The 144,179-nt window shown below is 36.2% G+C and overlaps 5 protein-coding genes and 3 long non-coding RNA genes across 12 annotated transcripts; 5 read left to right on the forward strand and 3 right to left on the reverse strand.

The window, feature by feature from the left end:
• Positions 1-12,139: 12,139 nt before the first annotated feature.
• LOC111913932 (uncharacterized) lies at positions 12,140-14,689 on the reverse strand. Of its 2 annotated transcripts, XM_023909651.3 has the most exons (3): positions 14,322-14,462; positions 13,737-14,229; positions 12,140-13,603 (listed from the first exon to the last, which is right to left on the reverse strand). In XM_023909651.3, exons 2-3 carry the CDS (start codon positions 14,206-14,208, stop codon positions 12,489-12,491), a joined length of 1,587 nt encoding a protein of 528 aa, XP_023765419.1. In that variant the 5' UTR covers positions 14,209-14,229; positions 14,322-14,462; the 3' UTR covers positions 12,140-12,488. The 2 variants fall into 2 exon arrangements, with proteins under 2 accessions (XP_023765419.1, XP_023765418.1); XM_023909650.3 differs by having other exon boundaries at positions 13,737-14,689.
• Positions 14,690-39,897: 25,208 nt separating this feature from the next.
• On the forward strand, positions 39,898-47,852 carry LOC111913933 (uncharacterized). Its single transcript, XM_023909652.2, has 4 exons — positions 39,898-40,113; positions 45,680-45,870; positions 45,947-46,428; positions 46,597-47,852. The coding sequence occupies exons 1-4, from the start codon at positions 40,087-40,089 to the stop codon at positions 47,778-47,780; spliced, it is 1,884 nt and encodes a 627-aa protein (XP_023765420.1). The 5' UTR covers positions 39,898-40,086; the 3' UTR covers positions 47,781-47,852.
• On the reverse strand, positions 41,399-43,948 carry LOC111913934 (uncharacterized). Of its 2 annotated transcripts, XR_002857654.3 has the most exons (6): positions 43,456-43,948; positions 43,166-43,320; positions 42,831-42,942; positions 42,617-42,744; positions 41,975-42,076; positions 41,399-41,871 (listed from the first exon to the last, which is right to left on the reverse strand). It is a non-coding gene; the product is annotated as an uncharacterized LOC111913934 (long non-coding RNA). The 2 variants fall into 2 exon arrangements; XR_002857653.3 differs by having other exon boundaries at positions 43,166-43,948.
• Positions 47,853-48,972: 1,120 nt separating the features above from the next.
• On the forward strand, positions 48,973-51,008 carry LOC111913935 (uncharacterized). The gene is made up of 2 exons (XR_002857655.3): positions 48,973-50,032; positions 50,104-51,008. It is a non-coding gene; the product is annotated as an uncharacterized LOC111913935 (long non-coding RNA).
• A 7,185-nt stretch (positions 51,009-58,193) lies between these two features.
• On the forward strand, positions 58,194-62,963 carry LOC111913937 (uncharacterized). Its single transcript, XR_002857656.3, has 5 exons — positions 58,194-58,598; positions 59,612-59,637; positions 59,936-60,089; positions 60,542-62,160; positions 62,651-62,963. It is a non-coding gene; the product is annotated as an uncharacterized LOC111913937 (long non-coding RNA).
• Positions 62,964-70,301: 7,338 nt separating this feature from the next.
• Positions 70,302-73,040, forward strand: LOC111913938 (putative pentatricopeptide repeat-containing protein At5g65820). Its single transcript, XM_023909653.3, has 3 exons — positions 70,302-70,514; positions 70,898-70,938; positions 71,061-73,040. Exons 1-3 carry the CDS (start codon positions 70,349-70,351, stop codon positions 72,873-72,875), a joined length of 2,022 nt encoding a protein of 673 aa, XP_023765421.1. The 5' UTR covers positions 70,302-70,348; the 3' UTR covers positions 72,876-73,040.
• Positions 73,041-73,737: 697 nt separating this feature from the next.
• On the forward strand, positions 73,738-77,920 carry LOC111913939 (uncharacterized). 3 transcript variants are annotated; one of them, XM_023909657.3, is made up of 8 exons: positions 73,740-73,985; positions 74,594-74,779; positions 74,862-75,061; positions 75,138-75,236; positions 75,929-76,893; positions 77,020-77,095; positions 77,216-77,474; positions 77,546-77,920. In XM_023909657.3, exons 2-7 carry the CDS (start codon positions 74,683-74,685, stop codon positions 77,360-77,362), a joined length of 1,584 nt encoding a protein of 527 aa, XP_023765425.1. In that variant the 5' UTR covers positions 73,740-73,985; positions 74,594-74,682; the 3' UTR covers positions 77,363-77,474; positions 77,546-77,920. The 3 variants fall into 3 exon arrangements, with proteins under 3 accessions (XP_042753077.1, XP_023765425.1, XP_042753076.1); XM_042897142.2 differs by having other exon boundaries at positions 74,600-74,779; XM_042897143.2 differs by lacking the exon at positions 77,546-77,920 and having other exon boundaries at positions 73,738-73,985; positions 77,220-77,474.
• Positions 77,921-93,741: 15,821 nt separating this feature from the next.
• On the reverse strand, positions 93,742-96,067 carry LOC111913940 (adenylosuccinate synthetase, chloroplastic). Its single transcript, XM_023909659.3, has 4 exons — positions 95,674-96,067; positions 94,763-95,455; positions 94,348-94,659; positions 93,742-94,266 (listed from the first exon to the last, which is right to left on the reverse strand). Exons 1-4 carry the CDS (start codon positions 95,992-95,994, stop codon positions 94,096-94,098), a joined length of 1,497 nt encoding a protein of 498 aa, XP_023765427.1. The 5' UTR covers positions 95,995-96,067; the 3' UTR covers positions 93,742-94,095.
• Between the last annotated feature and the right edge of the window lie 48,112 nt (positions 96,068-144,179).

The following is a 144,179-nucleotide window of genomic DNA, read 5'->3' on the forward strand; positions in this document are numbered from 1 at the left end:
CTTTCTTCTTCTCCCTCTCCCTCTTAACATCATATTATAATATGAAAACACCATCCTCATTTTATGTTATAACAAGTTGGAATGTGAGGCGGCAATATTTGGTTTTATAGCACCGTTGCCCATACCCAATATTCTTAATGGGTATGGGGAAAAAATTGGCTTATTAATTTAGGACTTTTCAAAATTGGCTTATTAGTTTGTGAGTTTTCAAAAAATCAATAACACACCAAGTTGTAGTAAAGAAAAGAAAAAAATATGGAGAGAAACAGAAAAAAGAAAGAAAAATAAATTTGTTAAACATTTTTTAAAACAAACTTATTGATTTTTTTATTACCACAAAAACTAAGTCATACACTTTTTAACTCTTTTTCCAAAAACCTATAACTCAATAAGAACTTTTCCCAAAAGTACTTTTGAGATTAAAAAGGACTCTCAAACACCCCTTTAGATTTATCATGTTTGATTCATAGGAATTAGATTGAAATTGAAATATAATATTTTGTAGACAAAATTGTAAAAATTTACATGTGGTTGTCAAAAATATGTGGTTTCGGTTCAAAAAGATTTAATGGGGTATCAATGATCCATGTTTGATTCTTAGGAATTAGATTGAAATTGAAATATAGTATTTTGTAGATAAAATTATAAAAATGGTTAGTGTGGTTGTAAAAAAATACATGGATTTGGTCCACAAAAGTTTAGTGGTGCATTAGTGGTTCAATTTTGGATACTTGATCACTTGATTTTGCATCACTCTTAATAGACTATAATTAATGCAAAATACCTTATTTTTCTATATTTCAATATTTCTAATACACACATGAAGGATAATGGAAGTGAAGGTGTGATTAGACTGATCAACATGATCATCTATTTAAATAGCAAAACAGTAATTATAAAATATAAAATAAGAGTAGCTAAGGCGGCCATAATCCCATGCCAACGACTGATTTGGATATTTTTACAAGAAATATCAGCATAAAGCATAAAGCATAAAGCTAATCATTGTATATCTATGTAAAGACAACTAATCAATATTTATTCTTCGGTCGACTCCTCCTCGTTAGGTCTTCAGTATGGCTCACACACAGTGGCGAGTCTAGAACAGAAACTCACGTGGTTTACTATTTAAATTAAATCAATAATATGAAAGAGTAAAAAAAATATTATTAGCGGGTCGGATCGGTAGTGCACGACGATGGCGAACATGAAGAGTTAAAGTTATTTTTTGCTACTTGCGTCTTCGTTCGTGTGTAATGTTGAGGGTCGATGCTTGAATGATGAATCAATATTCACGACTTTGCTTTTTTATTATTATTATCTAACTTTAAGTTGTATTGAGTTATTTCTTCATAGATAATATTTTAAGTGAACTAAGTATTTGTGTTACTAAATATAAAATATAGGCAAAAAAAAGTCTTATTTTATCTCAATATTTTTACCAAAGTGGTTTACTCATAAAATTTAAGATAGGTCACATATATTTTGTATATATTGTTTGTTATAAAAGGAAAGAAGTTAGGTGGGTCCGTCAAATGACCCACCTTGGGCCTATATACTCGCCACTGTTCACACACTTCAGCTGTCGAGGGTTACTTTATGCCTTAACAGGGTTCGGCTCAGATTTCCACGCCTAGTGGTGCATGGTATTTTGTAACCTTTGTTGATGAAAGAAATCGAATGATTTGATCTCACTTCTGAAAAACAAGGGAGAAGTACACTATGCATTCAAGGAATTACACCACATCATCAAATCTGAGTACCGAAAGGAAATTCAAATATTACAAACTGATAATGGCGGGGAAAATATCAACCACAAAATGCAATTTTTTGTAAAAAAAAAAACTTCATTCGACAACAAACTTCGTGTACATGAACACCTCAACAAAATGGGTTAGCATAAAGACAAAATTGACAGATTCTTGAAATAGTATGGGCCTCCCTATTTGACATGAATGTTCCATGAAGATTTTGGGGTGAAGCAGTTCGATTCGTTGTATACCTCATGAATAGAACTTCCTCACGGGTGATAGATTTCAAAACCCCATATCAAAAGCTACATGAACTGGTAAACATGCAGATAAATTACAGACTCGAACCAATAATTTTTGAGTGTGCGACATATGTTCATCAGAACATAGGAAAATTAGAGCCAAGGGAGATCATGTGCATTTTTTGGGGTATGCAAAAAAAAAGGGGTATCGATATTATGACCCAATCATGGAAAAAATGTATGTGACACGTGATGCATCCTTTCACGAGACCGTTCAATATTTTGGAGATCTGAGTCCTCTTTAGGGGGAGAAACAAGATGAAGTGAACCCACACTACCAACGAAAGAAATCTATCCTGGATTTGGATCTCCATATCAACGAGAACGCGACAATTGTACACGAAACAGCCGAACATTCCACCTTCGAGAACACCCGTGAGAGGGTAATTACGATACTAAACTTGAAGAATAAGATAATCGAGATAGTACAACAACCGCTGAAGCCGAGAATGCCGATGAAACTAAGTCTATCACTATTGGTTAACCTACGTAGCTAATAGTTTGACTAATAATACTAACATTCTAGATACCACATCTGGTTTTGTCTTGTAGGAAACAAATGACACATCCCAAGCTAGACATCCTTCCAAAGGCAACTGAGGTGTTCTAAAGAAACAGTACCAACTAGACCCGAGGGCAAAGACGAAGTATCCAATCACAAATTATGTATCACATCACCGCCTGGTGCCTCCACATGCGCTACTAGTTGATAAATTGAACGTTGTATCAATACCAAATGATGTACGGGAGGCTATCAAAGATGAAAAATGGAAGAAAGCCATGAACGAAGAAATGGAGGCGCTACAAAAGAATCAAACCGGGCAGCTTGTGAGACTTACTCTTAGAAAGAAAAAAAACAATTGGATGCAGGTGGATATACGATGAAACTAGATTCAAAAGGAAACATAGATCGATACAAGGTAAGACTCGTGGCCACGAGATATACACAAAAATATGGGATCAATTATGGATACATGTTTTCCCCTATATCCAAGAGGAACACAATCCGAATCTTAATCTCGATTACAGCTAGCCAACCAAGATTTGCTTCTAAATCAATTTGATGTAAAAAGCACCTTCTTGAACGAATACTTAGAAGAAGAAGTATACATGGATCCTCCTCCTAGAGTCAAAATTAGTGGAAATGTGTGTAAACTGAAGAAGGAATTATATGATCTAAAGCAATCAGCCTTGTCCTGGTTCGGAAGTGTAGCAATTGGTAAAAATTGGTCAAAGTTTGGCGGCCAAACCATCGCGAACCGCTAAGTATTAATGACCAATTGTGCATAATTTTATGTTTATAATATATAGTAAATATATTATATTTATAATTCATTTTAGAACATCCCAAACTGCTTAAACCACCTATCGTTTAATATTGAATAAAAAATCAACATAAATTAAATCTATTTGTGGCGTTAAAAATAAAATTTTTGCATTATGTATATTGCAGAGTTACGGATAATAAATTTGAATAGTTTATCTTCTCTTAATTCCGTGGATATAATGAACGCCTAAAACGGAGGTCATATGAGAAAGTTACGCATTTTTAAAGTTACAAAAATCAGTATTTATCTGATTTTTCTAAACAAACCGCACACTGCTTCGTTTGGAATAACTACGAACCTCGAAAATCACTTTTGAGCATGTTTTTGAATTTAGGTTATAGTATATTATTTTATTATATTTTTATCACATTTTTAATCATAGACGAAAATCAGATTCGAAAAATCTATCACGAAACTTTAAACATTGATTTCCGGAGTTTGGTACATCGGAATTAGATTCCGTGGAATCGCCACAATTAAGACTATCAACAGACAATTTCATAAAAATATTACGGAGTCGGGATCAATTACACGAGAATCAAGAATCGAAAATTTTAACACAATATATTATACAAATTTATAACCCAACAATTTACTTTCCAAAACACCCTCTTAGGGGGTGTTTGGCTTGTATTTTTGGGAGCCAAAAGTCTTTTTTGGCAAAAGTTACAAAAAGATAGCATTTCTTGACTTTTCCAAAAAGTCACTTTTCCTTATATAAAAAATCAAAAAGTAGCTTTTAAAATGGTTTTACCAAACATCTTTTGCATTCCATCTTTTCCAAAAAGAACTTTTGGCCCCTCAAAAGATAAGCCAAACACCCTGTGAATCACTGCTACCCTCCTTCAATCCAGTTTCCTTCTACCTGCATATGTCGAGTTTAACAAACCCAATCACCCATCTAAACCTGTTGATCAAGCTCCATTGATTTACAGTCAAAATAAAAAGAAAAAGAAAAAGGAACTTGTGAAGCTGCTGGCCATGGCAGCCTTCCCCCTCCTCCTCTCCACTTGTTCCCGTCAAGCACAACCAAACACCCCTTGAAATATTGCTGCTACAATCCTTCTTCTCCTACTGATTTCTGCCATAAACACACACACACACACACTCAAGTGTGTGTTTTTCTTCTTCTTCTGATACAAGCATGAGAGGCAGCAGCCCCTCGCACCCTCCTTTTCTTCTTTCTTGAGAGAGTAGAGCACTTGAGGTGCTTTTCCGGTTCGCCACTACCGTCTCCCCTCTTGCTGTCTCAGTTCTCATTTTTTTTATCTGGATCGATTGAAGACCCCTGTTCGATTTCTACCAATATTCTTCTGATGGTTTGCTACCGGTGACGAGTTGCTAGGAACAAGAAGGATTCGTAGGGAAGCAAACTCGCCATCTCCTTCAATCGATCTTCGCAGCCCTTCCCTTTGATTCGTCGAGCACCACCACAAAAACGCCAATCTTTCCCCTTTTTATGTTTGCTACCAATCGAACCAGAAGAGGAAGAAGACGCTGGCGATCGCCATCGGCCGGCGCCCCTACCTGCGACTCACTCGATCATCACCGAAGATTGAACCCTCATTTCCCACTGTTTCGTTTCCTCTTCCGTTCTCGATCAATTGAGGATGGAGACGTGGTTTAGGGATGAAAGTGGGTCCAAACCCAGACAGGATGGACCCGGACTCGAAAAACCCGAAACCGGTTAATGAGATTTTGGAAAACCGGAAACCGGACCGGGATGTAGGAACCAGTTTCGGTTCGATTCCGGGTATGGTACCGGGTAAAATGGGTCTAGAACCGGAAACATCAAAGTGGGTAGGTTGGAACCAGATAAAGTTGGTTTAGAACCGGAAAAATCAGAATTTTTTGGTAATTACTTACTACTTAGTAGGTTGAACTTTGAAAATTTTGATATTGATATCCCGACTTTGGGGGACTATAACTCATTGAATATGAAACCAAAATTAACAAAATTATAATCTAAAATCATGTCCAAACTCTAAAATACACTATAGAAAAAACCGCGTGTCAATACAACTTTAAACGAAAAATGACAAAATTATAGTCTAAACTCATGTACAAACTGTAACTACAAGTTGGAAAAAACCACATGTTAATCCGACTTCAAACGAATTAGATATGCATGTTTTAAAACTTCCACCGAATACAAAAAAAAACTAAAAAACTAAAAACTTCCAGCTTTGATATATCGACTTTGGGAGACTGTAAGCCAATGAATATAAAACTAAAAATGGAAAATTTATAGTCTAAAATCATGTACAAACTCTAAACTACATGTTGGAAAAAACTGCATGTCAATCGGAGTTGAAATAAATGAGATATACATCTTTTAAACATTTCACAAAAACCGGTTTCGGCCCTAAAAGTGGTTCCGGTTCCAAACACCGGTTCCGGTTTTTAGACCCGGTTTACCCAGACCCGATGGGCCCAAACCCGGATTACCCGGAACCCAGATAAAGCCAATTTTTAAACCCGGAACCGGAACTGATTTTATATAATCCGGTTCTAACGGTTCCGGTTCCGGTCCGGTTTTCCGATTCTAAATCCCATCTCTAACCTGGTTCCCTTTTTCTTTTGTACATTTAGTGAAGTTGGCAAAAACAGTCCTTTTCAAATGCAGTTTTAAATTAAAATGAGCCCTTGATAGAAATCTTTTCAAAACAGATCCCACTAGATTTAAACATTTTAAAAATGGCCCTTTTGGATATAAATTATTACAAAACTAGTCCCTTGTGTAAAATTAATTACAAAACATTCCTCTCTTTTAAAATATAAAGTATTTCAAAAACAAGTCCATTTGACTTAAAATATTATAAAAGTAATCCCATACTTTATTATAACCCAAAAAGACGTCAAGATGCGGTTTTTCATGTGAAACTTCACCAAAATGAATCGATCGAGATCACGCATCGAATGTGAGTTTCTATGGCCCATCTTTTATAGTTTTAATATTTGGGAGAGAATACATGTGTGTCTAATTAAGTTTTGTTGATTTACAAATTGTATACGTTAAAATAGCATCATATTTCGATATTGGTCAAACGCTTATGAAATAGCAAATCTAAAATGTAAATCTTCATTAAATCGTATAAGCTATAGTAGAATGCTATAAATGACATAATTATCCCTCTTTGTAATATATTACTTAAAAATATTAAAAATCACAATATTTTATGTAAATTGCTATAATAACACGAGTTGGTATTGTAAATCACAAAGATGACGATTTTAATATGTATGAGTTAAAGCATTGATTGGAAGTATGAAAAAAAATGTAAATTGTCATATTAAATGGGAAGACCAAGATTATGAAAATATATAATTATTAGTTTAAAGTATTTAAAATTAACTTTTAATATATATAAATTGTGTAAAAATGAATGTAAAATTTATTAACATATTTTTATATTAAATATAAAAATATAACTCATTCTACTAAGTTATGGATTTTATTGCGATAAATAATAGGGTCAACTTCAGAACTTAAGAGTCGTTATTTGCGACACATTACATTGTATTAATCATGCGAATTATAAATATTATGGAATTGTTGGTTTCACATTGGTTGAAACCTAGAAAATATTATCAAGACAGTCGTTATGTTGTCCAAATTTCGTCACGGCAGATAATAAAATTTGGAAATGTGTTAAGTTTACGAATCTCAAATACCATAAGACTTCAACCAATAATTAATCCTAAACACCAAATAATTGTAGGTGTCTGATATCTTATAATGGGAAGTTAGGATTAGGATGCCTAGACATATTGTTAGTTACACCCACGGGACGTTCTATATGAGCTATGTTTATTCTAAAAACTTTATGAGTTAGGATCATTTCCTAAGCTGCATGGGCTATGTTTGTCACAATTCTAAGACCATACATCTTAGTGGAAATTCATCTATGTCATAAGTGTTAATTTGTATTGGAACGAGGAACGTCATGTATAAGCTCAGGATTGCATACTTATATGGGTTAACATCCTGCCATCGGTTGCTAGCTACAACCATCGGCTGACGAGTCACGTTGGCATTTCCTAAATGATAAAGTCCCCAAGAATGAGCAAACTTGGGTGTGTACTTTCAACACTAAAACTTGCAAGCGCTGGTGCAGAGGTATACATCATAGTTCGGTTATGACCTCATCATAGATCCCGGGTTTGCCTTGTTACCATATAGAATCGATATTAGGTTTATACGGGGTTTTGTTCAGCGATACTAGTGGAAAGAGATTGTATGTAGTGGGATAGCTTGTGACTCAAAACGATAAGTGTTAATATCAGAAATTAAGTCATATAACACTTAATTAATACCATGACACGACTGATTAAGGTTTAATAACTTACAATTAATAAGTCGTTATTATAAACCCTTTGTTTTATATGAAAATATAATATTTATGTGGGAGGAGTTTGCCCTACTGGTTAAGTGTCGATTTCTAAATTAAGATAATACTTAATTAATACTACGACACGAATTTTCAAAGTTTATAAACTCGAAACTTATGAGTTTTACATATAAACTATGCAAATGCTTGTACCGGGTTTTCAAGAGTAAATTTGGATATTTTATGTTTTCACAAAGAGTGATATGGCTTTCTTTTATATAAATTAGCATTCAAAATATTTATATAAAAAAACATTTTTGGTCATGAGAACCGTAAAGATTTGTTATAAATTTGATTTACTTATATATTCAACAAATGGTCATTTTTGGATTTGAGCAAACGATATATTTTTAAATGAGTCCAAATACATTTTTAAAACTCGTTTAGTTTTATACTTTCAATAAAAATATACGTATATATACAAGCTGGTCAATCAGAGAAATTTTATAAAACACTTTTGGATTATAAAAATACTATGTGTCAAAACCTGTAGAACTCACCAACAATTTTTGTTGACGTATTTTAAGTGCATGCATTCTCAGGTTATTTAGCAGTTCGGATGTGTTCGCTCGAAAGACTCACCGTCATTTTTATTATACCTTTGTAAACACCGAACTGTTTGGCGTGTGTCGCGATTTAGCAATAGTCATTGTCAATGCAATTTCTATTTCGGTAATAATAGAAGATTATATTTGTACTATTCAATATATGTTCAATAAATGTGATTACTGATTTACGTCGCGCACCTCGACGTTTATGCCAGTGGACGGGGGTGTGACAGGAAGTTTTTCAAGCTTCATGAAAAACGGGTATAAACAAAGTGATGATGATCATACATTGTTTGTTAAAAACAATGGAAAAGTGACTACTCTTATCGTGTATGTTGACGATATGGTAGTCACCGGAAATGACCCAGATGAAATGGCAAATCTTCAAACTATACTTGAAATGGAGTTTGAACTAAAGGATCTTGGACACCTAAAGTATTTCTTGGGTATCAAAGTAGCCAAATTGAAATATGGAATCTTTATATGTCAACATAAGTATATACTAGATCTACTAACTGAAACTAGGATGCTGGATTGCAAGCCTATTGAAAAGCCAATTGAGATGAACCACATGTTGTCAATTCTCCTAGATCAAGTTCCAATGAAGAAATAAAGGTATCAAAGACCGGTTGGAAAGCTCATATACTTGTCTCACACCAAACCAGACATAGCCTATGTTGTGAGTGTAGTCATTCGGTTCATGCAAGCTCCAAGCGAAGATCGTATGAATACATTGTATAGAATTTTTAAGTACTTTAAATCCTCTCCTGGTAAGGCTTATTTTTTTGTTGAAATAATCGAGATCACCAAGTGTGTGGATACATGGATGCAGATTGGGCAGGAGATCGAACGAGTGGAAAGTCCACCTCGGTGTACTTTATATTTGTAAGTGGAAATATGTTTACAAGGAGAAGAAAGAAACAAAAAGTGGTCTCAAGATCAAGCGTTGAGGCTGAATTTCAAGGAATAGTACACGGTGTGAGCAAACTAATTTGGATTAAGGGAATTTTAAAGGACTTGGCTATCGACTTAATATCCCCTATGCATCTACATTGTGATAACCAAGCTGATGTGAATATAGCTAACAACCCAGTTCAACAAATCACAACATAACCAAACACGTAGAAATTGATCGAAATTTCATTAAAGATTACCTTGAGAAGAAAATTATGGAACTTCATATGCTAAGTCAAAATACCAGCTTATAGATATGTTAACGAAAGAAGTTTCTAGGAAAGTATTTTACTACTCTCTTAACAAGTTGGGAATGTTGGATATATTCGACACCTTGAGGGGGAGTGTTAGTGAGAGTTAACCTCGAAAACTTAGTTTTGCTTAGTTGTAGGATGTTGTGCATTTCCTATATTGATCCTTGAATTAAGGCTATACCATAGATAGTTAGTGATTCCTTGTATTTATATAGATGGCATGGTTCTTCTATCCTCCGGTTCTTAATGCAACAATGTCAAACTTCCTTGATAGTTGTTAATAGGGTCAGGCCATGTGACCGCTTTCTCCTTCCCACTTGTGTCTCCTAACTAGGTTCTCTCTCCTGAGACGCCCCCAATATCTCATGAGTCTGAATGGCTGCAACCCGCTCTTCGATCCAAATGACCAAACTATCAGTCCTTTGTCTAATAATATTAGGCAACTCCTCTAGTAAGATCTTCTGAGACCTCATGAACAATCTTGTAAGTCCGTGTTGTCCAAGCCAATCTCAGAGCTCTCCACTCTAAGTCGTGTAATCGACATTCTGTTAATATAAAAATAACTCATCACCACCTATTCAGGTGTTACCATTACACTATTCTGTATCTACTTTCTCATAGGCATCCCCGATGATCCTTTCCAATTGCACATGACGTCATTGTTGTAATCATCTTTAGCGGCTCATCGACATATAGTCTAGTAGCATATCCCGAAGCACCATTTCTCGTAGACACCGAATTGTAATGGAAAGGGGAAACCTTAAGAATACCACAACTTAATAATAACATAACACTATGTAAACATTACTACACTCAGCTCCTTGGATTCCCCTGTGACTTCTCTTGGCTTGGGCGTGGATCCTTTGCTTTTGATAGCAGGGGTATTACTTCTATCGTCTACACCGAGATAAATGCATGTTCCAATGTCCATCTCGAACTAACGAAGTCACTTCTCGCTGACGACTCTAGCGATGTGTCATATCCCAACACATGTCAACATCCTCCTAGTTCACTCGGAATCCAACCCCACCTTGCTACTCTACCAAAAAGAAACTCCCTTTAATGCTAATTAACTACCTCGTGAATACTATTACATGCAACTAAAACTAAGCAGTCTTTTGTAGTTCTCATACTACAATGGTTGGACTCAAACAAGAGCTGCGAAATAGAGCTAAACCAATAGTTTAAGGCCATTTAATTCTAGGGGCATGCAACATAACATATTCATCTGATAACTAATTACAACTAACAAGTATTCTTAACAGCACAAAGCATTTTGCAAATAAACAGTAAAAAAAAACATGCCATACCAGCAAGTACATAATAATCTCATCTTCAAAACAATAACAAGCTATGAACACTTTCCCTTTTTACCTCTGGCCCCGGCTGAATGTACACATGCGCTTGCGGTCACTTTATCAAATCTTTCATTTAGTTTTCATAAAATTTATTTTAGAAAAATAACTTTTAAGCGGGAAACTTGAGTTCAATATTCACTAAAATGAGTCTGATTCTCTCAAACTTTTAGAAAAATAACTAGGCTTGCAAACTTTTGCAGAAAAAGCGATAAAGTTGATATTACATATATCATTGATGGAGAAACTAGCATAAGAAATATAAAAAAGGGTTGCAAAAGAGCAAGTAAGAGATGTTTTATGTTTATTGCTTGAATGTTTCTTGGATAAATTATAATCAAGACTCAACATATTCATTCCTTTAACTTTTTCCTTCATTAGATGTTTAGAAAATAGGTGCCTTTCCAAGAAACTATTTCAATGTAATGGGTGCTATAGTTTGGGTATTTAGTATGATGTATTTTGTATACTATTTTATATAATGAATATGTGAATATCTCCCGTTGAAAATTATGAAGGAACTAGCAAAGTGTAAGTATATAAAGACATAGCACAATCTTTACAATCATATAAAGATCCATTGAGGATTCAAATCCTCTTCAAAAATTACACATGAATATTCCTTCTTATGGTTCTCAATTGGAAGGTAACTTAGTTGCATGCATGAGATGCATGTATTTCATACTTGTGCCTAATTCTTTCTGATCATAACAAAGCATATTGAGTATGTATATGAAAATAACACGTATAGCAATTTAGGTATGTTAAAAGATAACATTTAAATGATGCCCATTGAGTTTTTCTACTGTGAAGATTATGGTGTGTACGTTGTGATATGGTAGTCATACTAGTTGTTGTGATGGATTATGATTTTATGTTTCGAATCAACCAAGTAGTCTTAACCTTAAAAGTATTTTTGAAGATTATGAACATGCAAAAGACCCGAAAATATTCCAAAATTTCAAGGACTAAATATATGTGCTTGTTTGTTTTTGCTCCTCAAAAGGGTGCAGATATGATAATACATGTAATCTAAGTTCTCATATTTATTGGATTTCTATATTGAAAATAGGAAACGGAAACAAAAACAATAAAAATAATGGATATGAATATTGAATAGTTAACTACTTTCATTGTTAGTTATAAATAGATGTTTGAAACAAAAACAATACTAGATCAGATATGAATAGTCAGCTACTTTCACTATTATAATTAAATGTTTGACTTACTAATATTGAACAAAAAGATTGCAAGAGTTTAGCAAACATATGTTGATATTAAAAATTTATTGTACCATTTTACACAACATAAAAGAGGGGAAATACAACAAAGTGTAGCAACAATAACAAATCTTACTGTGGTTTTAAGCATATGGAAGATACCATAAGAGGTTGTTTGATAGTTGTTGATTAAGGGAGTCAATGTTCGATTTAATCATAATCAACCTCTTATCATCTTATCAGCCCAGTAAAAGGTGATATAAGAGTCATATCAGAAGCTATATGACCAAAGCAGAGGCTTCTAATAATGGTATCAAACAGTCAGGATCTAATCCTGGCCAGGCCTGCTAAGAGCAAGAGGCATATCAAACAACCCCTAAATACTTCATATCGTGTTGTGTCGCACACAACAGCTGTAATGAATTGCAAACTTGCACTCGATACATTTAAAGATCATTTTGAACTGTAATGTGTAAAGGCATATTTCACACTGTCCATCTGACTTACGGCCTTGAGCAAATAAGAGAGGGTGTTGGTGGCTATTAGTGTTATGAATTTCTCCAAACTTTATATTCACGAAACCATAAATACCTCGTTGATAGTCGGAATAGGTTTCTGTCTCACACTCAAGTATTAATGGAGCACAAGCAGTATGTATAGACTGAGCACAATCTTGACAATGATAGAAAGCGTCATGAGGATTCAAATCCTCCTCACAAATTTCACAAAAGTATTCACTCTTATGGTTCTCAATCGGGAGGTAGCTTAGGTTCATGGGATGCTTCTTGTCATACTTGTGTCTGATTGTCTCGGCTAATAACAAAGCGCATTCAGGATGTATAAAAATATGGCATGTGTTGCAACGAAATGAAAGTGGACCTCCAGCATAATATCTGAAACACATATGGCAAGTATCCGTAATTTTTCCTTGAACTATTGAAAGAAGGTGATTTGGGTGAGCTTGATGTGTGATTTCTTTAGGTATAAACCCACAGGTAACATCAACATAGAATCCGCATTCGACACAACAATATGCAAATCCATTGCAAGGAAGACGACAAACCTCACAATAAAACACACCGAAAAAGAAAGGAAGAGCATTTGAGTACATGAGAAGAAGTGTATGTTTTGGGTGACCGGGGTGGTTTTTTATTTTTGGGGGTAGTCGAGTGCACCATTCATGCAGAGCGAAGTTGCAATGCTGAGCACACTTGTAAAATGACATGGTTTCCATTATTGGTCTGAGACATCCAGTGCACAACAGTTGGGTCTTTTTCATTGGGTCATGACACACTACCGGTAACAAAGAGGAGGTTTGCGCATGATCAACTAGAATTAGAGGGTGTGGATGACTCATGTGTTTTAGGTTTACCTCATAACTTGTTCTGGTTTCTTGGAAGAACAAGTGTTTTGGTATGCTGTATGTTTCATCAGGGAATGGAAGATGAACAAGACGGGGATAGTCAATATCTTTATAGTTTTTGTGTGTTCTGCCAGAGCCTGATAAATTGAAAATTGGAACAATGAGGTTGGTTGGTGATCAGTTAATTAGTATATCTCAAATAAAGCTACATATAAAATTTTTTAACAGTGAATGGTAATGATAATGAAAAGAAAGGATAGATCCATTTACCAGCAGGCAAGAAGATGGACATGAAAGGCTCCCTTCTTGATGTTGCACAATTCAAATGAGCATAGTACATACATTTATCGCATTTGTAAATCCAAAGATTCTCTATACTGAAATCACCACCACATACTCTGCATCTAGGATAATGTTTAGCCTTTTGATCTTCTGTAGGGAAGGAATATGAAATGGTGAGTGGATGGGTATGAAAAAAAGCATCATCCGTGGTGTGTTGGATTAGCAAAGATTTTGGTAGGAAAGCACATTCACTGTGTATGGTGAAGCCATCACAAATGGTACATTGAAAGAAGACCCCTTTATGTTCTCTCCCACAAGCCTTGCAGTTGCACAAAATAGGTTGAGAGATGGCACAAATTAGCGAGTGTGGGTGGCACGGATGATGAATGATCTTTTTTCCTACTTCCACAGCACACTTTAAATCAATGAAGAAACGACATTCAAAGCAACAGTAACACATTTCATCTGGCTGGTGCTTACTCTGACAAATACGACATGACCAATTAGAAGGAAATATAAACATGGTAAGAGGATGTGGGTGAAATGTGCTCTCCAAACTTGTCGACAGCTCACCACAGAATTTGTGAAGCGAGACCTTATCACATGAAGGACCTCCTTTCATACATTTGTAGTAGTGCCTGTGGTACATGTTGATTACTTGGTCACACCTGCCACATGCAACTTCAGAAAAGCCCTCTTTCTTTACTGGATCACCACCTTCACCATCAGCATCATCATCATCTTCTTCTTCTTCATATTGTAGCTGCAAATCAACGAGTGTTAGTGGATGCTCGTGTTCAGGTACTTCAAGTGCCTCCATGATAATTATATCTTTCTTTACAATAAAAATGTTAAGACTCCCTATCCTATTTATAACAAACAGAGAGAATATATGTGGCAATTTTTTTCTAAAGCAGCAATCAGTTAAAGTTTGTTAAATGTGGTTCCTTGTAGGAATTTAATTTGCTTTTGTAACTTACCAACTAAGCTTTCCTATATGTCCCTTATAAAATGGAATTTCTCATAATTATTGTTATATCAAGAAATTGCACAGTTTATGATGTATTTTTATGATTGTTTTTACATCGGTAAATAAAAAATACGGTTAACAAAAATATGATATTGTAATATGTACATTGTTATCTCAAGGTCTTCAAAATTCTGAAAACAGGTTCACATTTTGTTGTTCTTTTCAAGTTTCATAGGAAAAGGAATAAACACAACTCAAACACACAAACTGACAAAAGCATGATTATTTTCTTTTTTACTTTATCATTTATACCACCTCTTCAATAAGTAAGGAATACATCCCACAGGAAGAGATGATATTGACTATTCATGCCTTAAAATAGAATTTGAGTATAAACTGCATTGCGTTTAATGCCTGACTATTTTAAACATTGGTAAATGCAAAATATGATATTGTAATGTGTACATTGTTTTCTCTAAAGTCTTCACTATTCCAGATTCAATTTCATGTTTTGTTCGTGTTTTCAGTTTAATACATAAGGAATGAACACAAATAGAAACACACAAAAGCATAATTCTTTTTCTTATTCTTTATCTTTAGGACCACCTCTTTAATAAGTAACGAATGAATCCCAATTTTAAGTTGGATATTAATCTTGCTTTTTTACTTGGTATAGAGGTTTGAGTTTAATCGAACATTTTGACTGTTTAAAGCACCCAAAGTCAATTGAAAATTTTCAAATGAGATGGTTTCCTTTGATCCGTAAACAAAATATATAGAAACGTTGAATAAAATAATAATACAAATGATTTATAATCTTAAACCATAAAAAAAAAAAAAAAACAAAAATATTTGAATTTATTTAAAGCATCCAACTAAACTAATCATGTGAATACCATATCACAGCATTTGATTTGATCAATTGCTATAAAAAAATAAAAAATAAAATAAAATAATTACAACCTAATTACCTAAACCAAACCGTTAGTAGTTTATTGTTAGATGTTTTAAACTATGACCCTGGTCCTCAAAATATTTCATTATTAGTTGAGCATTTTACTTCACAACACACCAAATTAAACAAATAAATCTTAGATGTTTTAAAGAATAAAAAATACAAAGTAACAATCTGAGAATATTCCAGCTTTTAAATTAGCAAAAAGAAAATTAACAATAGCCCGCTTAACTTCAGATGTTAATAGATGTTAATAAAATTGTAGCAATATTTATTTCTCAAGGTCTCGTAAAAGTTCAATTTTTAGAAATACAAATTTTTGATTCAATTTTTAGTAAAGACATACGAATTTTTGGGCGGTGATCAGGAATTGGGAGAAAAGAGGAGGAAGATAATCGAAAGTGTAACAACAATCAAAATTCAAGGATTTCGAATGAATTCATTAAGAATTGCTAACATTGTTCAAAATGGGAGCAAAATAATAGCATTGATGATGCAGTTGTGCTTGTGTGAGGTCTGCAGTGGTCAACTGTTATGACCCAAAAGAGTTGTCTTTTGATCAAAGTTCTAAAAAGCTCAAGATAGTTTTATCATGGTACGTCATGACTCCAAGGCTTGCACTTGTCATCAAGTTTTAACAAAATGTCGTCTTAAATCATATATGTATATAAAAATGAATAATAGTAATATATATATATATATATATATATATATATATATATATATATATATATATATATATATATACAAAATTGTTGCCTTAAGTCACACATTACAAATGACATGACTCGCCACGGCTCGAAAAAACTTGAAGTTTCACATTGTCGCCAAGTCATGTCTTGCGTTATTTAGAACTTTGTTTTTGATAGACGACCGATGTATTGATTCAAGCTCACCTTGAGGACAAGGCGAAAGTTAGGTGGTGGGAATTGTGTACCAAATATAAGGGTTAGATATGCAAAGAAAGGGAAAGTCAGATGGGTCAAATAAATAAGGCCAAACATGTCAAGGCTTGGACTAGGGGTCTTTAAGTCATTTCCCTTGTTAGGTTGGTTATTTGCTTAGAGCATATCCAATGGTTGACCTATGTTATGACTCAAAATTATTGTCACATCATATTTAACTCATTTGAACCTCTAATTAAATGACCTCTCCAATAGGCAATGGTTATCCTTTTTCTGTAGTTTTTTTAATAAATTTAACTAATTTATCTCCACCTATTTAAAATATTCTATAAAAACCCTAATTTATTTAGTTGTTTTTTAAACACAAAAATATAAATCCAACTATGTCGAGTCTTTTATTTGGATACATAATTGTACAGACAGAGCCAGACATGAAACACCGGAGGGCAGAACCATTTTGACATTATAGCACTTCTGAAATCCAACAACCCAGGGTGGAGGTGTGAAGAAATGAGGGTGAGAGGGGTTCTATTTATAGGGTGAAATATGGCTCAACTTGGTGCCACATGTCACCATCTGGTGGCAAGACTTGGGGAGAAAGCAATGGTCCAAATTCAACCACGTCACCCCTTTCGCAGTAGCACCCTGCCAACTTCTAAACCTCGTAACTTTCGCATACGAGCTCCATTTTCGATGTTATTTATACCCACGCGTAGGTATTGACAAGATCTACAACTCTCATTTTGACTCCATCTGCTAATTCTCGACCGACTTTAAATTTAACAGTATGAGAAGGTTACACTGTTAAATAACTGTGTAAAATTCATAACTTCTACATACGGACTCCGTTTTCTTCTGTCTTTTTATCGTTGGTCTCCTATTAATGAGATATTCAATTCTCATTTAGCTTGTGTTGGAAAAAAATCGATCGATCTAAAATTGGAATTTCTGGATGTGTACTTTTATGTCAAATCTTAGAAAAATCATAACTTCCTCATACGAAGTTAGATGTGGGCGTTCTTTTTATGAACGCTCTTGGTTTAACGTATACTAAAACTTTCATTTAGATCTATAATGCTAAAAAATAGTTTATCAAAAATCCACTTATTACGTTACGCGGTATCGTGCCAATTTAGCCGTAAAACTTCGACGGGTCATAACTTCTTCGTTATAACTCGGATTTCGGCGTTCTTTGTTTTTCCGGAATCCTTGTCACGACCACTACCACTTTATTCATAGATATTGGGTTTATCTACACTTTTATTTTGGCGCTTATTTTCATTCTTAGTTTATTATATTTTATAAATAAGTATAATTCACATAAAATCACATAATTCACATAATATTCAAGTAATTCTTCTTTATTACTTCAAAGTGGGCTATAATGGTTGATCCTAACTATTACATCATCACATTAATGCTTAGCCTAGAAACACGAGCGTTACGCCAACTCCCAACAAAGCCCTAGGGGTTGTGACTTCTCTGCTACGCGTACGGGTCAAGTGCTTTCAGTAGTACGTACCCATACTACCTTCCACACTTACATGTATTTGTGTCAGATGACCATCACAACCACCCTAAAAATACTCACAAGAATACACATACACTCTATCCTCACACCCTAGAGGAAGACTGGACATCACACCATTGGTCGGCTGACCCCACACAACTCATTCATGAAACTTCCACCAACCATGCAACACTCGTATATGATAATCATACATAACATTGGATCCTATAAACAGTCAAATACTCGTTTCAATCCCTAAGTCCACAACCAGACAAGGAAGAGGAAATAAGGCTATATCAAAGTTATGTACAACTATGACGCATACACTAAGAAATTACAATAATGGTGTCAACTTTATATAAGGAACCCTAGGCTATTAGGCATCATATAATTAGGTAATTCTATCATGCAATTCCTGAATATCCCTAGCCTATCACTAGCATGTTGTTCTAACGTATCACAATATCAAATAACAGTGTGGTAATTTGGGATCTACTTACTGGCTCGGCTGATCGTACACATCGCATCCTCTTTGATTATTTTGAAAATCATTTTTAAAATCCTTTTTCCTTAGCTTGAGACTGGATTCAAACGAGTGTTCCTCCAATTCACTCAAACCAAGGCTCTAATACCAACATGTAACACCCATAAAAATTACAAGAAATTTAAACTTTTAAAACCAACCCAAAGTTATAAATTGTTTACAATCATAGTTTTTAAAAACAGCTTCAACATCAGAGTCTCCCAAAATTATAAGTCATAACATGAAGATGTGTATGGTCATGCCTTCGCCTTTATGCGGTCATGTGAATTACCTGAAACATAAACCAAAACCGTAAGCAAACGCTTAGTGAGATTCCCCCAAAGTACCAACACATAAACAAATAACAGCATGTCGGGTCCAATCAACCATCGGGTTGGAATACCCCAAAGCCCAATCAACTATCGAGTTGGAATGCTAATATATTATGGGTCCAGTCAACCATCGGGTTGGAATACCCCAGGCCCATCAACCATCGGGTTGGAATGTCAATCTACAACGAGTCCTATCATCCTCGGGATGAAATACCCTCAAGCCCAGTCAACCATCGGGTTGGTATCCCCCTGGCATGTTGGCTTACACACAAAAGAGTAAAGCTTCAACCACCGACCAGATATGTGCACATATAACAGATACACTACAAGAATGTCATCCTTTGCAGACGACACTTATCCAAACGACATGTGTCGTTGGCAAAAGTTAACCTATACCGACGACATGTCGTCGGTACATAGTTTCAAAACATTGACCGTTTGACTTTGACCAGAAGGGCTATGCCGACGACAAGTCGTCGGTATAGACTCGGCGGGAAACGTTAAAATGTTGGCGGTATATCGAAAAGCTTTACCGGCGACTTGTCGTCTGGAAAATGCTCTAAAAAAATATTTTCGGTTTATTTTAATTCCTTGTAGAAGAAAGTCAAGACGTCGTCGTTTTTGTCATCCTATGCCGACGGCATGTCGTCGGTATAGGTTGATTAAAAATTAATTTTCGTTTTATTTTTTATCCGTGTCGCAGAATATGTAAACGATGTTGTTTCATCAGGATATACCGACGGCATGTCGTCGGTAAAAGGGGGCCCCGATCCGTGTGAAATCCCTTTTTTTATTTTATCTTATTTTTTAATTACGTGAAGTAACACGACGACGTTTTGTTTTACCTATATCGACGACATGTCGTCGGTATAGGGTTTCCCTTGTAACAAAACACCCTTTCGGCTTTCTTTTTGCAGTTGGGCACACCATTTCTTTCTCATGTTCGTCGGCGATCACAGGGGCATTCCAGCTGCTCTCGAGTTCATTGGCCACCAAAGTCAGGGTTTTGGTGCTTGATTGCTTCTTAATTTGTAATAGTTTGGTCCTTGATTTGTAATAATTTGGAGCCCTAAATCACATCCCCATTTCTCTATTGGTTAGGAAGAAGGTTGACCACCCCCCATGAAAAAGGAATTTCGGTGATTGACCACATTTTGAGGTTAGTTTATTGAGTCTTTGTTTCCTTCTTAAACTACCACATAGTGACGATGTAGTGTATGCTTTTTTTTTGTTCCTTTCAATACACAATGATATGTATATGCATTTGTTTATGCACCATAATGTTGGATAAATCTTAAATTTCTAAATGTTAAATATGTGAAAACAGATTTTGCTTTCTATGTGCATACATTGTGATATATTCTACTTATCTACAAGTAAAAGTGATGATAGAAGGCTTTAAGATCTAGATAATCAGATAAGAACCCAATCACACTCATTAATTTAGTTTCCCAACTCCTAGCAGAGATAGTGCCAAAGAATCTTAAACTACATAGATATACAGTTTTTCCCTCATGAAGGCTGAAGAGGCAGGTTATGATTTGTGAAAGCACTAACAAAGAGCATGCATCAATGTCAACCATATATAAATATAAAGATGAATAAGAAAAATAAATGAAAAAACTACAATGATATAACCGATACAACTAGAAACTCTAAAAAAAACTTAAGGGTAAGCTATATATGGACATTATATTTTGACTTAATACATAACAAACAATACTTAACTACAGAAATTCAAGGAATCATCTTCACAATTTGAGTTTATGTGCAACCTTATAGAACTAGCAAACAGACTTCATGTATACATTATGTTAAGTTAGAAACATTACCTTAAAAAATATTATCTTGAGTTACTTGATGTATTTTGTTATTGTTTGTATTGTAATGTGTTTAATATGGTTTCAAAGTGTTTAGTTTTGTTAGTGACTTGATGTTGGTCATTACGACTTTAGCTTAATTAGGTTATTAATAGCAATGTACTTTTAGTAATTTTAAAATAACTATAAAGTAAAGGTGAATTAATTTTAAAAAAAATCAATAAAAACAAAATATTAAATTAATTGTAAAGCAAATTAAATTAGTTTTAAAATCAAATTAATATTAATTTAAAACAAAATCAAATTAATTATAAAATCAAATTAAGTTAGTTTTAAAATCAAATTAGTATTAATATTAAAATAAAATAAAATTAATTATAAAATCAAATTGATATGATTTTCTTATTAAAACACGTTGAATCGTTGATTTTTAGTTTAAGTTTCTTATGCATAACCATTGTGAATACTTTATCCAATCCGTCTGATTTCTACTTCTCGAGTATATATATATATATATATATATATATATATATATATATATATATATATATATATATATATATACTTGTAAATATTCTATCCATTCTCGGGTATATATTTATTTATATAGCCCAAATACAATCTAACTTTTGATAACTATATAATATAATTTTTAATAATAAAACGGCAATGACAATCAATAAGAGTTGGATTAGAGAGAACCGAATGTCTTCAAAATACTTGGAAGGTCTTAAAAACTTTATGAAGATTGTTGAGAAACATGTCAACTCCAAAGGCAAAGTACGTTGCCCGTGCAAAACGTGTGTGAATTCGTATCGACATGTTTTGCCTACGGTTTATGCCCACTTACATGACATTGGGTTTATAGAAACATATACTACGTGGATTCATCACGGTGAGAAACATGTCGGTTCTTCGGATTTAAGCTACAATTCAACTCCAAGAACAAACATTCCAGTAAACACGCCCACAAGTAATTAGATGTTTGATGTAATTGATGATGTTATGGCGGAACAAAATACAAATCAAGAAAATATAGACGAGGAGGGGGCGAGGTATAGACCCGTAATTTGATGATTTGTTTGAGGAGCTCAATACCAAGTTATACCCTGAATGTAGCGATATGTTTGCCTTAAACTTTTTGGCAAAGTTGTTGCATATTAAAGTGATCAATACATGGACAAATAGTTCGTTTGACCAACTTGTAGAGTTGCTAAGAGTTGCTTTCCCGAAGAGCAAAATTCCAGCTTCACACTATGAAGCTAAAAAGAAGTTGAGAAAGATAGGGTTAGGATATCAATCGATCCACGCTTGCAAAAATGATTGTACTTTGTTTTGGAAGGAGAACAGTTCCATGCAGAATTGCCCGATTTGTAAGGAGAGTAGATGGATGAACACAACTACAAAGGGGAAAAAAGTACCACAAAAAGTGTTGCGGTACTTTCCTTTGACTCCAAGACTTCGACGAATGTATAGCTCCAGATTCACAGCTAAAGATATGAGTTGGCATAATATTGGACGCTCAATAGATGGTATGATGTATCATCCTGTTGATGGGAACTCATGGCAAGATTTTGATCAAAGATATCCAAAGTTTGCTAAAGAATCTAGAAATGTTCGTCTAGGTTTGGCTGCTGATGGCTTCAATCCATTCGGCAATTTCAATAGTACTTATAGTACTTGGCCAGTTATATTAACTACCTACAATACACCACCATGGATATGTATGAAAGAGTCTTCTTTCATGCTAACTTTGATGATTCCTGGCCCTAAATCACTCTCAAAGGACATTGATGTTTTCTTGAGGCTTTTGGTGGATGAGTTGAAAATGTTGTGGGCCGAAGGAGTCCAAATGAGAGATGCATCAACCAACACCATATTCAACATGTGTGCGATGTTGTTATGGACTATCAATGATTTTCCACCACGTGGAAGTTTGTCTGGATGGAGTGGTCAAGGTTATTTATCATGTCCTACTTGTAACGTAGACACATCTTCCATTCATGTCACCAACAAGATGTCTTATGTTGGTCATAGACGATTCTTGCATATGAACCATAAGTGGAGGCAAAGTTTATTGTTTAATGGTCAACCTGAGAGAAGGTCACATCCAAAACGATTCAGCAATACAACTATATTAAAGCAATTGGCTTGTCTCCCTGATCGTATTCCAGGGAAACATCCTGAGCATGGGGGTGCAACAAGAAAGTGCAATGATGAAACAAGAAAAAAAAAGAGTTGAATTGGACGAAACGTAGTATCTTTTTTGAGCTTTAGTATTGGTCTTCCCTCGAGCTAAAACACAATATAGATTTTATGCATGTGGAGAAAAATGTGGACGAGAATTTTGTAAATACTGCATTGATGAATGAAAAAACCAAAGACAAAAAAGAAGCAAGAGAAGACTTGAAAAATATGGGCATTCAGCCAGATCAATGGCCAAAAGAGAAAGTCAACAAGAGGAAGAAAGTCAGCAATAAGAAGGAATACAACAAGAAGAAAATAATACTACCACATGTTGATTACTCCTTTAAACCAATTGATCGACAACGATTCTGTCAATTCAATAAAGGAGTGAGGCTACCTGATGGTTTTGGATCGAACTTTAATAAGAAGGTGAATGATACTGCATCAAATTTGGTTGGGCTAAAGTATCACGATCATCACATCCTCATGCAACGATTGCTGCCTATAGGGGTTCAAGCATTTCTCCCAAAAAATGTTTCAACAACAATCATTGACTTATGTACATTCTTCAAAAAAATTTGTGCACGGTCATTAGATGTTAACGACATGAGAAATGCCAGAAAAGAAGTGGTGAAGATTTTATGCAATCTTGAGTTGATATATCCTCCAGCATTTTTTGACATCATGATTCATCTAATTCTTCATTTACCTGAAGAAGCCATTCTTGGAGCGCCTGTACACATGAGATGGATGTATCCTTTTGAAAGATACATGAGAAAACTTAAAAATAATATCAGAAACAAAGCCAAGCCAGAAGGCTCAATAGCAGAGGGTTATGTTGCAGACGAAGCTTTGACATTCTGCTCTATGTATCTTGAGGGTATGCAAACAAAATTCAATTGGGTTGATAGAAATGAGGATCCTGGCCTTCCAAAAAGGCAATTTAATGTGTTCTCATCACAATGTCGATCGATGTCCACTAAGAAGCTCGCCGAACTTTGTAAAGATGCCAAAAAATCATTTCATTGGTTTGTACTAAGCAACTGCGATGAGGATGAGCTGAAAGGCTACATATCGTAAGTTTTGTGATCTATTAACTACTTTTCCGATAGTGCTATCATATCTTCAAACTATTCTAATTGTTTTGTCTCACATCCAGCGAATTCAAATCAGAATCGCCTGAAAGTGATTTGAAAACAAAATTTCCTCCATGGTTCAAAAGAAAGGTAAATACCTTATATTCTAATATATAATATAAAACTAATTTATATTAGTACTTAAATGTACAATATTATATTTCCTTATAGATTTATCGCCTCGAAAGAGAATCACCTTCGGACTCTACTAACGAATTAAAGGCGTTGGCACATGGTCCGTTAGATGCAACTTCTTACACCGCCTGCATAGTAAATGGTGTTCGATTTGTTGTGCTTAGGCGTGATCTCCAACGTACTACTTAAAATAGTGGCATTCTTACATTAGGAGTAGACGGTACACCATTCTACAGTCAACTGGGGGACATCATAGAGTTGCACTATTTACATGGTTATTCAGTTGTACTCTTTCGTGGTAAATGGTTCAATGCGTCATTAGGTAATGGACATTTAATTAGTAAAAAGAATATGGTTGTTATCGATACCAGTCATGAATGGTATGTCGGTAAAACATGGTATGATGATCAACAATACATCTTAGCCACTCAAGCTAAACAAGCGTTTTATCTCCAAGATCCTACTCGAAATAATAACCGGAGAGTTGTGGAAGATGTTCATCATCGAAAACTTTGGGATCATCCAAGTATCGGTGTTAATGAGATAGATGTGGTGAATGACACTCGATCAAATGATTTTCCCTTGGCTGTCAATTTAGGTGATGATGATGATGATGAATACTTCGTTGACGGTGATGATATGTACTTTTTAGATAATGATGACGATGGTGAATCAAGTGTGGATCCTTCTATAAACGATGACAATTTTTTTAATGATGACGATGATGGTGGTGATACGTACTCTTCAGATAATGATGAAGATTTCATAAATGGTGACGAATTTATTAATGATGATGTTGTACATGTATATTGTTCTAGTGATGATTCTGATTGATGGTATGTTACGGTTGTTATACATTTTGATTTCTTAAAATTGTTTATTAGTTTTTTTAAAGTATGTTTAGTATATTTTATAATACTTGTTAAACAGATGGCTACACATGTTGCGAGGGGGCATGGAGGAGACGGCGGGGAACGACCTCCACATACGCGTGCATGCAAGATACGGGCAGGTTGCCAATCTTGTAAGTTACATGAAATTCATAAATATATTGGATATATTTTTAAAGTTTTAAATTTCTAAATTTTTATTCTATGTGTCAATGTAGCAAACCCGATGCGTCGACGTGGAAAAGGAAGATGCTTAAATATGCGAAAAAAGTTCAAGCACAACGACCAACCTTTACCTGTAGATATTGATATCAGAGGGGGGACCTATAGATTCATAAATACAAATGGCAAAATGTTGACAAAATTTATCTCAAACTTTGTGGCAGATCATGTACCACTCCATTATAGGACTTGGAGACGTGTTCCTTTTTATTACTATGAAGTTATGTATCCTGAGATTGAAGTAAGTACAAAATACCTTTTATATGTGAAAAATTTATACCTTTTAAATATATTTTTTACTAATTAAATTTGTTTTTTTTATTGCGGACATATTTTAATCTTGATATGTATCGGGGTACAGATCTGTGGGAAGTCGTTCGAGCGATTGTCAAAGAGCTTATAAAGAGCACAAACATGAAGTGAAAAATTATTTTGATAGTGTTGGTGGGTATACTGATGTTGAAGGTGCTAGACAATGTCCACCGGATGATATGGACGACGAAGCTTGGGATAATATGATTGATCTTCTTTTTTTGGATGAGGGTTATAGGAAGCAGTGCAAAGAATGTAAAGAAAGCAGGTCCAAACTTCAAATTACGAGTTCTCATGGAAGTAGAACATATGCAGACAGACGACGTGAGGAGGTAATTAAATTTATTTGTATTTTATAAAAAAAATTTAACACTTATATAAATATATTAATTGTTTTTGGCTTATTATAGACAGAAAAAGGAGAAGACCGCAACATATCGATGCTTGGAGACAGATGCGATTTAAAGAAAGTCGGGGTTGGTGTACACCACAAGCAAAAGTAGTTTGGGTAAGTAATAAACGAAATTAATAAGTTGTTTGATAAATATGTTATTATTATTATTATAGTTACTTTAAGGTATATTATTATTATTATTTTAGTGTATAAATTTAGTTATTTTTTAATTAATGTATTTTTATTGTTTTCTTTATTTTAGGAAAACATTCAACGAGAGAAGATGTTGATGCAGTCAGAGCTTCGGGAAACGAAAAGCTAAATGAAGAACAATGTCTCGCTCGTGCCCTCGGTGAGAGATGTGGGCATATGCGCGGAATTGGAAGGAAACCAAGCATCAACAATAATTTATTTCCAAATGAACATACCAAACATTCCCAAGCTTCCGCATCCCAATTTTCAGATAATCCCCAAGTTGTTGTATTATCCCAATAAATTCAAATCATGCAACAACAAATGCTACAAATGAACCAAATGTTTAGTAACACTTTCACGTCCGTCATTCCAAAATTCCAACCACAACCAATGCCACAATTCCAGTTTAATCCCAATATGTTTTCACAAAATAACCCCGAAACATCCAATGAACACGAAGAGGATGATGATGATGATGATGATGATGATGATGATGATGATGATGATGATAATGATGATGATGATGATGTTGGTGATGGTGGTGATGATGATGATGAGGATGAGGAGGAGGAGGAGGAGAACTAGAATCATAGTGACAACAATGCTTATTAAAAACTTGCTTTTTTGGTTATGTAGTAGAATATGAATGATATGGTATGTAGTAGAATTTGAATAGTATGTTAGGTTCATTAAGTCTTTTTGGATTTTAATGGTATGTTAGGTTTATTAAGTGTTTTTGGATTTTAATGGTATGTTATGTTATGTTATATTTATATTATTCTGCAAATATCTATTTTGGATTTGTTTTAAGAAACAAATTTGGTATATATAAAAAAAGCTGTGAAAAAAACTAGGCTATACCGACGACATGTCATCGATACAACTTCGTAACGGTAAAAACGGTTTCCACCTTTCCAGACGACATATCATCGGTATTACACAAACTTTTCCCGACGACAAGTCGTCGGTATAAATGCTCACTTTTCCCGACGACAAGTCGTCAGTATAGGTCCCGAATAAATTTTTTTCTTATTTCCTCGAAAATCAATCCCGACGATCCTTTGCCGACGACTTGTCGTTTGGATTAGTTACTCTATACCGATGACACCTGTCCCAACAACATTTTCGACTTTTACCGACGGATATGTACCGACGACTTTTTATAGACGACATGTCGTCGGTATAAGCGTCGTCGGCACAGGTCCCTAATTGTCGTTTGCATAGGGCTTGATCCTTGTAGTGATAGCATATAATAATACTCTACACTCTACAGGGGGTGTTAAAAAGTAACCGTATCCGAAAACCCAATTCGAAAAATCCGAAAATCCGATCTGAAAATATCCGAATATCCGAAAATTTGGATATCCGGTTATTCGAATTCGGATACGGATAACGATTTCATAAAAGTTCGGATAGTTTGGATATCCGATATCCGAAATTTATATATTAACTATTTTTAAATATATTTCTAGTTTGAAGGGTCCACTTTAAAAAGCTCAAACCCAAAAGGGATGTTGTTGGTACTTGGTAGGGTTAGGTCACAAATCTTGAAATCTGTGTTCTTTCTAAACCAAAGCGATCAATTCTCCTCTCGATTCTCTTTGACCTTAATACCTTCACTCATCGAATAGAAAAATCTTCAAGTATTCCGAGAGTTGTTGATACTAGACATAGAGCTTCACAATTACTAAGTTCTTCTCTTCCTCAAGAGGATCGAATAGAAGAATCTTCCCATTTTCTGAGTTCGACTCATCCCCTTTTTAACCGGTTAGCTTCTAGTATAGGACATTCCATGTTATGTAATGCTTTTCTTTTGTTCTGTTACTATTCCACTACTATACTACATCATGTTTTTTGTAGCTATATGTAGCTTTTTGTAGCTATATGTAGCTGTACGTTTGTGTAGCTATAGATGTAAATAAATATGATTCTTTCTTTCTAATGTTTTTGTAGATGTATGTGTAAATAAATATGACAGGCTCTTAAATGATACTGAAATCTGTTATGGATGAAAGATTTAAATGATAATTAAATGTGTTATGAATGAAAGATTTAAATGTGTTATGAATGAAAGATTGGTAATTTGGTATAACAAATGTGGTAGACTCTCCAAAATGTCAAATGATCACACTAAAAAAGCAGACTCTTTGGAGTTTAGAGCATTTAAAGAGTTCATTAACTATAAACATAAATAAGACAAACAAAAATCGTGAAGTCCATAACATTTTTTTCAAGATCATTTATTGGAAAGTTAGCAAAGGGCTTCTAGCCCAGCGGTATCAGGTGGTGCCCTCCCTCTTTGAGGTCGAGGGTTCAAGTCCCGTCGTGGACATATGTGGAATTAGGTGTTAGTTTAGGAGTAGATTAGTATATCTGTATTTGTCGGTTCAAAAAAAATTATTGGAAAGTTAATCTTAAATGTGTCATGTGTGTATCTAGTTTATTGACCTTATTCTCATGACAATAATGTAGTTTTTTTCCCTCATTTGATTGGACATTTTAATCTGAAATATACCTGATTTTTCTCACGATAGTAATGTAGTTTATTCTTTTTATTATTTTAGGTAATGCATTTTATTTTTTTGCATTAATATCAATGTACAATTTTTCAGATTTTCACAATGGCCATAACTAACAAAGGTACAATTACATCCGAATGCGTGTTCGTGTCTGAAAATGAGGTGGCGACAAACACAAAAAGGAAAAAGAGAAAAAAAATCAACAAGCCTCAAACAAAAAAGATGATGCAAAACCACCCCGTCCAGCTCCGCCATCTACAGGTGAAGCTCATGATCACATGAAGAAAAAAAGATCTTTTTGGTGGAAACATTATGAAAAAAATGAAGTTGTTGATGTTGCTGAATGTATACATTGTCATAGAAGGATTGGTTGTGCAAGCGTAAATGGGACTACACCTTTGAAATACCACATTATTGGTTGCAAACAGAATCTAGAAACATAGATAAAAAACAAAAACTCATTGACCTTGAGTCCAAAACACGTATTAGTGACGATGGTTCTGCTGAAACTACTACTGTTCCTAGGTTGTGGGAGTTCAACCCAAAAGTTATCAGGAGAGCACTTGCTAGAATGTTGGTAGTTGACGAGCTGCCATTTTCTTTTGTTGAGCATGAAGGTTTTCGTTATTTTTGTAAGGTGATGAATGCCCATTTTAATGTCCCTTCACGTTCTACCGCTACACAAGATTGCTATAGTACTTTCATCAAGGAAAGGAAAAGGTTGTCGAATATTTTTGCAAATTTGTCTTCCAGAGTATGTCTTACCACAGATACTTGGACATCGGGACAAAATTTAAGTTATATGTGTTTGACTGCACGCTTTATAGACGACAACTGACAGTTACATAAAAAAATTATTTAATTTTTTTCCAATAGTTGGTCATGTTGGGGTCATAATTGGTAGATCGGTCGAAAAATGCTTGATAGAATGGAACCTTAAAAATATTTTGACCGTAACGGTTGATATTAATCATTTAAAAAAGGTTTTTAATCATTGGGAAAGTGGTGTTATGAAGGGAGCTTTTTTGCATATGAGATGTGCAGCTCATATCCTAAATTTGTTCGTTAAAGATGACCTAGATGATGTGAATTTATCAATAAAGAAAATACGTACAATTGTGAAATATGTCAGGTCATCTCCGGCGAGGCTCCAAAAATTTGAAGCATGCATTGGAGAGGATAAAATCAAAAGCAAGAGTCTTGTGTCCATGGATGTCGATACACGCTGGAATTCAACCTTTTTGATGCTTGAGAGTGCTTTGAAATTTAAGAAAGCATTCTCAAACTTGCTTCTGAAAGATTCAAATTGTGATAAAGAGTTAAAAAAAAGTGTGAAGGTGGTTTGATAAGTGAAACTGATTGGACCAATGTAAGTAGTTTGCTACCATTCTTGAAAATATTTTTTTATGTAACAAGTAGATTTTCTAGTTCCAAGTATGTGACTTCCAATTCTTATGTATAAGAAGTTTTTGGAATTGGTCATGTGATAGATGGTTTTACTAAGCATACAAACATGTCCGTTAAGACCATGGCACAAAAAATGCAAAAGAAATATAAGAAGTATTGGGGGGGGGGGGGGGGGGGGGATGCTGATAAGTTAAATCAATTTTTGTTCATTGTTGGAGTCCTTGATCCAAGGTCAAAATGGAAATATATTGAATGGGTTGTTGCAGAAAATTTTAACAAAGATAGTGCTGCTATTTTTCTTATCAAACCAGAGCACAACATGCGCTCTCTGTTTGATATGTATCATTCTGTCATGCCTCAAAAGGAGCACAATGAAGTCTCATCCATATCTTCTACTTGTGTTTCTAATCCTATATGGGGGAATGATGTAATGGACATTGATGCAATGATGACAAAGAGGTTTGGAATGGCTATGGGAAGTTCACAAACTACTACAAGGAAAACGGAATTAGACAAATATTTAGGGGAAGATCGTGAGCCCATGGACTTACATTTTGATATATTAACATGGTGTAAGGTTCAAAGATGTAGGTATCTCATTCTTTCTAAGATGGCTCGAGATATTCTTACTATTCCAGTTTCTACAGTTGCCTCTGAGTCGGCTTTTAGTAAGGGGGACGAGTATTTGATTGTTTTCGGACTGCTTTAACTCCAAGAATGGTGGAAGCATTGGTGTGTACACAAGATTGGACACGTACTTCTTATAATCCTATTATGGTTGATGATCTACTACTTGAAATAGAGAAAATCGAGGAAGGTTAGGTTTATCTAATTGTACTTGTGTTTATTGAGTTTCTTTCAATATATAATTTTATTGTTTTCTTTTTATTTTGACATATAGGTTTGAATGGAACAACCGACTATCATTATTGATGAAACGGTTGATGAAACATCTGGAATCACTGATCTGGCTGGAGGTATATAAATATTTAGATGTTCCATTTTAGCTATTTAAATTGTGCCAAACTATTTTTTATTTGAATATGTAATCTATTATTCTATACATATTTATGTTTCTAATTTTTATTTCTATTTCTTCTAAATTACTGCTTTAAATAGTAGTTGTGTAGTATGGACCTCTGGAGGAGTTTTTTTGGTGGTAAATATGGACTAGACTTATGGACTAAAGTTTTATTGGTGGTAAATATGGAAAAGACTTATGGAATTTAAGTGCTTGGTTTGGAATTTGGAATGTCCTTTGCTACCGTGAAGTGAATGCCACGTTCTCTTTTGCACTTTTTCTTTTGTTGATTATTAATATCGTGGCTATATAGTAAATACCAAGTACATAGAATTTTTATATAACTTCAATATTATCTAATGGTTGTACCCATTGTTTGGAAAATATAATGTAAGTATTATACTATTATCTAATGGTTTGTATATGGCTTTAGTGTTGTGTTTGGTTTTGAGTTGATTCATGTATGTAGTTATTTCCTTTATCCTTTATTCTTTGGTTTTGAATTGATTCATGTAGTTACTTTAATATTTATTGTTTAATGGTTGAATATTTAAAAAAATGAAGTAGTTAGAATTTTAGATATCCGATTCTGGTATTCGTATCCGTATCCGAATTTTCGGATATCCGAAATTCGGATACGGTTACGGATACCAGAATTCACTTTGAAAATTTTGGATATCCAAATTTCCGAATATCCGGTTTTGGACACCCCTACTCTACAGACAGTCAGACAGATCTACAAATCACTAAGCATAACATGATCCTATGTACCGGGATACCGATCTAATATATCACTATAGCATGATAATTGTAATGCCCGTAGATCCGGGCTAGTCAATTTCGAGGCAATAAGTGTCGAAAACGAATTTTCGGCAAAATATTATTTAGAATAAATAATCTTAACCAAGTTTTAGAATATGTCTAAAGGTTTATGTGCATATAAAGAACGCCGAAATTCGAGTTATAACGAAGAAGTTATGGCCCGTCAAAGTTTCACGGCAAAACCGGCACAGCACCAGGAAACGTAAAATAATGAATTTACAATAGAAAACTTTTTGTCCTTAGTAATATAAATCAAAGTTGTAGTATACGTTAAACCGAGAGCGTCCATAAAAAGAACGTCCAAATCTGACTTCGTATGAGGAAGTTATGATTTTTCGAAGTTTCGGCTTAACAGTGTACGACTCGAAATTCGAATTTTAGTTCGAGCGGTTATTGGCCTACATGACCTAAATGAGATTTTAATATCTCATTAATAGGAACTCAACGGTAAAAAGACAGACGAAAACAGAGTCTGTATGAAGGAGTTATGAATTCTTCGCGATCATTTAACAGTCTAATCTCCTTGTACTGTTAAATTTAAGATCGGTCAAGAATTAGCTGACGGAGTCTAAATGAAAGTTGTAGATCTTGTTTTTACCTACGCGTTAAAAAAAGAACGTCAAAAACGGAGCTCGTATGCGAAAGTTATGAATTTTTGAAAATCGGTTGATTTCCACCCTGTGTGCGATGCCACGTGTCAGCACCAGGCTGCGTCTGGCTGTAGCCAGCCTGGCTCACGACGTGAATATCAAAAATTCATGACGTGAACCTTCCTCCAGCCCTTATAAATAAGTGGTGAGGCCTCCATTCATTCCTCACACCTCCCATAACTTCCCTCTCTCTCTCTCTCTAGAACTTCTCTCTAGCCCTGAAACCCCCCGAAAAGCCTAGGGAACCTCCCTAACACGAGGTGGAAGCCCCGGAGCGCCCGACGACTCTGAGAAGAAGAGCTTTTCGGCTCAGGAACGCTGCTCCAGCGGAGCCCGGTTTTGATAAAAACCCGCTGTAAGTGAGTTGCGCCTACCCTAACTTTATTATAGCTTATGATTCAATATAGTAATGTTATTAGGACCTTATAATAAGTACTTGGGCTATTATTATGGGTTATATAAGTATTGTTTAACGCTTATATAATAGTAATAATAGCTAGACTATTAATTAGTCTCGGTGAATATTTAACTAAACCCTAGTTGTAATGATACTAGGTTTTGTCGAGGGAAATTGTTTTAAGAGTAACGAAGCGCTGTCTGAATTCAGAATCACCACCTTAACAAGTGAGTGCATATTCCCTTTCATGAACATGATTTTAATACAAGTATTGAGTGATGTATTAATTATATGTTTATGTGCGAGTTAATTGATGTTGCTTGAAATACGTATTAAAGAACATACCTGATTATATATGATGGTTTAAGATAAAGAGTAAACCTAAATTAATTATGAGGAATATTGGGTAGTATTTTCTTATGGGTACGAGTGAATTATACTCAGAGAATAGAGCTTTAGTATATGTCATTGATCCGGGAGCATGGATTAGACATGGTCAGTTGTCCTTATTCCGGGAGTATGGATTAAGACATAGTCAGTTGTCCTTAGTCCGGGAGTATGGATTAAGACATAGTCAGTCGTCCTCAGTCCGGGAGTATCGATAGGACATAGTTATTCGTCGTTAATCCGGGAGAATGGAGTTACACATAGACACTTATCCCTAATCTGAGAGTATGGAAGGGCAGAATTATTGATCTGAGAGCATGGATTAAATCCGAGAGTATGGATTAAGTATGAGGTAAAATTTAAGGTCCGAGAGTATGGATAGTGTCGTTGAGAGGATCGACGGGGTGGGATAAGAGTTGCTTATATATATATATATATATATATATATATATATATATATATATATATATATATATATATATATATATATATATATATATATATATATATTTTGTGAGATCTAAATTATATGTATGATATAACATTGTGGGATTGAAATTCCTATGTACTCACCAAGTTTCCCAACCTGACCCACTCAATTTATTTATATCACAGGTGTCGATATGAAGTCACATTACACTGAGAGATTAAGGATATATAAATCACTAGTGATAATGAATGTAAGTTTTGTTTATGCTTATGTTTATGTATTGACAATGACATCCCAAATGTTTTAAAATGAATAAAAATACTTTTCTTCGGAAATGTTTTGATAACGTATTTATCATGTTTTACTGGGAACAAATTCCGCAACATTTTTATTAAAAGAGATACTCTGATTTTTATAAAGCATAAACAAAAAAAATCGGTCTTTTCTGGCCATGAAAATGGGGATGTCACAATAACATACATAACAAGATATCAAATCCAAAGGGTCGTCCTTTGTGCCTTCGACCCACTAGTACAGCGAGGAAAACTCACCTCACAAACTGGACAAAAGTTGATGAGGTTTCAACTTCGAATCTCAACTCTCTAACCGGCACCTATTCTAACCAAATGACTAATTTCTATTAAAATCCCAAAATACCCTTTAGGTCAAACTTGGTTAAACTTGGTCAAAGTCAATAAATCAACTGATTCACCCGAGTCAACCCAGCCGAATCACCTTAGAACGAGTACACAGGGCGTAATCTGAAGGTATGTTGGGCATACTCGCATGTTGAACACCATCAGGGTGGTTGACCTCGTACGATGGGTGTACTCCAAGTACGCGGGGCATGCTCCCAGAAGGTCCAAAACTCATTAAGAATTTAATAGCTTAAGCTCTTACGTCCATATTTCAGATCCACGGCTAAAATACACTCAAGAGTCATAAAGTTTCCAACTTTATGACTTTGCATGCCAATTAAGTGCTTAACTCAACTTCTTAATCTATTAAGACATTCTACAAGATGCATGGAGCTAAACCAACCAATTGAAACCCATTTTTATGACTCAAGACCTTTCCAATGGTCTGGAAGGACAACTTAATTATGACATCCCCATTTTCACGGCCAGAAAAGACTGATTTTTGTTTATGCTTTATAAAAATCAGAGTATCTCTTTTAATAAAAACTTTGTGGAATTTGTTCCCAGAAAAACTTGATAAATACATTATCAAAGCATTTCCAAAGAAATGTATTTTTATTCATTTTAAAACATTTGTGATGTTATCGTCAATACAGAAACATAAGCATAAACAGAACTTACATTTATTTAAACTAGTGATCTACGTCTCTTTTAAATCTCTCAGTGTAAAGTAGCTTCATATTTACACCTGTGATACAAATAAGCTTGAGTGGGTCATGTTGGAAACCTGGTGAGTACATAGGGTTTTCAACCCACAATAATATAATTATTATATTTAAACGTCAAACAATCAACCCAATTATCCATCCCCATTATCTTCTTTACTCTTAAGGATTTACCCTAAGAATCAACTATTTCTCGTTCATTTATTCCTAAGGATTATCCTAAGGAATAGGTACGAAGTCCTTCGTTGTCAATGACACAGCTATCAAGCACACCTGCTAATATTATCATTTAGGCATAGCTTCCAGAATTGTGACTTTCTCTATGAGGCGCAGTTGCCGATATTACCCCTTAAGCACAACTGCCAGGGTTGTGATGTTCTCTATTAGGCACAGCTGCCGATGCTATCCTTAGAGTGCAGCTGCTAGGATGTTTAGAGTAGATCAAAAACATCTACAGATTGTGGCACAACTGCCAATGCTCATCTATAGGGTACTAGGTCCATTGCTCCCAATGTTCACCTATAGGGCACTATGTCCATACTTCTAATGTTCCTTTATATCAGCTTTCATCTCTTATCATTCATCTACCCATGTTTTACCCAACATATTTTGTAGATATAAAATACATATACAATTTAAATCATTTAAAACATGCATAAAATTGTTCATCAAGCATAGATAACAAGTATACAGATAATATGCACATATAGCACGTAATTTATATAAAATACTTCATATCTATGTGTAAGATGAAAGTAACTATGCACTCACTTTTTAAAGTGATGATTCCAAACTCGGGCAGCGCTTCGCTTCGAACGATTCTATTTTACTTTGACGAAACCCAACATAATTATCGCTAAATTTTAGTCTAATCTTTATTGTGACTAATTATTAGTCTAGATTTAGCATTAACTCAAAGTCTACTTCATGATCTATCAAGTAAAGAACGACCAGGTAGGATCATATCGGAGGTAGGGTCCGTTTGGTATATGAAGTATACTGTTTGGAAATCCCACTTTAAACACCTCACTAAATCACAGCCTAGACATCATCCCCGTAAGTAGATCAATCAGTATAACGACTTGGAATCAGTGATAAATCATGTTTATAAGTTCATAATAACGATAGTGAACTTAAACATAAGTTATACTAGAGTAGGTGTAGCTCACTTACAACGGGTTTTTCTCAAAACCGGGCTCCGCCAAAGCAGAGTTTCTAAGCCGAAGGCTCTTCTTTTCGGAGCCGTCGGGCGCTCCGGGGCTTCCGCCTCGTGCTAGGGGGTTTACCTAGACCTTAGGGGGGGGGGGGGGGTTAGGGAGCTTAGAGAGAGAGAGAGTATATAGAGAGAGAAAAAGAAGAGGGTTGAGGGGTGAGGAAATGAGGGAACCCGACACTCTTATTTATAGGCTGAATTCCTGATGGAGTCGTCGAGTCGGTGCACTGACTCACCGAGTCAGTGCCATGTGTCATCATCTGATGGCTTTCCTTGGAGAGAAAGCAACGGCTGTGATCACGCCACGTCACCCAAACTCGTACAACACCCTCCCGACTTAGAAAAATCATAACTCTCACATATGAGCTCCGTTTTCAACGTTCTTTTTTCCACGTGTAGGTAAAAGCAAGATCTACAACTTTCATTTAGACTCCGTCGGCTAATTCTCGACCGATCTTAAATTTAACAGTTAGAGGAAATTAGACTGTTAAATGACCGCGAAGAATTCGTAACTCCTTCATAAGAACTCTATTTTCGTCTGTCTTTTTATCGTTGAGTTCCTATTAAAGAGATCTTCAACTCTCATTTGGGTTGCATAGGCCAAAAACTGCTCGAACTAAAATTCGAGTTTCGGGTCGTGCACTGCTATGCCAAATCTTAGAAAATTCATAACTTCCTCATACGAAGTCAGATTTAGGCGTTCTTTTTTTGTATGTTCTCGGTTTAACGTATACTACAAATTCTGTTTAGATCACTAAGGCTAAAAAGTCCCCTATCGTAAATTCACTATTTACGTCTCCCAGTGTCGTGCCGGTTCTATCGCAAAACTTCGACGGGTTATAACTTCTTCGTTATAACTCAGATTCTGGCGTTCTTTATATGTACGGAACCCTTCTAACATATACTACCACTTGGTTAAGATTACTCATTTCCATTAAAAAGCCATTTTTGATGCTCATTGTCTTTAAATTGACTAGCCCGGATCTACGGGCGTTACATTAATGGGTCAAGAACATGCTTTATTCAAGAACCATCATTTTGGGACCAAAATGGTATCTTTAAGATTAAAAACTTTGATTTAAAAGATAGAGTGAAAAAGATGCAAGCTTGATACCTTCAAGATGTTGCTAACCAAGTAGAAATCCTAGATCCCAAGTGTGCCCAACTCCAAGACCTTCTCACCACCTTCTTCTTTCTTCAAACCACTCCAAAAACTCACTTCAAGGCTCAAATGTCTCTCTTTTTCTCTAGGGTTGCTTGAGGGTCGAAATCACAGAAGGATGCTGGATAAAAAGAGGGTTTGTGTCCATAAGGTTTCTTAAATATGAGGCAAATCCCTAAAATTAGGGTTTGCATGTCACCCACGTACGCTCCGCGTAGGAAGTGTACGCCCAACGTACTAAGGCACGCCTTAGTACGCTTAGCGGACACACACATAGGCATAGTGTACTAAAAAATTCCCACTTTTACCAAATTTCCACAAAGAGCCCTTTTTTTACAGTTTATTACACTTAGGGACCCGAAATGCGATATAATCAATTTATAGGGTTAAAATTAAAAGTACCTCATCATCGGAATGTTACAAGGGATGTACTAATGTTCAAAGCTAGTAACGGAGCTTCGGGATGTTGTTTTTCTCTTGATGGCAGGATATTAAGTGCTCGAAGGTGTATGCTAAATGATGAATCGGTGCAAATGTCGATGATGCTAAAGGACTACTATGATTCAATGAAGAGAGCACACAATAGCATCGATCTTGAAGAAGGGTTAACCAATATGGAAACCGATATTTTGGTACATGAAATGGAAAAAGAGGCGTGGAAGTGTCACCATACACTAACACTGATGTTGAAGAAGATATTGCCAACACTCAAGAAGCACGAAATGCAAATTTTACAAGTACATCATCCAACGTCACTCCCGATCAAGATTACTCCAACCTCGACCAAGAAGTTCCATATTCCAATGACAACTACAACTTTTGGAATTTCCCTCCGGATATGGCATTGTGAAGATATATTTATGTTTTAAAAGTTATCATTAATGTTATGAATTTATTTATATTTCCTAATCCATTTACGCCCAATTTCTTTGTTTTCTATGTAATAGTATGAACTTAATTTTTAAGTTTCATATATTAATGATACATTGAAGTTATATGTCTATTTATGAAGTTATGAAATGTTGGAATTATTATATATGTATTTGATGGATAATGATTTAAAATGTTATGAAATGTATCATAAGACAGTCAAAGTGAAATAAAAAATCGGAAAAACCGAAACCGAAAAAAAATTGAAACTGAACCAAAAAATCCGAAACCAAACCAAAAAAATTGGTATCAGACTAGTTTATAGCGAAACTAATCCAAAAAAAAGTACGATCTAGAAAAAGGCCGATCTAAAAACGACGGGACTAGAAACGGACCGACCGATGACCGATCGGGACCGGTCTAAAAAAAGACTGATAAAAAAAAGGATCAACTCAGGACAGATCCAGGACCGGTTCGGGACCGATTTTTGTGCACCTCTAAGCTAGGGCACGCCGCACCATACACACTCCCAAGCCACTGCGCCCTCTATGAAGTATGTCGTGCCTTATCCCAAAATCATTCTTATGCACAAAACAAAAAGACTTAAACAAATGATTACGTACCGGGAAACAAGTGTTACATTATGTACTTGTTTAGTCAGAATCGAAGTTAAATTGTACAAAATCATAGTCAAAATATCATAATTTTAAATGCAAGAAAAAAATACATGAAATTGCAGACATAGAGAAAGGAAATCATTTGGCCATCTCTTATTTCAGGTCCGAAGAAAAATGACCGTAATCTAAAAAATTATACTTAAAGCAAAGTCGCAACCCATAAGAATGTGAGGAGCTATCATTGCATTTTCATCGGCTAAGTGGTCGTTTTCTTAACTTTAGCTACATTTTCTGTAATCACTTAGTGATTAACGTTTCGTTTCCGAGTTCACTAAAAGAAAGAAAAAAAAGGGGGATGATCTCCCGTTCCTTTTTCTTCAATTCCTCCTGATTTGGAATGATAGCTTATAAGAATAATTAGTATTGATTTGGAAAGATAATTTATAAGGAAAATTAGTATAAAAATCTTCATTTTTTTACTCTTCCTTTCGATAATTAAACTTGGAAGCAATAATTTTTTACGAATCCTCAAGCAGTCGAGTTTGCTTTCTTTTCTTCTTACTTAAATGAAACTACAAAGTTTAGGATGTGTTCGGTTGTGGAAAAATGTTTTCAGAGTTAGATTTTTATTTTCATCAATTAAAAATTTAGAAAATGCGTTTGGTTGAAAACGATGGACTTTTCATTTTCCATCTTAAAATTTTAAAAAGCTTTAAAAAAAAATGTAAAAATCATCTTTTAATTTACATACAATTTAAAAAAGTAAAAACTTTAAAGACCTTTTCAAAATTTTCTTTTTTCTAACAACCAAACCCACCACATATTTGTTGTTTTTTGTATTTTAAGATTAGGGTTTAAGTTTAAACCCGATAGGACCGGAATCATTTCTCCCGTTGCTCTTCGCCGCACCATCCAGTTCTTACCGCCGGCCTCCATCCTCAACGCCCCCCTCCGATTCTTCACTCCGTCGTACCTCGTCGCTCGCACGCATTCCATGCATCATCGTGGCCTCTCTTATCTGGTACGTTACGTATTACATCAATCTTCCTTATCGTATGGTTGTCCGATTATAGATGATTCAATATGTTTCCATGGCCGTGTGAAGTTGATCTTCTTCGTTAATTATTTGCTCAAACTGATTATAGGTTAGAGATCGCAATTTCAGATAGCTGATAGGCCTTACCCTGTCCCTCAGTATTTTGCTTCCGATTGTTTCTGATGAGTAACCAAACCTTGTTGACTTTACATGCTTAACATGTTTCTTTACTATTTTTAGAACGGTTGTAATGAAGATTATTCAAAATTAGCGTAACTTGAAGAGGATCATAGATCTATGCTCATGTGGTGAAAGATAGAACTGTACCCATTAGTAAAGCAGGAGAACTGTGAATATTAAGTTCAATGTTTTTCAATTAAATACTCTTCGGTGCTCCTTCAATACTCTTTTAGCAAATGAATGTCAATAATACCGTGTATTTGAATGGGATAAAGAGGACTTACAAAGCTGAATATAAGTTTTCAGTTATGTGATCTCATAAGGTAATTCACAGAGATAGTTAAACATCCTGATAATCATCACACTTGTGCTATGCATTTACTAGTGTTTTATCATAATTCATTTTGATAAACCTATTTAATAATTTTTATATGCTTTCAATAATAACCAAATTTTACAATATTACCTTTAAATTAAATTATATATTATTTTTATTATGATAAATAACTACTTGTTATCTTTAGCAAGTAGTTAATGGTATGTGGATAGATTACAATGCCATCAACGTATGCCTTCCTATTTCTGTATTGCTCTAGTCAGCTTGAATGAATCTTGAATAATGAATGTCACTCTCATTATCTCATACAAGATCATTTTTTTTGAAGCTCAATCTTGTAACTAATTACACAATTTTCAAGCTTATTAATTACAGGAGTAGTCTATAATATATATATATATATATATATATATATATATATATATATATATATATATATATATATATATATATATATATATATATATATATATATATATATATATATATATATATATAGATAGAAAAAAACAAAATTCTGTTAGGCTTAGAGTTTATCGATTGGTGTGGTACGTAGCCTGTTGCCCTGTTGTTTTATGTCTTCTTTGTTGCTTGCTTGCATATATAAGAGACCTTGAAAAATAAATATTGCTACAACTTGCAGATTATTTTTATTGTTAAATATGGAATATTTTCAGGTCGATTATTACTTTGTACCTTTTGTTCTTTTATAAACTAGAAGGAATCTGGTTGCGCCGTTGGCGCCAGTTTGAATAATGTTTGGAAAAAGAAAGCTGGAATTAATTTTTTGAAAATGGTATTAAAAGTTATATAAATAGAATTTGTTTACGTTGCAATTATCCATTACATTCCATGATAGAATTGAAAAGAAAAAGGAAAACATTTACTCAGTAAACAATGAAAATTTAACAAAATACGAAGAAGAGAATGGTCCATTCCACTCCATCTAGCAACGGAATGAACAATTTCATTCCTTTGTTGATTCCATTCTTCTTGGACAACTACCATTGTAAAGCATTTTGTCCGTGGGTGTTATTGTGAAATTTATTTTCTTAAAAGTACAACCAACAACAGTGGCAATTAATTAGCCATCATTGTTTTAGATTGAAATATCAGAGAAGAACGAATAATTTTATGCAGATCAGTGGCCATCAAGTCATACACAATATACACGTCATCAACTTCTCTTTCTATGGTGGCCTTATGAAGTTATCTTTCTTGAGAATCTGCGAAATATTGAGAAATAAGTCATAATCTTGTATAAGAAGGTCCAAAATACAGAAAAATTATAGAAGAAGAAGATGGGAATCGACAAAAGACCGTGCATACATTCTCATGATCCATATGGCAGAGGAGTTTGATTTCATGTAAATTAGAACTTATATGGGTCGCATAATTAGGCAAAGTAGTCAATGATTAGCTTAAAACTACCTGAAATACAACATGACATGTTATAAGGGTTAACTATGGAGAGAATATAGATTATTTACTTCAACTTTTTAACAAAATATTAAAATATTTATAAAGCTTGTTAATGCATATTTCTATGATTCCATAATAAAGTAATTAATTAACTATACAATCTATAGATAATATACATCAGTCTTATCCAGCATGTGTTTGATTGGCTAGAAATGTAAAGGAATCTGTTAGCGAAAAGGGGGAAAGCAGAGGCATTTATTTGTGAAACTATAAGGCTGAAAGGGTATTTCCGTAATTTTAAGAGGTGAGAAATTTATGGGGAATAGAGTCCATAGGTTTTACAACTGAATGTCCAAAATTGGTCAAAGCATTTTGTGAAGTCGGTACTCATTTGCAACAAAATATAGTGCATAAAGATTATTATACTTACTCTAATTTTTAGCCAAAAGATGTTGTAAAATATGAAAAGTAAGTTATAGGAAAACATTACAAACAAAGATTTACACATATAATGCAATTTTTGGAGGATGTCAGAAATAATAAACAAACCTTGTTTGGAACCAACACTGGTTTTATGTTCCATATACTGAGTAAGCATCAAACAAACAACTGTGACAATGTCTTTCGTCAATTGATCTAATGTCTTTCGTCACAATTTAATTGATTGTTTGCTATACCTGCAGGCAAACTTAGTTAAGTTAATTGAGTAGGTAAAAGACAATGTTAAAAATCTTGAAAATGTTTAAAATAGACATATGTGCACCTTTCCTGATGATCCTAATGGCAAGGGTTTGATTGTAACATTTCCACTCAAAGCATCTTGAAGATCATTGGCAATAATAGTTGTCTTAATAGGAAGTCCAAGCTTAATTAAACTTTAACATACAAAAATTACAAAACTAATTAAGATACGAATTAACAAAATAAAACCCACATGATATATATATATATATATATATATATATATATATATATATATATATATATATATATATATATATATATATATATATATATATATATATATATATATATATAACTCAGCTTTGAAAACATCAACCACAAAGCTATTGAAAGTTTGAAACAACTGATAACAACCTGCTGAATGTTTGAACTGATATTATTAGGAGTTTTTGTCAGAGAAAGCAACAGCCCTGGCCTCCGGCTGCAAAACATGTGTATATTCATCTTTGGTTGACCTCAATCTACAATTTACCGTAATTGGTTGTCTTGTGGGGAAAGGTATTTTATTTCTATAACATGGTATCAACAACAAAGACATAGTAATTGAAGATCCAGAAAAAACATCAAATTTCCCAAATATTCCATACTTGAACAACAAATCGGTTTAGAAAAAATTAAGAAGAAGACGAAGTAATTGCGGTCACCTAAAGTCGAATTCCAGCTTCCTCTTTCTCTTTCTCTTTCTCCCATTCCAATCTCCGTGTTTCTGTTGTTGTCATTGAGAGATTCCTTAAGGCGCTGGGTTTGGAGTACGGTAGTATTAGCACAAGGAGGCGATGGTAGAGGATGGTGGTGGCTGCTCTATGGATTTAAGGTTAGAGAGGGAGCGAGAGTATGTTCACAGAGCAGCGGAGAAGGGAAAGCCGGAAATCTAGTGGAGAGGCGAGCGAAGCGGTGGAAACCAGACCTAAGAACGCCATCGGAAGGCAAGGTCGGCGGTGGTCTGTTGATGGAGGTGGGAATGAGAATTAAGAGGGAAAATGGAGTTGAGGGCAAAAGTATTGGAGTCCGTGTAATGGAGTCGGTGGAGAATTTCTGATTGGAAGATAAGGAGGCGGGGGCTAAATTTAAATTTTCAAAAGTGCTGTGCCAAATGACTAAAGCCAAAAAAAACATTGTGGCACAATTTAAGATAAGAAGGAGAAAATGTATGAAATATCGGTGTCCAAAATAAGAAACATAAAACTTCCGTGTGAATTTATGAAAGAGAAAAAAAGGTACCGCAGCCAAACTTTTTATGCTTTTATGGTATATGTAATAAGATTTATTTATTTAATCTGCTATGTAATTTGGAAAAGCGTGCAACTAATAAGAAAAAAAATATATATTGAAGATGAAGGTCATGAACTAGCAATGCTTTTTTCAATGTTTTTAACTTATAAGGTTACTATGTTTTTCATAGCGGATTGATCAGGTCAAATGTGATGATGTGGTATCCACATGATTTGCTTATGTTAATTAAATTCAGATGTCTTTGTTGTAATAAAGGTTTAAGGTTATGAACAATTTGTATTTTGCTTTTTTTTTTTCAAGTTCATATATATTTTGTTTATGGGATCGATCGAAGGAAAGCATTATCATATGAGAGCTTTCAGCAACCAATTCCACCAAGTGACTTCGGGCTGTTAATAACTCAACCAGATAATATGAATCAACTCGAACCTTTATACCAAAAAGATTAATATGCAACTTTAAATTGGGACGTATTCCTTATTTATTTTGTGAAGTGGTACTAAAGCTAGAGAAAAAGAAAAAGAAGCATACTTTTGTGTATTTCAATCTCCTTATTTATTAAACTAAAAAGAACAAAATATGAAACTAAATCTAATATAATGAAGACTTTTAGAAGACAGCGCACACTTTACAAATAAATTTTTTATATATTATAGATTCTTTTATTATGATGAATAATTACTTGTTTACACAATTGTAATACAAAAACAATTTTTTAAGGCGATTGATTACGTGAGTAGTCTATAACACTGTGACATGTATAGAATAATTTTTTTTAGTTTTGTTTTTATTGAATGCTTTTGGCAGTTTGGTTTGGTTTACTATTATTTCCTTTTCTTCTACTTTTTTCTGCTTGCTTTCTTGCATATTTATACCGGTTCTTGAAAAATAGATATTGCTACAACCTCCATAACATCTAAAGTTATGCAGACTATTTTGAAAGCTTTAATATTGTTAGATTGTTACTCTGTATTTTTATATATAAGCCGATTCATTTGTTTAATATGATGTGTAGTTTAGAAAAATAAAATAATTTGAGGACTAAGGTAAGAAACTACCAATGGTTCAATTGGGAATTTATTCCTTACTTATTATTATTAATGAGGTGGAACTAATGATAAAGGAATAAAGAAAAGAATTAATGATGCTTTTGTGTGTTTCAATTTTGATTACTCGTTATGTACTAAACTTACGAAAGAATAAAACATGAAAACCGAATTCAGAATATTGGAGACTTTACGAAAACATTGTACACATTACAATATCATATATATTTTTTTTAATACTGAATCGATGTATAAAATACATTCTATAATTTTATGATATTATATTCATTTATTACCAGCAAAGCAATTCCATATTATAAGGGGCAATTAGCTAGAAAAACTTGGTCGGTCAATTACTTAAACCAAATTAAGCTTCACTTCACTGACTTCTTGTTTGGAAAAGGAAAAAGCAAAAGTACATAAGAAAGAAAAAAGGCCACCTGGTTTCATATATTCTCTTTGTTTATTATAAATAAGACAAGATAAGATAAAATAAGATTGTATGTCTAACACATCACATCATTATCGTAAACTAATTATCATGGAGGCAGAGGTACACGGGCATCCACTAAAGCTCATTGATTTGCAGGTAAAATATGAAGAGGATGAGGATGAAGAAGGAGACGATGATGATCCAATTACAAAAAAAAAGGGTTTTGGAGGTGCCAGATGTTGGAGGTGTGGGGAAGAAATCCATATGTACCATAGGTACTACTACACATGTTCGTCATCATGTGATGATTTCTCACTTCACAAATTCTGTGTTGAGATCATGTCGAGGTTAGTGCACCCATCCCACACATCACATACTCTTCACCTGTCACCATATTCATATTCATATTCATATTTGTAACAGATATGGCAAGCTTGAAGAACTTTTTGACAAATATTATCAAAATCATTTATCCATTGAAGTAGGAAAAAATATCATTTATCATCCCTGCCACCCTCACTTGCTGATGTGTTTAATCCCTAAGCCCATTTTATGCGAGTGTAGTGCTTGTGGGAAGGAGCATAAAGGGATATTCTATCAATGCACCTTTTGTGTTGGCTTCACCATGCATAGTGAATGTGCTTTCCTACCAGAGAAATTGTTCATCCAAGAGAGAACAGATGGTGCTTTTCATCATACTCATCCCCTCACCATTTCATATTCCTTCCCCTTTATAGATCAACAAACTAAACATTATCCTAGATGCAGAGTATGTGGTCGTGATTTTTTAGGTTACAAGGAGTCAGGTCTTTGGATATACAAATGCGATAAATGTATGTATTATGCCCATCTGGATTGCGCAACATCAAGAACAGAGCCATTCATGTCCATCTTCTTGTCTCCTGGTAATTTATTAATCTTTTCTTTTCATCATCATTCACTAGTATCGTTGTTACAAATTTCATGACCAATTTAATTATGTGTTATTTAAGATATCAATTTAATTATGTGTTATTTAAGATATACCAACCGACCAACCTCCTTTTTTATTCCATTTTCAATTAATTTATCAGGTGCTGGCAGAACCAACAAAAACTATAAAGATGTTGACCATCCTGGTCTTCTCCATCTCCCATTCCCTGATGAAACATACAGCCTACCTAAACACTACTTGTTTTTCCAACAATCAAGTACCGATCAACATCACCATCATCATAAGGTAGATGAGTACCTAAAACATATGAGTCATCAACACCCATTAGCTCTAATTGATGTTGATCAGACACAAAGCAAAAGCAACACACAAACCTCCTCTTCTTTGTTGTTATTAAAGTGTCATGACCCAATGAAAAAGACCCAACTGCTATGCAATGGATGTATCAAACCAATCATGTCCACCATGCCTTTTTACAAATGCCCTCACCAGAGTTGCAATGACTTTGCTCTACATGAGTGGTGCACTCGACTCCCCCAAGAAATACAAAACCACCCAGCTCACCCCCAACATAACCTCTATCTCATCTGCTCAAACATCCTCGATTTCTTTTTCGATGTGTTCAATTGTGCTATTTGTAATCTACCTTGCAACGGGTTTGCGTATTGTTGTTTCAAATGTGGATACTATGTGGATGTTACATGTGGGTTTATACCTAAAGAAATCACACACAAAGCTCACCCTAATCACCTTCTTTCAATACTTCAACTAAAAGGAGATAAGTATGATACTCAATGTCATATGTGTCTCATGGGCTTTTATAGAGGTGAACTTTCATTCCATTGCAGCATGTGCGATATTTATATACATCCTGAATGTGCGTTGTTATTAGCTGAGACAATCAGGCACAAGTATGACAAGCATCCCATGAAGCTAAGTTACCTCCCGATTGAAAACCATAAGAGTGAATACTTTTGTGAAATTTGTGAGGAGGATCTAAATCCTCATCAATCTTTCTATCATTGTAAAGATTGTGCTCAGTCCGTACATACCGCTTGTGCTTCGTCAATACTTCAGTGCGAGACAGAGACCTATAGCTTGTCCTGTTGGAGAAATTCTATTCATTTTTTCCTAAATATAAAGTTTGGAGGCATTCATAAAAATCATAGTCACCCACACTCTCTCTCATTTGCTCAAGGTACCGTGTTGGATGGGCAATGCAGTATATGTGGTCACCGATTACAATATGAAATGATCTTTAAATGTCGCGAGTGTAAGTTTGCAATTCATTTTAATTGTTGTAAGCATCTCAGACAGATATGAAGTTCTTGTTATATCTTCCATATTCTTCAAACCGTAAGAAGATATGTAATTGTCATTACACACTTGGTTGTAGTTCTCCCTTATTTATGTGTAAAATGCTAGAATATATATATATATATATATATATATATATATATATATATATATATATATATATAACAATGAATGCAGTTGACTATACATAACTATGTGTAGCTTTATTTTAAATATGCTAACCAACCTTGTTATTTCATTTCCAATTAGGCAAAACAATTAAAATTTTTGAAGATGTTAACCATCCTCATCTTCTTCGTTTCCCATTTCCCGATGAAACTTACAACTTGCCAAAACAATTGTTTTTCAAAGAAATTGAACTTCAAACGTCCTAATCATAAGGTAAATCTAAAACACTCTAGTCATCAACACCCTCTAATTCTAGTTGATCAGACACAATGCGATGATAATATCCGGCAAACCTCCTTAAGTATTAATTATTTGTTGTCAATGTGTCATAACCCAATGAAATAGACCCAACTGCTATATAATGGATGTCTTCGACCAATCTTGTCCACCATGCCTTTTTACAAATGCCCCCAGCAGAGTTGCAATGACTTTGCTCTCCATGAGGTGCACCCGACTCCATCAAAAATACAAAACCACTCGGTTCACCCACAACACACCCTTTTTCTTATCTGCCCAAACCTCCTTCCTCGCTTTTTTGGTGTGTTTGATTGTAAGGTTTGTGATCTACCTTGCAACGGATTTGCGTATGTGATAAGAATGAAGATATCAAAATGCAAAGATGAGTACGTCTTAACAGGAAAATGATAGCAAGGAAGCAAATCTCTTCATTCAAATGGATAAACAAAACAATCAATCATAATGATTCCTCTTGCCCAGGCATATAGCCGAATACAACGAATCAGAAAAGTTAAAAGATGGCAATGAGAATGCTCCATTCCTTGCTAAACATACTTCTTCTCTTTCTCTCTCTTCAGTCCTGCGAGAGGTCTGCGAGAGGTTACTCGTCAGACCATTACCCTTGTCCCCTGTGTCTCTTTTGTGTCTCCTCTTGTATACCTTCCAAGTGTTGGGCTTTTGGGGCTCAAAGTCAGTGGGCTGAATCAGTTCTGGACCGAATCAGTTTTGGACTAACGACATCTTCCTTATCAATACCACCTGCTAGTGGTGCAAGCTTGTCCTCAAGCTTGAATTCAGGGAATTGGCTTTGAATGTGGAAGTCATCATTCCCATGTAGCGTTTTCAGTGGTGTCCGCATCCCATTGTATCAACCATTGTGGAGTTTTATGACCAGCCTTTGAGATCTCTCGGATAGCCAAACATCGTTTTGGCATAGGCATGTAGGTAGGGTCCATCTCGAGACCTTTACAAAGTGTCGGATCAAGCTGGTGGTTCCCTATGGCCTGTTTAAGTAATTAGACATGGAAAACCGGGTGGATTTTGGCCTCAGTGGGAAGATTAAGTTTGTAAGCAACGGGTCCCATTTGGTTTGTGATCTGGAAAGGTCTGTAGAATCATGCTGCTAATTTTTTATTGATGCGGGGAACTACTGATTGTTGCCTTTGAGGATGGAGTTTTAGGTAGCCCCATTCTCCGACGGAAAAGGACTCGTCGGCGGTGCTTATCGGCTGATTTTTTCATACACTCTTGGGCCCGGGAGAGATCATACTTTAGTTGTTTAAGCACCTCGTCCCTATCAACCAGATCGCGTGCCACGACCTCGCATTGTATCTTGCCCGGAATGAATCGTGTGATTGTGGGAGGGGGCTGACCCGTACACAATTTTGAAAGGAGTGGTGTTGGTGGAGACGCGATATGCTATGTTATGCCAATATTCGGCCCAGGGTAGCCAAAAGGACCATGTCTTAGGGGTTGTTTGATATTGAGCTGACCGGGTCCGGTCAGTAAATTTTGGCTGACTCGGTCCGGTCAGGCCGTTTGGTAGAGCCCCAAATTGGCTTACTCGGTCAGCTATAGCCGACCAATCTCCTGACCCGGTACGTGAAAAAAACGTAGTTGACTGGTAAAGAAACCCATTTATCCTCATTTGCCCCTCTTTCTTCCTTTCTGGTCGATCGACCTCTCCTCCTATTGCTCTCCTCAAACCTGCCACTCTCTCTATCTGCTCTCTCAACTTCTCAAATCGGTAATTGAAGGGTCGATCAGAAGGGTAGATTTTAATCGATTTCATTTCACTCAAGCCCTGCGATTTGAAGAACAAGAACACGATTCTTTTGTTGCACTGCGTCTAGGTTCGTATTATCTATTTTCTCTCTCTGTCTAGACTTCTTTTGTAATCGGTATTTGGTGTTCGCTTCATTAGTAACTGAATGGATGACCTTGCATGCGTGTCCGGTACCCAGCAAGAAACTCAAAATCACAGCATTTTCTCTCTCTTTTGGTATCAGAAATTAACATACCAGTCCTCCAATCAATAACCAAAACATTCGATATTCACCCTCTTTCCCTTCAATTGATAAGTTGGTTCCTGGTGTTGTTGGTATGGTGTTTTGTTGGTATGGCGGTAATGTGGTGATGATTGTTGTCGGTTTGATGGTGCATGGTGGTGTTGGTATGGTGTTTTGTAGTGGCTATAAAGGAGGAATTTGATGGTGCATGGTGGTGTTGGTATGGTGTTTTGTAGTGGCTATAAAGGAGGAATTTGATGGTGCATGGTGGTGTTGGTATGGTGTTTTGTAGTGGCTATAAAGGTGGTGTTGGTATGGAAGTGGCTGATGATGGTGGTGGTCAAGTTTTGGGGTGATGGTTGGTGGTTTGGCGGAGAGGCGGGTATAGAGATGGAGAAGGGTTAAGTTGGTGGTGGTCGATGGTGTGTGGATAGAGGGTGAAGGTTGTGTAATCAGGCTCAACACTCCTTTTGACCAAAAAAAAATCAAACTCCCAATCAGAGATCAAACACTCCTCTTGACAATCAATATTTGGTGTATACCTAAATGATTCTCGAGGGCTGAATCCTTTTATTAGCTATGTGAATTGATGGATGGATGTTGTTACTTGTAGTAATTCCTTTCTAGGTTTGTGATTCCATTTCTTTAGTAATGATGTGCCATTTGATTTTGAGGTATATGTAAGCTTGTAAACTTATACTCAGATCTCTGTTTACCACAATTCTCAATAGTTGTATTATTAGAAAATTGTGCTCAATGGTTTTGTTGTTTAAACTATGTATGAACTATGGTCAATTCAATGATATTGTCATTTGAATGAGCTCCTTTTGAACAAAAAAAAAATACATTTTATGGTTCACCTTCAGGATTCCTGATTCTGAATTATTTTATTTGTTTGTTGTATCACAAACTCCCATCAAAACTTATCTCAATGGTGAATTTATGGTTGGATCAAAGTTCATTGCCTTTTCTAAAATCAAGAATAAAATTCATTGTTATTTTTTATGCTATATAAAGTTTTCCATCAAGGGGTAATATATTCGTTTTTTATTATTCATCACAATTAGTCACAGATATAATCAAACAACATGGTTTCAGTCCGATGTGAACTTCAGTCAGAAGTTCTAACTCAGTCAGCAACTATCAAACGGACTGCCCCTTAGGCTGTTCCAATGCGAAATACCTCGGATAGGTCTCTAAGCTGCGGTTAACGACTTCTGTTTGTCCATCGCTTTCCGGGTGATATGCTGACTAAAGTTCAACTTGCTTCCCTGTAATAAGAAATTTTTTCGCCAAAACGTGTTTAAAAATAAAGGGTCTCGGTCGCTTAGGACAGTTTTGGGAATGTCATGTAGTCTAATGACCTCTTTCAGAAACACCTCAGCAACAGTTTTGGCTGTAAATGGGTGTTTTAATGGTATAAAATGGCAGACTTTGATAGTACTTTGACAGATGATCGACAACCACAAGTATCACTTCAAAACCATTAGATTTTGGTAACCCGGTGATAAAATCCAAATAAAATGTCTTCCCAAACTTGTTGTGGGATAGGGAGGGGTTGTAGCAGACCGTTGGGAGACAGCGTAGATGATTTGTACCTTTGACATGTATCGCAAGAACGAACAAATTGTTTTACTGCTTTAACATTCCAATTCAATATATGTGGGCTGCCAACCGTCTGTAGGTCCTATAAAATCCGGATGGACTTCCGTGGAATTCATCCAATAATTTTGGGATCCAAGGTGAAGTTGCGGGAATGACTAGTCACCCTTTATAGTAAATCGCCCATTGATGACCTAGTAACCGTGTTTAGATCTAGGGTCAGAAACCAAAGATTGAATAATCTTCTGTATGTACGGGTCAGAACCCGTAGAGAGCTGTAGGTTTCTTCCCTAAAGATTGATCAAAAGCACGGTGGGCCAATAATTGAAAGAGAGGGCTCCTTTAAAAAAAATGAAATTGGGCTCATAGGATTTCCATCTTGGGTTCTAATTATGTTTACATTTCATTGGGCAGTCTCCAAAAACAAAAGCGGGCTACTTGAACAACACAGGGGTTAATTTTGCAAAATAAAAAACCAGCTGTGTGACATCTGAATGTTGTGACTCTGCTCAACACAAAAGGTTTTCAAAATATGTGTGGCGGCCCGGACTACTCGGCATTCTTAAAAAAAAAAAAGAAAAAGAAAAGGGAGACATGGGTTTAATAGACAACGATTTCGTTTTGGGCTCCTTCCAATTTGGGCCATCTCACATTTTTTACGTTATTTCAACAACAAAAATAGGTCGTCTTTGCAAGATAAAAATCAACAACTCAATGTCGGTGCGCTCCAATTCAGTCTAGCTAAATCTGGTTCTAGAAGATGCAGTCCAACCAAGTCAATGTTTTCAAAAAAAAAAAAAAAAAAAAAAGAGGCAGAAGAGTAGTATACTACTACTCCTACTACTCATGAAGCATTTCGAAATAACCCCTATCAACTGCACTGCCCGACTATAAGTAGCCGTGTTGACCAGCCCTGGTAGTCTTGCTGCTTAGCTTTCAGCAGCCGCGCTGCCTGAATCTTATTAGTCGTGCCGCTCGGTTCCCAGCAACCATGTGACCCAGCTCAGCAATTGCAAAGACCGTTCCTCAGCAGTTACGTTGTCTGGTTCCAGCAGCCGCGATGCCCAGCTATCGGCAGCCGCACTACCTAGTTCTTGTCAGCATTTTTGTCGCCTAGCAGTTGTGTTGCCCAATTTCCAGCAACTATGCATCCATCATTCCCATTCTTCGCCCCCTCTAAGAAAAATGTTAGGGGGGAGGGGGGGATTGGTACAACATTATGCAGAAGTGATTCTATTCTAAAGGGCAAAGTTAAAGTATATGAAGAGCTGATACTGTACACATGATAGTGCATTCCCAAGGTGACATTAGATCGAAAGAGCAGCCTCATGGTTCAACCCTTGGTAGTCTCGCTCTTAGTATTCGCGTTGCTCATCTATCGCTATCCAGTTCTCAATAGCCTCACTACATAGCTTCTCGACGAGTATCCTCGCCGCATAACTCTTGACAAAGTCATTAGAAGACAACGCACCAATCGTCACTACAACTAATGATTCAGCAGAGCATCAGGTGCCATTACACTTCAGTAGAGATGGTGGCTACTCGTTCAAGTCCGAGATGACAAAGTCATTCAGTCAGTATTTTTGTTTTGACCTATATGATAATTCTAGACTTTCACCCACATATTTTGATTTGATTTTTATTTTAAGCAACTCCATTTTGAGTTAACTGCATATTTTAATGTTCTAGGTCTAATTATATTGGTTTTAAAAAACCAAAACATTGACTGTAATGCTACTTTTGTTGTTTTGGGTGTCATAGATGACAACTTCTGATGTAAACGATTAAGTTAATTGAGTTGTGAAGGCAAACATTGATTCTTATGTGTTAAGAATAAGTTTCAGATGAGAATGGAATCAAATAAGGAATGAAATGGTAATGTGAAGGTGAAGGTGGAGGTAGTTGGCCATGAAATATTTGATACTTCTAAAGTGGAGAATATCTCTTTAATTAACCATGTAAGATTAAACTTTTATCTTTGTTTTTCTTGATTAATATTTGTATCTTTATTATGTACTATTTAGTATGATGGAATCAGAAAACAAATGGAATGGGAATGAAAGAGATTAGTTTTTATTATATTAAATTTTAATTTTGTAAAATAATAGTTCCTTATTTATAGTTAAAATCATTATCTTGAAATAAATAACTCATTCCATTCATTTCCTTCATCATTCTATTCTATCCATCCAAACATACTCTTAATATTTGGACAAAATTACTCTTCAATAGATGAGATCTAACCCAATAATGAATTTCGTTACACCAGGTACATGCAGATACTAATTCTTACCATATGGATGTTAGAAATTCATATCAGGAAACAGTTTTCGATTCCAAAACATTTAGGGTCAAACGCAGATCATCTGAATAATGTAAATGTTTGCTGGCAATTAAGTTGATTAAGCAGTAAAGGCAGAACCTAAAGCAAATAAAATTGATTAACAATTGAAGACCATAAAAGTTTATGGTTTAAGTTCTATCTTTTTGCCTTTTTTCATGTATATGAACTTTAATTTGTTTGATTTATGGAATTTTTTCTCTGGAACTTATTGAGTGGCTTCTGATTTTGTTCATGCTGGAAAATGCCGTTGGTTAACTTATAAGGAAGTATATATTATACTGTACTAATACCTTGTTCTGCATTAATTAGTTTCACAGATTTCACATGTTTAACCTCAAGCAATTGAAAATTCTGCCCTAATCTTGACATGTAACAAGTATTGATTTATTTAAACATTGGCTTGAAAACCTACCATTTTCACTTCTTTTTAAAGTACATAGCTATTAAGATTTACCAATTATAGCATCTTACTTTCACTTTATTTGATTTAAAAAGATTTCACTTTGATGATATAGACGGTGAATGTGGTATGGTGGGTGGTTTTATAACAACTAGGACGGATTAAGAATTACGATGATAAGACATGCTTTTATTTTGTGGGTGAAGACGTGGAAGAATATCTTGCAATGGTAAACAACAATATTTCAATGAAGAAAACCTGAAACCTGAAAAGCCTAGGATACATACAGAAAAAGAGTGGTTTTCCATCTAGGATGTTGGTTGAACATGAGAGTGCCTTCCTCCATTAAACCAATTTTTTACATATCCATGATTTTAGTGTTTCTTTATATATTCATATCTCTAAGTGATTGGTGCAAGTATGCTAGATCTTTAACCATCATGTCACACACCAACAAATTTCTTTCAAAGAAAAACGACTCCTATATGTATATGTGATCAGGATTCTATTCAAGAATCATTTCTTTTGGGAAAGTAAATAGTTAGGTGCCTAGACCGATAAAAATGTGAAAGTACATTGTGTTTTTTGTTTCAATTAAGACATAAAACACTTTTATTGTTAAATCAATAGACTACAGTATAACCTCTATAATTTAATACTTGATAAATTAACAACCTGGATAAAATTAATAATTTGTCCGGTCCCAGCGAATATATAAATTAATAATTACTAAAATATTCCAAAATTCTAGAACTATCTAGTAAGAAATGAATCTATAGTCACTTGTTATTTTTTGTGAACTTCAAATCTATATTGAGTTCATCTTTAAATCTCTCAATTGCACTTAAGGATTGAGGCACTGTATTATCCTATTGCAACAAAAAGCTGTTAAGAGTTGTTGTCGCTTGCAATGCTTCTTTCCGAGTGACCGGTTCCAAAGATACTGAATCATCATCAACCGAATTTTGAACGGTATCCGCAATAATTTCTTCAATGCTTTGAACCTCGTAACATTCATTATTTTCACCTGGATAATCCAACAACTCATTCACATCCATTTTGTGCCAATAATGCATTCTCGTAGGTAAAGTGAACGGACTTGGAAATTTTGAAGGTCGATGCATTAATTTAAGAGTTGATCACGAATATAAGCCAACTCTTTAAATTAATAATTTATTAATTTATCGATACAATAATATCTTGCTAAATTAATAAAACATCTTAGTCCCAACATTATTAATTTATAACGGTTTATTGTAATAATAACAGTAGGTTGTATTTTTTCGGATCTTGCTCAATACTTTAATGCTACAGGCGTTGATTAGCATTTATGCATGAAAATAAATTGATCACAAGTTGTTACGTTGCCTCCCTTATCTCGGATCATGAGGCGTTTGCTGTCCTCCTGTCTACTTCACTCACCCGTTGTGGTTTTTGTTTACAAATTCCTTAAAGCCATACCGACAGGCTTTTGTTTTATTTTTATTTTATTTTATTGTAGTTGTGTATGTTAATTGATTTAATCTTGTCTTTAGTGTATGTTGATTTCGTGAACTTAGAAAATCAGCAACGTATCATCCATGATAGTATTGTACTTTCATTTGTTCGCACCTAATATAAATTGCTAATGATTGCAACATATATTTTCTTTTAAGCATCGTACTTTCAGAGTCAACCATTTATAACGTCCTTTCGTGACCCAATATACATCAACAAAAAATCCCACCCGTATAATGCACGGGCCTCTTCACTAGTTAGGAATTGATTTTGAAATTATAGTTCCTGATTTGCAAGATCGTTATTCGTATATGCTTAGTTTCAATTTGGGCGGGAAAAAATTGTTGATTGCTTATAAAATGACATGTGGCAAAATCATGGTTTATAAGGATAACTAGCTGTGAGACTCATGTATTATTAAAAACTTTGAATTTATAATAAAATAAGAAAAATAATGAATTATTAAAATTGAAATGTTTTTTATCCTTTAAATTTTAACAAATAATTTAAATAAATAAAAAAAGAAACTAATGAGCTTTAATTTGAGAATTTTGAAATTAAAAGGTAACTTCATTAATGAAATTGATATTTATTTATTAGTATTTTATAGTCATGATTACATTAAAATATTGTGTGAAATTTAATAAAACAAGAAAACCCATAAAATAACATGTGGAAAAAAAAAATTAATTCAAAATATCCATAAAATGACATTTGACAAATTGAATGAGAATATGACATGTGTCAAGAAAAAAAATTCATTTATTAGAGGAGATACTTGACACTAAAGACACTCTTTTATTAAGATAGAGATTACATTTATAGTTTACTTATTTATAACTTATTTTTAATTTTCGATCATTTTTATTTTTAAGACATTATTTATATATTTATATATTTTTGTTTACTTTTATAATATTTTTATTTCATTGTTTTGTGTTTAAAATTATAAAACAATGTATTGTGTAAATAAATAGAAAAACCAATAAAAAAAGGCCATAAATATTATTTTATAGTGCAGTTGTTTAAGTAAATTAAAGTAGGCAAATTATATATATATATATATATATATATATATATATATATATATATATATATATATATATATATATATATATATCCTAATAAATGAAAACGTTATTGCCATTTGTCATTCTTTTATTTAATTTGCCACATGTCATTTTGTTATAATTTTGAAATTTATTTATTTTCCACTTGTCAATTACATCATTATTCATTTCCACTATATCATTAATTTAGTTTTCATAAATTAAAACTACTATAATAACTATTAATTTCAATTTTGAAATTTGAAATTTCAATTTCAATTTCAAATAAATTTACACTTTAAACCATTATATTTAACATTTTATTATAATAACTCATTTAGTACACGGGTCTAACAATTAAATACATAATTTTAATTAATTTATTTTTTGCATGTTTTTTTTCATAATTTTCACTTATTTAATATTTCAAGTTCAAATAAACTTCTCATTTAATCGCTCTTATTTATCATTATGTTTTAATTAACCCATATAATATACGGGTTTCACAACTAATATATATATATATATATATATATATATATATATATATATATATATATATATATATATATATATATAACTTAATAAATGAAAATCAAATTTATCATTATGTTTTAATTAACCCGTATAATATACGGGTTTCACAACTAGTATATATATATATATATATATATATATATATATATATATATATATATATATATATATATATATATATATATATATATATATATATATATAACCTAATAAATGAAAATCAAATTTGCTAAATGTCATGTTCTCATTAAATTTGACACATGTCATTTTCTAAGAGTTTTTGAATTATTTCTTTTCCACTTGTCATTTTCTTAAACTTTTCATTTTTCTTAAATTTAAAATCCACATTTTAATGAGATTTATATATATAAAATAGATCAATCTATTAAATTTCATAATAAATGCTCTACAACCTTTATTATTTACTTTATTTATTATATTCTTTGTATTTATGTAAAATTATTACTTTAAAAAATATGTAATGCTTATAATTTTATATTAAATTTTTTTTATAAACTCGTGTAATACACAGGTCTCACCTAGTATCATTGTTATATATAAAAACCTTTTTTATTCTAATGCCTCTTAAATTAGATTTACATGTTTTCTTTCATGCCACGTAGCCTACCCTAAACGCCGTTTGGTATCACATCAAACGTTCTTCACTTCTCTTTCAACGTCTCATCTCTCATGTTTAAACACCCATCGATTCTGCAATTCCCGTTTCTCCTGTAAGCGCACCCGATTTCCTCTCCAACAAGAACACGGAAGACATCAGCCCAAAAAACCCTAATTTCACAGACAAGCAAATCAAAAATTCATCTATGTCGTCTGATGATTGATGACCTTTCCAATTTCCTCAATAGAGAACACCGACAACATCATCCACCAAAAAAAAAACATAATTTCGCAGCCTGTGATTTCGCCACTTGATCTTTGTCGACTGGGGATTGATTGATGTTCCCAGAGTCTTCAAAAGAGGTTAGACGTCACTTACTTTTGACTTCAATAGTATGTTTTCCCTATATTTTTACTGTCACTTTCCCATTCCGTTACATTCTTAAAGGATTTTTTATCTATGTTCATACGTCAATCGTCCATCTGTGTCAAACATGATTTCTTTCCTAAATTTTCAAAATTAACATCATGAAAAATAAGGTTAGCCGTTAGCCATTACACATTAGTCATTATCCATTAGCCGTCAGTTGCTCTAGAAAAATGCAAAATTCAAATTAAATAAGAGATAAATCAACTAAAAGAGGTTGTCGGTTGTTCTGCAGAAATCTCACCACCATCACTTGCGCTTTCCATTGTGCCTCACACTTTAGTTTTTGTCCCACTCTGTTTTACGTTTTCAATTCATGGACAGGTTGTGATGTCCACATTTGAAGATTTTTTTATGTAATATGGATTTTTATTAACAAAAGATAACTTTGAACCATTATCAAAAAGCAAGTACATCACACTGAATTGATCAAATTCATAACAAAAAAAACATACTAAAAGAACAAATGATGGTTTTCAAAGGAACTCAAGGAGTCTATATGAATTTGAACTTACAACTATTGAATTCATTAAAAAGGCCTTAAACCTTCTGTTGTTAACCTAAAAGAACTTTATCCTCCTTTCAAGAACCCACACCAAGTTGAAAAAATCAAGGGAAATGCAAGCAATCTAATATTTTGACAAATAAAATCTTCACAAGTAGACATCTCAACCAAGGCATCATAACTTGTTGAAAAAGAAAAAATGTTTACTTTTCAACAAGTTTTAATGTAATTACATTTTCATGAGTTGTCAATATTTGTGTTTACATAATGTTATATCAAAGTCAAAAAAGAAGAAGAAAGTACTATACATATAACTTCATCATGTAAAATTATCTACTATCAAATAATTATAAGAATTGGATCTTTTAGAAAAAAGTTTGTTAATAACATATAGAACAGGATTCTACTTACCAACTTACCACATTTTGTAACACCCGATCTTAGGTACGCATTGTAGCACGTGGTTCCTGGTACGTAAATCTTATTTGAGTATTTCTCTTCTTTTAGCCTTGGACTCGGCGAGTCATAGGTCCGACTCGCCGAGTAGATGTGGGACCCGGGACACGTTTAAGTTGGCGACTCGGCGAGTCCATATCCTGGACTCGGCGAGTCACAACTGTTGGATGAAACCCTAAGTTTCAGGGGTTTGCACCCTATTTAAACAACATATCTGCCCCAAGCCAGCCCCCATTCACCTCCCAGAGCTCCCAACCCTCGTTCTAAGCTTGTTCATTGAGAGTTTGAAGCCATTGTTGTGTGTTCTTGAAGGTTTTGAGGCAAAAGGGGAAGTAGATCAAGAAGAAGGGAAGGAATCCAGGCATCTTTGTACTCCTTCAGTAGTTCCTTTGAGCCGGAGGATTTCCGGAGCAGCAGCAGCAGCAGTAGGCAGTCAGTTCCCGATCAGATCAGCAGCTACTTCGAGGTGAGTTACCTTCCAGTAGCGGTGGGTTTACGGCTTCAATGTCGGCCCACCAATAGGAGTCGTATGATAGATGATTGTCTTTGTGATATCATCTAGGTTGCTACTACCTGATATGTTATGTGCTAGCATGATATGTTACATGAGATAGAAGTAGAGATCGGTTGATAGGACCGAAGGGTAGTTCAGACACCCCAGAAATGTCTGACAGTACGTGATAATATGTTTGCATGCTGGCTTGTTATGTTATATGCAATAGAGATAGTAGGAGGGGACTAGTCCCCGAGGATCAGTTGTTTGGACCGATGGGTAGTCAGCACCCCAGAATGGCTTGACACGGGTAGTCAGCACCCCAGAATAGCCTGGCAGTATGTATGTTTTATGTTTGTATGGTGTGTGGTACGATGGAGGAACTCACTAAGCTTCGTGCTTACGGTTTTCAGTTTTGGTTTCAGGTATCTCCTCAGCTAGGGGAAAGGAGCCGGCGTGGTAGCAGCATGTCACACACACACACTCTCTGGTTTCCGCATTTACGAGATTCTCTGGGATTTATACTCTGATATTTTGATTGGTTGTATGATTTGGCTTTTAGACATGGTTTATGTTGTGTTATGGTTTGATCAAACAATGTTTTAATTACTAATGTTTTCTAAAGTAATGTTTTAAAACGAAATTTTTGGACGTGAAAATTGGGTCGTTATACGCATTTAGTTCAAGTCAAACTTCATATTTTACCCTTGGACTCGACGAGTTAGAGGCTCAACTCGTCGAGTAGGATCAACTCTGGGTCGGGGAACTAAGTGACCTACTCGACGAGTCGGAATACTGACTCGGCGAGTAGAAGTTGTCTGTTGGAAACTCTGATTTTTAGGGTTTGTCCCCCTATTTAAAGAAACATAACACCCTTGTGGCCTCCTTATCACTCCTTCAACGTCCAGAAAACCCTAACTCGCCACCTTGAGCCTTGTGAGTGTTTGAGTGCCATTTTTGAGTAATCTTGTGTGATTTGAAGTTTGTGTGAAGAAGAGGAAGAAGGAGGACTTCAAAAGAAGATTGTAGATCCAGGAACAACAACATTTTCTCCTCCCTTTCTGGTAATCAAGCTCCATACTTGACTTGTATTTTCTTAGATCTCCCTGTGGCCATTTTTATGGAGTTTTGGGTCCAAGAAGCTTAATCCTTGGGACTTGGACGTCCCAAGTTAATATATCTTCAGATCTGGAACCTTGGAGGGTCCTCATGGCATAAAGGTGCCATCTTTATGGCCATGAGAACACCATGTGTGAAATAAACCCCATTTTTGGTCCTTTGAGCATAAAAATCCCACACATGTACGTAAAGTTCATGACTTTACGTATTATATCGAATTAAGGACCCCAGATCTACCTTTTGGATGAGATTTGTACATCAGAAATTGAGTTATGGACTTGGACAATAGCCGACTCGATGAGTCGTTCTTGGGACTCGACGAGTCCGGGGGTTTGGTTCCCCCAACCTGTTGTGATTCACAGGGAATCAAGTTGAGTTTAGAAGGGATGTAGTTGAGTCTAGAAGAAGGACCCAACGAAATACACTTAGTTATGGACCTGGAAACCATGGGACTCAGCGAGTGTATGAATGCACTTGGCGAGTCCAAGGCCATCTCCCAATCCATGAAGAGGGACTCGACGAGTTGTTCATACAACTCGGCTAGTCACAGTCTAGACGTACTCATTCGATGAAACTGGAATCGACGAGTTCAAGGATGAACTCGGCGAGTCTGTTGAAGATTGTCCCGATGTTATAGTTGAAGGATAACTCGTCGAGTCTTGCTAGACTCGACGAGTAGAGTCGGGGTTGGGGACAGATGAAAAATAAGGACTTGGCGAGTTGGCGGACCAACTCGGTGAGTCAAGTCATCTGGATGTTGACTTTGACTAGAATTTTGACCTTGGCCAGGGGTAAAATAGTCATTTTACCCTAAGAGTAGTTATCAGCTTTTGACTAAGTATCTTTATGGAAATTATAGTCGGGGAGTCGCCGGAGCAGCAAACAGGGATTTCTCACTTAGAGTTTCAGCAGCCAGTCAGAAGAGGTGAGTTTCGTTTTAGTAGGAATGGGTCTAAGGCACAAAGGCTGGCCCGTACCGTGTTATGATTAGTAGTTGAGTGTGGGCGGGGCCCATATTTCTCGGTAACGGAGTTTGATTATGATATAAGTCTGAATGATAGATCTAGTTATACTTGTTGTCTGTGTGATACTTCTATGTTTTCCTAGTAGCTAAGTGTGGGCGGGGCCCGTATCTCATAGTAGCCGAGTGTGGATAGGGCCCGTATCTCATAGTAGTCGAGTATGGGCGGGGCCCATATCTCGTGTAGCTGAGTGTGGGCGGGGACCGTATCTTAGAGTTAGCGAAGTGTGGGCGGGGCCTGTATCTCCTAGTTGGCGGAGTGTGGGCGGGGCCCGTATCTCCATGAGTGTGGGCAGGGCCCGTATCTCCTAGTTGCATGTTACGTGTGTATGGTATGTGGTAGTTTGGGGGAGCTCACTAAGCTTCGTGCTTACAGTTTCAGTTTTGGTTTCAGGTACTTCAGCAAGCAAAGGGAAGGGCTCGAGTTGATGGCATGGCACACACCACAGTTTCTATTAGTCTGAGAGCTTACTCTGATATTTATTATGAGACAATTATACGTTGACCAATTTTATGAGACATTGAGAAACATGTTTGATAATTTGATTTTATGATGATAATATTATGCTTGTTAATTGATTTTAAAAACGAAATTTTTGGCTTGTATGTTTTTTGGGATGTTCCACATTCATATAGACAATAACTGTTGTCATTATTATTATTATTATTTTGTAATGTCTGTTTAATTTAATATAAGCATTAAATAAGGAACAATCTAGGTATATACATAGAGACTATAATCCCTTCCTTATTACAGAAAAAACCGAGAATCGGGTAAAGACTTCTAATATGTTTCTTCAAGTTACCAAAGTTAGCAATTTTTTCTTGTTCGATTTCTTAAAACATATGTGAACAAAAATCAATATCAAATCTACTGTAACAGTCGGTTCTACCCCTATTATCAAAAAAAGGAAATAAACTTTTTTTTTTCTCTATAATTTGATAGTCACATTATTACAATTTTTTGGCAATTCAATCATGACCTATGTAACAGCTTAGCTTAACAATTCATCCATGTTTCCTTCAAAAAATGTTAATGCACTACTCATCCTTACCATCTAAGAGCCTCTTTAGTATGGTATGCAGATCCTATCTATGTCACTTATCTATGTCGCTTCCAGTTCATGCCATCCCATATAGAAAACTATAAAAAAAATAATTCATTCACTTTTTCTCCATATATTATTTGTTACCATTTTTGTTTTCCAAAAGTAATGCCACAAGTATTTTTCCTTCCTTTAAACACAACTAAATTCACGACACTCCTGTTCGGGGACAATCCATGTGGTCAAAGATAGTATAAAATTCCCAAAAGACCTTATTCTGATTAGTACAAAAGAAGATGAACTCAATTTTATGTTCTGATCTGCGTTTGGAAATCAAACTAGTACGATACAGTAAGGCACCAAAGAACCCCATCACCAATCCCTATAGTATGACGCAATATAACGCAATTATTCCAAGAATATGTTTTGTTTGGCATTTAAATTTATTAGCAGTACAATATTGTCAAAATGTTTGACTGCTTGCATTTTTTTGATTCTTTGTTTAGGAATACTTGCAAAATTTATTAACTATTGGTGAAAAAGGCAATGACTTGATACGAGTCTTGAGGGAAATAATCTTTGTACAAAGACAAATTGCAGATTTGAATGTGGAACTTCATTGTCGCAAGGAGAAGGCATCGATCTTTGCTTCTTTCTAGTTTTCATGTGATTGATTCCATAATTTTATTTTTTAGGGAAATAGAAAGAAAAACTAAAAGCCCAAATCTCATTTGGTGAATTTTGATTTTATTTTTTGGTAAATAAAAAGAAAAAAAATAAAATTGTGTTTTGTTGAATGTTGATTTTGTTTTTGGACTTGCAAGATATAAAATTGTCATACACTTGACACATGTGAGTGAAATGGAAAAAAAAAAGACAGAAACTTTAGAAAGGGTGACTACTATACTAAAATATGTTATTTAGAATAAGGTAATAATACATTGCTCAAGGTGTATTCACTTTTAGTGTTTTAGGGGCGATTTTGCAATCCGTTAATGAACTGGAATTGATAATTGAAGTTTGGTTTGATTTTAGGGTTTTAGTTGCAGTAATTTTTTAATCGATTAATTTTGTTAAGATTGTTTTATGATCAATATGCTTTTATTTGGGGGTGTTTATATGATAGATGCAAAGGAAAAGAAATTTGTACACATACTGATTCAGACAAAGGAAGTCTTATGTTGAATCAATCCCAATTGGAAATCAAAATTAATTGTACCTTTTTTTCAAGTAATCCATTTCTTTGATTGGTAATTTCATGATTTCGGATGTTTTGAGTGATTTTGTATCGATGCCATCTACTTTCTGTTGAATTAACTGTAACACCCTGTTCTAAAAATATTCATTTATGGATTTTGGAAGCCAAGGCTAGGGGCGTTTTGGCCATTTATTGGCTCTGGGTTTTATTCGAGAAGATTTCGGGCCGAGGTGTGTTGCTAGAAGCGTAGAACTTCTCGCCGACTTTCCGTGGATATAAAGTTCGTCGAAAACAGACTTAGAATGAAGGAGTTATAGTACTTTGAAGTGATTGACATTTATGGCCCCTTAATGGAAAACTTGGCACGGTAGTCCCTTGCATGCATGTAGTGCACGCGTGGGTTTAGCTGGGTACGCCCAGCGTAAGCTGGGTTACACCCAGCGTATTAGAGCTAGTCATCACGGGTGCGGGGAGGCGTACGCTCAGCGTACGAGAGGAGTCTCAAAACCCTAATTTTTAGGGTAAGCCACTATATAAAGAACATAACACCCTGGTTACCGGCCTCCCTCTCATCTTCACTCAGCAACCACGAAACCCTAAACCCTCTAGAGTGTTCTTGGAGATTGTAAGGCCATTTTGAGTGCATTTTGGTGTTCTTGGAGTGGAGTGACCATCTTGAAGTCTCATTGATCAATGAAGAGCCTTTGGATCCAAGTTCTCTAGCTCATTTGCAAGCCCCAGAAGGTATAAAGTTTCTAACTTTCCTCATAGAAGCTTAGATCTAGATTTAGGGAGATTTGGGATCTTTTTAGGTCCAAAGATTGGACCTTTATGATATAACTTCGTCTTTAAGCTTGGGATTGCCACCTTTAGAGCTAAAACTGCCCCATAAGCAGTAAAATCTCGATATTTATGGTCCCAATGAGCTCATGCATGAGTTCTAGCCCTTGTTATGGAAGTATTTTGTCACATTTCAAGTTTGGGCTCATTCGGTGGGTTGCAAACCACTAAGCAGTCGACTTTATAGCTTAAGACGTCTTAATGGGCTTGGATCTGTGATTATAGCTTCTGGTTTGGAGTGTTAAGCACTTACTGGGAAAAGGTCTTAACAGAGGAAATTACGCTGAGCGTACGTGCAGGTGCGCCTAACGTATGCATCATCATGCATGTACGCTTAGCGTACGTAGATGTACGCCCCACGTACTTTGTCTGTATGGGTCATGAATTATTGGGTTACGGATCGGGGCATGTTTGAGTGTTTGGGCCATAGTGGGCCATCAGGGGTCAGTTAATATGGGCCAAGGAATATATAAATAGGGCTTTAGGTAAGGCCCATTAAGGGATTAGGCCCAATATAGCAAATTGGGCCATCAGTGGGTCACTAGTGGGCTTGGGAAGCTTACCTAGTGTTGGACTTTGACTATGTATCAAGTTGGACTAGGAGGGGTAGAATGGTCACTTTACCCTAAGAAGGATTATTGTATTAAGCTAAGTATTATTGTGGTATTGATAGTTCGGGGAGCTAGAGGAGCAGCAGTGCAGGGATTGTCAGATAACAGCCAGAAGTGTATCAGCAAGGGTTCAGCAGTACAAGGTGAGTCTCCTCATTGTGTGAATAGGTCCAAGGCCACAATGTCGGCCCATGTAGTTTATGAGTAGGAAGAATCGGGGGTTAGCCCTAGGCACTGTATGCTAGTATTATGTTCCGGACCAAGGTCAGATGTCGGGCGGGTGCCCGAGACAGGTTTATGTGTATGATATTCCATAGTACTAGGCCTGGCAATTGGGTTGGGTTCTGGTTTGCAGGTCACGGGTTGGCGGGTCAAAATACATTGACCCAACCTAACCCATATAATATATGGGTTAGTGGGTTGGCAGGTCACAGTTTGACGGGTTGAAAACATCAACCCAACCCAACCCATATAACCCGTATAAGTATATGAGTTCGTGGGTTCGTGGGTCAGTGGGTCGGACTCAACCCATATAACCCATTTAATAATCAACACATTTTAAAATGAAATTAAAAAATACAAATAAAATGAAGTCATAAAGTATTAAATATTCAACATAAATTCATAAATAAAGTCATAAACAGGAGTGATGACAACGAGTGGTGTGCGACAACCGGAGGACAAGAAGACGAGGGGTGTGCGTGCGACACTGCGATAGTCAATGACTCGATTCCTCAATTGACGGAGACGGGAGACACGAAGTCGTGAGTTTGGAGACTGAAGACTGGATTTCTTTTTTATTAGGGGCTTCTTAGGGGGCTGAGGGACGCTAAATCGAATCAAAGATGTTTTGTAATTTTGGAATTCGGAAAACGATTAAACGATAATCAAATATTCAATTGAATATATTTTTTAAACATTATATATATATATATATATATATATATATATATATATATATATATATATATATATATATATATATATATATATATATATATAATCGGGTTGGCGGGTTGACCCGCAAACCCAAACAAGTAACCCAACCCAACCTATGAAATAAACGGGTTGACGAACTGGTGGGTTGGCGGGTCAAAAATCTCAACTCAAACCTGTTTATTTTCTTGTTGGTTCAGTGTTAGGTTACGGGTTGGGTCGATGATTGTCACCCCTATTCCAGACCAAGGTCTGATGCCGGGGTAAGCCCGATGTATGTTGCAATTTAGGGGTGAGCAAAAACCGCACCGCAACTAAAATTAACCGCATAAACCGCAACCGATTAACCGCAACCGCAATAAAAATCGATGGTGAGGTTTTTTGTTTTTCAAAAACCACGAATTTGCGGTGCGGTGCGGTTATTAGTTTTCAAAAAACCGCAAAAAAACCGCACTACATAGCATATATTATATACAATTTTTTTATTAATTATTTAATATATTAAATATTAAAAATAAGACAAGTTTCATGGATGAAAGATTGATAAAATACTAGAAGACAAAAGTGTTGTTTTTTGTGATCTTTAACTTTGAAAAATGGTGAAATTAGACAATTTTAAGATATTTATTGTTAATTACTATTGATTTGACGTTTTTAAGATATTAGTTGTTTGTGATTTAAGTTAATTGTCTTATACCTTATGATTTTTTTTTATTACAAGCAATATGTTTGAACTCTTAAAGCCGTTTGAGCTCCAGACTGTGGTTAAAAACCACACAAAATAACCACACCAAATCCATGTGGTTAATAACCGCAACACAGAAAAAACAAACTCGCACTACAAGAATAACCGCCTAACCGCACTGCAAAAATAACCGCACCAAGCGGTTTTGAAAACGGATTAACCGCATTTGCGGTTAGCGGTGAGGTTTTGGCTAATAACTACACCGAACCGCACTGCGCTCACCCCTATGTTGCATGTTAAATTATACTTGTTGTCTGTGTGATACTTGTATGTGCCTCGTAGGGAGGTGAGTGTGGGCGAGGGCCCGTATCTCATCACTAGCAGAGTATGGACGGGGCTTCGTATCTCATTAGTAGCAGAGTAGGGGCGAGCCCGAGATAGGAGAGGAATGAGTGTGGGCGGGGACCCGTATCTCACCAGCAGTAGGAACATGGACAGGGTTTAATGACTCATCAGTAGCAGGACAGGGTTAGGGCCCAAGATAGGCGACGCCTCAATACAGGACTATTGTAGAATATGTTAGCTTATTTGTTATGTGTTATTTATATGCTAGTATATGCTTAGCGGACGAGGCCTGGAGACAAGCGGGGCCTAAGGGAGACATATTTGTATACCGAGCGGGGCTCGATGCCAGGCGGGGCCCGATGTCGGAGCGAGTCCGATGTCGGGCAAGTCCCGATGTAGCGGGCGGGGGCCCAGTATGTGGATATGTGTATGGTATGTGGTAGGTTAGGGAACTCACTAAGCTTCATGCTTATGGTTTTCAGTTTTGGTTTCAGGTACTTTCGGTAGTGGTGGGCAGAGCTCGGGATGATCGCATGACACACACCATAGTTAGTCAGCCTGGGATGTTTACTCTGATAATAAGAACATGTTTTGAATTAATACTTTGAATTTATGTTATGAATGATTTTATGGTTTATAAATATAGTTTAAGTAATGTTTTTCAAACGAAATTTTTAGACCTTATTTGTGGGATATTTCATTAACATCTATTTGAGTTGGTATCACTCAATAACTTCTTGAATTCTTTCTTCATAGCCAGCTGAGCACAATACATATATCAACATAGAAGCTGCAATTTTTTTACCATTATATGTATATGTATGAAAAAGTTTTTTTATAAACTTTTATTGCCACTATACTGATTTGAAATAACTAGTAATTTTTTCTTATATTGAAGCTATTAGGAAGGGATTTGAAACAAAAAAAAATCACGTGAGCTTAAACTGGTTATTTATTCTTATATATTTGCAGTTCGATAAACTCCTTTAAATTACCTTTTTAATTTGAGATACGCCACATAGTGAAATGTTTTATTGATTATAAATCATAAACATGTTCTATCTTCTTTTTTGGTGAAAGAATGATACCATCAACAAATGAGTAGATGGTTGTTGTAGCTAAGGGTCATGAACGGATGAAGATAGTATTCACGGAGTAATCATGGTTCCATGTTCTTTATTGTAAGAAGCAATTGGCACCTTTCTAACTTCTGCGGGAAATTGTGTTAAGCCCTATACCAAGTTTGTTATTAATGGTTTTAACATGATTATAGATAGCCTAATTTCTTAAAATAAATTTTAGTATTATTGGAAGTTGATATGTGTGTAGGCATGGTGTTAGTACATTTACTCTAATGAAGGGGATTTTCATGCAAGCCCCTTTGTTTATATTTTTGTTGATGTAATTTACTCGCAGATAGGACTACAATTTGTGGTGGTGGAAGGGGAGAGGCAAAACTTACGAATGGAGAAGAAAAAATGAGCTACCAAGATACTGTAATATTTGTAATGAATCATTTTCGTTCAATTAAATAAAACATCAGTTAGCTATTTGATTACATCAAGTATGTTTGCAGGAGCTTAGAAAGCTTTTAAAGTCTCAAATCCTTGTAACTCATGCTTACCTTTTTTAGATCATGTCGAATCGTGAAGTAGTAGACATAACAATAAAGATCAATGGGTAATCAAGGAACAAGTGGATAAAGTTTTGAATAGATAAATCAAAGATGGTATTTTATGATTAATCCCAATATCAATAGAATGCACTACAAAAGATGTTGACAGGTAATTACATTTTCCATAAAGTGAAAAATAATATCAGGAAACTACTATGGAATTTCATTTATTTGTTGATTATAATAATATACTTTTTTTTTATTCATGCATTGTACATTGAAAATGAAAATTCACCCATTTATAGCATTGCATTTTTCTTTATTTTTTTTATTAGCACAATATACTTTAGATAACATTAGAAGAAACTCATATCACCATTCAGTGGGTCGTGTTTAAACTTTTCTAGTATATATATATATATATATATATATATATATATATATATATATATATATATATATATATATATATATATATATATATATATATTGGTCAAAACATTCATGCCAAATAGGGTTAACATACAATTTTTGGGTGCGAATAAATCACTTTTTTATCTTCCAAACATTTTTCTTAAGCTTACTGAAACATTTTGTAAACTCCTGATGAGCAATGTGGGCAAGACCACTTAACAGAGGAAGATGGACGAAAACGTTAAAATTAAGAAGGTCAAAGTCAACAATCCCAAATGACAATTTCTAAACTGTAAGGGCTGATACGAGCTTTTCATAAATTTTAAGGTCTATATTTCGTCATTTTCTGAAGTCGATAAACCCTAATTTAGAATATTGGGGGAGACATCGCAGAGGACGGAAATGAGAAGAAGCTTTGCAGGTGGTTGTATTACGGTACGTAATGGAGTTTACTGCAGTTCTTCGTGCTCTTCTATCTGTGAACCCGCAGCAACCTACTCTTCGAATTCAGCAACGACATCAGGGCAGCAGCCTTCCAATCGGAATCATTGTTCCTCCATTTCATCAGGTGCGTTTTCTTACTATTTTGCAATTTTCTCTGTTTGTTATTACCAGTAATTTTCTTTTCAATTAGATGTTTATTAGATAATTAGTTGTGTTAGGGCTAGATTTATATGGTATATGCGTGTTTCATTTCTGCTCCATTTGGTCATTGGTGCATTTCGGGTGCTCTGTTTTCTCTGTTGTTTTGAACCATTTTCATTAATACAAGAATCTTAACCCATTTATGCTCTTGAAGGTCATCATAGTATCTGAATCAGTAGAAATGCTTTATGTTTATGTTCACTTCCTGAATGTTACTTCGACTGGTTACTATTAAGAAACTTTTCATATTCATTGGAGTTTTGGTCTCTTTATACTCATTGTAGTCTTCTTCTGTGCTTGTCATAGATGCATCTGTGAATGGGACCCTTCAGCGGAGAAACATAGAGGTAATGCATGCACATTTTTCATTTCAAACAACTAAGTCAATTGCTGTATTCAGGAATGATGTTTATATTATAAATATCATATTTACAGTTTTTCTGTCATAATGATGGGAATTAATGATTAGGGCTCATTCTCCTCAACAGCAAAACCCCATATCGAGGATAATCGATGGTTAGGGCTAATTCGTCTTGACAAGAAACCCGAAGGCACTTCCAATGATCAACCCCATGATGAATTTTCAGGTGATGTTGAGAAGATTTACAGAATCTTAAGGAAATTCCACTCACGTGTTCCAAAATTAGAACTTGCTTTACAAGAATCCGGTGTTATTATCCGCTCAGGATTAACCGAACGTGTGGTAAATCGTTGTGGTGATGCTGGAAACTTAGGATACAGATTCTTTGTTTGGGCATCAAAACAACCTGGTTACACTCACAACCATGACATATACAAATCCATGATCAAAAGCTTAGGAAAAATGAGACAATTTGGTGCAGTATGGGCACTTCTTGAAGAAATGAGAAAAGAAAACCCACAGCTTATAACCCCACAAGTGTTTGTTGTATTAATCAGAAGGTTTGCTTCTGCTAGACTTGTGAAAAAAGCAGTCGAGGTGCTCGATGAAATGCCTAAGTATGGTTGTGAGCCTGATGAATACGTGTTTGGGTGTTTGTTAGATGCATTGTGTAAGAATGGGAACATCAAAGAAGCTGCTTTACTTTTTGAAGACATGAGAGTCAGGTTTCCACCAACAATCAAACATTTCACTTCTCTGTTATACGGGTGGTGTAAAGAAGGTAAATTAATGGAGGCTAAGTTTGTTTTGGTGCAGATGAGAGAAGCCGGTTTTGACCCCGACATTGTTGTCTACAACAATTTGCTCAACGGGTATGCAGTTGCAGGTAAAATGGTGGATGCTTTTGATCTTTTGAAAGAAATGAGAAAAAAAGGTTGTGATCCAAACGCGACTTCTTTCACCATTTTGATACAATCACTTTGTGGTCAAGAAAAAATGGAATCTGCAATGCAGTTGTTGATGGAAATGGAGAGGTGTGGGTGTGAAGCGGATGTTGTTACTTACACTACATTGATAAGTGGGTTTTGTAAATGGGGGAAGATTAAAAAGGGTTATGAGATATTAGACCACATGATTCAAAAAGGACATACCCCAAATCAAACGACTTATTTACATATTTTAAACGCTCACGAAAAGAAAGATGAATTGGAAGAATGTTTAGAGCTTGTGAACGAGATGCAAAAAATCGGTTTGTTTCCGGATGTTTACATCTACAATACGATTATTCGTTTGGCTTTCAAGTTAGGGGATGTTAAAGAAGGGGTTCGAGTCTGGAATGAGATGGAACGGAATGGAATCAGCCCCGGAATCGACAATTTTGTGAATATGATTCATGGGTTAATCGGTCAAGAATGTTTGGTTGAAGCTTGTGATTATTTTAAAGAAATGGTGGGAAGAGGTTTGTTTTGTGTTCCTCAGTATGGGGTTATGAAGGATCTTTTGAATTCGTTACTAAGAGGTGATAAGATTGAAGTGAGTAAAGATGTTTGGAGTTGTATTATTAATAAAGGGTGTGAGGTTAATGTTTATGCATGGACGATTTGGATACATGCACTATTTTCAAAAGGGTATGTGAAGGATGCGTGTGGCTATTGTTTGGAGATGATGGATGCTGGAGTGATGCCACAGGCTGATACTTTTGCAAAGCTTATGAAGGGGTTGAGGAAGCTTTATAACAGACAGATTGCTGTTGAGATTACAGAGAAAGTGAGGGAGATGGCTGCTGAGAGGAAAATAAGTTTTAAAATGTATAAAAGGAGAGGTGAGAGGGATTTGAAAGAGAAAGTTAAGGCTAAAAATGATGGGAGGAAAAGAAGGGCTCGTAGACGTAGGTGGGGCCATGCTAAAGCTGGTTCCATATGATTTTTTTTTTTTTTTTAATTTATTGAAATGTTGTTTGTTTTGTTTTTTTTTTTTTTATTAATTTTTTAGTCTATGGCTGTATAAATCTTCCATTTGTTAATTTATAAGGCTTAATGTTGTATAAATTATTAATTTGTGAAGTAATGTTCGCTTCTACTTACCGGATCAGATATGGATATATAATTATATATCACTAGCAAACCAAACTAGATCTTTTTCAAACTACAGTTTCAAGACCAAATTTTTGGACCCATCTTGTTACCAATTCTAATTTAATAAACTAACCGCGTGAAAGAAATAATATTGGTTTCAATAAGTTTATCCTCGAATGAATCTTAAAATATAGTTTTAAACGAATACAAATATATCAAAAAGCTTCATAACATTTACTCAGTATTTTTATTTAATTTATGAAATCTCTAAATAGATATGAAAAGACTATTAAAGTTTGTTATGCAAAATGTTTTATTTTCATGTGTTTTTATTCAAATTAACTGGTTCAAGTGGGTTTTTGTAAAAACCGACTAGTTCTTTTTAGTCTAGAAACAAACATAAACCAATGTAGTTGAACAACTCTCTTTTCTGTATCCCGGTCCAACAAGCTTGAACTGGTTTTTATAACATTAAAAAATATAAAAAAGTTGAGGGCGTAGGACTTTAGGTTGATGTTATTAATCCAATAGTATTTTTTTTTTTTGAATCCGCAAATATATTAAAAATTAATAGAAATCTCATCGTATAAGGGGTTAAAATGCTAGTGGATAAAAGTTAAGGGGGCAAACCGTTACCTAGAAATAAAACAAGGGAGGTATTGAAATTTACACAGAGACGCATAGAGACAAAGAACGGATAAATTTCTCTAGGAACGCCCAATTTCAAAAACACCATACTTCCACCCAAAGCCCTAAATACTGAAAAATTAAAAAATGTCCCCGAGTATCGCTGTTTTATGTAATCTTTGTCCAAAAAAATTCGTCTTGTAATTTTGGTCCTTGTTTTAACGGTGCTTAAGTATGTTGATCTTAACCCTTAAGCGTTAAAGACGTTGATTTCTTGATTGCCAGACACATGTTCTGTTTTTTTATGATCTTGGATGCAATTCTCTCACAGGTAAGATTTTGATCCCCCTATAATTGATTTTTTGAAAACTGTCTTCCCAATTTCGGAAAAGAGTTCGTCTATTAATTCCCAATGCTCTTACGATTCCTTTGATTGCTTCATAAACTTGCAAGATTTTTCCTGTGATTTTTTAGGTATTCAATGTATCTGACACCCAAGACTAGCCACGCTTTTTTATGATCATCTTGCTTTCTGTTTTTATGGCTATGCTTAGAAACCATTAGAAGCAAGAAATTTTCAACATTTTGTAGATGATTTCTCCAGCTTAGTGGGTTCTTTCCGGAATATCTATCATATTAATCCCACCATCTCCAAAAAAAAAATGCACATTTAAGTTTTCTTTTTATAAACCATTATATCCATGTTTAATATCCAGGGAATACCTTATTTATTGGGATTATGGGACATTTGCTTTCACATAAGAACTGTTTTTTAAGAATTTGTTTACACTGATGATGTAGGGAAAGAATCTGTTTAATCAAAGGTTTTAATCTTAAAAGAAAACAGATAACTGTAATACTTTGCTTTATCATCCTTTGAAACATGGGGTATCCAATGTTGAAGCTGAATTCTTATTAATCATTGGTTACTCTTTTCAGGTTCAGAGAATCTAGAAATATCATGAAAAGTTAAGACAAAGCCTTCAGTGATCAATTTGATAAAACAGAAAAAACTCCTAGTGATCTTCATGGCGTCCAAGAGCTCTATTGTTCCTGACATTGTATGGAATTGGATCATTGAAACCCTAGCAACTTATGAACAAACAGATGCGTCTACTTTAATAGGCATGCTTCATATTCCTTTCATCTCTTAAAAACAAAACTCTTCATTTATATTTATTTTAAAATTATAGTTTCCATGTTTCAGGTCTAGTGAGAATGGCTCCTGCAATCTCAGGTGATCTAGGAAAAGATGCAAAGGAGGTTGTCTCTTTAAGAATCTTGGAGAGCTTGTTTCCTCAAACTGGTGATGAAGCTGTAGTTGATGCTGATGCAGGTCAAAATGGTAAAATCACTTTTGATTCATCAGAACGCTGTGAAGATGTCCTTAACAAGATATTACGTGAGGTGATATTGATTAATAATTGTGCTGGAAATCTTACATTATCCTTATATTTTTGTTTTTTTTGTGTAAATGTAGCAGACACCTGAGCATTCGGCTAGATTTGAAAAAGAAAAATGGGACGTTCGTTCCTTTTTAACACATAAAAGGTCATCTTTGCCTAAATGTGTCTTGAAAAAGGTGAGTTTCTTTTCATCTAATGTATATCTCAAAATCTCAAATTGGAGAAGAAAAGAGGACTTGTTTTTTAATTACATAAGGCAAATGCTAGCAAAACCCTTGAACTTTGACCAACTTTTTTGGAAAAGCCATTATATTGTTTTCGTTTGCATTAAAGCCACTCAGGAGAGAGAAACTTGTTGATTTTAAGGTTTTGAAAACCATGCATATAGATTCCATTTGCAGCTTACATTTGGATTCCAACATACACATTGCATTGACAACATATACATAGGCCATGCACACTGACAACGTACATAAAGATGAATCCTTAAATCAATAAGTAAAATTTTCTTTCCATCTACTTTGCAGCATACATATACATATGCCATATACATTGTCAATGTCAACACACTACAAGAGTATTCTTGACATTAGCCTCTTTTATTTGATAGTTTCAATGGCAAAATAAAAATGACGTTTTTTAGAAAAAGGCCAAAATACAAGGGTATTCTTGAATCATGTTTTTTCATAAACCGGTTAAACCAACTCAAATCGTTAAATCAACAAGTTTTGTTTTTTGAGTAGTTTTAATGCAAAGGAACAAACTGTAATTGCTTTTTAAAAAAATGTGGTGAAAATACAAGAGGTTTTCTTAACATTAGCCAATATACATATTGCTAACTTGGCTGTGTTTTTGTCTGATAAAACAGTTGAAGGACATGCTTCTTGAAAGTAGTCACCCACTTCTCACATCATTGAAAGAAAAGAGTAAACTGGTAATTCCAAATGCATCTCAAAATACAAGTCCAGTGAATGATGAGAATCTTGATGTCCAAGATACAGTAGCTAAAGATGATACAAACATTTTGAACCCAAGAAAATATAATGACAAGTTTCAAGAAAATGAGTTGCAAAAAGCTGATCAACAGCAGCTTCATTTTAATAATGAAAAATCGCCCCAAGACACACATGAGAAAAGGGTATCTGTTGATAACATGGAGAATCTAGAGTCTGCTGTTAAATTAAAAGACAACAAAAATGTTGAATCAAATGCATTGGATGAAGATGAACATTTAAACAAAGATGAAAACTCCATGGAACAAGATGGTGATCAAACAGATTCCTTGATGAATCTTTGTGTGAAGTGTAATGAAGGTGGTGAGTTGTTAGTTTGTAGTTCTGATTCCTGCCCATTACAGGTTCATGAGAGTTGTTTAGGGTTTGCTATCACATTTGATGAAAATTCAAACTTTTTCTGCCCATTTTGTACGTATTCTCGTGCAATTTCAGAGTATCAGGAAGCTAAAAGAAAGGCTTCACAAGCCAGAAATGATCTACAAGCTTTTTCTAGCTTCACAGTTAAAAAGGGTAGTAGACCTAATGAATCCTTTAAGAAACCAAGTGAATTTGAGAAAAATGAAAACAGAAAACAAACAGGAGCATTTGGTGAAACAAGTGAAGGAAATGTAGCCAATCAAAGTATGAGAGAAGATGAAGGTAAAAAGAAAGTCAAAGTCAATGGCAATGTCAATGAGAGTGACCTTGTTAGTAGACATGTGGATAAAGATATTCCACAACCAAGCACACCGAAACGGAAATTTAAGGAAAAAGAAAGTCAAATGGAAATTATTGAGTCTAGTTCCTCAAGAGAACTCCGCAAGAGGAAAGCACAATAGTAAGTTGTTATCTTTCTGAAAAAGAATGGAATCGTTGATTCCATTGGAGGAATGTGATTCCTTTCCTTTTATTATTTCATTCCATCGATTGGAAATTCGCAATATAATTTGTTTTTATTTTGTAGTACCCCTCCGGTAGTTGTTCCTTTGTTGAGACGAAAACCAATCCCATGGACAAAATCAGAGGAAGAAACACTCAAGGTAGTTGTGTGTTTTTTTATTTTTTATTTTATTTATATAAATAATTAATTTGATCTTAGATATGATTATAAAAACTATAATAGTACAATGTGATTCATGTCGATTGTTTAAACTTGTTAGGAAGGTGTGGAGAGATATTCAAGTGTCAATGATAAAAAAATTCCATGGAAGGAGATTTTGGATTTTGGACACAAAGTGTTCCACAAAGGACGTACTACTATAGACCTAAAAGATAAATGGAGAAACATATGCAAAGGAACAAAATGAAAAAGGTCCTTGCAACTTTTATTGTATGATAACAAAAACAGAAGATACATGTGCTATATATATGAAGATATGTCACATGTATATAGAAGGCCAAATCCCAAAAGGGCAAAAGGTTAGACTTTTCTTTTAGAAAGCTATAAGCTATTCATGACATTTGCAACATAAGGTTTTTGCCTTTTACAGGTTTCTACTGATGGAGCACAAATGAAGCAGCTTGTGGATTGAAAAATATTGGAAATGGTGACGATTTTGTCTAGGACCTAATTATTTTAGAAACACCTTCTACTTGTATACCTAACTAGTAAAATGACATAAAAGCCTTTTGGGCAAATGTCATGTTAGCCCATCAAACTTATCATGCTTGTTTTAAAAGGCCACTTAATTATTTTTTTTTGTACATTAAGGGAATGAAGTCTGAATTTACCGTTTTAGAAGGTCCTTATTTGACCTGATACTGGGTAACCATGTAAAATGTGGTGATTTATGTTTGATAAATAGGGTTAACACTTAAAAGGTTTGATGTAGGCCAAATTATTCTTTCAAGCATTTTGTCGAACACCTTCTATGCAGTTCTTATATCTTTTTTTTTTTTTTTTTTTTTTTTCTAACACCTTTATGCATTTCTTATTTCCCCCATTGATTGTTAAACCTTTACCGCAAACCCATTAAAAAGAACAAGTTAATTTTAGCAGTAATTATATATGAACAGGAGGAGAAAAACAGAATGATTAAGGGAAAACTAATTATGTTCTTGACAGCCTATTCAGTTGAATACATGATATCAGTTGGACATTAAACAAAATCTTGACAAAACCGGGTTTTCATTTGATTTCAAGCCCTCGAGGATAGAAATTTGTATGTAATTTCACAAAATCGGGTTTTCAACAAATTCATTCTCGATCTTTGTTTTTTCTTCCATCGGAACCACCTGCAACTCGACCATGTTTTAATACCGGTATCTCTCACTGCTCCGATCTTCATTGCCATCCGACCATCGTTAGAACCGGATCACTTGTCAATGCCGACACCCATCATCTTCCTTCAAGCAACAACCCACCAAATCGATGCCTTCAATATTCACCTCCTGCCTCCGCTCCGATATCTTGCTACAGGCGGTGAGCTCCAACAAAGAACCAAACAAAAAAAAATAAGTCATCTCTGGGAGCATTGACCTACAATCGTTGATCTCTTTTTTGTGTTCACTCTTTGATACATTTAATTCCAATCAAAAACAAAAAGAGAAATTGGACCCATTTCATCAAATGGTTTGCAATATTATATTTAGGATGCACTATTTCTTTTAGGCTTCTCACAAACTAGCTCTTTTGGAGAGGGAAACCTATTACAATGGGAGGAGGTGGGAGGAGACGAGGAACCTGTTATAGTGGGTCAAGTGACTTTTTTAACAGGTCAAATGATAGTTTATGCCCTTAATGTACAAAAAAAGTTGGGTGACCTTTTAAAATAAACACGAAAAATTCGATGGGCTAATATAACATTTGCCCAAGCCTTTTTAGTCATGTCTCTTTTAGCATAGTTAAAATATAACATATTTATACCATATAAGATTAGCAGTAAAATAAAACAATTGATATATATATATATATATATATATATATATATATATATATATATATATATATATATATATATATATATATATATGTGGGAAAAATTAATATGTGGTTGCTATGTATCTAAGCTTAGATATAGACCTTTTAAATGATGTAGTTTTAAACAAAACAAATATAATTTCATTTTCTCTTAGTGTTGTTTTAATAGATAACCATTGAATTAAGTTCAATTATGGAATGAAAAAGATCAATTCTATATATTTTTATTGCAAATATTTATTGAAGTTTATAGAGAAAATAAAAAACCAATATTTTTTAACGAATATAATTCAAGCGTTTTGTCTTTCAATTGAAAAACTATATCCAATAATTTTCTGAAAAACTTGATTGAGTTATGACATGTTCTTTTATATTTTATTCTATTAGTTTTATTTAGAATTTGGTAGGGTTGATTAAATGATCACAACTTTTAATGTTTTAAGTTCTTAAACACAATGAAGAAAAACAACATAAATTTGATCGATTTAGTAAGTCACATGATTAATGAAAAATAATAAAAGAGATATCATGATTAGTTTGGAGGGTCTATATATAAGTTTAGGTACATGACAGCCACATATTCCCTAAGCCATATATATATATATATATATATATATATATATATATATATATATATATATATATATATATATATATATATATATATATATATAGGGAATGGTTCAAATGAGAACCAAAAAAAGTTAAGAACCCTAAGAACCCTCATTAACATGTATTGTGAGTAATATTAAATATGTTAAAGTCCCGATTTTTATCTTTTTGGTAGGAAAATGGCAAAATCGTAATTTTTATAGTCTAATATATTTATTCATACATTCATTTATATTTTAGCACAAAAATTATATGAAATACAAATTTATATGATCAATTTATAGTTTAATACACAAAATTTACAACTTAATATAATCCATTTTACATAAATTTACAAATTTAGAGATGTTAAACCCAAACTCTACCACTACCACCACCACATGCCGCCACCAACCTGGGCCAGCTTAGCGACCATCTTTCTTTCCAAAACAGATCTGTACATAAAGTCATACATTAATAGGTTAAATACTATATTCACAATTTAATAAACATATTAATTAATTAATTTTGAATTTAATGCAAAACAAATACTCTCTCCGTCTCAAAATTATAGTTCATCTTTCCTTTTTGGTTTGTCCCAAAATAATAGTCAATTTCTAAAAATAAATAACATTTTTACCAAAATACCCCCTCATTATTACTTAACCAACTAAGCATTTAATGGAACATTAAATGCAAAGTAAGGACAAAACTGTCATTTTATTATATAAAGTTAGTGTTAATTAATGTTTTTCTTAATCTGTGTGTTTTTTGTCTGTGGACAATAATATTGGGACGGAGGGAGTATAAAACTAATATACTTATGCACATAAAAAGTAAATATATTCATAAGAAACTAATACAAAAAATATACAACAATCATTCATATTTTAACACGAAATTTACAGAAAATTCACAATAAATGCAGTCAATTCACAACTTAATACAATGAATTTGATGGGTTTTATGCATAAGAACAATCCTATGTGCTCATACAAACCCTAATGTTTGGATCTAGGTTTCTTTATTGTACATGCAATGAATCCAAGACTAATAAACTTAGATCTAACATATTATAAACTGAATTAGGGTTTAGAGAATTACCTTTGATTGTTATACAACAATAATAATCAATTCCTTGCTTGGATTGGCTTTAGAAAGCTTAGTGCCTCAAGTGCTGCACCTCTAATGGAGTCACAAACACCTTATGCAACTTGGATGAAGAGGAGAAGAAAGGAGGCTGCCCAAAACGACTAGAAACCCTAAAGAATCAGTTGTCCACGTTTTTGGGGCCTAAGGGGTCCTTTATATACTTATGTGAGCTGCTAGGGTTTCAGTCAAAACCCTAATGGACAGCTTAAACTCTAAGCAGCCCATGGAACCTTCTGGATAAGGCCATGTATGAAAATATGATGGGCTCCCATCATAATTTCGTTCACCCCTTGTTCCTTTAGCATTCCTTAGCCCAATAACTCAATTATCCAATAATTGCAGTCCAGCCCCTAAATTTAATTAATCTCTTTTAGCCACAAAATTAATTCTTGACTAATACTAATTAAACGATATGATTTCTCCTTTAATATATTATTCTCATAATATATTAATAAATCATATTTAAACCTTTCTCTCCTTAATTCATCCTACATATTGCTATGGTGAAGGCAACCCAAAAGGACCATGCTCATAATCGGGTCAAGTACATACCAAAATAGTTATGGACTTAGACACTAATCCAACAGTCTTCCACTTGGATAAGTCTAATAACTATTTTCCGTATGACTTCAGAACCTGATCAGCAATCGTAGCTTTTAAAAGCCGCTGTCAACTCTGATCTTATCAGATAGCGTGTCCTTTAGATAAGAGATCATATATTCCTCCATTCTCAAGATATCGTATAGACATAAGACATGAATTTTAATCATTCTTTCTATACTGTTTCCCGACTTCCGATTTATGACGACTGATAACAGACTACAATTGAACACATCAACTTAGTCCCGGCTTGGCCAAGCGCTTAGGTGTCATCACTAAATCATCGAGAGGCCCACAAATATCGCTTTTATCCCACTTTGGATAAAAGGAATGGATAAACTTCGACTCAAATGCTCACTTGCATTTACTGATCGAATCACACACAACAATAAGTTTTATAACACCAAGTTACTAGTGCGTTTACTTATTATCAATGTGCAACCGACCAACCAATAACAACTCACATGTCTCGGTTTCAAGAATATACAATATTATCGTCTCACTAATCAATCGTGACAAAACCATGAAGTGATCCAAGTGAGCATGGGTTTAATCCAATACTCTAATCTTATCAAAGCATTCATGAACTCTGCAGCAAACTTGTGCCATGTCTAAACGCTTCAGACAATCTACAGACAGATTCATGATAGTCTTTATTCATACCTACTACCAACGTATGACCAACTGTGGATGTTTGAATAACCGAGTTATTCTGGAAGTCAAAACATGCAAATTGAAACATAACAATAATACTCAATCTTATATGGCCTCAAACTTGTGAGAGTAAATAAAACACTTCTATTTAACCACCATATTGATTACTAATTATTATCGTTTATTGTTTCAGAAAATCAACTTATTACTCAAATTACAACAATAGCTATCCCATGCATAAAGCATGCACACTATGTTTCCTATGGTCCTTACTTTGTGAAATAGATCAATTGAAAACTTTTCCAATGATTCTCATTTCACAATTCCTTAATCCCCATTGTTAGTGTAAGAACACAAGGTTCTTGCCACTACTAGAATATGCTAGATTCTAACATTTTACGCAACGATCCTTTCGTAAAGTCATAGCACAAAAGTCACCAAGACTTGGCTAATGAAATTACAAAGTACTTTCTTAGAAATTGTTACAAGACAATTCCATAGACGTGAAGTCTCACATTCAAAGTACATTCCTTTGAACTTCCTTTTGCATAAAGTTTTCTAATCTAGACATAGAATCTCAATATCCAACTCCCAATATGGAAACATTTCCACATTTGCCATGTGACAACTCATTCTTAATAGAATCTTATCTATTCATAATAATGTCGATATGGTCCATCCAATACCATACTTCCAACTACTCACAAGTGACCAATCCTCAGTGAGCTTTGGATTTTCCTTTGATAGTTGTTTAATTATTTTAGTCAAAACCAATTCTAGTCCTTTTTCCCTCTTAATGCACTAGACATTTGGAAAATTTTTAGAATGGTCAAATATTATAGCATTTGCAATCGATCCTAAACTCGAAGCGTATGAGACACGATGCATAATGTCTTACATAAAGATATGATACTTTATCAATCTTTTGCCATAATATTTTATGTGTCACGTTCTTGCAATTCGAACTATGAAGAGGGATGTCGTAATCATAATCGAAATTTGAGAACACACTATGTATCCTTTGACTAAATTTATTAAAATTTCTCAATCTAAGCTTTAGATTTTGAAACGAAGTATAATATTCTCTCCCTTAATTATATCAAAACAACTTTTCAACCCATGCAAATTTGCAAATTGAATCTTTGTTTTTCTATAATTAATATTGCTAACTTGCAATACTCGCCATAATAATCATACAATCATAACACTTATGCTCCCACTATCATGATGATTATTATCATATAAGCATAACACTTATGCTCCCACTAGCTTTGACATGTATTCAGAAAACAAATGAACTTCCAGAAAACAATGCCTATTGAATTTCTGAGATTCATATTTCTAATATCAGATGCTTCGATAAGCCTTTATCTAAGCTTCTTAAACTTATACACCTTTGCCTTAGATAGCTCATATGTGTGTTTAAACAATTTAGAACTTATGTTACTAAGTTCCAAATGTTCAAACTAATTGCCAAATCTCACAATTCGAACTATGGAAAGGGATGCCGTAACCACAATCGAATTTGAAAATACAATTTTCACAATTTCTATCTTCTTAAATCTCTCTTAGTGAAAGCATTTCCTCACAGTCATTTTCATGAAGGAGGGAATCTTATGGCACTTAGATTTTATGGTGTATGAGTTCCTATCCATGTGAATTTGCCAAAACCAAGGTTTGCGACGAATCCAAACTCATATGGACTGAACTTTCTTAATCTTGATTTCTTGCCCTATGGTAACACGAGTGCCCAGCATGTCTTCCAAGTAGTTTAGTAACTTGTCCTTACATATCAATGTACTTTCCATCGACTAAGGCTCTAGTATGCATTCAAATGAGAACTCATAGAGCTCACATACACAATTAACTCAATTGGAATGACACAGAAACAAAATAATGTCAGCACGATAGGTTGTAAACCTCAAGTCGTGTGCTAGTGATGATCGATAAGTTTTATTCTTGATTTGTTCTTGAAACCTTTCAAGACCATTAAGACTCCTACTGACTCCTTGACATGTAAGATTCTCTTGTCAAGAAACATTTCTTGACAAAGCAAATATTCAAGAGTTAGTGTAGTTCTTATCAAGACAAAACACTTCACATAATTGGTCCTAGTTGGTCTTTGTCTTATCCAAGACAACACAACTTACCAATTTCAAATGTGCAAGAATAAGAAAACTTTTCCAAATTCCACATTTGATGAGTGTTATAAACCTACTTAAGACTTTTCACTCAATGTCACAATCTTGACTCTAAGACTTGATATTGGAACGAAGTATGATTGACTTCTTGATTTAACCATTTCTACAATTCTTGATTCCTCTTCTTAGACATGCAATTGCACTAAGACTCACTTAGAGGATCAATTGAGACATGGTTCTTAATCATTAAGACTTGTCATAAAACACAATAAAAGGTACTCTCCCTTCTTCTTAGAATAGAGAAACTTTTATCTTTCTGCCTACTTGATTCTTCTTTATTCGTTCTACTATTCATTGAAACTCTTTCAATCAACTCAGAATTACACTTAATCTTATAAGTATAATCATATTTACTAAACTTTAGTAAATCACGACGAATATCTTTGTCACTCTTGTGGTGGACTTGATTAACGCACAACCTAGTGTACTTGATCTCCTAGTCCTTCAATTGACACTTTGTCAAAGAATTAGTCTAAGTTTCCCAAATGTGAAAGTTTTTCATTCATCATACAATACACATTGCATGATTCCAAGTTTCTGTCCAATTGAAACTTGGGCGATGAGAAACTCTCCCTATTTGGTAAACTTTTGACATTTCCACAAATAACATAATTAAGAATCATATCCATTGTTGCTAATAATAAAAATATTCAAACATCAATTTTTTCATACATGCCATCGCAAGGATAAATAAATAAGATATAATCAAAATTCATTTTATTGCGGAAAAAATTTGTCCTTACAATGCAATTCAATTGAAAAACTATGTTATTACATATTTCTTAACAATATATTCTAACTCCAAGTAGTAGCTCAAGAATCCATTCTTCAAGTAATGCGATCGAAATCCATTTCTTCATGATTAGATTCAGCTCACTTCTTCCCTCAAGCTTCCTCTCTTTTCTTCGATCCTACAAAACATCAAAATGTAATCTTATCACATCATGTATTAAGAATCTAGAATAGGAACTCAAAAGAGTTAGATAATGGATTTTACCTGAAGTAGAGCCATACGTCTTGACTCTCCCATCTCAGGTAAATAGGGCAGCTTCGTTTCCAATGCCCCTTCTCTTGGCAATAAAAGAAAATGGACTCCTTTGGCACAACACATCGGACAACCACATACTCAGTTCTTTCTGGACTTCCAATGTTGTCAGTGTCCATTGAAGTTTGGGAGTTTGATTCACCAGACAAATTTGCTTGATTAGCACGCAAAATCATTGCTGATTCAGCAGCTATAAGCAAATAGGTGAGATTAATGAGGGTCACGTCGTGATCCATCATATAGTACTCTCTAACGAACTCACTATATGATTCAGGAAGTGACTGAAGAACCCAGTCAGCAGCCAACTCGCTTGAAATCTCAACACCCAACATGCTTAACCTATCAATGTGTGAATTCATCTTTAAGACATGTGCACACACAGGTTTCCCATCTTCGTGTTTACTTGCCAAAAGGGCTTGAGTGAGCTTGAACTTTTCAAGCCTTTGAACTTGTGGGTCAGGGAGAACAATTGGAGGAGGTGGAGGAAGTGAAGCATGACTCTCATTTCCTTGATCGTATCTCAGAACGTCATCTTCATTTGGAAAGCTTGTTCCAAAGGATTAGGGAAGACCATTGTAAGATTCAGACATCTACAAAACGGGAGAAAATTCAAGTTATCTTGATTAGAATTCTTGATGTAACACCCAAATGAAACATCAAGCTAGGATCCAACACAATACTCTACAACCTAGAAGAGGGATGCCGTAATCTAATTGCAAAATATTTGAAGGTAGGTAAATGACGATTTACCAATTTCCACCATGAAAAATGAAAAGGAAGTTCAAGTTTTAAATGAATTGAAACTCCTAGATCTTTTGAGATTCATTGAACTTTTCAATGGCATGTTTAATCTCGATTATCCCCTACTATTTGTGACTGGGATGCTGAGGATTACAAACAAGGTGTGAATAACCATACGAATCATGTGGTGCACCCAATGCTACTACTCACCTAATCAATGTGCCGGTTAGCCACACACGCTCCATTGATCTATGATAAGCATCGAGCCACCCTTCGCCACCAATGTCATCCCCAAATTAGTATGCCGGTTAACCACACACGCTCCACTAGCGTTTGACAAGGGTACGAAGTGTAATTCCATGGGTTAGCATACAATTTCACATTTTGCCTAAAGTAACTATGATTTGGGAATTTGTATAAGCATTTAGTTACTTTGTACTTCATTATACTTATAATGGAAGGTTTCTGTCCTAACCTACCCGTTCGGCTAACGACCTTCCACTAGTCAAGAGTGCGGTGGGTAAGAGTGGATACCCATTCAATCGCCATTTTATAGGCAATTTCCTTAAACACCTCTTATAGACCAGCTTCGTGAATGAGGCCTACTAACGGTAAGACTGACTGTTTACTCATACATATATATAATATTAGGCTTTTAATGTTATATATATAGTATAGGGTGTATTTTACACTTTTAAAAATACTAGGTGGTTTAACTTAGTCAATTATACTTTTAATTTAATTAAATGTAAACCAAAACTTTATGGATTTATTAAATCACTTTTAATTATACACTTTAATTAATTAATAAAACCATAAGTGTGTGATTTGAACTTTTCAAATTATTAGGGTTTTAGAATTTAACATTTCAAAATTAAACTTTTAATCAACTTTTTAAATTCCAAAACTTGAGGGAAAGTTTTGAAACATTTCAAAACATTAGGGTTTAACTTATTTAAATTTCATAAACAAAACTTTTAAGTTCAAATTTAAACTATAAAACCTAAAGGGTGTAATTGAAACTTTTTCACATCACAAAGGATCAAATAACAAATAATATAAGTTAAACAATTAATTCAGTCATTATCTATATTTGACCTAATCTTATTTTAGCCACTAGATAATTACCAAATAATTTAAAATAATCCATATTTATCATATAAACAACCAATATTCAAAAGATTTGAAATTATCTATTGTTTTGGCAAGGATAATCATTAATTTAAGATAAAAATCGGATTTTATCTTCAAAAACGAATTAGGCATTAAATCCAAGTCAAAACAACAGTTAAATCCCGAAATACCCTCTGTCTAACGATTGAACTCGCCGAGTCAGCTCTGAACTCGCCGAGTAGGGGCCAACTCGCCGAGTCCAAGTACTGACTCGCCGAGTTGAGTCGGGCAGAGGCCAAAAATTCGATTTTTAGCAAACAAAACAATTAAGCATCACATACAACTGAAACCAATCAAGGCTTTGATATCACTGATGGGTTTTATGCATAAGAACAATCCTATGTGCTCATACAAACCCTAATGTTTGGATCTAGGTTTCTTTATTGTACATACAATGAATCCAAGACTAATAAACTTAGATCTAACATATTATAAACTGAATTAGGGTTTAGAATTGGCTTTAGAAAGCTTAGTGCCTCAAGTGCTGCACCTCTAATGGAGTCACAAACACCTTATGCAACTTGGATGAAGAGGAGAAGAAAGGAGGCTGCCCAAAACGACTAGAAACCCTAAAGAATCAGTTGTCCACGTTTTTGGGTCCTAAGGGGTCCTTTATATACTTGTGTGGGCTGCTAGGGTTTTAGTCAAAACCCTAATGGACAGCTTAAACTCTAAGCAGCCCATGGAACCTTCTGGATAAGGCCATGTATGAAAATATGATGGTCTCCCATCATAATAATTCATTCACCCCTTGTTCCTTTAGCATTCCTTAGCCCAATAACTCAATTATCCAATAATTGCAGTCCAGCCCCTAAATTTAATTAATCTCTTTTAGCCACAAAATTAATTCTTAATTAATTATTGACTAATATTAATTAAACAATATGATTTCTCCTTTAATATATTATTCTCATAATATATTAATAAATCATATTTAAACCTTTCTCTCCTTAATTCATCCTACATATTGCTATGGTGAAGGCAACCCAAAAGGACCATGCTCATAATCGAGTCAAGTACATACCAAAATAGTTATGGACTTAGACACTAATCCAACAGAATTATCATTTAATACATAAAATTCACAGCTTAAGCTAATAAATTAATAATTTAATACACGTAATTTCATATTCTTAACTTAAAACTTACATTTATACTTTTAGATCTAGAGGCTAGTGTTTATTTCAAAGTTTAATTTACATAACAGTCATAGTTTAAATTTTATATAATTTATTTAAAATTACAAAAAATCGTATATATATATAATGCTTCTTTCTTCTCAAAGAAGCAAACACAATATTCATAAAATATTCACAGGTTAATATAATTAATTCAAATTTTAATACATAAAATTCACAGCTTAATACAATAAATTCACAGTTTAATACATAAAAATTATATATATTCACAATCATATTATCAACTAAAAGTTACATTAATACGTTCATATCTGGAGACATTTATGTGTTTTAAATTGTGAATTTCTTATATTAAGATGTAAATAAAATTCATAACATAATACAAAAAATTCACGATTTAATACAATACATTCAAAAATCATTTACAAGTATAATATCATATTTTAGTGTACTAAACAGCTCATTCACAGTTTAATACATGCATAAATTATCTTATATTTTAGAAGTCAACATCAAAAGAAAAACATATACATGAATCATAAAAGGGATAATTTATCTGAAATCAACAAAGAAGATGAGTGAGAAACAGAAATATCTTTACTCTACCACCGCCGGTAACATTAATACCGACAACTACCATACGCCACCACCAACCACTGGAACAAACAATGCCAACATCCTTCCCTCAAAAAACTTGACATGATTAAAAAAAATCAGAATTCATAATTTAATACAACATTTCAGACACTAAATCATAACTTAATTTAATATTTCAGACATTAAGTCACAACTTAGTGCATCAGAAAAGTACACATTCATAGCTTAATAAGTTAGATATTCACAAATTAATACATTAAAAACACATAATCATAGTTTAATAACTTATCAAATTTGGTTGAGATATTTCATCAAACACTTTGTGTACACCACATACATCAGATCCATAATCACCATAAAACATCAGATCTGATCAGATATATAAGGCGATGTTATATTAACATTTTATATATTCATTCATGGCCTAATTTACCATGTTTAATGTTTAAACTCTAAAAAAACTTCACCATAACACTCACAGCTAAATCCAAAACTTAATAATTTACCTAATTCAATTGAGGCATTTTAGCAAGCACCTTGTGTGCATATTTTTTTTGGCAAAACTTTCTTATGTAAGCACCATCAACGGAGACCGCAGTGGTGGAACTGCCGTTGGCCATCATGAAATACTACACACACAAACACCATATCTAACCTAAAAATACATAAACACATCAGATTCGATGACGATCAGGTGGTGTTTGACTAGAAATCAGAGAAAAACATATAAATATGAGTTAGAGAGAAGGGGAAGGTGGTCATGAAACAGATCTGGTAAGGATGCGACTGAGATTTCTCCGGTGATGGAACTACTAGAGAAAAAAAAACGAGTTCAAGAGTTCTGGAACAAAAAAAGAGTATATTAGTATCTGAAAATGCACCAAATACATTAGACCTGACCAGATCTGGTGTTTTGGTGGTGATAGTTGCAGTTCATAACCGATATGAAGGTGAAGAAGGTCAGATCTAGCTTAAAATCACTGAAGTTCCAGATCTGAAGGTGTAATATCCCAGATTTGGCTTAGAGTTGTCGGAAATTCTAGATCTGAGATTAACATGCTAGAGCTTAGATTTTTCGGAGGTTGGGATTCATAGATCGGAGATTGTTGGTGACGATTTTGCCTGACGGCAGGAGGCAGCGGATGGCGGTAACGACGGTGATAAGGCAGCTGCGGTGACATGGTGGACGATGGTGGTAGTTGGAGGAGATAGTGGTAAAGTTTTGATATAAGTTCCTGAAAGTTTATAAGAAAGTTTGGGGGGAAGAAATCACCAGATCTTACTTTTGTAAATGATGTTAGTGTTTTAATGTTAAGGATTCAAAATGACCATATTGTCCCTATTGCTTTTGGCATTTATCAAAAAAAAAAAAAACAAAAAAAAAACAAAACAAAACAAAAATAAATTAAAAATAAGTGGTTCTTACGGTTCTTAACCCTTTAGTGGTTCTCATTTGAACCTTTACCTATATATATATATATATATATATATATATATATATATATATATATATATATATATATATATATATATATATATATATATATATATATATATATATATATATATATGACAAAACTGCAAAATGGTCCTCGTGGTATGCATTTTTTTGGGGTTTTAGTTCAAACTATGACTTTTTGGATTGGTGGTTCTTTTGGCCATGTTTGTACGTAGATTTGGTCCCTCGTAAAATTAAAATGACTATAATACCCTTATGATATATTTTTTTATTTTTTTCTATTTAATTTAAATGAAAAAGAAAATAACTAATTAATTTGGGCCTACCTCCATCTCTCTCTCTCTCTTTCTCTCTCTCTCTCTATATATATATATATATATATATATATATATATATAAATATATATATATATATATATATATATATATATATACAAACACACATACACGATCCCCACCCCCATTCTTCCCCAGCCTTACCATTCACCTTCATCACTCTGATTCACCCCACACCTCCGTCTTGTTCTCTGATTTAACCTCGCCTCATCCTTGGTCTCTGTTATCACCTAGAGTCATCTATCCACAGGAAAATGGAACAATATCCCTAAATTATCCACATCTAATCATCCATCGATTGATTGCTGCTGATCCAAACCTCTCATCATTGGCGTTTGCGGCAATCTGGAGACGATTTTTCTCCCTCTGCATCACTATCGAATCCAAAGGAAATCAGCCCTTATCATCATCTCATACCTACTACTTGAGACTTGCTTATCAATTTTACAAAGAAAGAAGAAAGAGATATTGAATCTCCCTGTTCCATCTTCTCGTTCAAAATCAAATAAGAAAAAGAGGATCATTGAGAGTTGTGATCGAAAACACATACACCTATTAATCGATCCATCTAAGATAAAGAAAGGATATCCATGGTTCGATTTCACATGTAAAATCAATTTCAGATTCGAAATATGAAAAACCAAAAGAAGAATCCAGTTTGAGGATATTGATTTCAAATGGGTTTACACACCCTTTTCGTGTTCTTCACTGTGTGTTTTTCAGTTTGAGGATATTGATTTCAAATGGGAACACATTTTCTGATTTCAACAATAGGTAAAAAGGGCAACAGATGATTTATGCGTCGTTGCAATGAGTGAAGATGGAGATTTGGAAGGGAACATAGTGGACAAGAGTGAATGATTTGGGATGTAGAGAACCCACTGAAGTGAAATGGAAAACGAGGGTTTCTTGATGATGACGGAGAGAGAGAGAGAGAGAGAGAGAGAGAGAGAAAAGAGAGGTGGACCCGATTTTATATTTAATAATAATAATAATTTTAAAAAGTGAAAGAAAAATAAAAATTAAATTCATTAAGGGTATAATAGTCATTTTAGTTTGGGCAGGGACCAAAACTGCATGTAAACTAGCTCAAAAGGACCATCAATCCAAAAAAGTCAAGGTTTGGACTAAAACCCCCAAAAAATGCATACCACAGGGACCATTTTTGCAATTTTGTCTATATATATATATATATATATATATATATATATATATATATATATATATATATATATATATATATATATATATATATATATATATATATATATATATATATATATATATGACCAATTGTTGTCCAATCAATATAGAAGAGTAATTTTGGCATTTTGCATGACATTTAATTTCCATAATTAAATATGTTATCTATTTGGAATGAATAAGATTTTTGTTTGAATATGTCAAGCGTTTCATTTTTTCAGCATATACACGATCAGTTATAGTAATAACCACAAATTTACTGTAAAAACTTTTCATTAATCTTGTCGTGAGAGTTCATATGGACTAAGTAATTGGAACAAGGATTTTGCAAGCACCATCACCTTTGACATTGCTTATTTGAAAAAATATTAGGTGCAACGTGATTTCTTATTTTGTTTGTAAATGTTTGAAGATTGTTTTTTATTTTATATGAAATTATCAATAAGCTACGTAAATGTGGTTTTGATTTTGAGACTATTATATTCTCAAAGAATGTCGTTCATATTAGGTCGGATGTATATTTTGAATTGATTGTTTAGGTACCCAAAGATATTCTTGTAGAATTTATAAACCTAGTTCTTTAAACCATTCTAACAGAATAGAACACATAATTATTATAACATAATCATTGGAATCCAAAAAAGTTGAGTTTATAGTTTTTTACTTATAATTTCTGCACACATGCATAACAATCAACGAATTCCTTGAGAATCAGAAACGTATTATGATTATATATTCACATAAGTTTTCACATACATACAATTTGTAACAATCATTTTATTTTTTAAGAATCATTTTAGTTCTGCTAGGAATAAAAAAATAACACATATGATTCTACAAAATCACTTTATAATCACTTGATTCCTCGTGGGCAATGCATTCCTACTTCTCATAAATATTCTTTGTGATTTCTAAGGAATTACTTACCAAGAATGGGATGGATTGTTCATCCCCATTTCATGATTTTTTTTTTTGTTTTGTAATAAAATCTCCAAATCATAACTTGATCATCATGATATCCAAATAAATTGGAATAAGAGAGAATGTATTGAAAAAATGGTTTGAATCATACCTGAGTATTAATCGGCACAGTCTATTTCAAAATTTTATACATCATTTATGGTATAATTTCTTTTGCTAAGTTTGATATTTCTTTTGTTATATTAACTTGTTTTTACTTCTTAAAGAATTTTATATGTAAAAAATTCCTAATATGAAGAATTTTATGCCATATTCTTAAATAATTTTGTAACACCAATAAAAGAAAATTAAAATGTAGTCGGATGAAAAAATTCACATTAATTAAAATCTATTCCTTCAAATATGATTTTTCCATATTTTGTTATTAAACTAATCTAACTATTATATCTTATTAGTTGTTTCAAATTAATTACCATCAAGCCATGATCATTTTAACCACTTATTCTTTTAATTTTTAATCTAATGGACACAAATTGATTATACATTCACAATATATATATATATATATATATATATATATATATATATATATATATATATATATATATATATATATATATATATATATATATATAAAATATTTGTAATTAAAAAACTATCAAAATATACAATAGACGGTGTAATGGTATTTTGTTTAATTACAAGACATGTAAAGAAAACTTTAAATATATACAACAAACTCCATTATTTTCCCATTTCACTGACCCTAATTTTTTTATTACACCTTAGCTTTTGAAAAGAAATCCAATCTTTCATAATTTGAAACTTCAAAGATTTGTCAACCCCGAAACATTGTTCATCTACATTAACTTTCATCATTCATCTTGAAAGAAACCCAAAAGAATATTGGCATCACATAGAACATCAAGACAACACAAATAAGATCTCTAACATATGAAGGCAAAAACCAAACACAAAATCAATTTCTAGGAAGATAAACTCAAAATCAAACACTTCAACCCATCTTACTACTCTATGTAAGATGAGACACCACTTCATCTGTTACACAAACATCAACATGATTATATGATACACAAATACAACCATGTAAACATGCAAAATTAAGAAATTCCCAAATCCCAACACAACTAGTTTTGCTTTATTCCAAATCAGCTTTACTCAAAAGCATCATATACCTACCAACAAAATCCTTACAGTTGTTGAGAAAAGTTGGATTGAGTTGAAGGTTAGAAAAGGAGCTTCCAATCTAACTAACGAAATTGCTCCAAATTCAAATTCATGTGAATTTTCATTTGTATATAAGAGCATCACGTCCAGGTCCAACACCAATGTAATGAATCGGAACACCAACAAGTTCTTCTATTCTTTCCACATACTCACGTGCAGCCTTTGGAAGATCCACATAGCTCCTCACAGACGAAATATCAGCCTGCCACCCTGGCATACTTTCATATTCCACCTAAAACACAAAATAAAAAATCTTACAACTTCATTCCAAAACCCTGCAATTTAGAAGAAAGAAAGAAAAAGTGTAACTTGCCTTTGACTCCTCAAGATCGGTTAAATCAGCAGGAAACGAATTCATAGGTGTCCCGTTTGTATGCTTATAAGAAACACCAAGCTTAATCTCAGAAAGATCCGATAACACATCAAGTTTGGTCAAATTCAGAGAAGAAAACCCGTTAATTTGACAAACATATTTCAGAGCAACTACATCAAGCCAACCACAACGGCGAGGGCGGCCGGTGGTGGTGCCAAACTCCTGCCCAGCTTTCCGGAGAAGATCACCATCCTCACCCAGTAGCTCTGTAGGAAAAGGTCCAGACCCAACTCTAGTAGTGTATGCTTTTACCTACATCATGAATCATGATTGATAGTTAGATATGATATAAGATAAAAGGCTTTGATACCATGTTGAGATAGATATGTTATAAGTGAAGAAGTCTTAGACTTACCACACCAATCACATCACCAAGGACTCTAGGAGCAATCCCAAGTCCTGTACAGATTCCACCAGCTGAAGGACTTGAAGATGTGACAAAAGGGTAAGTCCCAAAATCAATATCCAACATAGTTGCTTGACCACCTTCTACTAAAACTTTCTTCTTTTGTGATATGGATTCATTCATGTAATGAACTGTATCACAAACAAATGGTTCCAACCTCTCTGCAAATCTTTTATACACTTCAACTTCTTTTTTGAGTACTTCCGGGCTGTATTCAAAACCCTGGAATCTTGAAGCTGCATCTGATAACAAAAGATCAAGCTTATCTGGAAAGGTGTCCATATGCTTCAAGTCGCATACTCTTATGCCATTACGGATGACCTTGCTGGAGTAGCATGGCCCGATTCCTCTCTTGGTAGTGCCGATGAAGGATTTAGCTAGCTCAGCTTCTCGAAGGCCATCTATTTCTTGATGATAATCGAATAATAAGTGAGCTCGATCTGAAATTAAGATCCTTCCCTTACAGGAAACCCCATTGGATTCAAGGTTGTCAATTTCTTGGAAAAGTCCAGGAAGATGGACTACAACTCCATTTCCTATTACACACATCGTCTCCTCGTTGAGAATCCCTGAGGGAACAAGATGAAGCGCGAATTTCTTTCCTTCCGAGTTGTAGATAGTGTGTCCGGCGTTTGCTCCACCCTGAGAGATTCAGCAACATTGAATAATGTAAAAGTCGAGACAGAGTTCTTATGATCAGAAGATGGAAATCTCTCTTCCGATAGAAATGTCACAGAGAATGTTAGCCCCGGCGATTTGAATTTGAAATCGACGGCGTATACTTTACATGCATAATCAGAATATGAATTTATGCATCTTAAACCAATACATTTTGGAAGCATTTGAAGAGAGGAAAGTACCTGACAACGAGCAACGACGTCGAAGTGCTTTGCCAAGATGTCAACGAGCTTGCCTTTGCCTTCATCACCCCACTGGCAACCCAACACTCCCGATACCTGACCTAATGACCCGATTCGACTCGGTATTTCACCCTTCCTTTCTTCCAGGGTTACGATCGGAGAAGCTGAACATGCAATTGAAGCATTTCTCCGGTGGTATGAGTGGTGGTGAAGAGAGACGTGAGGAAGGCCGGTCGTCGTGTAGCCCCGAACGTTTCCGTTCAGAGACCTGAACGCGGTTGCGCTAGGGTTTGTCTCTAGCTTCACGGAGCTGATGTTCATGGCTGTGAGAGTGAAAGGACTGAGAAAGATGCGCGAGGGTTTCGGCAGTCAGGGGTGGCGGAAGACGGAAGTTTTGAAGAAAGTTATAGGGTTAATTGCTTCAAGCCCTTCAATTGAGTACATTTTTACAAAATAGTCCCTCTGTTTATGTGGTTAAAGCAGGATACCCCTTCAAAAAAAACACTTTAATAAAAAGTGAGTTACATTTTTTAACCTTTATACTTAATAATTTCATTGCTCTTTTTGGATAAATATGGAAGAATTACAAAATCTAATTTCACAAATATTTTTGTTTAACATTTTTCATCTAATATAAGAAGAATGCGTGTTTAATTGCTTATCTACAAAAATATGAATTGGACCATAAGTCACACGAGTTCATGAACGTGAACTCGTGAAGGATATTTGGATGCAAACTAATAGTCAAAAACAAGCTTAAATTTATTAATTATTTAAGAGAAAAAAAAACAACCTTGCATAGGACACTATATCAATTTAAAATAAAGTTAAAAAAATCTACACATGTAAGAAGGTTACTTACATGTTGGTTGAATCTACCCTAATAAATAAAAATGATTTTGCCACATGTCCTCTTCTCCTTTATTTGGACACATGTCATTTTCTAACATTTTTAAATTTTATATTTTTCACTTGTCATTTTATTGTATTTTTCATTTTATTAAATTAAAATTTCACATTTAATATGTAAGGTAATATATATATGTAAGGTATTTATTAGAAATGGTTTATATATGTAATGTATCTAATATATTAAAACCTCTTTAATTTTAATAATTCAAAAAATTCCTCATTTTTCTTATAAATTCAAACTTTTTAAATTGTTAATATTTCATATTTAATTTATTTTAAATAAACCCATGTAATACATGGGTCTCACACCTAGTGCGTTATATTTTACATATAAGTTTAAACCAAATAAAGAAAATACATTTGAATCCTTATTGGCATATTACACCAAATAATATATTAAAAAACAGCAAGTTTCCCAAAATAATAATTTTGGTTCTTTAGTCCTTAAATTTTAAAAGAGAAAGATAAAATCCTACCAAATCCTCATAGCTTTTTCCAAAATGAAGTAAAAAAAATGAGAGGTTTTTCAAAATAACCATTAATTTCGCTAAACCCTGACCTGAATTTACGTTTGGACCTTTGAAATGCATATTACGACGTCATTTTGAAAAAAAAAAGATTAAATGCATTTGACCAGCAAAAATGTCAAAAAGAAAAGAGAAAATATAACCGTAGCCCATGTACTTACATTTATACATTTAGGTTTAAAATGTCTCTTATGTTATTTTTTGGTTTTATAAGGGCATGAATTCATATTTTACCAGCTAATTAGGGATTTTAACCCAATTCAACAAGTTTCCTTGCTTAGTCATCACCCAACTCAATTAGAGAGTCAACTCACCCAACTCGGATGACACGTCACCGACTTACGAATGAGTTGGCTTGCTTGGGCCCTAAGGGTTTAGTGGTCCCCTGGTATATAATAGAAGGATCTGTTGGACAAAACCCTAAAATATTGTTACCATTTCCGGCCAAACACTAGCTGACAACCATTCGACAATACTCATTTTCCCTTCACTGTCTTCACATGGATCCTACCCCACCACCATCACTAGATACTATAAACTCCAAAAACTTCATAAGCTCAACATATGGGCTTAACTTGAACGATTTGCACACGTCACACCCCCGAACCGAGTATATGGCGGAAACATCTGGGGGCGAGGGTGGGGGATGACGTTATGTACAGTATCATAACAATTGAATAATAGAGATCAAAACATACAAACATTATATTGATAATTGATAAGTTTTTACATGTTATTTGAATCATTTTTTTTACTCCAAAAGTATACAACAAAAATTTAAGATGTAACAATACTAAGCTCCGTCTTCACCAAAACATGTGTGGGCACCTGTCTATCGATTTTCTGAGAATACAAGTGGTTTTGAAAAAGAGAGTGTCAACAATTAAGTTGGTGAGTTCATAAGTATTTTGTATGAGAAATATATGTCTTTGTTCCTTGAAAATGATAGTGTGTTCTTCCAGAAAATCCAATATTTTCTTTAAGATGTAATGTAGTCTTAAATGTTCCAAGACCAAAATGTATAAGTATTGTTGTATATTGTATAGTATAGCATAGTTTTATATCTTTATTAAACCATTTGAATACATGTTCCCAGAAATGTAAATTGTGTTGTACTGGACAATAATGTATTGTAGTTGTATCTGTGTAAAACTCTTTGAATGTATGTTTCTAGAATTGTAAACTGTATTATACTGGAAAGTAATATAATGTGGTTTTAAATAAATAAAACCATTTGAAGACGTGTGTGTATTCGTAAACCAAATGTATTGTTAATACCATTGTGAGTTATTATAACCATACTTAGCGACTGTTGGCCTGTTACGACGTTCTTCATGTGTCGGAATGATACGACATTTGTCACTCCAGACCTGCCGGTCCAACTGTAGCTAACAGTTTATGCGCGGGATTGTTAGTCACATATAGATCTATACATAATTGTCATGCTCTCCTTCTAGGAGATTCTGGTTATAATACAGGACTTTTGTTGGTACTTAGGTAAGTACTTGAAGACGTGACTCACAAAACCATATTGACTGTTTATGTGTAGTATAATAAAAACTCCTTTTCTTATAACTGTATGTATCATCCTTTTATAGTATTTACATAGTAAGGAAATGATTATTCTTTTAAATAATTATTTTCTATGCCCCCAACAGGGTAAAATGTCACACCCTCGGACCAGACATCAAAAACGTTCAGAGGCGGGTGACTTCATTGTGCAGTATCATAACAAATGAATATAAATGAAATAGAGCAATCCAAACTTCATACATTGAGATAACAAGCTTACATTGTTTACATATTGTATTTTCCCTTCGATTTACATAAAAGAGATATAAATAGAAAAATCCAAACTACAACTAAATACTCCTGCATCCGCGTCCCTTGTTACCTGCTTACTAGATCCCTGAGAATACAAGTCGTTTTGAAAAGCATCAACTAAAAAGTTGGTGAGTTCATAAGCGTTTTTGTATAAAATAGTTTTAAACTTGTTTAGAATCGTTCTCATTATAGTTTCAGAAAATCTGATATTTTCTATAAAATCGTTTGAAGTCTTGCTTTGAAAAGTATGGATATATGCATGCATGTCGTTACTTTTGTTAATCCTCATAAGGAGTGATTTTGAAAAGTAGTGTAATTTGTAAAGGCAAGTTGTTTTCGAGAATAGTTCTTTTGAGTAGTGAAAACCAACATATTCTAGGAAATCCCCTATTTTCAAAAAGGGAATACAGTTGTAAATCTTGTTTTTCTTATTGAGTAAAATTGAGTGTGCATTCTAGTTTATCGTTATCGAAATCATATAAAAGTCGGTTTCCCCAGAAAATCCTATATTTTCTGCTATAAAATATTCATAAGTTCTGTTTCAGACCATGTATACTTGCATATGTGTGTGTTAGTTTATCATTTTCAAAATCATTTACAAACGTCTTCTCCAGAAAATCTTATGTTTTCTTATTGGTAAAATAGCAGTATTAAGACTCTAATACTTGTTAGGTGAAAGAAATCAACATGGCGATTGTGGACATTCTACACAATGAAAAAGGACAATCAACACAACAAATGCGGACCATCACTACCATGTGTAGAACAGTCAACACAAAGTGCCAAAATTTATTTATGAGGTTTTTCTTTACATAAATTTCTAGCTAACATAATGTATTCTAGTGAGTCATTATAACCATACTAATATGACCGAGACCTGTTTTGGCGTTTCTCAGGTGCCCTTGTTTTGTTAAAGACATTTGTCACCCTAGACTGGCCGGTCTAGCTGTAGCGAACAACAAAGGTGTGGGGTGTCAACCCCGTATAGTTCTATACACAAATTCCCGCTCTCCCTCCAAGAGAGTCTGACTATAACTCCTTACAGGACTTTAGACGTACGCTAATATTTTTTATATTTAGGTACTTTTGAGATTTGTCTGACTAGAATACTAATAACCTTTTGAGCAATCGCTTGAGATCCATTATTTGTTAGAGAAAATAATGATATCAATACTCATTGAATATAAATATCGCTTTCGTTCCTTCTCATTTATTATGCTTGTTAACTGGGTGCCTCGTGTTCGTTCCGTTTTGTTTACTGAAAAATAAGCAGTTGAACGTTTATCAAAATGACCTAACATTATCGGAATTGGCAAAAATGGTCTTTCCTTTCTATAGATAGGCGGCTCAGGCCCATATTAGTCAAAAGGAAAGTATCAAGTTATAATTTGTGTAAATTCATGACTGTAGGTTATGACACACATTTTCCGTTTTATGACAAATAGAACATTACTTATGTTCCTAAAGGTTTTACGACAGTAGTTTATGACATGCAAATATTTTTGTCATGAAAACTTTGTTTTCGTATATTGTTCTTGGTAGGATTATTTTTATTAAATAATTATAAATAATCTCTAGTAGTTTTGTTAATCAGGTACAAAGTCATGAGTATGACATAATGTTCCAAGATAACCCTTATGTTTATGTTTGGCCAAAAATGATCCAAAACAATATTATTTCATAATTTAATCATTTTCAAAATAATTTGTCCCAAAACTTGTTTAAGTTAATCTTGAAGCACATCCTTATAGTTGTTATAATAATTCGTGACTTATAATTGGTAGCATATTAGTTCTTGTTTTCAAACATGATTTGAGGAACATAATCCAAGCTCTTGAGACTTAATCAAAATCTCGAGTTTTTAGACTATTTATATGGGGTCTCATACTTATGCACATGTAATAATGGCATGCATACATAATAAGGAAATAGAGTATGATTTATGCAAGACTTTGACTTGTATTCTCCCCCCAAAAACAATAAAACTTTGAGAAAAAGGTGGGGGTATGAAGCTCATTGTTAACACGCTGTCGCACACGTATTAAACAAATAAATTTATCATTGCTGGTTGCACTAAAAGTATAGCACAGGGAAGCAAGGTCGAATCCTCAGGGACACAGCCTAAAAGTCAATGCCTTTTTGCATCAGGCATATCTAGTAAAGAAACAAAAATTATAAAAGGGGTTTTTTTGATTAAAATAAAACAAAAAAATGCAGTGAAATTAAATTAAACGAAAATCCATATAAAAACAGTTTCAAATCTGCTGTGACTTTCCTAATCATGTAACTAACCCAGACCTGATTATTTTGAGATGCATACTATCTAAGCTGGTATTGAGAAAAACTAACAAGCTCTAGTAATTTCTCTTTTACCTATATTAGTTAACCAAAACAAGCTCTTCAATTAACCCTAAATTTTTACTGTTTAATCAAACAAACTCTTAATTAAGATCAGAAAAGTTGCATTAAGTTCTATGTAAAATTCCCAGCAATACCCAATACTTCTCACAAGCTTGGAAGCGTAAAGGTATGGTTTTTACAGTTTATAATAAAGTCAAATCTCAAACACGGAACTGATTTATTAGTTGTTACTTATTACCAATTAATTAGAACAATTACGGATTCTATTAACTGATTAACTGGAATGATAAAACCCTAGCTAGGTGATCAAACTAACAAGAATCAAAATCAAACATTCATTAAGAACAAAACTGAAGAATCTATATCGAAACACAAATCAAAAACCAGATCTAATGATCAATCACATGAAAAGTACTTGTCTTTGCATAACTGAAAACTAGGGTTTTTGCTAGACATGGCTAAAATCTGATAAAAACAAATGAAAATAGACATCAAACTGCTAAATCTTACTAAACTAAACGTAGGAGATGATCCACAGTCTTCAGATCTTCAGAAATTGTTGAAATTGGAGAAGAAACGCCTCCAAAATCGTATTTTCGTCGTCTGGTACCTCTGGAATCGCCAACTAAGGTTATTGGAATGCTATCAGGGTCTTTTTATACGTCCAACACCAAAAAAGATGTGCATGCGATTGCATGTACACAACCTGCGATCGCAGGTTTTGAAGTAAACGCGTCTCGTGCCTTTTCAATGAAGTAGGATGCTATTTTGGATCTTTTTGGCCAACATGCTATCGCATGTACACAACCTGCGATCGCAGGTATTGAGTTTTCACTTCCGGATGAATTTTGGGCACAAAAGAACCTTGAAGACAAATTGCGACCCAACCTGCGATTGCAAAAAGGCCCCATGCGATCGCATGAAGGCAACCTGTGATCGCATGTTGTGCATAAGACGTCCGAAATTTGGTCTACTTTTCTGATCATTTTGAATCGCGTCAATCGGAGTTACGGTTCTCAAGATATGGTCAAAATACTGACAGGGGGTCAAAGCTGTCAGCAACATCCTTTAACTTTAGACTGTAGATTCTATCTTTGTGTGATGAATCCGATCGAATGTTTCTTGACCAAAGCATCTTCCAATCATTCCTCATATTCCTTCATAAGTCCCAAGCTCCATTTTAAGCTCCAAACGCGCATCCAACTACTCCCAAAGCACTGCTCCACCCAAACTATCTGGTATTGACATAAAAACATGAGCGGTACGGGAATTCTAACAAAAGACATGAGCTGAACATTGTTTATCTAAATGACATACAAATGTACAAAATATGATGCTAAAATGATGATAAAAACTACCCTATAAGATGCATAAAATGGCATTTAACAAATCTCCCCAAGCTTAAACCTTACTTGCCCTCAAGTAAGATAAAAGAATAAAACATTATAAACATATGGAAAGATGTAGATGACATAAAAAGAATTTAGAATAAAAACTAAAACAAGATTAAGGAAACTAAAATTTTAAAATTTATCAAAACACTACACTCTCTTTTTGTGCACATGATCAGATTTCACAACGAGGAAGCTCCAATGAAATCACTACCTAGACAACAGTCTCAATACTTTATATTAACGATTCAGATTTAATATTTAATAAGTTAAACCAAGCTTGAGCAGATAATTTTTACGCCAAATTAAATTTGTGAAAACAGTGTATTTTTAAAAATAATTTCACAAAAATTCGTTTATAAAAACTTAGTTTGACCAACCCCTTTTTTTTTGTCCGAACTCGTCTGGTCAACGCGGTAAGCTCCATTATGGACAGAAAATCCAAGCTTACCCTTATAATTCCACTATCGAGGGATCAATCTCATTATACCACATGTCTTCTTTGTCTTGATCAACTCTTCATATTTAACTTGTTTGGTTCTTGATTTCGACTTGAACTTGATTTGGATTTGACTTTGAATTGCAGATTTCTTCAAGTTGCTTGATATACCATTTCTAACATATATATAGATCATGCACGGATTTCACTTTGAGGCCCACCATATCTTCAATACTTCAAAATTGATAATAAATTGCGGGTATAACAAGAGTTCCCTCCCAACCTAAAAAGGCACAAAAACTATAGGGTTCGGTACTTCAAGGAATGATAAGGGTTATCCAATCTAGGTTCTTTTTTAAGGCATTCAAGGAAATTATTTTCAAAACACTGTTCGTTTTTCAATCCCACACTTTCATTGTAAAAATTATCTGACTCTTATGTTGGTTCATATTGAAAACATTTAAAACAATTGAAAAGATAATTCTTAAAATTGATTGTAATGAGACCGTTATTTTCGGTAACTATCACACTTCATCTTAATAGAGCTATCGAATGTAAAAAGATATCCTCATCTCATTTAAATTTTCAATTTTTTTTCATTTTTTTTTAAAGATTTTTAAGAATTTTTTTAATGTGCAGAAAATAAAAAATAAAAATAACCGCGGGGGGGGGGGGGGGGGGGGGGGTGGTTAAATGCAATGCAGAAAATAAAATGCAAACAAAAAAATAAATTTGAAAATTTTTTAAAAAAATGCAAAATTTTACACTAACCCCCTCCTCAAGCTTAAAATGATGCATTGTCCTCAATACTCAGAGAGTAATGAACGGCTCAATAAAGAATATAAAAGCAAAAATATGCAGCTAGGAATGAATGTACCTGGTAGATTGCAGAAATTTTGATTTTGACGATGAATGTTGACGAAAAATTTGAATTTCAGCAACTCTATCGATCCTCTGATTTCCCCAAGCTTGCTTGGGACTGCGACCATCTCTTTATTGAAAGCGGAAAAATAAAAACTAAACATTGGGTTGCCTCCCGGAAAGCCACCCTTTTGTAAAGTCGTGGTTGGGACTTCTCTGAAGCTCAAATCTTTTTCTTGTGACTCCGGATCCCTTCAAATATGGCAAGATGGGTGGATCTAGAACTTGCTCAACAGACTGGAAAAAATCTACATTGTCTTCAGATAAGTCCTTCAGATGATTAGACTTCTTGCATTTTCTAATATTCTTCTTCTTCCCAAAAATCTTCTCTTTAGATTCTTTAAACTTTCGTCTTTTCAGATTCGTATCTGAAATCACATCTCCCACCTTTTCTTTGTCCAAAAACATTTTCCTTTTCAGATTTTTTAGTTGATTCTTCTTCCGTAGTAAATTTCATCTCAACCTCTTCCACCTCCCCAAGCTTATCTTCTGCCAACTCCTTGGATATACTATCAGATGAATTCCTGCCTAAAATTTTTTCTTGCATAGAGACATTAGAAAACTCACAGCAGCCCTCTAATAAAGGATTGTTGGTACCCATATAATTGACAGGAATATTTTCAGAAGGAAAATCATCATTATTAATTTGAAATTTAACCACTTCCTCATCAAACTCCATCGAAATCATGCCATTAAAAACATCAATTTTCGTTTTTGCAGTTTTCATAAAAGGTCTTTCCAAAATAATAGAGTTTTCATCTGAAGTGTCCAAGTTTCCCATGTCCAATATATAAAAATCAGCGGGAAAAATAAGCTCACCCACTTGGACAAGAACATCCTCAAGCACACCTTTTAGGTGTACTGTTGAATGATCCGCCAACTGGATGATGGTCCCGGTCTTTTGCAAAGATCCCAATTTTAATTTTTCAAAAATAGAAAATGGGAGGACATTAACTAAGGCACGAAGGTCAATCATGGCTTTTTGGAAAATCAAGGTTCCCTACTTTACAAGGAGCTGAAAAAAAAATCCCCGGATCCTTGTACTTTCGAGGTAAACCTTTTTTGTAAAATAGAGGATATATTTTCACCAGCTTTAATTTGTTCATTAGATTTAAGTTTTTTCTTTGAAACACATAATTCTTTTAAAAACTTAGCATAATAAGGAATGTGTTTTATAACATCAAGAAACGTGATGTTTACCTCTACTTTGCGAAAAATCTCCATAATGTCCTCATCCTCACACTCGCGTTTCGTGCTCCTCAGTTGCGATGGGAACGACGGTAGTGGCTTGTACTCCTTCAGAACTGGCTTGGGTAGTGTTGGAGTTTCTTTTTCAGCTTCTTCTTCAACCAAAACCTCTTCATACTCTTCAGCTTCAACTCCTTTTTCTGTCTCTTCCACATCTCCTTCTTCAACCATAACTTCTTCAAATTATTCCTCAACCTTATTTTCTGGTTCAGATAAGCTTGGGCCTTCATATGTCTTTCCGCTTCTCAAGGATATAGCACTCACATTGTGCTTTGGATTGTTTTCTGTATGCCTTGGTAACTTTCCTTGAGATTCCAGTCGACCCATAGAAGTGGCAAGCTGAGACACCTGTTGCTCTAGATTTTTGATATTGGCTTTGGTTTCGTTTTGGAGCGCAAGAGTGCTGGTGGCCAGACTTTTAACAATATCTTCCAAAGCCATACTAGAGCTGCCATAATGTTGCTGCGACGGCTGCTGAAAATTCTGGTGCTGGAAATTCTGCTGATTCTAAAAATTTTGCTGAAAACCCGGCTGTCGAAAATTTTGTTGCTGCTGAAATCCGGGTGTAGGCTAAAATTGTTGTTTCTGCTGATAATTATTCTGAAAGTTCTATTGGTAGCCCCCGACAGCTTTGACTGCAACTGTATCCTCTTGCAATATTGGGCACATATCAGTTGGGTGCCTATTTTTGCAGCAGATCCCGCAAGCTTTGACTTTTAACTCGATACATTTTTCTTTTGTTAGCAGGAGGACAGCCTTAGTCAATTCTGAAATCTGAGATTCCAGGTGGGAATTACTTATTTCATTGACTCCTCTTGGCTGGTCCGGGTACCGCTCTTCTTCAATTAATGAATGCTTAGATTTGTTTGCCAACTTTTCAATAAATGTCCGGATCTCCGTTGGTGTCATATCTGAAAGTGACCCTCCATTGATGCATTTATTAGTCTCCTTTCCATTGGTACTAAGCCTTCGCAAAAACATTGGTATAGTTGGTAATCACTAATGCCATGTTGTGGACATCGGACCAACAACTTCTTGAACCGCTCCCAATAAGTGTGGAGAGCTTCTCTTTTCCCTTGCTTAATACGAATAATTTCTCTACGCAATTTGACACTTTAGCCTTAGGAAAATATTTCTCCAGAAAAAGTTTGGCGAGCTTGTTCCAGCTTGTTATCAAATCGGACGGGAGGTCATATAACCACTCATTTGCTGCATCTTGAACCGAAAAGGGAAATGCCCTTAGTTTTATCTGGTCTTCTGTGACAGCATGAGGCTTCATTCCTGAACAAACCACATGAAATTCCTTGAGGAATTTATGTGGGTCTTTGTTTTCCAATCCTCTAAAAGTAGGAAGAAGGTGAATCAGCCTAGATTTAAGTTCAAAGTTTTGGGCTTCCAGAAAAGTGATGCAAAGGGGATACTGGTTGACCTCTTGAGTGGCCCACTCTCTAAGGGTCTTTTCTGCTTCGTCTCCACTCATGGCTGATCCTTCAGATTCGGTTTCTGAAGAGTCGGTGGTTTCAGATTTTACGGAGGAAGGTGGGGAATAATTTTGATATGGGCTGTTATGAGGTGATGATGGGGGTACTTTCGGAAAAATTGGATCTGGTTCGTTCCACAAGGGAGTGCCTTATGGTGTGGGGTTTTCTGGAGGTACGGATGAAGATGAACCAAAGAGACCTCCTGATCGTTTCTTTCTTGCTGCTTCTTTCTTCAGTCTCCTTGCAGTTCGCTCGATTTCTGGATAAAAAACAAATGGTGTACCTGAACGAAAAATTCTTGGCATAAAACTATTAGAAAGAACCGTGTCCCCGACAACGACGCCAATTTGTTAACACGCTGTTGCACACGTATTAAACCAATAAATTTATCAGTGCTGGTTGCACTAAAAGTATAGCACATGGAAGCAGGGTCAAATCCTCAAGGACACAGCCTAAAAGTCAATGCCTTTTTGCATCAGGCATATCTAGTAAAGAAACAGAAATTATAAAAGGGGGTGGGGGGGGGGGGGTTGATTAAAACAAAAACAAAAAAATGCAGTGATATTAAATTAAACGAAAATCAATATAAAAAACGGTTTCAGATCTGCTATGACTTTCCTAATCATGTAACTAACCCAAACCTGATTGTTTGAGATGCATTATATCTAAGCTGGTACTGAGAAAAACTAACAAGCTCTAGTAATTTCTCTTTTACCTACATTCGTTAACCAAACAAGCTCTTCAATTAACCCTAACTTTTACTATATAATCAAACAAGCTCTTAATTAAGATCAGAAAAGTTGCATTAAGTTCTTTGTAAAATTCCCAGCAATACCCAATACTTCTCACAAGCTTGGAAGCGTAAAGGTATGATTTTTATAGTTTATAATAAAGTCAAATCCCAAACATGGAACCGACTTATTACTTGTTACTTATTACCAATTAATTAGAACAATTACGGATTCTATTAACTGATTAACTGGAATAATAAAACCCTAGCTAGGTGATCAAACTAACAAGAATCAAAATCAAACATTCATTAAGAACAAAACTGAAGAATCTATATAGAAACACAAATCAAAAACCAGATCTAATGATCAATCACATGAAAAGTACTTGTCTTTGCATAACTGAAAACTAGGGTTTTAGCTAGACATGGCTAAAATCTGATAAAAACAAATGAAAATAGACATCAAACTGCTAAATCTTACTAAACTAAACGTAGGAGATGATCCACAGTCTTCAGATCTTCAGAAATTGTTGAAATCGGAGAAGAAACGCCTCCAAAATCGTATTTTCGTCGTCTGGTACCTCTAGAATCGCCAACTAAGGTTATTAGAATGCTATCAGGGTCTTTTTATACGTCCAACACCAAAAAAGATGTGCATGCGATTGCATGTACACAACCTGCGATCGTAGGTTTTGAAGTAAACGCGTCTCGTGCCTTTTTAATGAAGTAGGATGCTATTTTGGAACTTTTTGGCCAACATGCGATCGCATGTACACAACCTGCGATCGCAGGTATTGAGTTTTCACTTCCGGATGAATTTTGGGCACAAAAGAACCTCGAAGACAAATTGCGACCCATCCTGCGGTCGCAAAAAGGCCCCATGCGATCGCATGAAGGCAACCTGTGATCGCATGTTGTGCCTAAGACGTCTGAAATTTGGTCTTATTTCAGATCATTTTGAATCGCGTCAATCGGAGTTACGGTTCTTAAGATATGCTCAAAATACTGACAGGAGGTCAAAGTTGTCAGCAACATCCTTTAACTTTAGATTGTAGATTCTATCTTCGTGTGATCAATCTGATCGAATGTTTCTTGACCAAAGCATCTTCCAATCATTGCTCATAATCCTTCATAAGTCCCAAGCTCCATTTTAAGCTCCAAACGCGCATCCAACTGCTCCCAAAGCACTGCTCCACTCGAACTATCTGGAATTGATATAAAAACATGAGTGGTACGGGAATTCTAACAAAAGACATGAGCTGAACATTGTTTATCTAATTGACATACAAATGTACAAAATATGATGCTAAAATGATGATAAAAACTACCCTATAAGATGCATAAAATGGCATCTAACACTCGCCTTGAGTTAGTTGATGAGAATGATGGAGTGAAGATCTCAAGCTTAGACCTTTGGCTGAGATGAGGAACTTCCTGGGAGGAATGTTGTCCTAAAGGTGATCATCACATATTATTATAAATAAAATAATATGGATTCATTTTGAAAATTACATAACATGTTAGATGAGTGGAGAAACTTACTTAAAACTCTAAAGAGAAGTTGAGAAATCTTGCTTTCAGCAAGATCCTTGATTTTTGCTCTTAGGAGGGGTATGTGAGAGAATAGGAGAGAAGTGAGAGGAAATGTTAAGTCCCATTTTCTTTTTATTGTCGTTGCTTTAAGAGCATAAGAAAAGGAGGGAACTTTGGTGCATGGGGATCTGATGGTTCATGCATGGTGATCTGGTGGTTAAAACATTGGATACTGTAATTTGCATGGGAAATGGAAGATTACATCAAATCACAAGGTCAAACCTCCTTGTCCTTATCTTGATTTAAGATAAGATCTTCATAAATCCTAAACTTTTATTTTATGTAAATATGATTTAAATAATCAAATTTGGCATAAAATAGAGGTTTTATGGGTCTAAGTTACGAAAAACACGCGTTTGATGGGATTCCTAACGTCAAAATACCCTAAAATGGAGAAAAAGTCTGAAATAGTCCAAAATCCGGAGTCAAAAGGTGAATTCCGGAGTCATATGATGAATTCTGAAGCTATAACTCAAATTCTGGAAGGGAGGGTTAAGTTTGCAAGGGTCTGAAGTGGGTAGCAAGGGAGTTCCGGAGGTGCTTGGCAAGTTCCGAAGTCAATTTCTAACATCCGGTCCAGAGGTGCGAAGCAGCTAGTGATTCCGAAGCAGGTCTTTAAGCGAGGTCTTCCGGAGCAGCGAGGAGATCCGAAGCAAGGGGAGGTTTTCGAAGCTGCGATTCCTCTTGGTACCTAAGAAGGCATTCCGGACCAAGAGGGTTCCGGCCAAGAGGTTCAGGAACAGGAGAGTTCCGGAACAAGAGGGTCCTTTTGGGTTTTCTCCTTATGTTGTGAGCTGTTTTCGACTGAGTAAGGTACATAGAGAGATTTGAGATACGTGGAGAGATTTGTGAGAGATTTCACGTACTTGGAGAGATTTGGGAGAGATTCGATATACTTGGAGAGATTTCACATACTTAGAGAGATTTATGAGAGATTTCACATACATGGAGAGATTTGGGAGAGATTTCACATACTTGGAGAGATTTGGGAGAGATTCGATATACTAGGAGAGATTTCACATACTTGGAGAGATTTGGGAGAGATTTCACATACTTGGAGAGATTTGGGAGAGATTTCATATACTTGGAGAGATTTGGGAGATATTTCACATACTTGGAGAGATTTGGGAGAGATTTCATATACTTGGAGAGATTTGGGAGAGATTTCACATACTTGGAGAGATTTGGGAGAGATTTCATATACTTTGAGAGATTTGGGAGAGATTCAATATACTTGGAGGGATTTCACATGCTTGGAGAGATTTGGGAGAGATTTGCATTCTAACACTACATGGCTCATTAGGAACTCATATTGTACACTTAAATGTGTTAGCACAAGTCTCACAATAGTCCTTGCTTACCTGAGGACAAAATTTCCTAGCCAAAAATGCTAGTTGTGACATAAAATAGTGTGTATGTTCCATAAACTATACCTATTATAGTTTATATAAATGTTTCATTAAAACAGTGAACCATTTGTATACTATTATCAAATTTACCATGATAATAAAATGAAATGAAATAATTATGTATGTTCGTTTATATAATTATACCCTTTTTACTCGACATGATACAAAAGGGTTAAAGTTTTATTGTAATAAAATATGTATCCATATGCATGTTTATATTTTAATAAAAATATATATGTAATGGTTCGTATTTTAACACGAGTTTCCTTATGTTATACTTGTTTCCCCCCTAAAACATAGAAAAATCATGGAAACATAGGGGTATGAACTCACCTCGAGTGTGCTCTTGGCTGGATTACGGTGTGAGTGACGATGTTCTTCAAGTTAGAACACGTGAATATAATTTTATCCTAATAGTATTTAACACGTAATAATATGTATAAATGAGTTGAAATAATATGAAAGTGTTTGTAAAAAACTATATTTTATATATATATATATATATATATATATATATATATATATGTATGAGGTAAAAATTGATGTGATAGATGCATAGGGAAGTGTATTTTATCATCTTGAATAGTGTGCCACCGATTAAAAATTGTGTTCTTGGCTTATCCTCCAAACTGAGAACCCATGATTTTGGTCAAGTGTTCAACCGAGAACCTAGAGTCTTTGGTCTAGAGGTTCTCTGTTGGATAAGGTGTCTAAGTCCATAACTTATTTGGTATATACTTGACCCGACCCGGCATGGTCCATTTGGGTTGCATTTCATCCAAACTATTTATGGATAATTTATGAGAGTTATACACATATGATTATTAATATATTATAAGTTATAATATATTAATATGAAGTCATGTTATTTAATTAGTCTTAGTCTTAAATTAATTATGAATTAAAGGAAGACTAATTAGATTGTGGGCTATTGGTTTTATATGGTGTGGGCTTACACTCATTTGTTAATGGGCTAGGCTTGTATGGAAGTCCATGGAGCTTTTAACCCATGGATCTTTGGAAAAGGAAAGGTCATGGGTTATTAGGGTTTCACCCTAATCATGTACACTATATAAGCATGCTTATGTTGCATGAAATAGCCACTAGTGGCACTAGTTGTGTGAGACTTTGTGTGTGGCTGATTTTATAAGTGTGTATACACTCTCTCAAAGTTCTCCAAGAGTTTGTGGTGATTTGTGATTCCATTTAAGGCATTCACACTATTGGTGTTTGGCCCTCAAACTCCTTAGGAATCAAACTCATCATCAAAAGGTATGTAATCTCATCTAATTCTTTTATGTTTAAAAGTACCCCATGCCATGTTAGATAGGTTATGAACCTTGGAAAATTATTATTTTGCATGTATTTAGACAAACATAGATCCAAGGTTTATTAGGGTTGCATGCACACTTAGGAAGTGTTAGATTGCTCAAAACCCAACAGTGGTATCAGAGACAGGTTTGCTTGTTTGAATACTTGATGCAAATTGCTGAAAATCGAAGATTTTATGCTGTCTGCACAGCTGACTCGCCGAGTCCATGAAGGGAATCGACGAGTCCAAGGCAAAACTCATCCAACTCGGCGAGTTGGTTCATGCACTCGACGAGTTGGACCCCCAGACAGCATATCTTCGAGTTTTGGTGCTGGAATTGGTCTAGAATCATTACCTTAAACTGTTTTGGACTCATAAAACCTGTTTTTGATGTGGTAATGATGATGGAGGACTAATTTCAAAGTTATAATCAAAATTTCAATTTTATATGTGTTCATATGATTCTTGAACTTTTGATGATCATGTTCATGTTCTTATGAATTTAGAAGATGATAGGAATTATTTGTTGAATTGTTTAGAATTAATTCTTGATCATTTATGTGTTTTAATGGAGTCCATAATTTGTCCTCAAGTTATGGATATCCAAATGTCACTTTTCTTTAACACACTTAAAACACATAAGTTACATGAAAATGAAGAGTCTTCATTTTTATGAACCTTTAATTCATAAGTTATGAAATGAAAAGTTTTGGATAGTTACAAAACTTGCCCTCAAGTTTTGGAATTTGTAAAGTTTCACACACTTTAATAAACTTTAATTCCATACCCCTAAAAGTTTTAAAAGTTAAAATTCTACCCTTATACTATTTATAACATTAATGGTTAATTATTATATATATATATATATATATATATATATATATATATATATATATATATATATATATATATATATATATGTATAAGAACAAGTCGTTTTACCGTTAGTAGGCCTCATTCACGAAGCCGGTCTATAAGGTGGGTATAAGGTTGTTGCCTATAAAATGGCGACTTAATGGGTGTCCACTCTCACCCACCGCTTGCTTGATCGGTGGAGGGTCGTTAGCCGAACGGGTAGGACAATGATTTTAAATTCTCATTAAAAGTATAATGATTATTATAAAGTAACTAAATATTTTTTTATTTAATTCCCAATCTTAGTTACTTTAGGAAAAATGTGAATTTGGTGCTAGCCCATGGAATTCACACTTTGTACCTTACCAAGTCGTTGGTGGAGCGTGTGTGGTTAACCGACACACTAACTTGGACTAGTAAGGATCATGAAGGGTGACTTAATGTTTGTCATAGATCAATGGAGCGTGTGTGGTTAACCGACACATTGATTAGGTGATAATATTAAGGGTACCAAGTGAATTGGTATGATTATTCACACCTTGTTTTGTGATCCTCGGCATCCCAGTCACAAAATTTGAGAGGGCACACTCGAGATTGAAACATGCCATTGAAAAGTTCAATGAATCTCAAAAGATCTAGGAATTTCAAATCCAATTAAAACCTAATAAATTATTTCGTTTTTCATGGTGGAAATTGGTGAATCGTCATTCGCCTACCTTCAAATATTTTATAGCTTGGATTACGGCATCCCTCTTCCAAATTATAAAATATTGTGTTGGGTCATAGCCTTAATATTTCATATTGGGTGTTATATTAAGGACTTTGAATCAACTAACTTGATTTTCTCCCATTATAGATGTCTGGTTCAGACAACTATGATCTTCCCAAATCTCTTGAAGATGGTGTCCCTCAACATCATGCTTCACTTCCTCCACCTCCTCTAATTATTCTCCCGCACCTACAAGTTCTTGAAAAGTTTAAAGTCACTCAATCCCTATTGGCAAGCATAGTCTATGTGTGCTCACATCTTGGAGATAAGGTCACATATTGACAAGCCGGGAGAGTTAGGTGTCAAAGTCTCGTGAAAGTTAGATGTTCAATCACTTTCTTAGTAACATAGTGAGTCTCTTTGGGACTACTATGAGACAGACTATGACATGACGCTTAATGATGTTATCTATTTGCTTGGTGTTGTGGAATCAGCAATGATTTGGAACACCAGTAAAGCAAATTTGATTAAAAGAACAACTTCCCAAGTCTTAAATGGACATTGACAATGGTAGCATTGGATATCTAGAAAAGCATTTCTCTTCCCAATGGAAAGAGATCAGCCATAGTCAACTCGGTTGACCAAATGGTAAAGAGAAAGGCTAAGTCTGAGATAGTCTCATGTGCCATTACCAAAGGGTCTATATGTTTTAGTGCCAAAGGGAGGGACACTGATTGCGAAGCTGCCATATTTACCTGAAAGATCATAAGATTGATCAAGTCAAAAAGTTTGACTCTACTTCAGTTAAAGTCCACTGAATAACTCTATTAAGTTTCTATTTGGAGATTCTTATTACATAATGTGAATGGGTCACATGTTGATGTTTTTAAGAATCAAAGAAAAGATAGGAAGCTTAAAGTAAGTATATGTTGATTCTGATTGCGAAGGCGGGTTTCGATCACATGGTTCGGTGATTAGAATTTTGAGCTGTTGCTTAAGAGTTATAATATATTGCTTATGAATAGATAACAACAAGGTTGTCATGTGGATTGTAAGGATAAGTTTTTCCGCAAAGTTTTAAAAAAAAAGAAAAAAAGGGGTTTTAATTTTATTTATTTTAAAAATATCCTTACAATGGCATCTGTGGAAAATTGTTGCTTATATGTTTCCAGTAATAGCAATATTGGAAAGTGGATTTGATTCTTTCATTTGTGGTAGTGTCCGAATTTACCAAATGAAGAAAGTTTTTCATCACCCAAGTTTCAATTGGACAGAAACTTGGAATCATACAAGTTGTATTGTATGATGAATGAGAATTTTCATCTTTGAAAATTAAGACTAATTCTTTGATCACATGTATATGTGAGTTAATTGAAGGACTAAGGAATTAGGTACACTGGGTGTGCGCTGTTCAAGGTCCACCACAAAGATTGATTTATCATGATTTACTAAAGATTAGTAAATATCATTATACTTATGGGGTTAAGTATAATTCTGTAACATTAGAAAGGTTACAATGTATGACAAAACAAATGAGAAGAATCAAATTAGGCAGAAAGATAAAAGTTTCTCAAATCTGAAAGGATGGGAGAGTACTTTAGTATCGTATTTCATGATCATCTTAATGATTATGAAACCATATCACAAATTCATACTCTAAGGACGTCTTGGTGCATTGTTATGGCTAAGAAGAGAGGTCATGAATTGTTGGATTGGTTAAAATCAAGAAGATGAGTCATACTTCGTTCAAAAACAATTCTTAGAGTCATACTCCAAGATTGTAACTTTGAGTGACATAAAGGAAGATTTATTAACACTAGTCAAATGTAAGAGTAAAATGTTTTCTACTCTTGTACATTTGAGATTGGTAAGTTGTGATGTCTTGGATGAGACAAAGACCAACTAAGACCAATTGTGTGAAGTGTTAGTCTTGATAAGAATCCACATTGTCCCTTGAATATTTGTTTTGTCAAGGAATGGTTCTTGACTGGGGAAACTTATATGTCAAGGGGACAGTGGGAGCCTTAAAGATCCTGAAAGAGTTTCAAGATTTAATCAAGAGTAAAACCTGTAATTTATCACTGGCACACGACTTAAGGTTTGCAACCTATCGTGTTGACATGATTCTTATTTCTGTACCTACTTCAAATAAGTTGAATTTGCATGTGAGTTATCAGAGTTCAACTTGGAAGCATTGGTGGGCCTTGTGCTACCAAGGTGACAAGAAACTAAGACTGAACAAGTTTAATCCATGTAAGGCTGAATTTGTCACTAACCTTATCTTGTGATTATGGTTTTGACAAATTCACATGGATAGGAACTCATACACTATAAAATCTAAGTGTCATAAGGTTTCTCTCCGATTCATGAAAATGATGGTGAGGAAACGCTTTCACTAAGTAGATTTTACGTAGATATCAATTGTGTTATTTGCATTTTCAAAAGTCGTTAGTGGAGCGCGTGTGGTTAACCGACACACTAACATGGACTTGTGAGAAATGGCAAATGCCTAAGAAATTGAGACTATGATTACGGCATCCCTTTTCATAGTTCTGAAAATTGTTTAGACACACATGTGAGCTATCTAAGAAAGGGTGTATGAATCTAAATTTCAGAAGTCCAGCAGATTTCTGGAAATACGTCAGAGCTAGTGGGAGCATAAGTGTTATGCTGATAACCATCATGTTAGTGGGAGCATGATTATTACGTTTAGTGTTGCAAGTTAGCAATGTTAATTATAGAAAACAAAGTTTCAATTCGTGAAGTTGCAGGGGTTGAAAAGTTGTTTTGCTATAATTAAGGGAGAGGAAATTATACTTCGTTTCAATTCTAAAGCTTAGATTGAGATTTTAATCATCTTTAGTCAAGAATATATATGTGAATTTTATGTTGGAATGGTTCAAACTTGAAGAAATTCTATATATATTGCATTTTCAAAATTCGATTATGATTACGACATCCCTCCTCATAGTTAAATTTTGAAAACATGGCAAATAAAAAATATTGTAGCAAAAGACTGGTCTAGTATCATGTCTTTATGTCAAACATCATGAATCGTGTCCCATATGCTTCGGATATAGGATCGATTGCATGTGCTATAATATTCATCTTTTCTAAATTTCCCAAATGCTTAAGGCATTGAGAAAGGAAAAGTCTAGAACTGGATATGACTAAAGTGATTAAGCAATTGTCGAGGACAATCTAAGGTGCGCCAAAGATTGGTTGCTCAGGGAAAGTTGGAAGTATGATGTAAGTTGTCGGAAAGGACCATATTGACATATTCTGAAAAGAAGTAACTCTTGTTCAGAAGTGATAGTCAAAATGGGACTATGGAAATGTCTCCATAGGTGGAAGTTATTCAATCTATGTAAGATTAGAAAACCTTAATGCAAGAAGGATGTTCAAAGAAATGTACTTTGAATATGAGACTTCCGTTCCATAGAGGTTGACCTTCTTTGGAATACTTTGTAATGACTGGTGACAAGGTTTTGGTGACTTTGTGCTTAATCATTACAAGAGGAACATTGCATAAAAGTTTAAAATCTAACAGATTTTTTGGTAAATGATAGGAATCGGGGATTCTCACATTTACAATAAGGATTTGGGATTGTGAAATGAGTATCATTGGAATCATGTTCAATTGATCTACATCACAATGTAAGGATCATAGACAAACATAGTGTGTAGACTTGGAGTATGGCATAACTATTGTTTAGAAAAACAAAGTGTACATGCTAGGAGCATGGGATGACTGTTGTTTTATTCAAGTCTTAAGTTGATTGTTTGAAACATTATATAATGAATAATGTATAATTAATATGGTGATAAATAAAAGGTGGTTCTATTTATATTCAAAAGGGTTCTGAGACCATATTGGATTCGATTATTATTGTGTTTCACTTTGCATGTTTTGACTTCCAAAATAGCTAGGTTATTCTTTCCAAATGACTAAGTTATTTAAACACTCCACAGTCGTTCATATGTTGGAAGTAGGTATGAATCAAGACTGTCATGAATCGAGTTTGTAGATGGCTAAATGGGTTTAGTCATAGCAATGGTTGCTACAACATTCATGAGTGCTCATAAGTTATGAGTATTGGAATAAACCCACGCTCACTTGTATCACTTCATGGAATTTATCTCGAGTGATCGTGAGACGGTAATATCATATAAATCTTCAAACCTAGATATATGAGTTGTTACCTATGAGTTGGTTGTGCATTGATTGCACGTAAACGCATCAGTAACTTGATGTTATAAAACGTGCCTTTGTGTACAATTCAACTAGTAGTAGAACAAGCATATTAGTCGAAGTTTATATGTTCCTTCTCGAAATAGAAGCGATATCTGGGCCCCTCGATGATATTGTTGTGACCTATGTACCGGCCGATCAGAACTAAATTGATGTGTTCGATTAAGTTCTTTGTCAAACAAATCGAAAATCGGGAAACAAACTGCTGGACAATAAGTACGACGTTGTTCCATGTATTTGTCCGGCTGATATCATGAGAACAGAGGATTATACGATCACTTATCTAAAATGGAGCTTCATAGTTCAACAGAGTTTTCGAGAGCTACGATTGCTGGTTGGTTCCTGAAGTTATATAGCCAAATACAGTTATTAGACTTATCCAAGTGGGAGTCTGTTGTATAAGGTGTCTAAGTCCATAACTTATTTGGTATATACTTGACCCGACTCGGCATGGTCCATTTGGGTTGCATTTCATCCAAACTATTTATGGATAATTTATGAGAGTTATACACATGTGATTATTAATATATTATAAGTTATAATATATTAATATGAAGTCATGTTATTTAATTAGTCTTAGTCTTAAATTAATTATGAATTAATTTAGAGATTAAAAGGAAGACTAATTAGATTGTGGGCTATTGGTTTTATATGATGTGGGCTAACACTCATTTGTTAATGGGCTAGGCTTGTATGGAAGTCCATGGAGCTTTTAACCCATGGATCTTTGGAAAAGGAAAGGTCATGGGTTATTAGGGTTTCACCCTAATCATGTACACTATATAAGCATGCTTATGTTGCATGAAATAGCCACTAGTGGCACTAGTTGTGTGAGACTTTGTGTGTGGCCGATTTTATAAGTGTGTATACACTCTCTCAAAGTTTTCCAAGAGTTTGTAGTGATTTGTGATTCCATTTGAGGCATTCACACTATTGGTGTTTGGCCCTCAAACTCCTTAGGAATCAAACTCATCATCAAAAGGTATGTAATCTCATCTAATTCTTTTATGTTTAAAAGTACCCCATGCCATGTTAGATAGGTTATGAACCTTGGAAAATTATTATTTTGCATGTATTTAGACAAACATAGATCCAAGGTTTATTAGGGTTGCATGCACACTTAGGAAGTGTTAGATTGCTCAAAACCCAACATTCTCGGTCCAAAGGTGTTCTCGGTAGGGGTTCTCGGTCAAGGGTTGGATCTCGGTCCATGTTGCTCTAAAAAAAGGGATTTCGGTTTTGTGTGGTTTTTTTATTCCAAAAACCTAAAACTCATAAAGTGGGATATATTACATTATTTTATTTTAACTATTTGATTTTTGTTGGAACAATTGACTTCTATTTGACTTTCCTTGACTTTTATTGACTTTCTTTGACTTTTATTGACCCGAAATAACCGGTTGTTACATTATTCCCCCGTTAGAGGGAATTTCGTCCTAAAATTATTTTTAAAGTGGGTACTCGTGAAATAGGAAGGAGATGCGGGTATTTTTGTTTCATATGATCTTCTCTTTCCCAAGTGAATTCAGGTCCTCGCTTGGCATTCCGGTGGACCTTCACTATTGGTATACGACTTTGTTTCGTTCTCTTGATTTCCCTTTCCATGATTTCCACAGGCTCTTCTACAAAGTGAAGACTCTCGTTTATCTCGATTTCATCGAGTGGGATAACCAGAGTCTCGTCAGACTGACACTTCTTTAGATTGGACACGTGGAAAGTGGGATGCATGTTATTGAGTTCTTGTGGTAGTTTAAGTTTGTAAGCCACCAGGTCGATTCTAGCAAGAATCTAGAATGGCCCGATATACCTTGGATTTATTTTACCACGTTTCATAAAATGTATCATTCCTTTCCAGGGTGAGACCTTTAACAGGACGTGGTCACCAACCTGGAACTCCAAGGGTTTTCGTCGTTTATCTGCATAACTCTTTTGTCGGTCCCTAGATGCTTTTAGTCGTTCCCGGATCTGAACAATCTTCTCCATAGTTTCTCGTATGATCTCGGGGCAAGTGAGAGTGCTATCAGGAACTTGTTCTTTTGCTAATTGTGTGTCACCCACTTCAGCCTAGCATAGAGGGGATTTGTACTTATGGCCATAGAGGGCTTCAAACGGAGCAAATTTGATGCTAGTGTGATAACTATTGTTGTATGAGAATTTGATGAGTGGTAAATGGATATCCCAAGCTTTACCAAAGTCTATCACACAAGCTCTCAACATGTGTTCCAGCGTATGAATTGTTCTCTCGCTTTGCCCATCATTCTGGGGATGGTACGTTGTACTCATATCGAGTTTGGTTCCCAAGGACTTTTGTAGTGATTTCCAAAACCGTGAGCTAAACCTACTATCCCTATTAGAGATAATGGATATTGGCACTCCATGCAATCGTACAATCTCTTTCATATACGTCCTGGTTAGCTTCTCCATCTTGTCAGTTTCTTTTATTGGCAGGAAGTGCATGGATTTGGTTAATTTGTCAAGTATTACCCAAATGGTGTCAAGACCACCCTTTGTCTTGGGCAACTTGGTTATGAAATCCATGGTTATCCGCCCCCACTTTCTATTCAGGTATGTCTAGTTGTTGTAGTAAACCCGAAGGCTTCTGGTATTCTACATTAACCTTGGCGCAAGTCAAGCACTTGCCCACATAGGTGGCAATTTTTGCCTTCATGTTTGGCCACCAATAAAGTTTATTGAGGTCGAGGTACATCTTTTTTGAATCGGGATGAATGGAGTATCAGGTCTTGTGAGCTTCATTCATGACAACATCTCTGTATCCGTCGAATCTCGGTATCCAGATTCGATCCATGAGGCAATGGGCTCCATCATCCTTGACTTCAAGGTTTTTATCCATTCCTCTTAAGGCTTCACCTGCCACATTCTCAGGCTTCAAGGCTTCCAGCTGAGCCTCTCTGATCTGTGTGGACAAGTGTGAACGGATGGTCATGGTTAATGACTTTACTCGGCAGCCTGAGTATTCCTTTCAACTAAGGGCATCTGCTACTAGATTGGCTTTGCATGGATGATAATGAATCTGGCATTCGTAATCATTTAGTAGTTCTACCCATCTTCACTACCTCATGTTGAGTTCCTTTTGATTGAAGATGTGTTGGAGACTTTTATGATCCGTGAAGACTGTGCACTTCGTACCATAAAGGTAGTGCCTCCAAATATTCAGAGCAAATACTACTGCTCCCAGTTCGAGATCGTGCGTGGTATAGTTGACCTCGTGATTCTTAAGATGTCTCGAGGCATAGGAAATGAACTTTCCTCATTGCATAAGAACACATCCTAGCCCTTGCTTGGACGCATCACAGTAAAATAAAAAATCTTTCGTACTTCTGGGAGGGACAAGATCAGAGCGTTGCATAAGGCTCGCTTTGGTGTTTGGAAATCAATTTCTTGTTTCTCCTCCCAGTTGATGGTTACACACTTATAAGTCAAGGTGATGAGTGGTTTTGCGATCTTGAATAAGTTTTGAATGAACCTCCTGTAATAACCAGCAAGGCCTAGAAATTGACGAATTTATGTTGGCGTTCTTGGGGTTTCCCAGTTTTCAATTGCCTTGATTTTGGAGAGATCCACATGTATCCCTTCCTCGCTAACCACACGACCTAAGAAATCCACCCTTCGAATCCAGAATTCGCATTTTGAGAACTTCGCATACAACTTCTCCACCCTTAATGTTTCCAAGACTTGTCGTAGGTGCTAACTATGCTCTTCCTTACTTCGCGAGTAGACTAGTATGTCGTTAATGAAAACTATTACAAATTTGTCTAAGTAAGGTCGACACACACGGTTCATCAAGTCCATGAGCACCGCAAGTTCATTTGTTAATCCAAAGGGCACAAATTCATAGTGATGGTAACGTGTTCTGAATGTGGTCTTGGGAATATCTTCCTCCTGGACTCGCAGCTGATGGTATCCAGATCTTAGGTCGATCTTTGAGAAGAAACTTGCTCCTTGTAGTTGGTCGAAGAGTTCGTTGATTCGAGGTAAAGGGTATCGATTTTTGATGGTGAGTTTATTTGGTTCCCGATAGTCTATGCACATTCGAAACGATCCATCATTTTTTCCACGAACAAGACCAGTGCTCCCCAAGGCAAGAAGGTCGGTCTGATGAATCCTTTGTTTAGCAATTCGTTCAGTTGACCGGATAGTTCTTGCATTTATGCTGGTGCTAAGAGGTGTGGGGATTTGGCTATGTGGGTAGCTTCGAGAATCAATTCGATTCTGAACTCGACTTGGCATTCGGGAGGTACTCCTGGAAGATACTCGGGAAATATGTCAGGGAAGTTACGGACTTTGGGAATATCCTTGATGTCTTTTACTTCTTGTTTCTTATCCACCACGTGATCTAAAAAGGCGTAGTATTCTTTGCGAATATACTTTTGAGCCTTGCCGCAAGAAATGATTTGAAGGTTCGTACCGGGTTTGTCGCCATTAATGATGAGGGTTTTGCTACTTGGCAGATTAAGGCGAATAGCTTTTTCGTAACATAGGATGTCGGCATGGTGAGGGCTTAACCAATTGTAACATCCGGATTCCCAAGTACATTATTTATTCTTTATTTTTGGAGATTTTGGAGGGACTCGGCGAGTTGATGCTTAGACTCGCCGAGTAGAGTCGCGAATTCCATCCGGGATAATGACCGGACTCGGCGAGTCGAGTAGTGGACTCGACGAGTCCGCGCTGTCTAATGAAGCTCTAATTCCCGGAGATTGAGACCTATTTAAAGGGGCTTATAGCAACCAATTGTGGCTACCAGACCACTGCGTGAAACCCTAAGCGATCTAGAGCGTTTATGAGGAAGAAAATGCCATTTTTGATCCTTGTGTGGGTATTTTTGCAAGAAGAAGGTGACCAAGGCAAGAGGGAGCTGAAGAGGGTGCTATTCTGTGGATTTCAGAGCCTAAGGACTTCATATTGAGGTATATTTTCGATCCTTCTTCAGTTTTGGGTGTTAATCCTTGAGAGTTAGGGTTTCTAGCCCATTTAGAGTGTGAATGATGGTGCAATTGGTCCCTTCTTGTGTTGAGGCTTCGGATCTGGATCCAAAGAGGTCCAGAGACCTTAACTCCATGATCTTTATGGGGTGACATTGGGTAATATGATCTTAGGGTGATATATTGAGGCCATTTCTTCAAATAGAGCCATTGGGTCTTTGCATGGGCATCAAGATCCAAACTTTACGTGTTTACATTGCTTAAGGAGGCCAGATCTATGGATTAGAGGAACGGATCTGACCTCAGGAGGTCATATGAGCTTGAGCATGGCATGAACTCGCCGAGTCCCAAGAACAGACTCGACGAGTAGGGCTAGGGTTTCCCATAGTTCACTCAGTGAGTAACTTACCGAGTTGGGGGAATGACTCGGTGAGTCAGAGGGAAATAGAGGACTGGAGTTCAAGGCGGAACTCGCCGAGTTCATAATGGGACTCGGCGAGTTGAGTCGGGGTGGCCCCGCGATTCATGCCAGGTGTAACCCGTCGAGCAGGGGAAAGACTCGACGTGTCATGCGAGACTAGAGGGATAGTGGACACGTGTAGATTCGCCGAGTCGCCCATATGTACTCGGCGATTTGGGTCAAAGTTTGACCTTTGACTTTTGTTGACTTTGAGGGTTTGGTCAACATTGGGGTCTTTGTGTCAAGAGAGGGGTAAAATGGTCTTTTACCCTTCTGAGGGTGCCAAGAGAGGGTTGAGTCTAGTCTCGAGACTTATATTTATGAGAGTATTTACTTTGTGTGATTAGGCGGAGGCTAGGCCATATTCCTACCGAGTCAGAGATTTACCGAGACATCCGAGGTGAGTCTTCTCACTATACCTTACTTAGAGTGGTAACAGATTTATGTGCTAGTGTACTGTTGAGTTATGTGCCAGTGCATTTGTATGCTATTTATGTGTTGTTGTGATATGTGATATGTATGATTCAGAGTTTCCAGAGATAGGACCAGTGGGTCCATAGAGTTAGGGCTAGAGGGCCCACAGAGAGATGGGATTGGAGGGTCCCACTGAGACACACAGACCCGAGGGTCAGCAGAGTTATAGCCTTGAGTGACTAATATGTGTTAGAGTGGTATTTTGGGGAACTCACTAAGCTTCGTGCTTACAGTGTTTTGTGTTATGTGTCTCAGGTACCAGTGATGATCGCGGGAAGGCGCCGGTATGATCTGTACACACACCCGCGAAGTTTATTATGATTTGATCTTGGGATTTGTAATGAGATAATGTTGATACATTGTTTTCTTGAAAGTAATAATGAATGAATTTGTATGGTTTTAAAAAGCGAAAAATTATTTTAAATTTTATGGTATTACAAGTTGGTATCAGAGCCTTGGTTTGAGGGATTCAGATGCATCTTCGGACGTATCTGAACTCAAACTGAGGATTTGAGAAAAATTTTGATAACAAAACAATTTGAAAAGAGTAAAAACGAGTTTTGAGACAAACAGAGCAGAGCCGTGTGTACGATCAGCCAACGCCTGAATGGTGATTTCCCAAAATACCCTTGCAATAAGTGTTATGAGATATATTATGTTATGATATATGATGAGTTAGGTTAGTGCATGCTAGAGTGGACTAGGTATTCTTATTAGGACTAGAGTGGCCTGATATATGATGCCTTAGTCTAGGAGTTTTGCTGCTAGAGATGTCGAGAATGTTTAGATAGCAGTGAGGAGCTTACGAGAGATCTGCTAGTGAGTAGCATATGATTAAGGAGAGTAGAGTACTTGGGATTTGGGACTCTAGGAGGAGGACTTGGGATGAATGCTGATGCGGTGTGGACGGTAGTATTGGGCCCATACTACTGAAAACACCGGGTCAGTGCACAGTCCAAGTAAGAATCCATAGAGTACTAAGGAACAAGTAGGGTGGAGTCATCAGTGTGGGTATACTCGAGCGAGTCCCTGATATTCTTATGTCATATTTCAGAGGGAGATCATGGTTGGGACACGCCACACACCAGGGAGCAGTAGTACTAGTGATAAGGAGATTCGTAGGATGATTCATGAGGAGGTAGCTGCGGCCATCAGGGCAGAGATACCATAGATGTTCGGGTCTATCAAGACCACAATAATAGAGACATTTGACGAGAGATACGCTACTATTTATGAGGCTGCGGTTGCTGCGGCCACTGCAACTATAACTGCGTCTAGGCCGTAGGGTGGAGATGCATTGCTGTTCCGGGAGTTCAACAACACAAAACCACCGGAGTTTGATGGGACCCAGGACCCGATTGCAGCGATGAGGTGGAATTCAGACATTGAGGGGTGTTTCTTTACTTGCTCATCTCCAGAGCATTTGAGAGTCCGGTTCGCGTTGAACAAGCTTCGCTTGGGAGTGAAGGACTGGTGGAAGTTTGTGACGGCGCACTATTCGCCTGCTGAGCTTGCTGCAGTGACCTGGGAGAGGTTCACTGCTATGTTCCGACATGAGTACGTTCCCCAGGTTGAGAGGGAGCATTTGGCCTAGGAGTTTCTGACCCTCAAGCAGGGTACTGGGTCTGTTACAATGATTACGAGGATGTTCCATGAGCGGGCGATGTTCTGCCCAGAGCACGTGTCCTCCGAGCAGGCATGTATGAGCCGATATCTGAGCATTTTGAGGAGGGATATACGAGAGTTCGTGGCGAACTCGACGTACCGGACATTTACTGAGCTTCAGGAAAATGCCCGGAAGAGGGAGATAGAGCTGGAGACCCAGGCTAGGGAGGAGGCTGAGTCTCAGGGGAGAGATCGGCGACCGACACAGTCTCAGCCGACAGGCAAGCGAGCCAAGCCCGCTGATTCGAGATTTGGGAGTCAGAGGGGCTGCACTTGTGGCAAGTGCGGCAAGAGCCACAATGGGGTGTGTAGAGCGGGGTCTTGCTACAAATGTGGCAAGGAGAGGCATATGGCAAAGGATTGCCTCAAGGGGTTTGTAGTATGTTTTCACTGCAACCAGACCGAACACCGGAAGGCAGAGTGTCCACAGTTGCGAGGGACAGCTCAGGGAGCATCTCAAGGATCTGCCCCTGCTGCAGTGAGAGCTACAGACAGTCGGCCCGTAAAGGTCGAGGCACCGAAGGCACGAGGGAGAGCCTTCCAGTTGACCGCGGAGGAGGTCCGCGCAGCGCCCAATGTCGTGGCTGGTACTTTTCTTGTGAGTTCTGTACCTGCCTTGGTTTTATTTGACTCAGGTGCGAGTCGGTCTTTTGTATCTTTGGCTTGTAGTCAGCACATCAGTATTAGCCGAGAGGCGTTGAGTCGACCTCTGAGAGTTTCCTTAGCTGAAGAGAGGGCGGTGTATGCCACCGAGGTGATCCGAGAGTGTGTACTCGAGATTTTCGGCGTTGAGTTTTTGATTGATTTAGTTCCTATTGCGATGGGAGATGTCTGTGTCATCGTGGGCATGGACTGGTTGAGCAAATTTGGAGCGGTTATCGACTGCGAGAGATAGCTGGTGACCATACGAGACCCTAGTGGGGGAGTTCTTACGGTGTACGGTGAGGGTACACGTTATGGGTCAGCATTTTGTTCGGCCGCTAGAGCGAGACAGCGTCTTCAGCAGGGTTGTAGTGGGTTTGTGGCGTATGTGATGGATACGAGAGTTGATTCAGGGAGGCCGAGGTCAGTTGATGAGGTGCTGATAGTGCGAGAGTTCCTGGATGTTTTCCCAAAGGAGTTGTCGGGCGTGCTTCCTAAGAGGCAGGTAGAGTTTCGTATCGATTTGGTTCCAGGGGCAGCACCTATCGCTAAGGCGCCCTATCGCCTTGCACCTCCAGAGATGCAGGAGTTATCGTCATAGCTTCAGGAGCTGCTGGGGAAGGGGTTTATTCAGTCGAGCAGTTCGCCGTGGGGAGCGCCTATCCTCTTTGTCAAGAAAAAGGATGGTTCACACCGGATGTGCATTGATTACTGGGAGTTGAACAGGTTGACGGTCAAGAATCGTTACCCGTTGCCAAGGATCGACGATTTGTCCGATCAGTTACAGGGAGCATCTTGGTTCTCCAAGATCGACTTGAGGCCTGTATATCATCAGATGAGGATGCGAGATGAGGATATCCATAAGACAACGTTCAGGACTAGTTACGGGCATTACGAGTTCGTGGTGATGCCTTTCGGGCTCACCAATGCACCGGTGGCATTCATGGATCTCATGAACAGAGTGTGCAGGCCGAGGTTGGACTGCTCGGTGATCATGTTCATCGACGATATATTGGTGTATTCGAAATCCAGAGAGCAGCATGAGGAGCATTTGAGGGAGATCCTCGGAGCTTTGAGATCGGAGAGACTTTACGCCAAATTCTCCAAGTGTGATTTTTGGTTACGAGAGGTCCAGTTCCTTGGGCACCTTGTTAACCAGAATGGGATATTGGTTGATCCGGCCAAGATTGAGGCAATGATGAGTTGGGAGGTGCCGAGATCCCCCACCGAGATCAGGAGTTTCCTAGGGTTGGCTGGCTATTATAGGAGATTCATCAGGGATTTCTCCAAGATCACCGTGCCACTCACCAGATTGACCCAGAAGGGTGTTGCTTTTTCATGGGGCCCAGAGCAGCAGGTCTCCTTCGAGACACTTCGCCAGAGACTGTGTGAGGCCCCGGTGTTAGCCCTTCCGGAGGGGATGGATGACTTTGTGGTGTATTGTGACGCGTCGCTATCGGGGTTGGGAGCGGTGCTGATGCAGAGAGGGCATGTGATAGCATACGCATCGAGGTAGCTAAAGCCTCATGAGATGAGGTATCCCACCTACGATCTGGAGTTGGGGGCAGTGGTGTTCGCCCTCAAGATCTAGCGTCACTATCTGTATGGGGTTCGATGTACCATATACACGGACGACAAGAGCTTGAAGTATTTAATGGATCAGCCCAACCTAAACATGCGCCAGAGGATATGGATGGATGTGGTGAAGGATTACGATTGTGAGATCCTGTACCACCCGGGAAAAGGCTAACGTTGTAGCCGATGCCCTGAGTCGTAGAGCGGAGGGCGCCCCGATACGAGATGTTTGTATGAGACTGATAGTGATGACTCTAGTGTATGACACCATTCGAGGGGCCCAAGCTTAGGCCGTGAGACCAGAGAACCGTAAGAGAGAGCAGTTTATCGGGCAGGTATCAGAGTTTGTCACCGATAGCCGAGGGCTTTTGTAACAACCCGGATTTCCAGGTATTTTATTGTTTTGTCTTTTTGGTGTTTTGAGAGGGGACTCGGCGAGTTGGAGCTCAGACTCGCCGAGTAGGGTCGCGTTTCTGGACGCGGGATTCGTCTGGACTCGGCGAGTCCACGCTGTTTAATGAAACCCTAATTTTTCGGGTTTGGGACCTATTTAAAGGGCCTTATGGCCGTCCTTTGCACCCAACAGTCCATAGAGAGAAACCCTAGAGTGCTTTAGCGATTTGAGAGAGAGAGGAAGCATTTCTTGACATTTGTGTGTTGTTTAGCAAAGAAGAGGAAGGTTCTAGCCAAGAGGAGGCAAAGGAGACTGCTATTCGGTGGATTTGAAGCTTAGCCCTTCAATCTAAAGGTATGATTTCGGCTCATCTCTTGTTTTGGGAAGTATAATTGATTTTAGGGTTTCTTGTGACCTTGTTGAGTTGATTGGATGGCCAAATAGTCCCTTGCTAGTGATGAGACTTCGGATCTGGATCCATAGAGGTCCAGAGGACCTCATTCATCAAGCTTTATAGAGAACAATGGAAGTTATGACCTTGTGTAGTGAGGTTTGTTGATAATTCTTCATAATTGGTCATATAGAGGTTGTTTATGCACCAAGTCTGGGGCTTTACGTGGTGAATCAATCTAGGAAGGCCAGATCTATGAATTAGTGGAGTAGATCTGACCTTAGAAGCAAGTTTGAGTGATTGCATGGCATGGACTCGCCGAGTCCGATGAGCAGACTCGGCGAGTAGCTTGAAGATTGCCTTGGACCGGTCAGTGAGTGGTCCAGTCGAGTCATGGGTTGACTCAGTGAGTCAGGGCGAGTTAGAGAGGGTTGTCAAGTGGACTGAGTCAAGCTGGGACTCGCCGAGTCGTTCTTGAGACTCGGCGAGTTGAGTCGGGGTGGCCCCGCGATTTCTGCCAGGTGAAACTCGTCGAGTCAGGGGGGAGTACTCGACGTGTAGAAAGGGAATCCTAGAGAGCTGGTGAGAACGCTAGACTCGCCGAGTTTCCGTGTGCACTCGCCGAGTCCGGTCAAAGTTGACCGTTGACCGTTGACCTGTGTTGACTTCTTAGGGACAGTCAACCTTAGAGATAAAAAGTGTTAATTAGAGTCATGTGATGTTATAGGAGGATTAGAGCTCGGAGGATCGAGCACGAGGGATTTCTAGGATTCGTGAAAAACCGAGACACACGAGGTGAGTCTTCTCACTATACTTTACCTTGAGTAGGTAATCAGAGCTATGTGTTAGTGTATGTATGTTATGTGTATGCTATGTGTTGTACTGCATTATTTCTATGTGATTTATGCTGTGCATGATTTCAGAGTTGGAACCGGAAGGTTCCTAGAGTTAGAACCTGAGGGTTCACAGAGTTGGGTGCACGGACCCATAGAGTTATAGCCTCGAGTGGCTAATATGTGTTTTGTGTGTGGTATTTTGGGGAACTCACTAAGCTTCGTGCTTACAGTGTTAGTGTTGTTGTTTCAGGTACTAGCGATGACCGTGGGAAGGCGCCGGCTTGATCTGTACACACGCAGGGGACTTTTGATATATTTATGTGATCTTGGGAATTGTATTTTGAAACTTAATGTTTTTATGAAATTAAAAGAGAAATGTTTTTATTATATTGCGAAAAATATTTTCGAAATTTACGGCGTTACAAGTTGGTATCAGAGCCTTGGTTTGAAGGATTCGAGTACACCTTCGGGCGTATTTGAACTCAAACTGAGGATTTGAAATGTATTTTCAAAAAGAGTAAAATTTTTTTTTGAAAAAAACGCAGAGCAAGAGATGTGTGTACGATCAGTCAGCGCCCGAACGGTGATTTCCCAAAATACCTTTATATATTATGTGATATTGATATTGTTATGATGTATTCGCATGCTAGAGTAGGCTAGGTATTGCTATTAGGACTAGAGAGGCCTGATTTGTGATGCCTTAGCCTAGGTAGAGGTGAGCTGCTATGAGATGCTTGAGCGTGAGTAGGTAGCAGCGAGGGACTTATGAGAGATCTGTTAGAGAGTGATCTATGCATAATAGAGTACTTGAGACCTGGGATCCAAAGAGAAGGACTTGGAGTGTATTCTGGTGCGGTGCGGACAGTAGTATTAGGCCCGTACTACTGGAAGCACCGGAGCGGTGTGCAGCCCAAGTCGGAATCTTTGGAATGCCAAGAATGAAGGAGGAAAGAGTTGACGAGTGTGAGCATACTCATGTGAATTCTAATTTATCGTATGTTGTATTTCAGAGGTAGATCATGGTGAGGACACGTTTGATGCCCGAGAGCAGTGGTACCAGTGAGGAGGAGATCCGCCGGATCATTCAGGAGGAGGTGGCTGCGGTCATCAGGGCAGAGATACCGGAGATGTTTGGGTCTATAAAGACCACATTGATTGAGACGTTTGATGAGCGTTATGCCGCTCTTTCTGAGGCTGCTGCTGCAGCGGCTACCGCAGCAATTGTTGCTGCGAGACCGCAGGGTGGGGATGCATTGCTGTTCCGTGAGTTTAGCAACACAAAACCACCAGAGTTTGATGGTACTCAGGATCCGGTGGCATCTATGAGGTGGATATCTGATATTGAGGGGTGTTTCTTCACTTGCTCGTCTCCTGAGCATTTGAAGGTCCGGTTCGCGCTGAACCAGCTGCGCTTGGGAGCGAAGGACTGGTGGAAGTTTGTGACGGCGCATTATACGCCTGCTGAACTTTCTGCGGTGACCTGGGAGAGGTTCACCACCATGTTTCGGGATGAGTACGTTCCCCAGGTGGAGAGGGAGCGTTTAGCACAGGAGTTTTTGACCCTCAAGCAGGGTACTGAGTCTGTTACAGCGATCATGAGGATGTTCCACGAGAGGGCGATGTTCTGCCCTGAGCACGTGTCCACTGAGCAGGCACGTATGAGCCGATACTTGAGCATCTTGAGGCGGGATATTCGGGAGTTCGCTGCGAACTCCTCGTACCGGACATTTGCCGAGCTTCAGGCAAATGCCCGGAAGAGGGAGATTGAGCTTGAGACTCAGGCCAGGGAGGAGGCGGAGTCTCAGGGGAGGGATCGGCGACCGGCACAGTCGCAGCCGGCCACCAAGCGGGCCAAGCCTGCTGATCCCAGACCAGGGAGCCAGAAGGGCCGCACTTGCGGAAAGTGCGGCAAGGGTCATGACGGAATTTGCCGAGCGGGGTCTTGCTACAAATGTGGCAAGGAGGGGCACATGGCCAAAGACTGCCCCAAGGGGTTTGCAGTGTGTTTTCACTGCAACCAGACCGAAAACTGGAAGGCCGAGTGTCCGCAGTTGCGTGGAGCATCTCAGGGGTCTGCTCCTGCCGCCACCAGAGTTACAGAGAGTCGGCCTGTGAAGGCCGAGACGCCGAGAGCTCGAGGGAGAGCCTTCCAGCTGACTGCGGAGGAGGTCCGCGCTGCGCCCGATGTTGTGGCTGGTATGTTTCCTTTCGTGTATTTATTTTGATATTGAGATGTTATGCTTATATTATGTTATGCGTAGGTACCTTTCTTGTGAATTTCGTACCTGCTTTAGTGTTATTTGACTCGGGTGCGAGTCGGTCTTTTGTATCTTTGGCCTTTAGTCAGCATATCAGTGTTAGTCGTGAGGCACTGAGTCGGCCTCTAAGAGTTTCCATAGCTGATGATAGAGTGATTTGTGCCACGGAGGTTTTCCGCGGATGTGTATTAGAGATTTTCGGGGTTGAGTTTCCGATTGATCTGATTCCTATTGCGATGGGTGATGTTTGTGTCATTGTGGGCATGGACTGGTTGAGCCGATTCGGCGCGGTTATCGACTGTGAGCGTCAGCTGGTGACTATACGAGACCCTAGTGGGGGAGTTCTTTCGGTGTACGACGAGGGTACTCGTTCGGGATCAGCCTTTTGTTCGGCCGCTAGGGCGAGGCAGTGTCTACAGCAGGGTTGTAAGGGTTTTTTGGCGTATGTGTTGGATACGCGGGCGACTTCCGAGAGACCAAGTCCAGTTGAGGAGGTACCGGTGGTGCGTGAGTTTCCAGATGTCTTTCCCGAGGAGCTGCCGGGAGTGCCTCCTGTGAGGCAAGTGGAGTTTGGTATTGATTTGGTCCCGGGGGCCGCGCCTATAGCTAAGGTGCCTTATCGTCTTGCACCTCCAGAGATGCAAGAGTTATCCTCGCAGCTTCAGGAGTTGCTGGGGAAGGGATTTATTCGACCGAGCAGCTCGCCGTGGGGAGCACCTATCCTGTTCGTCAAGAAAAAGGATGGTTCACACCGGATGTGTATCGATTACCGGGAGTTGAACAAGCTGACGGTCAAGAACCGTTACCCGTTGCCGAGGATCGACGATTTATTTGATCAGTTGCAGGGAGCATCCTGGTTTTCCAAGATCGACTTGAGGTCGGGATATCATCAGGTGAGAGTGCGGGATGAGGACGTCCAGAAGACAGCATTCAGGACGCGATATGGGCATTATGAGTTTGTGGTGATGCCTTTTGGGCTCACCAATGCCCCGGCGGTGTTCATGGATCTCATGAACAGGGCATGCAGGCCGATGTTGGATCGGTCGGTGATTGTATTCATCGATGATATTCTGGTGTATTCGAGATCTAGAGAGCAGCATGAGGAGCATTTGAGGGAGGTCCTTGGGGTATTGAGATCAGAGAAGCTTTATGCAAAGTTCTCCAAGTGTGATTTCTGGTTACGGGAGGTCCAGTTCCTAGGACATCTCGTTAACCAGGAAGGGATTATGGTCGATCCGGCCAAGGTTGAGGCGGTGATGAGTTGGGAGGTGCCAAAGTCACCCTCTGAGATCAGGAGTTTCCTTGGATTAGCAGGGTATTATCGGAGATTTATCAAGGATTTCTCCAAGATCGCAGTGCCGCTCACCAGATTGACCCGGAAGGGTGTCGCATTCTCATGGGGTCCTGAGCAGCAGACCTCCTTTGAGACACTTCGCCAGAGGTTGTGCGAAGCCCCGGTGTTAGCTCTCCCGGAAGGGATGGAGGATTTTGTGGTATATTATGATGCATCGATTTTGGGGTTGGGTGCGGTATTGATGCAGAGGGGTCATGTGATAGCTTATGCATCGAGGCAGCTAAAGCCTCATGAGACGAGATATCCCACACATGATCTAGAGAGCTGGGGGCAGTAGTGTTCGCCCTCAAGATTTGGCGTCACTACTTGTATGGGGTTCGATGTACGATATACACGGACCATAAGAGCTTGAAGTATTTGATGGGTCAACCCAACCTAAATATGCGTCAGAGGAGGTGGTTGGATGTGGTCAAGGATTATGATTGTGAGATCCTGTACCACCCGGACAAGGCCAATGTGGTGGCCGACGCGTTGAGCCGCAGGGCGGAGAGCACTCCTTTGCGAAATGTATGTTTGAGATTGACCATGATAGCTCCGGTATTGGATGCCATTCGTGGGGCACAGGCCGAGGCTGTGCAGCCGGAGATGCAGAAGAGGGAACGGGTCGTTGGTTTGGTTTCAGAGTTCGTTACGGATGGACGAGGACTTATGACTTTTCAGGGTCGGATTTGGGTACCGTTTGTGGGTGGTACGCGCACTTCCTTGATGGAGGAGGCTCATCGGTCGAAATTTTCGATCCATCCGGGGGCTACGAAGATGTATTTGGATTTGAGGAAAGAATATTGGTGGCCCTGTATGAAGAGGGACGTCGCATGGTTCGTTGAGAGGTGATTGACCTGCCGTAGGGTTAAGGCCGAGCACCAGAGACCGCATGGTAGGTTGCAGCCATTGGAGGTTCCCGAATGGAAATGGGAACAGATCACTATGGATTTCATCACCAAATTGCCAAGGACTGCCAGAGGAGTTGATGCAATTTGGGTGATTGTGGATAGGTTGACGAAGAGCGCTCACTTCCTTGCCATCAGTGAGAGTTCTTCAGTAGAGAAGTTGGCAGAGTTATATGTGAGAGAAGTGGTATCTCGGCATGGGGTGCCGATCTCGATTGTTTCAGACCGTGATGTGCGCTTCACTTCCAGATTCTGGAAGAAATTTCATGAGGAGTTGGGTACTAGATTGAATTTTAGTACCGCATATCATCCCCAGTCAGACGGTCAGAGTGAGCGGACGATTCAGACGCTTGAGGACATGCTTTGAGCATGTGTGTTGGATTTCGGGGGTAGCTGGGATGCGTATTTACCCTTGGCAGAGTTTTCCTACAACAACAGCCATCATTCGAGCATCGGTATGCCACCCTTTGAGCTGTTGTATGGTAGGAGGTGTCGGACCCCCATTTGCTGGGGAGAAGTTGGGCAGAGAGTGATGGGCAGTATCGAGATCGTGCTTCAGACGACAGAGCAGATTCAGCAGGTCAGACAGAGGTTATTGACCGCCCAGAGCCGACAGAAGAGTTATGCAGACAGACGCCGGTCCGAGCTTGAGTTTCAGGTCGGCGACTTCGTTCTCCTGAAGGTCTCTCCTTGGAAAGGAGTGATTCGATTCAGGAAGAGGGGCAAGTTGGGGCCCCGGTATATTAGGCCATTTCGTGTGACTGCGAGGGTAGGCCGGGTAGCCTATCGTTTGGAATTGCCGTTAGAGTTGGGGCAAATCCACGACACCTTTCATGTGTCGCAATTGAGGAAATGAATTGCCGATGAATCGGCAGTGGTTCCATTAGAGGATATTCAGGTGGATGCGAGCCTGAATTATGCCGAGAGACCAGTAGCCATCAGAGATCGGAAGATCAAGGTTCTGAGGAACAAGGAGGTACCTCTGGTGTTGGTTCAGTGGCAACACCGGAAGGGATCAGAGATGACCTGGGAGCCGGAGCGCGAGATGCGGGAGCAGCATCCGGAGCTATTTTCAGAGCAAGACTTCGAGGGCGAAGTCTAGTTCTAGTGGGGGAGAGTTGTAACAGCCCGGATTTCCAGGTATTTTATTGTTTTGTCTTTTTGGTGTTTTGAGAGGGGACTCGGCGAGTTGGAGCTCAGACTCGCCGAGTAGGGTCGCGTTTCTGGACGCGGGATTCGTCTGGACTCGGCGAGTCCAGGATATGGACTCGGCGAGTCCACGCTGTTTAATGAAACCCTAATTTCTCGGGTTTGGGACCTATTTAAAGGGCCTTATGGCCGTCCTTTGCACCCAACAGTCCATAGAGAGAAACCCTAGAGTGCTTTAGCGATTTGAGAGAGAGAGGAAGCATTTCTTGACATTTGTGTGTTGTTTAGCAAAGAAGAGGAAGGTTCTAGCCAAGAGGAGGCAAAGGAGACTGCTATTCGGTGGATTTGAAGCTTAGCCCTTCAATCTAAAGGTATGATTTCGGCTCATCTCTTGTTTTGGGAAGTATAATTGATTTTAGGGTTTCTTGTGACCTTGTTTAGTTGATTGGATGGCCAAATAGTCCCTTGCTAGTGATGAGACTTCGGATCTGGATCCATAGAGGTCCAGAGGACCTCATTTATCAAGCTTTATAGAGAACAATGGAAGTTATGACCTTGTGTAGTGAGGCTTGTTGATAATTCTTCATAATTGGTCATATAGAGGTTGTTTATGCACCAAGTCTGGGGCTTTACGTGGTGAATCAATCTAGGAAGGCCAGATCTATGAATTGTTGGAGTAGATCTGACCTTAGAAGCAAGTTTGAGTGATTGCATGGCATGGACTCGCCGAGTCCGATGAGCAGACTCGGCGAGTAGCTTGAAGATTGCCTTGGACCGGTCAGTGAGTGGTCCAGTCGAGTCATGGGTTGACTCAGTGAGTCAGGGCGAGTTAGAGAGGGTTGTCAAGTGGACTGAGTCAAGCTGGGACTCGCCGAGTCGTTCTTGAGACTCGGCGAGTTGAGTCGGGGTGGCCCCGCGATTTCTGCCAGGTGAAACTCGTCGAGTCAGGGGGGAGTACTCGACGTGTAGAAAGGGAATCCTAGAGAGCTGGTGAGAACGTCTAGACTCGCCGAGTTGCCGTGTGCACTCGCCGAGTCCGGTCAAAGTTGACCGTTGACCGTTGACCGTTGACCTGTGTTGACTTCTCAGGGACAGTCAACCTTAGAGATAAAAAGTGTTAATTAGAGTCATGTGATGTTATAGGAGGATTAGAGCTCGGAGGATCGAGCACGAGGGATTTCCAGGATTCGTGAAAAACCGAGACACGCGAGGTGAGTCTTCTCACTATACTTTACCTTGAGTAGGTAATCAGAGCTATGTGTTAGTGTATGTATGTTATGTGTTGTACTGCATTATTTCTATGTGATTTATGCTGTGCATGATTTCAGAGTTGGAACCGGAAGGTTCCTAGAGTTAGAACCTGAGGGTTCACAGAGTTGGGTGCACGGACCCATAGAGTTATAGCCTCGAGTGGCTAATATGTGTTTTGTGTGTGGTATTTTGGGGAACTCACTAAGCTTCGTGCTTACAGTGTTAGTGTTGTTGTTTCAGGTACTAGCGATGACCGTGGGAAGGCGCCGGCTTGATCTGTACACACGCAGGGGACTTTTGATATATTTATGTGATCTTGGGAATTGTATTTTGAAACTTAATGTTTTTATGAAATTAAAAGAGAAATGTTTTTATTATATTGCGAAAAATATTTTCGAAATTCACGGTGTTACAGTTTTTGACCTTTCAGGGTCGGATTTGGGTACCGTTTGTGGGCGGAACGCGTACCATCTTGATGGAGGAGGCGCATAGATCGAGGTTTTCGATCCATCCCGGGGCCACTAAGATGTATTTGGACCTGAAGAGAGAGTATTGGTGGCCCTGTATGAAGAGGGATGTTGCATGGTTCGTTGAGAGGTGTTTGACCTGTCGTAGGGTTAAGGCCGAGCACCAGAGACCGCATGGTAATTTGCAGCAGTTGGAGGTTCCCGAGTGGAAGTGGGAACATATAACCATGGATTTTATCACCAAATTGCCGAGGACTGCAAAGGGCGTCGATGCAATATGGGTGATTCTGGACAAGTTGACCAAGAGTGCTCGCTTCCTTGCTATCAGTGAGAGCTCTTCCGCAGAGAGGTTGGCAGAGTTGTACGTGAGGGAGGTGGTATCACGGCATGGAGTGCCGATCTCGATCGTCTCAGATCGAGATGTGCGTTTCACTTCCATGTTCTGGAAGAAATTTCATGAGGAATTGGGTACGAGGCTGCATTTTAGTACCGGATACCACCCACAGACTGATGGACAGAGCGAGCGGACGATTCAGACGCTTGAGGACATGATTCGGGCATGTGTATTGGACTTCGGAGGGAGTTGGGACACGTACGTACCCTTGGCTGAGTTTTCCTATAACAACAGCCATCATTCGTGCATTGGTATGCCACCCTTTGAGCTGTTGTATGGGAGGAAGTGTCGGACTCCCATTTGTTGGGGAGAGGTAGGGCAACGTGTGATGGGTAGTACAGAGATTGTGCTTCAGACGACCGAGCAGATTCAACAGGTCAGACAGAGGTTAATGACGGCCCAGAGTCGTCAGAAGAGTTATGCGGATAGACGACGGTCAGAGCTCGAGTTCCAGGTCGGTGACTTCATACTCCTGAAGGTATCTCCTTGGAAAGGAGTGATCCGGTTTAGAAAGAAGGGCAAGCTGGGACCCCGGTATATTGTGTTGGATTAATGTCTAAGTCGATAACTATAATTGGTAAGACTTGACCCGACCCGGCATGGTCCATTTGGGTTGCATACCATCATGCACTTGGATAGACTATAATGAGAGAAATAAGACACTTATGGTTATTAATATATTATAAGTTCTAGTATATTAATAATAAGAATAATAAGATTATTTAATTAGTATTGATCAAGAATTAATCTAGGATTAATTAAGTGATCAAAAGAAGACTAATTAAATATATGGGTTGATTGTGTAAATCATCCATACTTGTATAGTGGGCTAATGCTCCATGGATAATCAAGTTGGGCTAAAACCCATAGGATGGTCCATGGATGCTCCATGGTGTATTTGTACCCATGGATCATGGAAATGAAAGGCCATGTCAATTAGGGTTTACATGGTGTAACCCTAACTATATAAGCATCTTATTCTTGACCAAAATCGGCCACTAGTGTGTGAAGTGAAAGGGCTAGCCGATTTCATGAGTTGTAGAATTCTCTCAAGTCATTCTAAGTGTTTTGGTGATTGTGATTCCATTTGAGGATTCCACACTATTGGGGCTAGGCACTCAAGCTTCATGAAGACTTTCTACATCAAGAGGTATGTATTCTATCTTGTTACATTCATTGTTTTTTGTATGCTAGATTAGGATAATACCTTGGAAGTTCTTATTTGCATGTATAATAGAGAAAACATAGATCCAAGGTATTTAGGGTTGCATGTACACTTAGGAGTGTTAGAATGCTCAAAACCCTACAGTGGTATCAGAGCCTAGGCTTGTTTTCATGTTATACCTGCAATAGAAGCTGAAAAAACGAATTTGGTGCTGTCTGATCATCTGACTCGGCGAGTCCATCAGAGGACTCGGCGAGTCCATGCCTAAAATGTGATCAATTCGATCCAACTCGCCGAGTTGGTTCTTGCACTTGACGAGTTGGACCCCCAGACAACATATTTTCGAGTTTTTTTTGGCTAGAAATGGACTAGGAACATTACCCTAAGTTGTTTTTGAACTTATAAACTTGTTTTTGATGTGGTAATGTTCATGCTAATGCATTTTCAAAGATAATTGTCAATAGATTCATGTTTTGTATTAGTTTAAGGTTTAGACTAATTACATGAAAAAGTTTGATTTGAATTATCTTGTTCTTATGAGTTGCTTACATTAATAGAAAAGTTAATTGAAATAGTTGTTTTCAATCCATTTTAATCTAAGAGTTGAGTATAAAATGTGTTTGTGTAACTTGTCCTCAAGTTACATGAAGAGTCACATTAAAGACTCATAAAATTCATAAAAGTTGGCAATGGTTACAAAATGAATAGTCTTGTGTCATTGAATAATTTTTTATGACTCCATAACTTGTCCTCAAGTTATGGAAGTTCAAGAGTCACTTCATTAAAAGAAAAAATATGTAACCATAATTAAATCCATAAGTTATAAAATAAAGAAAAAGTTAGTTCTTTTATTAGTTTAAAGTTTTCCATAACTTGTCCTCAAGTTATGGAACTTGATGAGTTTTTGGATTAAAACTACTTTAAAAACATAAGTTATGGAATTAATTAGTTTTGAATAGTTTCAAACCTTGCCCTCAAGTTTTGGAATTTGAAAAGTTTTCACTTATGAATACTTTAATTCCAAGTTAGCCCTTAGAATTTTAAAAGTTAAAATTCAACCCTTATACTTTATAATATTATAAGTTAATAATATATATATGTATAAGAGTAAAGTCAGTCTTACCGCTAGTACGCCTCATTCACGAAGCCGGTCTATAAGGTGGGTATAAGGTTGTTGCCTATAAAATGGCAACTTAATGGGTGTCCACTCTCACCCACCGCTTGCTTGACTGGTGAAGGGTCGTTAGCCGAACGGGTTTGACAGGACTAGAATTCTCCCTTCATTAAAAGTATTAATGATAATACTAAGTAACTAAACTCTTAATAATACCCAATCTTAGTTACTTAGGAAAAAATGTGAATAAGGTGCTAATCCATGAAATTACACTTTACACTTTGTCTAAGTCGTTAGTGGAGCGTGTGTGGTTAACCGGCACACTAACTTGGACTTAACAAGGTAGGTAAAGGGTGACTTAATATTTATCATAGTATCGATGGAGCGTGTGTGGTTAACCGGCACATCGATTGAGGGGTAATTTATTAAGGGTACCAAGTGATTTGCATGGTTACTTCACACCTTGTTTTGTGATCCTCGGCATCCCGGTCACAAAACCTGAAGGGCACACTCGAGATTGAAACATGCCTTTGAACAGTTCAATGAATCTCAAAGATCTAGGAGTTTCAAAACCAATTAAAACCTAATAATACATTTCGTTTATCTTGGTGGAAATTGGTGAATCGTCATTCACCTACCTTCAAATATTTTATAGCTTAGATTACGGCATACCTCTTCTAAGTTATAAAATAGTTTGTTGGGTCCTAGCCTTAATATTTCATATTGGGTGTCATATTAAGGACTTAAAATCAACTATCTTGAATATCTCCCAAAAGATGTCTGGTTTAGACACTTATGATCTTCCCAAATCTCTTGAAACAAGGTTTCCTAATGAAGATGATGTCCCATGGATATCATACTTCTTTCTCTTCCTCCAACTATTCTCCCTAACCCACATGTTCTCAAAAAAAAAAGTTTAAGGTCACTCAAGCCCTATTGGCAAGGCAAGGTCTAGGTGTGGTCACATCTTGGAGATGTAGTCACATATTGACAAGCCGAGAGAGTTGGGTGTCAAAGTCTTGAGAAAGTTGGTGGTTCAATCACTTTCTAAGTCACATAGTGAGTTCCTTTGGGACACCTATGAAACAGACTATGACAAGACCCTTAATGATCTTATCTATTTGGTAAGATCAACTTCCTAAAACTTTATGGACATTGACAATGATGACATTGGATATCCAGTAAAGCATTCTCTTCCCAATGGAAAGGGATCGGCCATAGTCAACTCGGTTGACCAAATGGTAAAGAGAAAAGCTAAGTCTGTGATAGTCTCGTGTACCATTATCAAAGGGTCCATATGTTTGTATTGCCAAAGAAAGGGGCATTGGTTGCGAAGCTGCCAAAATTTACCTAAGGATGTTAAAGTCAATAAGTTTGACTCTACTTCAGGTAAAGTCCACTATCTAACTCTGTTAAGTTTCTATTCTGAGATTCTTGATACATGATGTGACTGGGTCACATGGTGATGTTTAAGAATCAAAGAAAAGTGAAGAAACTTAAAGAAAGAATATGCTGAATCTGATCGCGTAGATGGATTTCTATCCATAGCTTGAAAATCGGATTCTTGAGCTACTTCTTAGGAGTTATGATATTTTTGCTTAGGAATAGATAACAACAAGTTTTCATATGGATTGTAAGGATTAGTTTTTCCGTAATGTTTTAAAATAAAAGGAAGTTTTTGATTTTATTTATTTTAAAATATCCTTACAATGGCATTTGAGGAAAAATTGTTGCTTATATGATTCCATTAAGAGCAAGAGTGGAAATATGAAATTGATTCTTTCATTTGTGGTAATGTCTATATTTACCAAATAAGGAAAGATTCTCATCACCCAAGTTTCAATTGGACCGAAACTTGGAATCATGCAAGTTGTATAGCATGATGAATGACAACTTTCAAGTTTTGGAAAAATTAAGACTAATTACTTGTTCATATGGATGTGTGAGTCAAGTAAAGGACTAAAGGATCGAGTACACATTCTTGTGCACTGATTAAGTCCACCACAAAAGTTTGATAAAACTATTCGTCATAGTTTACTAAAGCCCAGTAAATATGATTATACTTACAAGCTTAAGTGTAATTCTGAGACATTGGAAAAGGTTCCAATGTATGGCAGAGCGAATAAGAAGAATCAAATTAGGCAGAAGGATAAAAGTTTCTCAAATCTGAAAAGATGGGAGAGTACTTTAGTATTAGTTTTGTGATCATCTTAATGATTAAGTAACCATAGCACAATTAGTTCTCTAAGGAAGTCTTAGTGCATTCTTATGACTAAGAAGAGGGATCTTGAATTGTTGAAATGGTTAAATCAAGAAGATGAGTCATACTTCGTTCCAATACAAGTCTTAGAGTCATACTCCAAGATTGTCATTTGAGTGACATGTCTTAAAGAAGGTTTAAAACACTTGTCAAATGTAAGGGTAAAAGTTTTCTACTCTTGTACATTTGAAATTGGTAAGTTGTGATGTTTTGGATAAAACAAAGACCAACTTAGGCCAATTGGGTAAAGTGTTTTTCTTGATTAGAATCCGCACTATCTCTTGGATATTTGACAAGGGAGTCTTATAGGTCAAGAGGACAGTGGGAGTCTTTAAGGTCTTGAAAGTCTCAAGAACTAATCAAGAATAGAATCTAAAGTTCTTCTCTAGCACACAATTTGAGGTTTATAATCTATTGTGTTGACATATTCTGTGCCCATTCCAGTTAAAGTTGGCGTTGCAAATGAGTTCTTAGAGTTCTCAATTTGTTGCACAAAAACTTGGAAGCAATGGCAGGGCCTTAAGCTGCCAGGTGGCAAGAAATTAAGATTGAGTCCAATCCATATGAGTTTGGATTTGTCATTATCCTTGTCTTGTGATTATGGTTTTGACAAATTCATATGGGTAGGAACTCATACACCATAAAAATCTAAGTGTCATAAGGTTTCTCTCCGATTCATGAAAATGATGGTGAGGAAACACGTGTGGTTTACCGGCACACTAACCTGGACTTGTGAGAAGTGGCAAAAAGGTCTAACCATTATGATTACGGCATACCTCTTCATAATTGTTTAGACACACAAGTGTGCTATCTAAGGGAAGGTGTATGATTTTGATAAAGTTTTATCAAAACAATCTGGTATCAGAAATCTGAACTTTGGTAAGAAAGTCAATGAAGTATTGATTTCTAGAAGTCCAGGTGATTTCTGAGAACATGTCAAAGCTAGTGGGAGCATAAGTGTTATGCTAATAATCATCATGTTAGTGGGAGCATGATAATTATGATAAGTATTGCAAGCTAGCAATGTTAATTATAGAAAACAAAAGGTTTCAATTGGGAAAAGGTTGTTTTGCTATAATTAAGGGAGAGGAAATTATACTTCATCTCAAATCTATAAGCTTAGATCGTGAGGTTTTAATCATTTAGTCAAGGATATATATGAATTTCATGTTGGAATGGCTCAACATAAGGAAATTCTGTATACGGGTCCATTATTTGCGTTCTAAAATTTGATTATGATTACGGCATCCCTTTTCATAATCTGAATTATGAGAACTTGGCAAATAGAAATGGAAATGTTATAGCAAAAGACTGGTTTAGTCTTTATGTGAGACATCATGAATCGTTTCCCATATGCTTCGGATATAGGATCGATTACATGTGCTATATTCATCCTTTCTAAAATTTTCCAAATGCCTGGGGCATTAAGAAGGGAAAAGGTTTAGAACTGGATATGACTAAAAGGATTAAACAATTGTCGAGAACAATCTAAGGTTTACCAAAGATTGGGTGCTCAAGGACAGTTGGAAGTATAGTGATAATTCTGGAAGGACCATATTGACATAATCTGTAAGGAGGAAACTCTTGTTCAGAAGTGATAGTCAAAATGGAATCTGGAAATGTTTCAAAGTTAGAATTTTCAATCTGTGTGAGATTAAGGAAACTTAATGCAAGAAGGATATTTCCAAGGAGTTGATCTCCTTTGGAATACTCTGTAATGATTGTTGCCAAGTCTTTGTGAGTTTGTGCATAATCGTTACAAGAGGATCAATGCATATGAGTTTAGAATCTAACAGATTTCAGTAAATGGCATGAATTTGGAATTCTTGCATCTGCAGTAAGGATTTGGGAGTGTGAAAAGAGAATCATTGAAGTTATGTTCAATTGATCTAGTTCACAAAGTAAAGATCATAGACAAACATAGTATGCATACTTGGTGTATGGCATGACTAGTGTTTAAGAAAACATAGTGTACATGCTTGGAGCATGGGACAACTATTGTTTTAAATTCAAGAACAAAGTTGATAGCTGAAACAGTATACAATGAATAATGTGTAATCATATGGTGATAAATAAAAGGTGTTTTATTTATGTTCAAAGAGTTGATACCATATTGGATTCAATTATTATTGTGTTTCACTTTGCATGTTTGACTTCCCGAATAAACTAGGTTATTCTTCCGGAATGACTAAGTTATTCAAATCATCCACAGTCGGTCATATGTTGGAAGTAGATATGAATTAAGACTGTCATGGGTTGGCTTGTAGAGGTCTAAGGTGTTGGACAAAGGGCTACAACACTCATGAGTGCTCATAAGTTCTGAGTATTGGATTCAACCCGCGCTCATTGGAATCACTTCATGGATTTTATCACGAGTGATCATGAGACGATAATATCTTATATTCTTCAAACCTAGAGATATGAGTTGTTACTATAAGTTGGTTGTACATTGATTGCACGAAAACGCATACGGTAACTCGGTGTTATAAAACGTGCCTTTGTGTATGATTCAACAAGTAGTAGAACAAGCCATATGAGTCGAAGTTTATCCATTCCTTTTACCTTCGGGATAAAAGCGATATATGTGGGCCCCTCGATGATTTGATGATGACAAATGGAAGTGCTCGGCCGGGCCAGGACTGATTTGATTTGTTCAATTAGTCAGTCGTCATAAATCGAAAATCGGGAAACAACAAATGGACAGAGAGAATGATTATAATCCATGTCTCAGTCCATATGATATCTAGAATGGAGGAATATATGATCCCTTATCTAATGGACAAGTCATTGACAAAGGTCAGAGTTCATCTACAAGGTCAGAGATCGACAGAAGCTTTTGAGAGCTACGATTGCCAGTTGGTTC

The sequence above is a fragment of the Lactuca sativa genome, chromosome 8 (assembly GCF_002870075.4).
Source record: "Lactuca sativa cultivar Salinas chromosome 8, Lsat_Salinas_v11, whole genome shotgun sequence".
Taxonomy (NCBI): domain Eukaryota; kingdom Viridiplantae; phylum Streptophyta; class Magnoliopsida; order Asterales; family Asteraceae; genus Lactuca; species Lactuca sativa.

Coding starts and splice junctions, on each gene's coding strand:
- LOC111913939 (XM_023909657.3), top strand. CDS start 74,683: ATGGCGTCCAAGAGCTCTATTGTTCCTGACATTGTATGGAATTGGATC. Junction 75,237..75,928: donor CTAAATGTGTCTTGAAAAAG/GTGAGTTTCTTT, acceptor CTGATAAAACAG/TTGAAGGACATGCTTCTTGA. Junction 77,096..77,215: donor CAGAGGAAGAAACACTCAAG/GTAGTTGTGTGT, acceptor TAAACTTGTTAG/GAAGGTGTGGAGAGATATTC.
- LOC111913940 (XM_023909659.3), bottom strand. CDS start 95,994: ATGAACATCAGCTCCGTGAAGCTAGAGACAAACCCTAGCGCAACCGCG. Junction 95,456..95,673: donor ACGTCGTTGCTCGTTGTCAG/GTACTTTCCTCT, acceptor TGAATCTCTCAG/GGTGGAGCAAACGCCGGACA. Junction 94,660..94,762: donor TTGGTGATGTGATTGGTGTG/GTAAGTCTAAGA, acceptor TTCATGATGTAG/GTAAAAGCATACACTACTAG.
- LOC111913932 (XM_023909650.3), bottom strand. CDS start 14,568: ATGGAGGCACTTGAAGTACCTGAACACGAGCATCCACTAACACTCGTT. Junction 13,604..13,736: donor GTCCATCTTCTTGCCTGCTG/GTAAATGGATCT, acceptor TCAATTTATCAG/GCTCTGGCAGAACACACAAA.
- LOC111913938 (XM_023909653.3), top strand. CDS start 70,349: ATGAGAAGAAGCTTTGCAGGTGGTTGTATTACGGTACGTAATGGAGTT. Junction 70,515..70,897: donor TTGTTCCTCCATTTCATCAG/GTGCGTTTTCTT, acceptor TGCTTGTCATAG/ATGCATCTGTGAATGGGACC. Junction 70,939..71,060: donor TTCAGCGGAGAAACATAGAG/GTAATGCATGCA, acceptor ATTAATGATTAG/GGCTCATTCTCCTCAACAGC.
- LOC111913933 (XM_023909652.2), top strand. CDS start 40,087: ATGCATCATCGTGGCCTCTCTTATCTG. Junction 40,114..45,679: donor ATCGTGGCCTCTCTTATCTG/GTACGTTACGTA, acceptor ATTGATTTGCAG/GTAAAATATGAAGAGGATGA. Junction 46,429..46,596: donor GTCCATCTTCTTGTCTCCTG/GTAATTTATTAA, acceptor TTAATTTATCAG/GTGCTGGCAGAACCAACAAA.